This window comes from Coffea arabica, chromosome 2c (genome assembly GCF_036785885.1).
Source record: "Coffea arabica cultivar ET-39 chromosome 2c, Coffea Arabica ET-39 HiFi, whole genome shotgun sequence".
Lineage (NCBI taxonomy): Eukaryota > Viridiplantae > Streptophyta > Magnoliopsida > Gentianales > Rubiaceae > Coffea > Coffea arabica.
Genome location: NC_092312.1, coordinates 16,454,801 through 16,560,838, shown reverse-complemented (window position 1 = coordinate 16,560,838; position 106,038 = coordinate 16,454,801). Strand labels below are relative to the sequence as shown.

General features: G+C 37.7%; 16 protein-coding genes and 1 long non-coding RNA gene across 41 annotated transcripts; 7 read left to right on the top strand and 10 right to left on the bottom strand.

Moving 5' to 3' along the window:
* Positions 1 to 395: 395 nt before the first annotated feature.
* Positions 396 to 1,718, bottom strand: LOC140035849 (uncharacterized). Its single transcript, XM_072077237.1, has one exon. It carries the CDS (start codon positions 1,571 to 1,573, stop codon positions 608 to 610), a length of 966 nt encoding a protein of 321 aa, XP_071933338.1. The 5' UTR covers positions 1,574 to 1,718; the 3' UTR covers positions 396 to 607.
* A 2,969-nt stretch (positions 1,719 to 4,687) lies between these two features.
* LOC140004207 (mediator of RNA polymerase II transcription subunit 32-like) lies at positions 4,688 to 13,374 on the top strand. 13 transcript variants are annotated; one of them, XM_072074671.1, is made up of 9 exons: positions 4,708 to 4,842; positions 5,932 to 6,373; positions 9,235 to 9,286; positions 10,188 to 10,458; positions 10,559 to 10,620; positions 11,233 to 11,419; positions 11,532 to 11,628; positions 12,160 to 12,242; positions 12,388 to 12,788. In XM_072074671.1, exons 2-9 carry the CDS (start codon positions 6,291 to 6,293, stop codon positions 12,504 to 12,506), a joined length of 954 nt encoding a protein of 317 aa, XP_071930772.1. In that variant the 5' UTR covers positions 4,708 to 4,842; positions 5,932 to 6,290; the 3' UTR covers positions 12,507 to 12,788. The 13 variants fall into 13 exon arrangements, 8 of the variants coding, with proteins under 8 accessions (XP_071930775.1, XP_071930777.1, XP_071930776.1 ...); XM_072074672.1 differs by lacking the exons at positions 4,708 to 4,842; positions 5,932 to 6,373; positions 12,388 to 12,788 and adding exons at positions 7,513 to 9,058; positions 13,016 to 13,374; XM_072074673.1 differs by lacking the exons at positions 4,708 to 4,842; positions 5,932 to 6,373 and adding an exon at positions 7,513 to 7,788.
* A 175-nt stretch (positions 13,375 to 13,549) lies between these two features.
* LOC140035108 (ATP-dependent Clp protease proteolytic subunit 6, chloroplastic-like) lies at positions 13,550 to 17,563 on the bottom strand. Of its 4 annotated transcripts, none has more exons than XM_072074668.1 (9): positions 17,236 to 17,563; positions 17,066 to 17,127; positions 16,790 to 16,865; positions 15,599 to 15,800; positions 15,441 to 15,506; positions 15,091 to 15,231; positions 14,677 to 14,730; positions 14,248 to 14,340; positions 13,550 to 14,083 (listed from the first exon to the last, which is right to left on the bottom strand). In XM_072074668.1, the coding sequence occupies exons 1-9, from the start codon at positions 17,529 to 17,531 to the stop codon at positions 14,036 to 14,038; spliced, it is 1,038 nt and encodes a 345-aa protein (XP_071930769.1). In that variant the 5' UTR covers positions 17,532 to 17,563; the 3' UTR covers positions 13,550 to 14,035. The 4 variants fall into 4 exon arrangements, with proteins under 4 accessions (XP_071930769.1, XP_071930767.1, XP_071930768.1 ...); XM_072074666.1 differs by having other exon boundaries at positions 17,066 to 17,142; positions 17,236 to 17,510; XM_072074667.1 differs by having other exon boundaries at positions 16,790 to 16,862; positions 17,066 to 17,142; positions 17,236 to 17,510.
* Positions 17,564 to 19,731: 2,168 nt separating this feature from the next.
* Positions 19,732 to 21,370, bottom strand: LOC113731651 (BURP domain-containing protein BNM2A-like). Its single transcript, XM_027257028.2, has 2 exons — positions 20,912 to 21,370; positions 19,732 to 20,722 (listed from the first exon to the last, which is right to left on the bottom strand). Exons 1-2 carry the CDS (start codon positions 20,966 to 20,968, stop codon positions 19,814 to 19,816), a joined length of 966 nt encoding a protein of 321 aa, XP_027112829.2. The 5' UTR covers positions 20,969 to 21,370; the 3' UTR covers positions 19,732 to 19,813.
* Positions 21,371 to 25,337: 3,967 nt separating this feature from the next.
* On the top strand, positions 25,338 to 26,377 carry LOC140035848 (uncharacterized). The gene is made up of 2 exons (XR_011839761.1): positions 25,338 to 25,668; positions 25,855 to 26,377. It is a non-coding gene; the product is annotated as an uncharacterized lncRNA (long non-coding RNA).
* A 1,016-nt stretch (positions 26,378 to 27,393) lies between these two features.
* On the top strand, positions 27,394 to 28,765 carry LOC140035847 (uncharacterized). Its single transcript, XM_072077236.1, has 2 exons — positions 27,394 to 28,203; positions 28,369 to 28,765. Exons 1-2 carry the CDS (start codon positions 28,150 to 28,152, stop codon positions 28,642 to 28,644), a joined length of 330 nt encoding a protein of 109 aa, XP_071933337.1. The 5' UTR covers positions 27,394 to 28,149; the 3' UTR covers positions 28,645 to 28,765.
* Positions 28,766 to 30,318: 1,553 nt separating this feature from the next.
* On the top strand, positions 30,319 to 33,432 carry LOC140035107 (probable LRR receptor-like serine/threonine-protein kinase At2g16250). The gene is made up of 4 exons (XM_072074665.1): positions 30,319 to 31,176; positions 31,297 to 31,428; positions 31,880 to 31,902; positions 32,706 to 33,432. The coding sequence occupies exons 1-4, from the start codon at positions 30,545 to 30,547 to the stop codon at positions 33,287 to 33,289; spliced, it is 1,371 nt and encodes a 456-aa protein (XP_071930766.1). The 5' UTR covers positions 30,319 to 30,544; the 3' UTR covers positions 33,290 to 33,432.
* Positions 33,433 to 33,700: 268 nt separating this feature from the next.
* Positions 33,701 to 35,120, bottom strand: LOC113731302 (BURP domain-containing protein BNM2A-like). Its single transcript, XM_027256483.2, has 2 exons — positions 34,924 to 35,120; positions 33,701 to 34,844 (listed from the first exon to the last, which is right to left on the bottom strand). The coding sequence occupies exons 1-2, from the start codon at positions 34,981 to 34,983 to the stop codon at positions 33,870 to 33,872; spliced, it is 1,035 nt and encodes a 344-aa protein (XP_027112284.2). The 5' UTR covers positions 34,984 to 35,120; the 3' UTR covers positions 33,701 to 33,869.
* A 7,189-nt stretch (positions 35,121 to 42,309) lies between these two features.
* LOC140035106 (uncharacterized) lies at positions 42,310 to 43,229 on the top strand. The gene is made up of 2 exons (XM_072074664.1): positions 42,310 to 42,453; positions 42,754 to 43,229. Exons 1-2 carry the CDS (start codon positions 42,409 to 42,411, stop codon positions 43,084 to 43,086), a joined length of 378 nt encoding a protein of 125 aa, XP_071930765.1. The 5' UTR covers positions 42,310 to 42,408; the 3' UTR covers positions 43,087 to 43,229.
* Positions 43,230 to 46,661: 3,432 nt separating this feature from the next.
* On the top strand, positions 46,662 to 54,319 carry LOC113731299 (SWI/SNF complex subunit SWI3D-like). 7 transcript variants are annotated; one of them, XR_003458520.2, is made up of 9 exons: positions 46,662 to 47,184; positions 47,572 to 48,098; positions 49,885 to 50,457; positions 50,812 to 50,975; positions 51,047 to 51,721; positions 51,911 to 52,092; positions 52,764 to 52,986; positions 53,074 to 53,196; positions 53,945 to 54,319. XR_003458520.2 is itself a non-coding variant. In XM_027256481.2 (8 exons), the coding sequence occupies exons 1-8, from the start codon at positions 46,722 to 46,724 to the stop codon at positions 53,127 to 53,129; spliced, it is 2,679 nt and encodes an 892-aa protein (XP_027112282.2). In that variant the 5' UTR covers positions 46,664 to 46,721; the 3' UTR covers positions 53,130 to 53,508. The 7 variants fall into 7 exon arrangements, 2 of the variants coding, with proteins under 2 accessions (XP_027112281.2, XP_027112282.2); XR_011839058.1 differs by having other exon boundaries at positions 46,664 to 47,184; positions 51,047 to 51,537; positions 53,954 to 54,319; XR_003458519.2 differs by having other exon boundaries at positions 46,664 to 47,184; positions 51,047 to 51,537.
* A 730-nt stretch (positions 54,320 to 55,049) lies between these two features.
* Positions 55,050 to 58,428, bottom strand: LOC140035105 (ras-related protein RABG3f-like). 2 transcript variants are annotated; one of them, XM_072074662.1, is made up of 7 exons: positions 58,081 to 58,425; positions 57,741 to 57,767; positions 57,473 to 57,572; positions 56,495 to 56,641; positions 56,306 to 56,386; positions 56,026 to 56,171; positions 55,050 to 55,430 (listed from the first exon to the last, which is right to left on the bottom strand). In XM_072074662.1, the coding sequence occupies exons 1-7, from the start codon at positions 58,131 to 58,133 to the stop codon at positions 55,364 to 55,366; spliced, it is 621 nt and encodes a 206-aa protein (XP_071930763.1). In that variant the 5' UTR covers positions 58,134 to 58,425; the 3' UTR covers positions 55,050 to 55,363. The 2 variants fall into 2 exon arrangements, with proteins under 2 accessions (XP_071930763.1, XP_071930764.1); XM_072074663.1 differs by lacking the exon at positions 57,741 to 57,767 and having other exon boundaries at positions 58,081 to 58,428.
* A 4,094-nt stretch (positions 58,429 to 62,522) lies between these two features.
* LOC140035101 (coatomer subunit gamma) lies at positions 62,523 to 74,579 on the top strand. Of its 2 annotated transcripts, none has more exons than XM_072074655.1 (18): positions 62,523 to 63,006; positions 63,412 to 63,498; positions 63,633 to 63,703; positions 63,817 to 63,893; positions 64,035 to 64,176; positions 64,360 to 64,521; positions 69,029 to 69,136; positions 69,267 to 69,500; positions 70,409 to 70,659; positions 70,798 to 70,969; positions 71,074 to 71,229; positions 71,317 to 71,367; positions 71,907 to 72,047; positions 72,130 to 72,333; positions 72,428 to 72,559; positions 72,639 to 72,812; positions 73,384 to 73,623; positions 74,080 to 74,579. In XM_072074655.1, exons 1-18 carry the CDS (start codon positions 62,538 to 62,540, stop codon positions 74,272 to 74,274), a joined length of 3,066 nt encoding a protein of 1,021 aa, XP_071930756.1. In that variant the 5' UTR covers positions 62,523 to 62,537; the 3' UTR covers positions 74,275 to 74,579. The 2 variants fall into 2 exon arrangements, with proteins under 2 accessions (XP_071930756.1, XP_071930757.1); XM_072074656.1 differs by lacking the exons at positions 62,523 to 63,006; positions 63,412 to 63,498; positions 63,633 to 63,703; ... (1 more) ...; positions 64,035 to 64,176; positions 64,360 to 64,521 and adding exons at positions 66,457 to 66,699; positions 67,157 to 67,254; positions 67,375 to 67,425; ... (1 more) ...; positions 68,204 to 68,404; positions 68,485 to 68,586.
* Positions 74,580 to 74,632: 53 nt separating this feature from the next.
* On the bottom strand, positions 74,633 to 76,557 carry LOC140035104 (transcription termination factor MTEF1, chloroplastic-like). Its single transcript, XM_072074661.1, has one exon. It carries the CDS (start codon positions 76,134 to 76,136, stop codon positions 75,282 to 75,284), a length of 855 nt encoding a protein of 284 aa, XP_071930762.1. The 5' UTR covers positions 76,137 to 76,557; the 3' UTR covers positions 74,633 to 75,281.
* Positions 76,558 to 76,677: 120 nt separating this feature from the next.
* On the bottom strand, positions 76,678 to 80,358 carry LOC140035103 (guanine nucleotide-binding protein subunit beta-2-like). Its single transcript, XM_072074660.1, has 6 exons — positions 79,735 to 80,358; positions 79,491 to 79,585; positions 78,207 to 78,631; positions 77,730 to 78,087; positions 77,051 to 77,164; positions 76,678 to 76,916 (listed from the first exon to the last, which is right to left on the bottom strand). Exons 1-6 carry the CDS (start codon positions 79,838 to 79,840, stop codon positions 76,881 to 76,883), a joined length of 1,134 nt encoding a protein of 377 aa, XP_071930761.1. The 5' UTR covers positions 79,841 to 80,358; the 3' UTR covers positions 76,678 to 76,880.
* A 2,859-nt stretch (positions 80,359 to 83,217) lies between these two features.
* Positions 83,218 to 87,253, bottom strand: LOC140035102 (glucan endo-1,3-beta-D-glucosidase-like). Of its 2 annotated transcripts, XM_072074659.1 has the most exons (7): positions 87,033 to 87,253; positions 86,024 to 86,398; positions 85,600 to 85,889; positions 84,298 to 84,621; positions 83,780 to 83,936; positions 83,618 to 83,673; positions 83,218 to 83,407 (listed from the first exon to the last, which is right to left on the bottom strand). In XM_072074659.1, the coding sequence occupies exons 1-7, from the start codon at positions 87,118 to 87,120 to the stop codon at positions 83,342 to 83,344; spliced, it is 1,356 nt and encodes a 451-aa protein (XP_071930760.1). In that variant the 5' UTR covers positions 87,121 to 87,253; the 3' UTR covers positions 83,218 to 83,341. The 2 variants fall into 2 exon arrangements, with proteins under 2 accessions (XP_071930760.1, XP_071930759.1); XM_072074658.1 differs by having other exon boundaries at positions 83,618 to 83,936; positions 87,033 to 87,250.
* A 2,337-nt stretch (positions 87,254 to 89,590) lies between these two features.
* LOC140035100 (cyclase-associated protein 1-like) lies at positions 89,591 to 94,519 on the bottom strand. The gene is made up of 10 exons (XM_072074654.1): positions 93,827 to 94,519; positions 92,982 to 93,150; positions 92,825 to 92,889; positions 91,809 to 92,118; positions 91,586 to 91,733; positions 91,390 to 91,499; positions 91,197 to 91,252; positions 91,039 to 91,095; positions 90,704 to 90,847; positions 89,591 to 90,032 (listed from the first exon to the last, which is right to left on the bottom strand). The coding sequence occupies exons 1-10, from the start codon at positions 94,094 to 94,096 to the stop codon at positions 89,946 to 89,948; spliced, it is 1,416 nt and encodes a 471-aa protein (XP_071930755.1). The 5' UTR covers positions 94,097 to 94,519; the 3' UTR covers positions 89,591 to 89,945.
* A 1,390-nt stretch (positions 94,520 to 95,909) lies between these two features.
* Positions 95,910 to 101,074, bottom strand: LOC113731290 (probable receptor-like serine/threonine-protein kinase At4g34500). The gene is made up of 7 exons (XM_027256465.2): positions 100,173 to 101,074; positions 98,933 to 99,037; positions 98,723 to 98,845; positions 97,452 to 97,622; positions 97,208 to 97,337; positions 96,810 to 97,019; positions 95,910 to 96,355 (listed from the first exon to the last, which is right to left on the bottom strand). Exons 1-7 carry the CDS (start codon positions 100,784 to 100,786, stop codon positions 96,239 to 96,241), a joined length of 1,470 nt encoding a protein of 489 aa, XP_027112266.2. The 5' UTR covers positions 100,787 to 101,074; the 3' UTR covers positions 95,910 to 96,238.
* Between the last annotated feature and the right edge of the window lie 4,964 nt (positions 101,075 to 106,038).

Genomic DNA, 106,038 nt, shown 5'->3' with positions numbered 1-106,038 from the left:
GGTCCCCACCCCCGTCCCAACCCCGCCCCGTTGCCATTCCTAATTATACTACACGCACCAGGAAGGGGAAAAGAAAAGAGGATAATACCATAGAACGAGGGAACGGCTGCATAAAATGATAAAAATGGTAAAGATGAGAAACATTCTTAACAACTGTCTAGTACAAGTCCGATGACTAGAAATAGGAAAGATTGATCTAATCATCCAAATGAAACACTTTAGAATTCTAAATCAAATTCCACAATGTCCAAATCGAATACTTTTGCACTGTAAATCAAACTACACAATGCCCATCAGATATTAACACTTAAACAGAATCAGAATTTGAGCACCATAATTAACAAATCACATCTAAATCCGAAACTTCACTAATTCAAAGTTCATCATCCCTGATACCACCTATCAGGAATGCCTACAAGGAATAACAGTTCCAACAAGTTGTAACCCTCAAAAATCAATCACCTTCATCCTGTGGTTATACATATACACTAGAGATCATCATACTAGCTACAGCTAGAAGAACGAATCCAATCCAGGAAATCAGAAGTAGACTACCATTATTCTTCTTTTTCTTCTCTTTTCTTTTCTTTTTTTTTTTCCTTTTTCTTCAGCGATCAAAAGGCCCATTGGGATCAAGCTGTTTGCACAAACCAAGGTACGTAAGATAAAGGACACGATCTTTGGCCCCCGTACGATGATTCTTGGTATGCTTGCAGAAATATTTAAGCTGCTCCAACGTACAACAACCAAGCATCTGACCCAAGAGCAAGAACAACCAATTAATGGCTTTCTTCTTTTCGGGAATGATGGGCTTAACGCAATTGTCTTGTTCACATAACTTGCAAGCTGGTAGAACCGGGTTCATCCAAACCCCAGGGGCTCTGTCATGCATGCCGCTTTTGTTCTCAGCAATGAAACTCCCAACTTCAATGAACTTTTCCCTCAAATCGTACTCCATCTCGTACCGCTTTTCGCATCTTTTGCATTGGACTTCCCCGCTGATCTTGAAGATTTGTTTTGATAACAAATAGTTGAGGCTGTAGACTGAGGCGCGGCGGGTGGTGGCCCATGGGAACGGTGCAGGAACCGTTTCGCTCTTCCCTTCGTGTGGTGCTTGGGAAGGGTTTCGGCGGGGGCGAGCAGGGCGGGACTGACCAGCCGAGGCCGAGGAAGGTTCTTGACGATGAACTACTGCTCGCAGCGTGGGGAGTGATGATGTGTCAGGGAGAAGATGAGGCGACTGCGTCTGCTGACGCATTGGCACGGGCGGCATGTAGAGAGGGTAGGATGGCGGCGGCGGCGGCTGGGGTATGAATGGCTGATGTTGTTGCATGGAGGGGGGTGGCGGAAGTGGTGGTTGTTGGTGTATTGGGGAATGTTTTCGGGGCCTGATGGCTGCTGGGCGAAACGAAAGGGAAAGGGTTAAAAGATCATTGTCGTCATCTTCAACGAGGTGATCAGAAGAAGAGAATTTTCTTGGGATCTGAAATTCATGGTGGTTGTTGTTGTCGTTGGTTTTTCTCTTTCTGTTGATTTCTTGATTATCATTGGATATGTCTTTTTGGTTGTTCATAGTTGGACAAAAGAAGAAAAATCATATATGGTCAAAGCATAAAAGGAAGAGCAACAGCTGCGGGAGGTTTATGCAGGGTATAAAGAAATGCCAGAGTGAATCTGACGAAGGGTTCAAGACAAAAGACAACAGGGAGGGTTTTCAGAGATGGATGGAAATTTGTAGTTGGTTGGGAGTGTAAGAGAGAGAAGTTGTAATTTGTACTGTAAGTAAAGAGATAGAGAGAGAGTTGAGAGATAAAGATAAAGACGAGCAAACAGACTATTAAACCTGCTTTCGAGAATTGGGAATTTTGTGTGTGTAATTTTATTTTGGTTAGACTTCTTTTTCGAATTCAAAATGTCCATCCGAATTCTTCATTTTTTGGGATAATTTCAGAAACATTCCTGAGGTTTTTAATATTATCACTTGGCGCCCTCGAATTTTAATTGAACATTTTGTAAAAATTGCAACTCGTTTAAAAATAATAAATAAAAACTTATGTTGGGAGATATTATATAATCTCATTCCAAATTTGCTCTTTTTCTTGTGGTCCCTTAATTGTCATGGTACAACAATTTTATCTCTTAATATTTATAAACTTGGTCGACGTAACTCTTTGATGAAAATTCGAAAAGTTGATAACGGGTCAAGAGACCCATTTTTTCTATCATCGGTTTGGATAAGAAATATTAAAGTATTTTCAATTTTAAATAATTTACAATACTTGTAAAAAAATAACTTTAAATATTTTTATTACATTGATAATAACTTTTTACACTAGTTTGAAAATGTTAAAACATCACAAACATGGTTATATATAAGTTTCACATCTTGGATTTTTCTAATTTTCAAATCATCGATTTGGGCAAAAAATTTTGAAAATTTTAAAAAAAATAAACAAATTACAAATCTCCTTAAATTAGCTCAAAATATTTTACAATAAAGAAAATAATATTTTTTGTGAATTGCAAAAAACCTCAAATAAACTTTCAAACCTGTGTTTTCAAACTCGGATCGGACCGACCGGTTCGACCGATCGAATCGGGAATCGGCCAAGTGTTCGGTCCAAGTCATGCTTCAAAACCAGGTAAGTAAAAACCCCGGTCAAATCCAGTCAAAAACTGGATTTGACCGTGTTTGACCGGAAAAAATCGGATTTTCCGGTTCAATCAGTTTTTTCAAAAAAAAAAAACTCAAATCTTTTTCAATATTATGTTTTGACCCCTAAATTGTTAAAAATTATTAATATACATCAAATATTTCATACTTTATCAATATTTTCTTAAAGTTTGGTATTATTTTTCAATTAAATCCATAATTTTAATTCTAAACTTGTTAATACTCATTGAATAATATAAATTGTTACTTAATTGTTCTAATTTCTTTGTATTTTCTTGTTAAATATATTTAAAACATCAAATATATATATATATATATGAATATACCTTTTTTAATATAAACATGTTATTAGATATTTTACATATAATATTTTAATTTTTAAATAAATTTTATTTATGACGTCATCTGGTTCAACCCCTATCGAATTCGGTTGAACCCATTGACCTTTGACCCCTGAGATTGACCGAGTCGATATCCGGTCCGGTTTTGAAAACATAGTTTCAAACATGAAGTCTTTGTTTTTTCAAAACATACTATATTTTGTCCCATCATATTTAAATCTTCATGGCTTGTACTAAAAAATAAGACGACAAAAGAACAAGATTGAGTTGAGATTATACTCTCTCTCTCTCGAGATATGCTTTTTTAATGTTATATTTTGAAGCATGTTGCAAATGTTATAAAAAGTTTAAAGTGAACGAAACACACGTACGTGATAGCTTTCAAATTTCAAGAGTGGCAAGTGATATTGTCGAAAATTTGCAGGAATTTTGTGTTCACACTTCACGTTGTCATGCACTACAAATCTCGCAGAAAATGGCTGGGACGATGTTTGAACAAACAAGCGTTCAATAACAATTACCCGCTGTTGGACGCGGGCATGGTCCTGCGCCACTCATTATTGATGAGTTGAATTGAGGATTATGCAAGGAAAAGATAAAAAAAAAAAAAGAAATGGAAACGATCAACATCAACTTCTTGTGATTATCTGGACTTAATTACATACGATCGAACAATTTCATTTGACAGGGTAATAATAAAGGAAATGTATGAGTCCGGGTCCTAAAACAACCATAGTCATGTTTCACAATTAATTTCATCCATTTAAATTCAAGCTACCTTTGGTAATTGGACGACCAAATCAAGAAGATGCTCCCATACAGAACTTATTAATAAAAAGGCCTGTCTGACAAGTGTCCATAAGATAGAGTTTAAGTGTTAATATTTTTTTTAAAAAAATAATGTCATAAGTGTATATTAATTGGTGGATTATATGGTAAATTAAGTACGACATAAGCGTATTAGCGAGTGTCTAATGAATTACGAAGTACTCATAAGAATTTAACCATATTAGTTGGTGGATTATTGTAACCAAAACATCATGAGTTCATAATTGCCACGGGAGTATTCCCGCTTCAGCTTTCATTCAGCCTTTAAAAATAAAAAAAAAAATAGGACAAACGTCAAAAGAATATTCAATTCATTCTTCGTTCTTTTTGATCTCCTATCAACGATTAAAATTTTTTAAAAAATAGACAAATGAATATGGCTACTAAAATACCGGAAAAAATCCATGATCATAAAAACTCTTGGAATCCCTACATGATAGAGTACACCTAAAATTCCACAAAGGTCGATTTCAATAGGAAATGCAGGGGACAGCCGCATTTTCTTGGTTAATGTGAGAATTTATATAGATGTTCATATCATTTGATAATGCACCAAAATTTTGACAACATAATATGCGACTTTACTACCGGCCGTCAAGTTCATTGAATTTGCTGCATTGAGAAGAGGGGCAAATTGAAAACAATTATTTGGGCTGTCAACTTGGAAAATACATACGGGCCTCCACATCATTCCTCCCTTGAGCTCTCGGCATTTTAAATCTACTAAACAAATGATGGGTCTCAAAGGATTGGGTCCATGCATAGCGGCATAGGTTTCGGACCCATACTAGCCCGGTAACGTGAATGGTGCGATGCGGGAATTATATTATTTTTACCTTCTTTAAAAATTTTTTTTTTTGGTTAGCAAATTTTTTTTTAAGGAGCGCGATGGAATGAGTTCCCCATTTCCTATTTTCCTTTCAATAACTGGAGCTATTTGTAGTTGGGCAGAACGTAGAAAGAACAATAGAAAACGAATTCTGGGTTCGGCTTCTTTTTGTGAGTTCACAGATCTCTGTTGTAATTTTTTTCCTTTTCTTCTTCTCTCTCTCTCTCTTTTTGTTACTCTTTTTTTTTTTTTTTGGGGGCTAAGCATTGAAGCTTTGCTTGTTGATTTGATTGATAATAGCCTCTCTATTTTAGCATCTGCTGTTTGTTTCCGATTCTGTTGACTTTTCCTTTTTCTTTAAGTTTTTGGCGTTAGATTACTACAAGAACATAGCGAAAAGAGAAAAATCAGCTATATATGTGGAAAAAAAACAGAAGAAAAGAGAAGTTTTTCTTTGAAAAAGAAGCAGGGAAAAGATTTCCCTGATTTTATTGCCTGTGCAATAATTATGCTTATGTCTGACTATATATATATATATATATATATATGTGTGTGTGTGCTTGGGGGATAAGCAGTTATAAGCTACTGCTGATACTAAATTCACTAGGACCTAGCCTTCTTGAGCACTGGATAATCTCCAATTTTCAGTACAACGAAAGGCACTTTTTGTGGGGTTTGTTCATTAGCCAGGTCCGGGCATATTGACTTGGTCTTTGCCTGTTGGAGTGAGATTTACATGTTGTTTGTTAATTTCCATTGGACAGATATGAAGGTCTGGAGGCCTTGATTCATCTTTTTGGATAACTTTGTCTTTCATATATATAAGTTTTATAATGAGGTTGTGGCTTGTTGTGGGTTGTGTTCTGTATGAATAGTGGTGTCGTCTGGTGAGTGCTTGTTTAATAGTTGAACGGCCTGAAAAGGGGAGATTACAGAGGGAAAAAAAAAGGCAAGATGAGAGAAATCCCACAATTGTATGGCTTGGTGAGGGTTTCATATATCAGCTGATGGTTATCTGATGGTGTGGTGAAGGCGAAAGGGAGGGGATAGTCTTTTATAAATTATCCGAGTCATTTTTGCTGATCTGTTAATTGCATCTTGTAATTTCAAACATGTTGTTTAACCAGAAATCTTCTACATATGCATTACGAACTTCATGTTTTGTAATTTTAGGAAATAATGCAGTGGACTATTTCCCCCTTTATGTTGTGACAATGATACGATGTGATTGAAGTGATGTTAAACACGGCACCTTGTAGGTGTTTGATGGACAATCATGTGGACTCCCTGAACAATGCCTATGAAGAATTTGTTGCTGCAGCTGCCAATGTACTTGAAGCTAAGGAAAGTTCTGAGGGTCAAAAAACGGCAGCCACTGATGCAGCATTGGAAAATTTTAAACAGCGATGGGAATTGTTTAGAGTAGCTTGTGATCAAGCAGAGGAGTTTGTGGAGTCTGTGAAACAAATAATAGGTTCTGAGTGTCTCGTAGATGAGGCCACTGGCTCGGTTGCAGGGAAGCCAGGGCAGGCTGCCACAAGTGGTCTTCCACCCATAAGTGCAGTTCGCCTGGAGCAGATGAGTAAAGCTGTTAGATGGCTAGTTATTGAACTGCAGCATGGTGGAACTGCTGGTTGTTCTTCACATTCCCATTCATCAGCTCCATTTGATGCAAGATTTTCTGAAGATGCAGCTCAATAGGTAAGCATGAGCTTTTTGTTGTTGAGTTGTTTTGTATTTGTGTAAACGAATTTACTTGTCATACAATGTGATCATGTTGAATTGCTGAGTAATTGTTGAGAAAATTTAGGTGAATATCAGTTGTCTTGTACCTCGGATGCTCTCATTGTCACACATGGCTGGCATATGTATTCTCCAAAATGAAGTCATTCAGATTGTTAGCTGATTTTTGTGCAGTAACATCTAGGATTTTTTTTTTTTTTTTTTTTTTAAATGTGAGTTTCACATGCTGATTGCTGAGACTTGTTTCTTTTAACACCATTTGAGCTTTAGTCAAGTGATGCATAATGACGTTTGGGTGGGTACCTTCAATATTAATAAGTTCATCTCTAGTGTGCTTAAACATGTGCATTGGTTGGATGGGCAATCTGTGGTTTGATCTTTATTAGTTCTGTTGAAATTGTTTTATCGCTGCAGATTTGGAGCTCATCTTCTTTGCTTTTTCATTCGTGTCAAGGTTAAACTTTCATTCTTATGCATCAGATGTCCTGCCCAAGTATTCTTGAGTTATTAGAACATATTGTAGATTGGCCAAGTTTCTCTGCCTAAGAAGTTAAGTTGGTGATATAACTAAGTCACCCTACTATTCGCTTGAGAATGCTTGTTCATTAGCCTACATCCGTAAGAAGTTTCACTGGAATGATGGTTTTTGGTTTTGATTTCCAGGATATCCTGGAATACAGAGAGAGTGTTTTATTAGGGCAAGCAATCATTTGTCAGGAAAATGTCACGCTATGCATTATCTCAGTACTCATCATCTGAATTCTTAATCTTTGCCACCGCACAAGCCCAAGATCTAATTCGGTTATGTGTAAAATGACTCATATCGAGTAGTTTCATGAAATTTCCCACAGGAACACCTTTGAAACCAACATCATTTTTTTTTACTCATCAATATCCTGTATTCAACTGGGAGTACACTTGCTTCCATGTGTTTCATGGGGAATTTTCTGCTTTCCTTGTAACTTTGTAACGCAGACTGGTAGGATGCATCTACCTTCAGTGCTTGTTAACAAGGAAAAGGCTTGGTAGTCCATCTTAATATAATAGCTCTTCCTATCCAATTGGAAAAAGCTTAGAACTTTTTTAGTGTTTGCAGGAGACTTGCAAAGAACCAGAACTGATGGGCACAAGACTTCTCTCCCGATGGCCTAGGAAACTCGTAATGGTGGGGGGGGGGGGGTGGATTGAAGTTGGACTCTTCCCTTGAAGTAAAAGCAGCCTGTAAATCTCGGGTCTAAAAAGGTGCATTTATTCTCGTTCGACTTCAGTTTCCATCGGAGTTTTCCACTACCAGAAGGGACCTTAGTCGGATAATCAAAAAGAAGGAAAGAGAACTACTGATAGTCGTGGATCAAACTAATGTGAAATAGCAGGTGCAGAGAATGTTAAAAGTTTTTGACTTGAGTTTTGCCCAAATGCGCGAGTTATTCGACTTGACACCTTATGCGAGTTATGCCAACAAAAAGTTCCTTTACACCAGACGACACAGCGAGCGGGGGAGCGTACGAGTGACGCTTTCCCAATTTTCCATTGTTTATGAGATACTACACCGTAGCACAGCCTATCTATCTGTCACCAAAATGTGATAGGTACAATTTAATGACGGGCCTTCATTTGAAAAAAAATGTTAAATGTCAAAAAGCTAGAAATTTTTATATTTTTTATGCACATATATTTTTAATTATTCTTTTAAAAATAAAGGGAGTATTTTTTTTAATAAAATTTTTTTAAAAATAGTAATCCAAATTGTCGTGCCCACGCATAACACGATGATCAACATGGGGCATCTTTTCTAGGTTGATTTAAATTCTGGTACTTTCGAGTCTCGTGAAAAACGCGTCTTGGGTGAGAACTGAGGCTCCTCGTGACGCAAATTGTACCTAGAAAGAAGAGTGCTAGTACTACCTCTACCTCTGCCTCTGCCTCTGCAATTAAACGAATCAAATTTCCGCAACGAAGGCGAAAAATGAACACGTGCCAGGCTTCCTAATCAAGCACATGATTTTCCACGGTCACCACAGAAACACGTACTCGAGCCCCAGGCCAAAACATCTACGAAAAGAAAGTTACTGGTTCGCATAAGGGTTCTATGATTGCCTCTAAATTCAGGAAAAAGATGATAATGTTCTGTAAAATAAATTCCAAGAGGTATGGAATGGGGACCGTGGGGGGATGGGGATGTCCGAGAGCTGCGTGTTTGTTGGTGTGTGTGACTGTATGTACGGGAACTTGTTACTTGTGGGTATGGGAATGGGAAATACAGGAATCATCAGTAAGGCATGCAATCGCAATGACAGCTGCAGGTAAAGGCCAAGCCGCCAAGGGGCCCAACCCCACGTATATCTTGCCCTTATCGTCCCCCACCTTGCAGTTTGCACTTATTTTTACGCTCTCCCTGATTTTTCCCTCTTTTTCTTGTGGTGACTGACCTTACTCTTACGTCCTCCCCTGTTCTGTACCGCTGCTTACTCTTCAATTTTATCATCTGGGTTCCTTTTTTGTTTTCGTCAACATGTCGACCATGGTTTCAGTCCGGAATTTCTTATCTGGCAGCCATTCTAAGCTTAAGTTTGCTTTCTCACTAAAGATTCTACACTTGGATCTTTTGAATGTGATTATGGTGCTTCATCAGATTCAATCAGTGTCAGAATTTCTCTTCTCTTCTCTTTTTCTTTTATCATGCATTCTTTGTTATTTATTTTTTATATTTTCTACTTGTTGGTGCGTTAGATTTCAACTAATGAGTGCTCGAAGATTGGTTTTTGATGTCATTATTGGTCTAAAAAATCATTTTTGTCTGCCTTTTTCATTGTTCACAGGATTTTGAATTATGGAAATGAAACACAGGAGCTTCTTAAATGGGCTTCCCGGGTGAGTGATTGAGGTTCAAGAATTTTACTCTTCCTTTTTTCCCAAATCCCTATTGTTGGTTTTATTTTCAAGTGCTTCTTAGGGGCATTTAGTTGGGTTGAGTTGTAACATGGATAAAAATTTTCTTCTATTGGAAAATTTCCATTCAAATATGTCTCCAGATCTTGGTTTTTTTTTTTTCTGGGCTTATGCCTCTTTGTGTTCATGGTTTAAATGCACAAAGTAAGAACTTGCTAACCATTTGAACCATTGGACGCCACTACCATATTTATAAGAGCTAAACATGGTGGAACACTCGCCTTCACTCGATTAACTTTTTGGAATCGCTTTTTCTCCTCAAAATGACTTCTGTGCAAGAGCTTGTTTTACCTATATAATGGACTACGAGATAAGCTCCTGGATCTTCCACTTGTCTCATGTCATTAGTTTGGGCTATTTTCTCTTTATAGGTGTCATCACTGAATCTGTTCTGGGACTATAGCTACTTCTTAATCTGCTTCAGTCATTTTACGCAATAGGCCACATTTGTGATGCTGGGTTTGGCTTTCTTTACGTGCTGATGATTGTGACCTTGACCAAGGGATAGATTTCCTTATAAACAATATTAGATGATTCCCAGTCAGAACATTCTAAAAAGTAGAATTTAAAGTTTATCCAGGAAAAAGGGTAATTTATTTTGCTGTGCTGTTAATCAAATTCAAGCATTTTTCAATCTTAGTCAATCTCAAATTGGAGATTACTTGGCCTTATGATTGGTAAATGCTTGATATTTCCTTACTTCAATAACTAACAATATCGATTCATGTTGTTGTTTGGGCTGATTGGTGTACAATACTTTTTCCGTGTCCTTGGATCATCATTATTCTGTGGATATTCATTTGACTTTACTATTTATGTTTAGAGTGGAAATCTGGGTCTTCGTGTACTTTGGCTCATTCTGCATTTTGCCGTCACCATATGGTACTTTCTGCTGGGAGTAGTGCAGTCTTTTGAGAGCTTTCTCATTGCTAGTGATATATTGACGAAATATGAAGCCCTTGATATCAGCAAGGTTCGTTATTTGGCAATGGTAATAGACAGTGAAGAAGCTCAAGAACTTTCAAAAGTTTTGGAGTTATTGCAGTGGGTTGCAGATATTGGTGTGAAAAGTGTCTGCCTTTATGATCCAGAAGGTAAAAGGGATATCCAGAAAGTGAAAATGCTTTAGAATTTACTCAACATTTCCTTTGGTAACTTTCACCTGACAGGCGTGATAGCATTTTCCTGTTGCAGGTGTGTTGAAAAACAACAAGGAACCTATCATGCAAAGATTCAGCAGTGCAAACTTGTCTGAGGTATCATGATCTTCATCCACAATTAGCTAGATCCTTTTCTACAAGTATTCATGACAGTATATGTCATATGTCAACCTTGTCAGTTCAATATTCCATTGTGATGCATATTTTAATGAAGTAATCAATTTTACATATCTATTTTGTGTAAAAGACATTAGGGGCGGTTTGTATGCATGACATAATATCTTATGTTTGGAATCTGCTGGTTCAGTGTGTTATTATGGTGAAAATGTAAATGAAGTTTTGATTTGCCGAGTTGTTGAGCCCAAGAGATGTGTCAAAGCCCTTTCTCCTGCTTATTGCCTGAGTGGTAATATTTTTTCAAGATACATGGTCTCTGTAACCAGTCCAATTATTTGGATTGAAGAGTGAAATATTAACTTGTAATGGTGGACTGAAGGATAATAAAGGTGTTAGGAAACATGAAAGGAAGTAACAGGATATGATTATTTAAATGGAATAGCTAAGTAACGCCTTTCGAAGTATGGCTTTAGTGGGGGAAAAAGTGTTGATATAGCCAATGTCATAGGTTTGATGCAAAGCTCTAGTTGAATTTTGATAAACTTGAAAGAAAGATGGTGCATAATAGACTTGGATTGTGATTTCTTGCAGGAGGCTGCTGTTAATGGTCGGCTTGTTACCCGCAGAAATCTGACTTTGGAGTTTGTTTCATTTGAGGATGGAAAAGAAGCAGTTGCCAAAGCAGCTAATTATCTCTTTGTAAAGCACTATGCAAATGGTACTAAGGAAAAGTCAGATTTTACAGAGCCTCAAATGGCTGAAGCTTTAGGAGCCATTGGTATCCTGTCTTGCCTCTTTTTGTCTTCCCAGATTTTCCGAACATTTAGCAGATATTTTTCTAGCATTGTCTGTGCAAGTTTATATTATTCTTGTTAGTATTGTCTTAACAGGTTCTGGAGGAGCTGAGCCTGATCTGCTACTAATTTATGGACCCACAAGATGCCATCTTGGGTTTCCAGCATGGAGACTTCGGTACACTGAAATAGTGTAAGTAAATTAGTAAAGTGCTACGATGTTATTTTTATAGGAGTAAATTCCTCATTGCTGCTGTTTTTGTCAATTCTTAAGGTGCCAAGAACTTTTCTCGGATATGCTTTAGTGGATTACTTTGTAATAGTCCCATCACAGTTGCATCTGTTTCTGCTTGAAATTGTGTAAATAGACTATTGTGCTGTTCTGGCCCAGTCACTGTGGTTTTAGTTCATTGCTTTGCCTGCTTTTTGAAATATCTTAGGCATTGGTATCATTGAAATTCGGATTTCAGGTAGAATCCCTATAATAATTGATCTATCCTGCTTCTTCCCCCTCCCGAGAGAGAGAGAGAGTGTGTGTGTGCGTGCGCGCACGCGCCTGTACAAACTATTTTTTCCTGATACTGGTACAAAACGTTTTAATGCGACTTTTGTAAATCACGTTTGTTTTGCTATAAATATTGACTATTTGAGTGTCAAATGCCAATTTCAGTTCTTGCATCAGAATGGTTCGCTTGAATTATTTCTTGTTTGCTGTATGTTGCAGACATATGGGGCCATTGAAGTCTATGAGTTATGGTTCCCTTGTTAAAGCCATTTTCAAGTACACTATGGTGCATCAAAATTATGGTAAGGTTCTTTCTCTTGATCTCCCAAATGACCTTCCATCATAACGCATGCAAAAAAATAAACAAAAACAAGAGTCCTAAGTAGGATAAAATAGAAGACTTTTAAATACAGAAGGAAGTAATTAATTCCATTAATCTATTCTCAGAAACAACTGATGCTCTGGTCGCTGTGCCTTCATGTGGTCAAAAGTTTGAAATAAGTTTTCATTCAGGAATTTCCTATCAGATTAAACTGCAGGTCTGCATTGGCTCATTTAGAGTTTAGATCAAACCTTCCATCCCCCTCCATTTGGGATCAGGGAAAACTATCATGTTATTCATCTCCATTTCCATCTTTTTACCGTATTTGGCAAGTATAATCTAATGAAAAATGGTGAGTAGTTGCTCTTCATTGATAGGTGGCGGCTGTGGTTGGTTTTATCATGTTGAGCAATGTGCGGTCTAAGTTAATAATTTCTGTATTCCAATAAACGACTTTGGGATCTGCACTTCTTGGTGTCTTAAACCTCACTTTTTATTAGCTTTCTTTTTTCTTTTTATGTCAAAACTTGAAAGAATGCTTTTTTATTGGTTTGTGGGCATATTTTGAATAATAAACATGGGAAACGCAAGTGAGCCACGGTATAACCTGAATTTATTGTTTGGTCCGAGTAAGAGGGGAAGAGAGATAAGGGAGAGTTTGGGAGTAGAATTCGGGATATCTTATGATTAGGTGGCGTCTCGGGGACACGATATAACCTGAATTTCATTGTGCTTGATTTCAATTCTTCCCAGGTTCGTAAGCAATTTCATCCGCAGTGACGTCATCTTGTGGGACGAGCAGAATTCGGAAGATGGACCTGACAGACGCTGCTAGTATGGTTTGCATTTTATTGAGAATGTTCTTCTTTGATTGTAGGACCAAAGTTAAAAGGTACCTATTGGCTTGTATGCCCAATTGATTGACCATTTCGTAAACTCATCCCGTTGTAAACTCATCACGTGATGGAAAATGTTTGTACTCCATTTGCTCTTTTTTTCCTCTTAGGAGTAGGGGGTTGGGAGATGTCTTGGTCCTATGGGGTTGGGACATATATAGTTGGTGGCATTAGTTGAAAGGAATAATAAGAGGAAAAAAAGGCTTCAATTGTTTATCATACTTCTTATCTACCATCGCAATTTCTATATGCCTGGAAAGAACAATTGACTCTAAATGTAAGAGATGTACTTGACAGCTGCAGCATCATGAACGTAATACTACACATTTCTTCTGCCCGCCACCACACACTGCTGAATTTGCTTGGTGCAAGAAATTAAGAGGGAATTGAATGCAAGAAACCACGTCACTTTTGACTAATGACTTAATTCTAGTACAAACAAGGAAGGCAGAGCAACTTGAAGAGAAGCACCGGCCGTACCAATAAGCAAAGATGCTTCATTTTACACCTTCGCCAGGTTCTATTCTTACGCATAACACGTCCAGGTTAAATGATTCACTAAGGTTCTACTGGTATCACAACAACAGAGACTCATTCCACGACTTCCAATTACATAACCGATACAATATGCAAAGTGTGTTGTAAAAAAGCAAGGAATTTCAATAAATTTTGCTGGGGAGAGTTTGCAATTTAATGTCTCAGTCAACAAGATGTTCCAAAAAGGTTGCAAAACAAGCATTGCCTGGCACCTGCTAAATGCCATGCCGTGCCGCCACTTTGCTTGTGCAACATCAAGCCTTGCTATGCTCTGCCGTTTTTACTAGCGCAAGTCACTGTTTGGAAAACATGCTATAGCTTCACGTATCACGTCTACGTTTTAGTATTCTGTTTCTAAAACCCCATCAATTAGACCAAACTCCATAGCCTGCAATTAAGATAGCCATGAAGAAATGCTACTTTTGCTAACAAATGTGGCAGCTACAGTAAAAAAAAGCCGATGTTCTCAAACTAATTCCACTTAATGGACAAAGTCTTTTAATAATTTGTGTAATATAAACTAAAAGGAGAGGACAAAGCTAGCAGCATTACCTCAGAGACAGATAAGAAACGATCCCTTTCAGTGTACTGTTGCACTTTCTCAAGAGGTTGGCCAGTAAAACTAGCGTACATTCTGTCAATTTTCTGCATTACATAACAATTTAAGGAGTGAAGAACTATAAGTTGACAGGTAGTAGAAGTACTAAATGAAATTATAACAAGTCTGGGATCACAGATAAATATCATACTAACAGAAACCCAGCCTAAGCAATCAAAGTTTCATTGACATCAGAGGAGAGATGTTCTATACAAAGAAACAACAAATTGGTTGTTGGTTTCTGTTTTAACAACATGTTGGTATACCAAAGCAGTGTTAAAACACTGATGGTTCCAGCAAAGAAGCCGGAAGAGCCAATCATAAACTGAAATAATTAGTGGAGAACATCAAAGTAAAGAAGCTGATTAGGAAAGAAAACTGACATGACGAGATTGAACTGCTTCATTCACTTGGCGCCTTACATCCTCCACATGTCCCTGCAAGAAGAAGAAATAAAACCATTTGTGACGGACAGTTAATCAATCTTGCCAAGCATAAAAAATGGTTTCTTTATGTCAAAAGAAGCTAGCAAAACGGTGGTTTCTTTGTGTCGAAATAAAGATCTGCCAAAGATAAAATAACCTATTTATCATCATTCTGTACCATCCTGTCCTTTCCTTCTAGGAAATGAAGTTGAATAAGGGAAACCCAAGAGTAACAGAAAGTTGGTGCACACACCATTGCACTTTATAAGCTATTATTAAATTTGTTCCTCATTCTCTCTCTTTTTTAAGGTCCATCAATGATGACATTTACTCCAAAAGCAGAAAAAATTGAAATAAAGAATGGCATTGTACCCCGCATCCACTTTGTGGTTGATGTATCATAATACGTGCATTTGGCATCGCATACCGCATGCCCTTTTCTCCACCAGCAAGCAGCAGCGCACCTTGGCTTGCAGCAACTCCAAAACATACTGTACCGACCTTAGGCTTTATCTGAGACAAAACAATTGCCAAAAGAGAAGCTACGCTTGTAAAAGTAATGAGTGAAGACATTAAACCAACTGCAAATCTTCTAATTACAAACTCTTAAAAAAACATCGAAAATTCAAGCATAATATGAGCTTTACAGAGGAGAAAAGGCATGCAATATCAATCGAAGTATAAAATCACTGACAGAACTTTGAAAGAGTAGTTATGCCTACCCAGGACATGCAATCGTAGATTGCCAAGACAGAGTAGGTGCTCCCTCCTGGGCAGTTCAGATACATCTGACATGCAGAAAATGCAATACTGGTTATCAATTATTCATGTCACTCTACTAAAATTTTAACTTTATGGTTGATAGGTTATATAACATCACCAAAATATCAGTATCTTCATCAATAGTGGCCAGAGTCACGAGCTGTGATATAACTTGTTGAGCCACCTGAGAAGTAACTGGCTGACCAATAAAGATAATGCGATTCCTAAATAGGACAGTACAGAGATCCAGCGGTCCCCCTGGTGTCATTACAGCCGGCATAATGGGAGGGTTCCCTTTTTTGGCTTCTATAGGACCATAACTGTAGGCGATGAAATATCATAAGAACATAGTGTCTCAAAATCAAGGAAACCATTCTCCAGGTAAAAGATGAGCATGAAAAATCTAAAAGAAACTACTGTCCATGTCAAATCTGCACCACAAACAACCAATCACTGAGAATTAAATTGTCTTTAGTGATTAAGTGATAGTAAAGATACTAATGTTAGGCACTTTTAGAACAAATATTTCAACGACAAGGTGTACTCTGGTCCACTACAACGAGTTTTGAGAGGAAACCCTGAAGCAAAATTCAACAATATCTACAAAGGAACATTTCATTATTGCCACCACAATTATTTTCTAGACACCACTTCATCGCAGATGGAGTTCCTTTTTTCACCCTAGCTAGTAGCGAGGCAAAAATAGCCTAGACATATATTTCATGTGGGCATGTTCAAACTTAATGTACTATTTGCATAATAACAGCATAATGCTGGATATTTGAGATGGAGACAGCCACCTTATTGGATCAGTACAACAGTCTTGTATCTACTTTGATTTCTCAATAGTTGAAAGCCCATGAAATGTGGATGCTTTATGCCCCAACCTCAGAAAAAAGAATGCCATAACTTTTTCTTCCTCAGACAATAAGCATAAGATGGCTGAAAATTTTTAACTTAAAAAAAAAACCCCTAAAAAATTGATGGTATTAATTAGATAGGAGCAAAATCGTCCATATGTTACACCTTTAATAGTCAACAATACTAAATTGTGCATGAACATTCGTTCCTTAAAGAACAATCCAATCCCTTCATGAGATTCATAACAGTGAGTTCATTTTGTCCCAAACACGCAGAAAATGAATGAAACTTAACTGCTCATAAACACGTGCAACATTTGAAAAAAAAAGAAAACTGCAAATGAGTCCTATATCCATAAAGACGCATTACACACATGGAAATGAGCATACATTTAGAGTAGGGACTAATATTTGTAAGCTTAATACAATACAAGGAGACGATAGACAACCTGGAATTCGAGCCAGCACAAGGATCATTCTGCTCATGCTTTAACAAGAACCCGTTTGTTTTACTAGATAATCCTGCTAATTTACCAATAACGTTGTTAAGAAACTGATTGGAACAATAATTAACAAATGTTCCTAAAACCAAATAAGGACCTGATTGTACGGGGAAAGAAGACAAGAAAAGAAAATGAAAAGATAGTACACTTCTTTCCCCAATGGGTATTAAAAATAATAAATAATTTAGGTTTATTATCAGTTCAAAAATATCAAACACTTACCAATTGCAGATAAATCAGCACGGGGATTGGGCAGAGCAGATGGTAAAGATCGCTTCTGATTCCTAAGAGAAAACAATCTATAAACAGAATTGAAATTATCAAAGTAACAATAAATAAGTGCAGCTTTGAGTATCAGTGTGCGTGTCTCTGTATTGTGAATTTGAGGATACCCGTCAAGGGATGAAGCAGCTAAATACGGCGTCGTTCTCGGTGGATAAGAGACTCTGGGTGAACAAAACGGAGCTGCAATTGTTGAAGCCACCATTTTTCTGATTATGCTCTCGCAGTCTGTGTCTATGCAGGAACGAGAAGCAGCAGAGGAGACGGGGCTGCGTACCACGGCAGCCTCGACAAGGTTTGAAAGGGGATAAGAAGTAATCAAACTAAGAACTGGGCATCTTCGCAAATAAACGAAAGGTAAAGGACTCATGACGATAATTAGTGTCCACCATCGCCAATAAAACATATTAAATCTGTTAATCGAATGAAACCATGTAATTAGTTGGTGAGTATTTGAAATTTTATTAGGCTTATATATTGGAGTGTATGTTTAATAAGGTTTTTTTTTTCCCTAAAGAAAAGAGGTTATTGCAAGTTTTTGAAAATTTTATTTTAGTTATAAAGGTGAGAGAAACTACTTAAATGTGAGGGTCAAGAAAAGATGAGATGGTTGTAAAATAGATTAGTAAGTAATCGAACATGATAAGAAGACTTAGATATGTATAGCGGTAAGAGTCATATAACTTTTTAAAAAACCTAGAGAGTATGGAATATAACATTACTATTCTTTTTTTTTTCTGTAATAAAAATATTTGAGTAATGTAATTAAGAAAGAGTAAATTTTTTAATACTGAGTGTGTATACACTATTATAGTTGAATGCATGACATATATGTAAAATTTGGATTTTAAATTTAAATTTAAATTATGTGTTATGCAATTGTAAAAATGTATACACTTTCAATATATAGAAAATTAATCCATTAAGAAAACTACAGAAGCTAATATTTTCTCTAAAAGCCACATTTATTGAAAAAAAAGAAACCACATATAAAATCCTATCAAAGTATCGTGCCTATTGCCTTCTTCTTCTTTTTTTTTTTTTTTTTTGTCATTCGTCGCTATTTTATCTATATCTTATTCTATCCTAATCTATCGGGAGGTTCAACTGGGCTTATGGGGAACAGGTGGGGACTAAACCATCATCGGATTAAACGAATGCACTACGCATCCTTCTAAATTTTTTAGAAGAGCCACTTATTATGTGTGGCAATCAGTGAGAGGCAAGATTTGAAACCTTGACCTCCTACCCCACCAAGGCCGCCGGCCCATTTGTACTGCAATAATACCAAGCATAGAGTGCAATCTGAACGAGTCCAGAAAGTGCTCCAATACCATTGGGTATCGTAACGTTGTAATCAAATTTGAGTGAAGCATAACATAACCCAAACAATACCATTGAGCAAATTAGCAAGCGATATGTACTTCACACTCTTTTTTCTTGATCACATTTTTCATAATTGTCAACGAAGCATGCAAATTACACCAACGAAGATAGACCTTTGCTTCTCGGCGTGCTAGACGGCAAGAGTAATGCCAATTACGATGGCAGTTGCAATTGTTTCAGTCATGAGCAAATAAATGATCGTTTGCCTTTCCCACAAATCAATCGGAGTGAACAAAGAATAATGTGAGAGGTAGATGGCCTCTATAACAAGTCCAATACCATTGATGTTCGAAACTAAGACGATTTGAGATTTTACAAATGAAAGACCATAAAATATCCACATTGCACAATTCAATAGCGTCACAATATAAGGGTTTGATCTGAATTCCGCAACTGATTTTGCTTTACATATTTTTACGAATGTTGGGACGGTCGAGAGAGAGGTCGAAAGATATAAACGTTTCCAATTATCCCAATAACAGTCCTTATCGAATCGATGTTCACCATCTTTGATGTACCTTTCAAGTGTGCAAATGTGATGTTTTCAACTGGAATTTGATAAAAATCTGACCCTAAAAGAGATATAGAGCGCGATTGAAGCCACGATAATTTAACCTTTGAAGATATGTGCAATTGCTATTTATAAAGATGTAAGGTTTTCCAATTCTCTATAAAAAAAATGATACTACTAAAGGAAATTCCAATTCCAAACCATTATTCAGATTTCAGACTAACAACAACATAAAAAGTAAAGGTAAAAATAAAAAAGCAAGCGCAAAAAAGCACAAGTGACTTTCAAATTACTAGAGTACCATTCATAAATCGCCTCTTTCAAATTACTAAGAGTTGTACAACATGAACCCCATTCTTTGGACTGATTGCTTATCCGCTCGAAACCAAATTTTTTAAAAAAAAAAAATTAAAAAAAAAGGAATAAGGAAAAAAGCACTTACCACTGTGCTATCAGCGTAAGCTCGATTTAAGTTTATCATTAACTTCTCAAATTAGTAGCAACTGAGAATCTCTAACAATTACTCCGCACAGAAGGATGCAACTCACAGATGTAGTTAGTAGAGTAGTTATCTAAACAACAGCACCACATAGATTTTTGCTAATTTCCCCAGTTCTGAGTTAGATTCCTGCAGACGATGAAATTTGCTAGTTGGCCGTCGCTTCAAATAAAAGCAAATACAAAATGGAACAAAAACAAGCCCTGTGGATTTGCACAACAGGTAGATTTCATTTCGGGAGAGTACTGGGATTAGCACTCCAAACATGTAGAATTTACAAAACTGGCAATAATTAATAAACAGGAGTCGATGCAACCCACACAAGATTATTCTCTGGGAGAAAATGGCAAATAGGAGAGCCTCCGGGCACAGTTTTCAGGACACGAAATGCTAAATGATTAGGGTCCCAATCCGAGGTATCCATATGACAAACAGCTGCAGCATCCACTCTTCCTCCATTCTCGCCCACAAGCGAAACCTTGAGAAGCTTGTTATCCTTTTTAGTATGGCAGTAGAAGACTGCGTAAGGGTAAGACAGAACATGACATGCTACCATTCTGGCAGGCGAGATCACTCGGGGTTCATCCTGGATTGTATAGTTCTGCAATATGCTAGAGGTTTGTTCTGTTAGGTGATTCGTAGTTACAACTTTCAGTGGGGCTTTTGATCCCAGGATCTCACGTGCAGAGTCAAGCATGGATTCCAGGGACGTTGCGCAAAACTTGGCGTCCTCTGTCGCTGGTTTGAATTCGCAGTGGCTCAGTGTATCTATCATCGCTTTGGCTTGGCGGGAGTCTTGGGAAAAGGAAAAGAGATGGAGAAGATACGGCAGTTGGGACGAGGAAAACGGAATGGAATCAGCTTCTTCTCTAGACAGTAGAGGGGGGCTGGCAGAAGGCTCTACGACGGGGAAATAGATTGGAATCCTGTTCCCAAGTTTGATCTGTTTGTCGGTGAAGAAAACCTTTACTGCAAGCTCGTACATATGATCTTTATCCGACGACACAGATGGACTCATTTGATCAAGCTTTTCCGGCACTCCATTTGCTACATGCTTGCGGCCGGGATTGTCGCTGTCCGGAGCGTAGATCGGAGCATTAAGGTTGTGCCTGGTTGTTTGTAGCATCTCGCGGGTCTCTTTATGATCATGAACATTTAAGGGTTCTTCAGCAATTTTCCTGGCTCTACTGCCACAAACACACTGCAATCGAATTCAAATTGATCAAAGTCATGCACACGCTTCAGATTCTGTAGCAGTATGAGATTCATAGCATAGCAGGAATTAGAACGAGCTGTATTGGTGGCAAGAAGCACTTCTCAACCATCAAATACTTGCAAAGCAATAAAGTAGTAGTAGTAGTGTTTTGCATGGCAGAAACAGAACGATTACCTCCAAGACAACTAACGCGTGAAAGAAGAAAATGCAAGAATGGAGTCCAGCAGCCATGTCTGCTTTTCTGTTAAAACTTCCTTTGCTTTCTCTGTTGTACTCGTGGAAATGAAATTAATGAAAAGGAAGCGGTACTGCACTGCTAAGTTTTTTCTCACTTTTGACCATTACTTGTAAATAAGAAAAATCTTGAAGTTCGTTTAATACTACTAGCGGTACATCTTCTGCATGCTGACCAATTAAGCCAAATTGTAAGCTTTAAATTAGTGGGGAAATGGCATGAGCCACATACATGGCTACTACTAGCTCAAGGCAAACAAGTCGCTGACTGACTCATCGGAAGCTTATTTTGCAATTCTTTCACTCCGCTGACCGGCTAGCACTTATAAACCCCAAATCCGGGAGGAAATGTAGTAGAAAGTCGGGAGAAACTTATCGGCCAATCGAATAAAAGTTCACCTATAAAATAAAGAGCGACTTAAAAGACATTCTATATCTAAATAATAGATACAAGCACGGGATGATCTATCTTATCTTTTCTTTTAGTTTAAGTGCATCGAATGAGTTGAGTTGTATGTTGGATATTCTAAATAAATCTATCTCCGCAATTGTGTCCCTTTCTATGAGCAGGAAACCTGTCCTTACCGCCAGCGGATCAGAATTAAATGTTTTCCTTGTTTGTTTTCTTGAATCAAGGTCTCTTTCGGGGCAAAAGACCAGGGGAACTCTCCTAATAGCAACCCGTAGCTCAGCTCATTCATGATTCAGCCAATGCAATTGTTGAATACCTGATTGATAAAAATTTTTTTTTTTTTGGGTTAGGTAACAACAAATCCAAGAAAGTGGACTTTTGGAAAGCATATAAAAGATGAAGAGATCACACAAAGTATAAAAAAAAAAGGAGGACACTCTGTCTGGGGTGGAATGCACCTGTAGCGAATTTAGCATTTAGCAGAGCATGCATGAACCTGTCCTACTACAGCATACATTATTTTATTTTATTATTTGAAAAAAACACACGCACGCACGCGCGGAAGTAGCAAATGAACGGGTAATGGAGTTGACCATTATGGCGACACGTTCAACGATTCTCTTACCGATGGGTGATGTTGGTGGTAACGGAGGTGATGAGAGTTGACCACCGTGGACACGCTTCCGACTTCAATGATTTTTGTGTTCCATCGTACACTACAGGCTACAGCGTAAAATGGAGTCTCAAGTCAATTCCGGTACTCGGAATTGTTGCAGGAAAATTAATTCAGCTTCACTCACATGATCATGTCAATACCGGCATCGTTGCGTCCAAATTATTGCATTGTACAAAAGTTTTTCTTTCTTACTATTTTGCTTGACGACATAACAACTACTGCGTCCCTAATAAATATACAATGATGTCAATTTGTGTCAGTGATTAGTCATGTTTTTAGACTTGAAACGAATAGAAGCTCAAGGCCCTAGGGCTCATCATTCATGCCAGCCCGACAACTAAGACACCATCCATGAATCCTGTAATGAAACCAGTGGTTTTTTTTTTTTTTTTGGGAGGAAGAATGAACCGGTGGTTTACTTATTTGTCAACCCCTACCCCACTATCTTCCTTCTTCCTTGTAGCTAAGGCCAAACACCGTGGAGTGGAATATTGATGATGATGGATAGAGTGCAGCCAACTGGCAGGCCGCCTTCCTAGCGGGGTGTGATGGAGGCAGGCACGAGCGCCAGGAGTGGATTGTCTACCATGCAATTGCAGATTGGCGAATCAGATCGAGCTATGACAATATTGGCCTGGTCTCACTCGCTTATTGGAAATTAGTACTACATTTCTTTTTCTTCTTTTTGTACGTGTGACTGTGGGATGGAGTAAATTTGACATTTTTTTAAGTGGATACCACCTTGTCACGTTAGGATTGTCGTTTTTTACTTGAAGAATGTTTAAGACGCATTAGACAAGTTTTGTGCCAGGAACGTATGACACCAGCTCTACTGTCTCGACGGAGTCAACCGACATCATCAGGGCACTCTTCGGTAACTATTGATCAGCAGTAGAAAACTAAACTGAGGATTTGAACAAGAGATCTTCACTTTATTCCTTGTCCCCCTTGGCCGACAATTGAGGTTCATCCATCCATTTGAACTCTAACGGGCACCTCTCGTTGTGTCTGTGTATTCCATTTCCCCTGTTCTCCCATTGTCACGCCAACAAACTAATGTACTTCGGTAAAGGTCAGGAACCAAGCTAACCAATCTCAACTGGGCATCGATCCTAGGTCTATTTTCTGCTATAGAGGCTGCAGATTTTCCTCCTACACACTTCGTAGTAACAAATTTTTGTTGCATTTTTGCAGGGGGCAAAAGGGCCAAAAAAAAAAAAAAAAAAGGATCTTGAACCAACTTCACATAAAATCACAACGACAGATTGATCAGTGATTACTGATGCAAGGATACATAATGCTCTGCCTGCCAAAGTCACTGGCATACTTTAACGCTCGTTGAAAACGGATCAGTGGTTGTCGATGTTGTGACTTGCATTAATTCAGAGTTGAAATCGAAGGCCGCTTTGCAGTTCGCATTAACGCAAAGTCAAAAGCTAGATTTCCAAATGCTGATGCGCAATTCCAATCTTTGAAAAGCACTTTTATCTGTCATCACAAAGTCTTTTAGATAAGCATGGCAAATTGATGGAACATCAAATCAAGTCTTAGATTCAGAAGTTGCAATTTGCATCCCTTTTTCAATTGGCATAATAGTTTTTGGTCGTTAATCTCCAATTGGAAGAAATCCCAATAGGCCGTCTTGCAATAAAATTCCCATCCCCACTCGCTCCTAGACGTTTCTGCACCTCAACTCAACCCGGCTTCCAATCTTTTACATTTCTCAAAACCAGGGCAGAGTTGTTTTCGGAAGTGCACGTATTACTACGCAATAAACAACACACAACATTGTTGATTATTATAATTGCTAAAACAGAGAATAATGTGATCTCTGGCCTCACTAAAGTCCAGCGTCTGTGACCCGGATCGGATGTACCGACAAGGCTTCTCTTGACCTTAAGTTATTCTCCCCTTCCAAGTCAACTCGAGCCTACTGATCCATGCCTCGTCTGGCTATGCATTAAGTACAACGGACAAATGAGAATTCATCATCTGTTTTGGTGCAATCAAGTGCTGCTAAAATTCTTGGCCCCCCAAATATTTTGTAGATTTAAACACTGGTACTGTCGATCTAGATAAATAGGAAGATGACAAAGGACTGAAGCTCAGCTACAGTCCCGGATAATTTGTAGGTTGACTAAACGACATACGCTATGGGTCCCCAACGCGTTGACTCTTAATTTGTCATTGATAATTCAAATAAAAAAAAAAAAAAGTAGAAGTTATCCAAAAAGAAGGAAAAAAAAATGCACTACTTAAATAGTTTGCATTGTATGACATACTAGTGACAGAAAATGATGTATGAGTCCATATATTTCTCTCAAAACTTGCACCGTTAGCTAGCTGTTAAGACTGACAGAAGCTAATTAATAACGTTGAATCGATTGGATAATATATACATTTTCTTACCAGTGTCAAAGATCGATCAGCATTATATGCTTCCATTCCCCAGCTGTAGCCCAGGGATTTGCGTTGACTCTCTGTAAATCCAAAAAAAAAATAATAATAATAAATCTGTGATTAATTACGGCCGGAAAGGCCAACTAACTTGGGATTTAGGAGGGCATGCATCATTTGCATTCGAGGTTTTGTGCTGTGAACAAGAAGATGCCTGCCATTGGCTAGTTAACGCTACATTCCCCAGTCGAAAGACAGCCTGATTTCAATTTTCAAAGAGAATATGCTGCTGCCAAAGCCTGGTAACTGGTAATGAACGGCTATGTTAATCTGGGCGATGCACAGAAATCAACCAACAAATGTACGCAGGAAACAAGATACTATATTATTGTTACCTTCCTGAGGTCGAAAGAAGACTCTAGTTTACCTCACAGGCAAAAACACACAACTTTAAATCCTGTTAATGTGTCTTTCATGTATAGCCTTAACTGCTAGTATTTAATTCAAAGCAACTGTCGAGAAAAAAGAGGAGGAGAAGAAGAAACTAATTACTAGAAAAGATCCTTCTCCATTGCAGCTGATTCCCAGGAATTTCAAAGGAAGGGGGAAAAGAAAAGATCAGGGGATTAACCTTTGCAATTGACTGTAAGTATATTTTATTTAATCTGCACCAGTTAACATCCACGTCCTAAGGACAGGTGGCTAAGCAATTATTAAGGAGGTACGTGGTTTTGTTCTGTTTTTGATGATCTATTCAAATCGTTTAGTTTAAGAAGGGTCCAGACTCGAAGAAGCTGCCGATATGGCGTTGACCCTGTGCAACCACGATCCTGTATTATGTTAGAGTATATCTTTTTCCCCTTCTGGGGCGTGAAACAAGTCTGTACTACTTCTTGGTATAGCAACTACTGTGCATGCATTCTCTTCTTACGTAATGATCATGCTACATGTGGTCATGTGTTAATTAACCTGGACCACGAAGCACCCAATCGCCCCCGCCCAACCCGTTTCGCTAAAGAAATAGTGGTGGTTTTGAACTCAAGTCTTGTGGTGAAGTAGTATATATACAAAAGTCAGAGGAGCACAGTTTCCTTCCCCCAGATAAGTTGCAAAACAAGACTAGTAATTCAACTAGTACCTTTCCTAACTAATTTGAAGACGGAAAATATGAGATCTTGCTTAGTGATCCTCCTCTTCTTCTCAGTTGTTTCGGTAAGTGAATTGCTCTCCCTTTGACCATATATGCTTCCGTACTTTCTTTTTAACAGAAAAGCATGCATCTACTCAATAGTACTTGTTCCTCGATTCTGTAAGTGTGATCAGGTTTCTTGTGATTTGTTACCCTCAAGAATCTACCACTGCACTACTAAGATCTTCTTAATTGTACATGATCATCAGCTTGTGTGTATTAGCGAGGCAGCAAGACACGGACCAGAGGATTACTGGAAGAAGATCATGCAAGATGAACAGATGCCTAAAGCACTCACAGACCTCTTCCATGAAGATTCATCAAGATCAGATGATCATCATCATCGCCGCCACTCCGATATCAACGTCCAGAAGCAGCCTGAGACTTTGAACATGAAGCGTTTCCTCACAAACTTTGATACGGCTCCCACTCTCATAATCTATCAAAACAAGGTTGTCATCCATTGATTAACGAAGCTCATCATTGTCGTCATCGTCATCGTCATCATATATGGGGCGAGATATTAGTATTACTTTTGGGCTATTACGCGCATATGTAGATTAGCAGCAAGTCAGGGCATTGTATATCTATTGCTGTAATGCAAGTCAGGGTACGTATAGGATGAGTATACAAGTATTAGGACAGCAACAGATAAAGAAGAGCGGCCATGTAGCCAGATTTTTTCGTTGCTTGCAGTGAATTTGTTATATATATATTATCAACGTTCATCAATCGTCCTAATATGTTTCCCATTGTACGTACTCTAGACTCATTTCTGTATTTAAGAACGTATAGCTTTTAGTGCACTGAACTAATTCATCTACTACTTACTAATGGTTAGTCAGGGGACAAGTGCAGGTGCTATGTTTAAAGATGCAAAGCCAAATCAAAGTCGAACTAATTGAGATGTGCAGAAAATACGGTCAACTATGTCAATCTGTTTTGCTATCCTTGCAATCTATGTACATGTGTTTGTCTGGCTTGTGGCAAAGTAGAAAAATGCGCTGTGATTTTGATTCCGAAAATGCCTGCTCAACCTTCTGACTAGAAGTTGGGAGAAAAGCATTAGCAGAATTACGTTGTAAGGTTCACCCAACCTCAATAACTTCAATGGTGTGTTTGGATGGATTTGGATTTCAACTGTCCATCCAAATCCCCTAAGTTTTTTGGTCTGTCGAAGGTTAAATAAATGCATTTTAAATCCAGTCAAGTTGAGATACTTAGTTATTTGACACTTCAACATCACTCTTCTCAAGTTGGATTTAGCTCCTCTTCAGTGGATATCCTCTCCATTTCCCACACCGTACGTTTGGATGTACGATATGTGTTTTCATTTACTAGCAAGTGACATGATCGCCTTAAATTTGACTAATTCTAGCCTTTTTCGAGCTATCCAGGTATTTTTTTTATGGGGTGAAGAACAGGCGGCGGTGACATTGTGGCCGCTGCTGATGTCGTCGAGCAAAAAAAACAGGTTCAGGCTTCAGTGTGCATTCTGTTGTGGGTTGAAGACTCTATATGGGTGAATTTGTGTGCGTGAGTGAGGCTTTTCTTCGCTGCCAACAGATAAGAAACGAGAACCACAAGAATCGAAACTTCAATGTTTGACCCCTAAATTTTTCTGTTTTTGTTTCTTCCCCAAATTTTCTTTTAATTGCACTCTCTCTCTTTAGGGTATAGTAAGTTTTAGTCAAATTAAGGTACTTGAATTGGTATGGATATCGGACTGACACTTTCCCGAAGCCATCTCGGTGGACGCACATCTCCATAACTTCCCCAGAAGCAATATGAAAACATCTGAAGCGTCTGAACATCATCGGCCTCTGGGGCAAGTAGATTGTTCCTGTATTGACTTCCACCAATTTCTTTTCGGAAAAAATTCCAAAGATGATTACTCTCCACAAAACTACAACAGTTAAAATCATCCAGGAGGACCAGGATCAAGAGCTATGGAGTTAAATTCCCCAAAAAAGGGGGGGGGGCTTCAATTGGAGATTTCTCGTACATTAATTAGAGAAAATAAATTGAGATTTGCTCATAATGTCTAGTTTAAACTGCTGGTAATCTTGGTCGCCAAGATTATCTCTGGATATTCAGCCGTGTGCCAGATTTCCATTCCTTACCTGTATTTCCATTCCTTATCTGTATTTGACATTCACGTGGATTCTTTCCCCCCGATGAAAACGTGCCTGGTGTAAAACCAAAATCTTTCTGCTAGCTTCTTTCATCCATTGAATGAAATAGTAAAATTAGTACGCTCTATAAGTGCCTGGATTGTTACAATTGACGGCATTAATTTCTTTGGATCTTTCAAATGAATGGCATTTATTGTCTTTCCAATTACACCGACTGCTAGAATAGAAGTATAACCCATTCTCATCTTCTACTCAATTAGCCAAAATCCTTAGCCGGTGAGCCTTTAAATTTTCTCTATCTCGTAAACTAGGTTTCAAGAATAGCGACCCTAATTTGCCTTCAGAAGCAAAACAGGATCAGGTTAAGACATGACGACGAGACATCTCTGTGCCACCCCGGTTCTTCTTCTGACTTTCTTTTTGGTATGCATCTTAATCCTACCCATCACTGGCTAGGCACCCAAGCTTTTTAATAATTCTTTTGAGATCTTCTACACGATCATCTCTGGATGGATATGCTAGTGTCTTCTTTTGTTAGCAGCATGACCTGTAAGCTTTTTCTTTGTTGTCTTGTGTGTTCTGTCTCAGGTTATCAGCAATACTACTCTCAGCACTGCAAGAAAGGACCCACAGGAGTATTGGAACACCGTCATGAAAGGGGAGGCCATGCCCCAAGTGGTTAAGGCCCTCCTTCCTCAGACTGCTGAATCTCACTCTGACCAACACCAATTCGTCAGGAATTTTGATGCTAAGGCAAACGTTATAATCTATCATACCGGTCAAGTTGATCATCCAGGAGAGAAATCTCCTGTCAAAGAAGCAGACGTTTCTGTATTTGAAAGAGCTGAAACTACAGCTAATTAATTAGTCTCCTTGAGCGGTGTATGTCTGCACAAGATGAATGAAAATTAGTAGTTTACGTAGACTTCAATAAGAAGATGGAAGCAATAGTCTGTTAAACCTATGCAACTGCCCGGAAAAACCATGATCAACAAGTTATTTTTTTTTTTTTTTAATAATGCAAGTGGAAGGACTCAAACTCAAGACCTTTTACTTACACTCCTATCCCCCGACCACCCAATTTATATCAATATATGCATATTGAAAAGGTGCTTTTAAGACTTATCAATTACTCGTATTTAAAAGATAAAAAGACCTATGGTACTTTTTAGAAGAATCAAGGTAATCTTTTGTTTTGTTGGGTAAACTATAGATAATCCCGATGTGATTTCACTTATTGCCACATGATTCCCTGTAAAAGTTTCAAAATATCCACTCCATTTTCTATGATTTCATATAGAGTGAAAACTTGATATAAAATAGTCTAAATAATATTATTAGTTAAAATATCAATAATACCCTTGGTTAAATGACATAAGACCATAAGCAGATTATATGGATAAACACAAAAACAGAAGGGAATAAAGTGGAAGGCATACAAATCATAGGGAGATTAAGTGGATATTATAGTTCTATCACATGCATTTTTAGATCGCATCTAGTTCAATTGTCGTAACAATGGTGTATTTTGTCCATTTTTCGCTTCATATAAAAATATAGGGAGATTTGACATTATGCACAATCACAAGAGAGTTATATGTAATTAATCTTTTTGTTTTCATATTTGAAGTGCTCTATAAACTTGGATATTTTGTTAATAAAATTTCTTCTCCTTTTTCAAATAAAATTAATTATTAAGGAAATCAATGTTTGTTGAATATCAAAATTTTTCAAATAATATTTTGTTTGCATCATAAACACATTTTTCTACCCACCTTTTTATATTTTCAACCACTTTTTTATCTCACATACATCACATTACAAAAAGTGCTACAGTAATTATTCCAAATAATACTCTATCCAGACAAACCCATTTTGCAATTTGTCCATTTATTGGTGATGAGAGTAGTTTAGATATTACAAAAACTAACACCAACTTCTGCCTACATTTTTAACCACCAAAACTCATCATAATTTTTATACGGTAGTAGATAGATAGATAGATTGGTACCTCATGGTTTTCTTCTCATGTTCAAGTCATAGTTTCCATGGTTATTTTTTTCTTATAGAGAAAACCTTGAATATTTGGTAATGTTACAACTATAGCCCACACTCATTGCTCTATCGAGCTGTGTTTCAATGGTGAAAAAGATGTTCTGAATCTTCTGATCTCTTTTGTGATTCTTTTTAATTGCCAACTTACCACTTGCTTTTATTGAATTCCGGAGAGGGCTCCAAAAATAGATAAAGTGCGACATGGTAGTTTGTGCCTATCTATATTGGCTCAGTTACATTGATCAATATAAGCAAGCCCTGATTGAAAATTTCTCTACAAAAAATGAAAGAAGGAAATTAGGAGAGGTGGCAACTGGCGAAGTCTTGCCAAGCCAACCGTGCATAAGTGGGCTCGACCCAATTAACAAAGCCCAAATACAACTGCTCGTCGTCGGCCGGTACAATGACAGCTCCATAGAGCTAGTCGTCTTATCGAATGGAGAAAGTTTAAGAGGTAAACGAGGAAACGTCGGTGAAGCCTCCAAACCAAAGGAAAAAGAAAAGAGACTCTCCTGATTGTCAACCCTCAATCAACAACCGTGTACAAATTCACAAACCACATATTTCAAGATTTCATGATTCTTCAGGAATTGGAATTGGGATGCATAAATATCCCACTAATCATTTCATTGATTTCCAACGGACATTTTGGCAACAAGAGGACTCTAAAGAGAACTTAATAGACGAGGAATGAAGAACAGATGCATAGATGTCTAGAGTTTACGACAACTGGGAAAGGCTGGTCAGAGCCACTCTGCGCAGAGAGGAGCTGAAGCTCAGCGGTCAAAGGACCCCAAGTGAACTTTCCTTGGCATCGTTATCAGCATCTTCCTCCTTTAGCTTCACTGCTTCCTCTGCCCGAATTTCATCTTTCAACTTCTCCAGCTTCTTAGCGGGTGCATCGTTTACCTATCATCAAATTCTCCTCGCTACCGATTATTTTAACGAATCCTCCAATCTCATCAAGCATGGCCATTCCGGGGATCTCTTTTATGGAACTTTACAAGGCGGGACTCCAGTTGTTGTGAAGAAAATTGATCTTTCCTTGTTGAAGAATGAATCCTATTTCGTAGAGCAACTGGAAATTTTCGGCAAGCTTTCGCATTCCAGATTGGTACCGTTGTTGGGGCATTGTTTGGATCAGGGGGATGACAAGTTCCTGGTTTACAAGTACATGTCTAACAGGGACTTGTCCACTTCGTTAATTTTGGAACTTGATTCGGAAGATGATGACCTGCTATTACCGACATTAGATTGGAAAACCAGGCTGAAGATTGCAACTGGAGTTGCAGAGGCTCTGTTTTATCTGCATCATCAATGCATTCCACCTCTTGTTCACAGGTTTCCCCCAATTCCCAAGACTTGCTCACTTTGAACAGTTTCTTTGATTATAGCCAGAGTAATTGAGTGATGGATGGTACTGATCATTTGGCATAATTCTACTCCTTTTGGTCTTTGAAGGGATATTCAAGCTAGCAGCATACTTCTTGACGATAACTTTGAGATTTGTCTAGGAAGCCTGACTGAGGTTTGTACAGCTGAAGTAAAAGACGGTAATCAAAACAGAATTGCCAGGTTCCTGCGGCTGCCAAAGTAATTACTAATATTTTTTTTCTTCAAAAAAAATTTGTGGTTCTTTATATTCTTATTTATACATTTCTCTCGAGTATTCTCGCTTTAATTTGCACAATGTGGCCATAATCCAGTATTCTTGAAGGTTAGAATCAGAATAAGTTGTTCAGGAGAGTTAAGAATGAGGGTTGTTTACACTATTAGGAGGTATTGTGATTGACTTTAAATGTCACGATTTCTGGATTCTGATAAAGACCTTCAGCCTGTGTTCATCTGCATTGACAAATGACTTCCCTCTGTGGGATTGAAAATCCAAAATAAACCTAAGCTTGACAACCTACCTTTCCGTTTTGTCTGCATTACAAAACTATTTCCTCTTTTACCTTATTCGCTGTCCTTAATTCAGTACTTGCTTTTGTAGTTCTGTTATTGTTCTGGAGGCTTCTTGACGATCTATTTTCTTTATGCGCAGGGGAGCTGCACAAGGAACTTCTGGTATGTCCCTTTGACTTTACACTCTGAGTTGTAAAATTTGGATTTGTCCATCTTCAAATTAGGATTTGTTACCAATCAAAGATGGCAAAATTTGCTTTAAATCTTCACATTCTGGCCCATCTACGCTGCAGTACTTTAATCAGACATTGCAATATGGCAGAGTATCCATCTGTTGAATGCTTTCTGTATAATCTTTCCAAAAACTACCAAGAACAAGAGTCTAACGGCTATCCAAAACTATTGACATCTGGAATCTAGTTTGATAGCTAAAAGTTGGACATTACCATGTAATAGACTCTAGACTCGTCTTGGCGTGTCCTTTTATCTTCGATGAATATCATCAGGTTCTGTGGATTACTGCTCTTGTGTTTGAATGTAAGGATTGAGACGGGTATTCCTCATTTACTTTAGCAGTTGTCTAGGGGTTCCTTTTGTTTTGAAAAACAAATTGAAAATCTTACCACTTTGGTATAACAAATGACACTGCACTGCACCTTGAGGGAGAGATAGATGTTTATTCAACCAAAATATAAGGTAGGAAGAGTAGTACAAATTGAATCATCTATTTCTTAACTCGTAGGTTCTCCCCATGCACTCATTTAGTTAATAAAAGAGTAATGCCTTTAAGAGGTTGCTTCCCTTGGTTACCTGCACAAATCACCTTTTCCTAGTCAATTCATTTTTCATTCTTTATTTACTTCACAAGGGGCATGCTATTTACTCATCTCAACTTTTGAAACCCCTTGGCCCATTCTATTCCGGCATTCATGAACATTATCATCTAAAACATCTTGACTTGCCAGGTACATCCAAGGCAACAATTGCCTATGATATTTACTGCTTTGGAAAGGTTTTGCTTGAGCTTATAACCGGCAAGCCAAGTCTTAGTGTTTTGCTTGAGCGAGTAACAAGCAAGCTGGATCTTACTGCTGCCAGTGGTTACCCGGTAAGGCCAGAAACCGTCCCTGTAACGGTTGGAGCTGACCATCATAGTGTCCCAGGAAAAAGTGATCCTCCTGACGAGGAAGATTGGATGGCAGATGTTCTGCCTTACTTAAGTATGTATGATGACAGGAAATTTGTTCTCAAGATCGTAGACAATTCTTTAAACATAGATCATGAGGATCTTTTGATGGAAGTATGGGCAGTGGCTATGGTTGCCAAGGCCTGCCTCAACCCCAAGCCTTCAAGGCGGCCCCGGATGACACAGGTACTTGAAGCTTTGAGAAACCCTTTGAAAGTGGCAACTGAAGAAGGCAGGCTGTGGGGTTGGCTCTCTACTTCTAATGGCACTAGTCCTTCCAGCTCGGTTCTCCCACCACCAGTGAAGAAAACCGAACCTCCAGCTGCATTGCGATCTGCGGAATTGGAACTAGAATTCTACTGAATTGTACGACTTCTTAGGATTGAAAATCAGATGGCTTGAATTCCATCATTTGGGCGATAAGAAGAAATGTTTGAGATTGAAATACTACAAAATAGTGGTTGATGAGCAGTATACACAAATTTACGAGTTTTTACCCGCATAAATCGCCAAAATTTTCAGAGCTTCTCAATATGATGATTAACAAAGCAAAAAAAAAAAAAAGAAGACTTTTTTATGCCTATTTTATTAGTTGGGGAACTGAGAAACTATATGCGTACAGACGGTTTTTGGACGATTTCGTGGTAAGAACTAGAAATTTGGATGCCTGCCAACCGCGACTCGGTTGTGCACATCCTTCACTTGATTCTTAAGAAAAGTTTCATTAAATAATGAGTGAATATATCATCCTGACGAGGAAGATTGGATGGCAGATTATATATCATTAGTGGGTTTAAACTTCCCCCGTTTTATTTCATAGTAGTTTTGCCCCAAGAAAAGTATTGAAAACCGAACAGTACAATTGAACAACAAGTCTAACATACAAGTACTAGAAAATGATAGAGAGCAGTTCAGCCATGGATACTTCAGCAGAAATACGCGACTAGATCGAAGAAGTGGACGCAACCAGGACAAAGTTATCTGCTGGAAAGAAATGGCAAACAGGAGAAGTCCCTGGTTTGATTCCAAGCACACGGAAGGAGACATGATTAGGGCTCCACCGAGAGGTGTCCAAGTGACAAACAGCAATAGCTTCAACCCTTTCACCATTTTCGCCGTACAGTGAAACCCTGTATACCCGACTCTCGCTCTCTTGATGATGGCAGAAAAATACTGCATAGGGATAGGGCATGGAATGACAGGCTGCCATCTTTGGAGCTGAAACTCGTCGAGGAACTTGTATAATAGTATATTGCCGTACGCCAGCAACTGATCTTGTAAGATGAATTGTTGATAGTACTTGGATGTTGGCTTCAGACCCCAAGATTTCTCGAGCAAAGTTAATCATCGACTCGTAGGATGTAGCACAGAACTTGGTGTCCCCTTTGATGGGAGCAATCTCGCATTGTCTTAGCGTATCTTCCATGGCTATGGCCTGGGGAGATCCTGGAGAGAATGAAAAGAGTCGAAGAAGGTTTGGGAGTTGTTGCGATGAAAAAGGAATGTCATCTGCTTCAGTTTCAGACAACAGAGGAGGAGAGGATGAAGAAGTCAAATCTCTGTCGGGGAAATAGATGGGCATAGTTTTGCCTAACTTGAGGTCATCTAAAAGGAAGAACACAGTTGTTGATAAATCCATATGATTCATCATCATATGGGACGAGGTATGAGCGTGAGGTTGAGCATCCCTTGTCCGAGTTTCTCGTTCTTGAGCATCATCTTTCTTGTTATGTTCCTGATCATCAACATCCATGCTATGCAGTCGCAAGACATTAGGGTCCTTGGGTGTGGTGGAATCAACAATGGAAAAATGCATATCCATCTGCTTGCTGGCGTCGTTTCGGTCGTGGCTAACTGTCAATTTGTTCCATTTCTCCCCGTGTACTTCAGTGGGACGACCTTGTTGAAGGTGAACTCCCTGGAAACGATGCCAATTTAATTGGTTAATGACAAGATTAGTTTTGAAGATGAAAGGGGAAGAAGGATTAAAAACTTACCAGCAGAATCAGGAGACTAAAGAGGTGACCAATCCTGCAAGCAAAACTACCAAGATCCATGTATATGGTTGTTGCACCTCACTGAAATAGGCTTGTCAACTGAAGGAAAGGTTTGAGTTTGGAACGAAGAGAACTAAATTGTGCTCGTTGAAGGTCCCTTCATCGGTGGTAGTTAGAAATGTAAATCAGGTCGTTTGATAACTCTACTTACTTAATGTTAAAAATTAATTCATTCACAACTTTTTTAATTCAGCATATTTGATAATAGAAATACCTTAGCACTTAATTTATTAAGCGCTACCCAATTTGCGTACAAATTTTTAAGCAGAAGTTTTTTTTTTTTTTTTACTAAATCTTCTGAATCGATTATACGTCATACTATACCGATCATACACATAACTCACTCTCATATTATTTATTCTCCCACGTAGTACATGTTTATTTATTTTCTTTATATTAAACACACACACACACATGTAGAGGCATGCACACAATCTCTTACACACAAATGCACGTACTTAAACACCATCTTTAACTTATTTCGTTGTTTTCTCTCTCTCTCACGAATGCATATTTTTCTTTTTTTCCAAATACACAAATAAAGACAAATTTTTAAATAATATAAATACAATATTTGTGTGATATTTTTAGTTGAAAAAACAAATATAGTATAAACAATTCTGTAACTTAATATTTTCATCGCTTAATTTTGAGAATTTAGAATTCAAATTTCAGACATCGGTCTGATCAAACAGGCCTTAGTGAGGCGTCACATCGTCAACATCCATGCATATGAATGCCAAGTCACCGATACATGAAAGCGTGTTTCTCGTGAACAGATAAGCATGCGAGTTGAACCCGGTTTGACAGCGCATCTTTAAATCATTGAAGCCGGGCGTAAGCATGGAAGGAAGAACGAAGCAAGCAAGCAAACGACCATTTAAGCTAAGCATATGACTCTTTTCTTCTTTTTTTGGGACACAGTAGTGGTATTATTCGGCCTTCGATCCGACTAATTCCGAGCGACTCGAGAACAAAGGTCTATTTTTCTCGAACACGTTAATTTTAGAACTCGATTCTTGATGGCTAAATTCCAAAGAAGAGCAATACACCACACGAGCTATCCTGAATTGGGCTAAGCATGACTCTTTTCACTTGGTATATTCCATCGGAATCTAGATAAACAGTAAAAATAAAAAAATTCCTTTCGGCAAGCTTTAGCATCCTGACTGGTGTTGAACAGCCGCGTTAGTCCTTCACGGACTTGCTGCAATTTGCGTGCTTTATCATACTATCTTCTTTCTTCGTAGTATATGTTTTGCTGCTGCAGAATTGGAAAACCGGAAGATTATTAATTTCTGTTTTTTGAATGCCATCAAGAATTGTTGTTCTTCAGTCTTGTTATTGAAGATTTGAGATTGTGATCAGTGAATGATTGAGTAATCGACACACTGTTCATTCATGAGCTGTCGACCCAACCGGTTGCTGTAACGACATAAATTAAAAGTCAGTTGTCACCATATCAAATCAACACCTCACACGACAAATTATCTCCATATCAACTCATTGTGAATTAATAATTGAATGCTTTAATGTTTTTCTTCTGAAGCAATGAAGACATTTAGGATGAATCTTGGCCGAAACTGAAGGAATGAAAAAAAAAACAGGCTTCAGTATTTTTTTTTTCGTTTGTTTTCAAGTTTCAACAACCGAATTCGATTTTCACAAACTATCCAATTTGTTTGCATTCATCCTTTTTTTTTTCTTTTTCTTGGTTCGACAAGAAATGCCGAAATGATTGTTCGAACTTGTCTCAGCCTTTCGCACGTACCTTAGCCTAATAAATCAAATAGAATCTTACCCGATGTGCCAATTTATTTGTTAAAATTTATTTGCTTACATTATCATTACAATTTTCAACACATCTTTTTATCTTTCTAATTATCTTTTTATCTCACATACATCACATCATAAAAAATGTTACAATAAAAATATCTCAAATAATTTAAAATCTTCGAACTTGTCTCAGCCTTTTCGCGCGTACCTTAGCCCAATAAATCAAATAGAATCTTACCCAATGTACCAATTTTGGAATGGTCGGCCAATAGAGGTGCCGTGGGATGCCTATTGAGGTGGACACGACACCTAATTGATATTACAAAAGAGGCAAATTTGCCAATTACAACACCAGGACGCCCGGGGTTAGCTCGGCCGGTCCCGTAGTCTCCTCTTTAGGAGCAAGGCTCATGTTCGACTCTTCCCCGTAACGTGCTGAAATCTTTGGGGCGGGCTCTTCCGATCTGGGGAATTAGTCTGGTCAATTGACCGGGATACCCCCAGTCGACCAAATATATATATATATATATATATGGATAAGACGTACAAGTCTTGTCAGGGAAAAAAAATAGTAATGTACCATCAATAGAAGCGGGAACTGGCCATACGAAATTTATCTTTGTGTTGAATAACATGTCGAACCAAGTGTGCGTCATAGCAGGCGCTTGTGTTTTTTTCTTTTTTTGTCAATAGTCATTTATCTACTCTAGATTTATAGTGTACCTATTTAAATGACAAGCTATATATTATGATAAGTGATGGGAAGTAAAATTTAAAAACTTTGATGGTTGCCAACAGCCCAAATAGCTGTTGGTTTATTAGGCACTTGTTTTGAGTAAGGAAACGCTACACCCTTCCACAATTAAGCAATCAAATCAAATGAATTTCACTTGAAAACCGCCTTAATCTAACAAAATGGTTTCACCTGGTCCGCTTGATTAATCATTAATGCGAGGTGAATAATTGGAATACCTTCTCTATCTAGCAATTCGGCATTCATCAAATATGCCTGCGTTTTTTTTTTTTTGGCAAGCTCAACGGTTAAGTGAAGGTCAAAATAGTCAGTTTTTTTTTTCAGAAATTAAAGTTAATGTGATAAAATAATGTATTAATTTTATATACATTATCAGTGTATATACTATCACTATTAAATTTATAACACGTGTGTAAAATTTGAATTTGAAATCTAAATTTACTTATGTGTCATCCATCCAATTGTAATAGTGTGTATATACTAACGGTGTGTATAAGATTTACTCTAAAATAAATAAATGAAAGTTGACAATAAATATGACTGTATGGATGAACGAAAAAGAGTGTATGTTAACAAGAAAAAACTTTACTTTCCATTTTAGTTCATTTCTCGCACATGACAATATTTTTTTAAAAAAAAATCACGAGCGATTTTGTGTTCCAAGCAAGGAGCATATAATAATATAGGTTTTGTTGGATAACCTAATTTAATATTTAAACTAAGTTAGTCCAGATTTTAACATATTCAGACGTACTTGATAACTAAAAATAGAATATTTTAATTAATTAAATGACACTTAATTTTTTAGATAAATTTTATTTCGAAAATAAGTGAAAACCTAGTCACTAATTATTTAATAAAAATATGCTTAAATATTAATATTTTAATACTTAATAATTTAATAAATTTAAAGTTTAAATTTCAATTTTTAGACGTCACCTGTAGCATGCAATCATTACAAGTGTCAATGTACACGAAAACACACCCAAAAATAAAGAAGGTAGGGAGATGAATATGGGGAATGCCAGCATAGGTTATAGATTACCGAAACAAATGATCAATACAACTGACGGCACTCGCGTGTTTCATGTGGTGCAGAGCTTGAGGGATAAAACCATTAATGATTACCGCTCCTGCGGTCTAATAATGGGACTTTTCGTTGTTTTTGTGTTTTGGGAGTTGGGTTTCGTGGCGTAGGAGGGGGCAGCTCTATCCTGGCAATCACTAGTGTGTTTAAATAGAGTATTATTTAAAATAATTACTGGAGTATTTTTTGTAATGTGATATATGTGAGATAAAAAATAGTTTGGAATATAAAAAGATGAATTGGGACATGTATTTAATAAAGTATTATTTAAAATAATTATTGTAGTATTTTTTGTGATGTGATATATGTGAGATAAATAGTAGTTTAGAATATAAAAAGATGAATTGGAATATGTATTTATGATGCAAACAAAATATCATTTGAAATAATTTGACAATTCAAACACACAATGATTGTTGGATCCATTTGCAAAGGGTTTGATACCCCTTAAAAAGAGGATTTAGGATTCGAGTCATATACAAGGAGAAAACAATTTCAATACATTACCAACTTTAGTCTGAGATGAAATTGGTATTTTGCATAGTTACTTGAATCACACGATAAAATTATCAAAGTAAACAAATAGTAAAATAAATATTTTAAAACTTTATTTTTTAGACGTTGGATTTAATAGGAAGAAAAAACAAGAAAATAAAGGAAGTTTTTTGTTCTTAAATTTTCCTAAGAACACTTCGTTTGATACTTACTCTTACAAGGATTTATAATTACAATTACTAACAACGATCATTTGCAACCTATATCCGCTAGTCATGCAAGACTTTTGTAATAGTAATTAATAAAGTTATGTACTAAGCTACAGTTTTTTTCCTTTTGCTTATACTAAATTTTGCCAAATATGTGTTGTTTTCAAATTTTAACTTATTTAATAAAAAAGATGCTCTTTAGGTTAAACAAAGATGCTGTGCCAATGTAAGGTGTTTTATAAAATTCTATAGGACATTAGGATATTTAATCAATTCATATGTTGTCTCATCTTCAAATGCTAGTTGTAACTATTTAAAATCTAAGGGACCATAACAATCCAAATTCAAAATATTATGGACTAAAAGTGAAAAATCAAAACTATTAACTAATGACAATTTGACCATTATTCGTTGTTGATTTCTTATTAATTGTCTTAAACGTGCCTCAAATTCAAAACTTTAGGGAACAAATTTGTTTTGATAGAAATAGTAGGGATCAATTTGACACATACACCATTGATGATCAAAATTGCATTTCTCTCTCCATCCCGTTTTATTTATTTATTTAACTAAAAGATACCAAAGTGCATCTACAATGTACTTAAATCGATAAAGACAGTCATGACATAAAATTGAATGATAACTTTCCGCATGTGGACAATTCACTGAAAATATCTTTTGGCCGTATTTTATCATTACCCATTGCAGCTGATTGACATGCCCCATGATAAATGACTACAAAACTAATGATTTAAATGTATACGACATAAAAAAAATGATTGAAACATACATTTACAAAAAAAGACATAAAATTTTGTTTCTCTTTTTTGCAAAAATACAATGCAAACAATGCTAGTTTATCTATTAAAAGTGTCAAATCAAGAGAGAGGTAAAAACTCTTTTGTCTCCCTCTTTAGAACTCTTCCAGTCAAGATATTCTTCATCTCTCCCATGGAAGAGATATCAAAACTGATATTTTTCCATGGGAGGAAGTACTATTTATATTTTTTAATTTCTCTTATTTGAATAAATTCTCTCTTAGGATTATCTGATGAGAGATTATTCTTTTCTAGGATCTCCTAGTGAGAGATTATCTGACGAGAATTTTATTTTCTTCTGGGTTTTTTGCTTGTGAGAGTTTTTTAGATTTTTATCTTTGTGAAATTTGAGATTTTGTAAATCTAAAATCTGGTTTATTAGATCTGCAATTTCTTCATTATTGTCAGATCTAAATTTCTCTTTGGATTTGAACCAATTTTAATCAGATATGATTGTCAGTACACATATATTGATGTATTGGGTTACAATGATTCATTCAAATGGAAGATATACAGGAGTATCAGTGTCATTTTTATTTGTATTTTTTTTTTAGATCTGTTATATATATTGGTTTCAAATCTATATGTATTTGTGTCATATTTGTTTGATATATTTTCTGCCATTAGTGCATATTTGTTTGAATTAAATGATCTTTCTATAAAAACAAAAAAACAAAAACATCACATTTCGCTCTTTGTCCCATTTTATTTATTCAACTAAAAGAGAGTAAAATATTGGAAAAATCGTCCAAAATGTCCTTCACATTTTGTAAAATAATTTTTTTCGTCCTTCACTTTTAAAAATATAATTTTATGTCCGTTACATATTCACATCGGTCAAATTTAGTTCCTAACTAGATTTTCGATCATTTTTTTGCCGGAATCCATCATGTGCAAGGCACGTGATCATTTTTGAAAGGTGAATTTGTCAAATTATATTTTACATAATATGATCTATAGTCCTCCATATTTTATAAAATAAAGTTTTTCGTCCCTCACATTTATAAAATAGTTTTTTCATCCCTCATATTTCACAAATTGAATTTCTTTATCCCTCACATTTCAAAAAATGAATTTTTCATTTCTCACTAATTATGTGTGTGAATACATTTTTTTTAAACACATGTATATGTCTATTTGATTTTATTTAATAATAATAGCATAAACACATGTATGTAATTGGGCCCAACTTGTGGGCTCTCTTCTCTTTTTGTATGATTATGACTAATATTTACCAATAGAATCTTAATTTGCATATTCTTATTGTATTTTGACCGAAAATAATTTTATTGGCCAACTTGACAATGAATGCAAGATTTTTTACTAGCTAATACTAGATGAAATCAAATGATCACGTATAATATATGGTATTCATATTGTTAAGTGAAATCAAATAGACGCATACATATATTGATGCTATTCGTATTATTAAGCAAAATCAAATAGACATATACATGTGTTTAAATAAAATGTATTCACACACACATTTTTTTTTAAGGTTTCTCTCACACACATAATTAGTGGGGGATGGAAATATTTATTTTTTGAAATGTGAGGGATGGAGAAATTCATTTTGTGAAATGTGAGGCATGAAAAAATCATTTTATAAAATGTGAGGGACGAAAAAATTTGTTTTATAAAATGTGGAGGACTATAGATTAGATTATATAAAATATAATTTGACAAATTTACCCTTAAAAAATGATCATGTGCCTTGCACGTGATGGATTCCGGTCAAAAAATGATCGGAAACCTAGTTAGGAACTAAATTTGACCAATGTGAATATATAAGAGACATAAAATTACACTTTTAAAAGTGAGGGACGAAAAAAATCATTTTATAAAATATAAGGAACGTTTTAAACGATTTTTCCTGAAATATATCTACCATACAATTAAATCAATAAAGAGTGTCACGACATAAAGTTTAATGATGACCTCCCATATGTGGAAAAATCACTGAAAATATCTTGTGGTTGTATTTTATCATTACTTATTGCGACTGATTGACTTCCTACATGATAAATAAATGACTACGAGACTAATGATTTAACTTATATGAGAAAAAAAAATGCATTCGACGTTAATTTTTTTCGCAAAAAAATACATCCAAGCAATGCTAGTTCACAAAAAACGAAACTTTTTTTTGGGGGGGGGGGGGGGGGGGGGGGGGGGGGGGGGACCCAAGCAATGCTACTAGGAATTCTCTCTTTATAAGTAGCAAGTGCCTTGGTTTCAAGACTCAAGGGACAACCAGGCTGTGGAGGCAATTTGAGGACAAGACAGATGGCTTCACCCGTTGCACTCATCGCTCTCATCTCGCTGGTCCTGGTAAGAAGCTCATTGCTAGTAATTAACTATCCATCTACCTTGACTCTCGTAAAAGCTACTCTAACAAATTGTACAGTTTTTTTAAGTGCAGACCGGTAGCAAGAACGGATTTCTTTCTGGTACTTGTAATGAACTTCGTTATGTGAATCCCAGTGGGTTTGTAGCCAGTCCTAGATCGAGAACTGAAAAAGATTGTGAAGCTAGCTAGTTGATTAAACGTTAGACCGGTAGGAACTGAAAAGTGATAGAAGAATCGAGATATGAGCCACTAATATGTTTGTTGTTATCAAAATCTTGCAGTTTGCGGGCATCACAGAAGCAAGAAAAGACACTGGAGAGTACTGGCAAGGTGTTGCTGCTAGAAATGATCAGGCTCTGTTGGAGCACCTTGTCCGCGTAGATTCCACCCTCTCCGACACGAAGAAAATTACGACTGCCAGTGATTGTCACACTTCCAACAAAAAGGATTCTGTGGCAGAAGCTACAAACAACAAGAAGTCCGTCTTTGCCACTGACTTCGAACCAAGACCCAACCTATCCGCCTATGGAGATGATGCTAAATTGAAGAAGGAAGGAAAAACTTTCACGAAAGACTTCGAGCCAAGGCCTGGTGCTACCTTCTACGCCAATTAGGCCGGAAGAAACAACTACTCTTGCTTTTTAAGGAAGCCCCCGCTCCGGCGCTAGCGTTTGTATTATGTAGTAGTAATTATGTTGTTGTCCATGTATGAATAATTTAACATCTATCTTATTATATCATGTATAATTCTGCCCCACACCGTACGTTTGGGAAATATGGATATTGTCCCCTCTGAATAAACATTTACATCTTCCACTCCTGCAAACGTCGACGCCACCACCCTCCCTTCAACAGCCATGAGCCACCTCAAACTCCACCATGCCTTTACCCAACTCCAAAATCAAAACCGACCGATCTCAGCCACCTCAATTCCAAAAACCACCGCAAACCACCACTGCCACTTCCTCTGTTTATTTTTCTTGCTTACAGTCACTGACCGTGGAATAGTCAATTAGTGAATCCATAATTCCATATTACAAATTCTGAGAAATCAACGAAAGGCCTAGAACCCGACCAACATTACTGGAGCACCAGGAGGATATTATTAAAAAAAGAAAAGAAAAAGAAGCTACTTGACCAGTAATGTGCAGATTGCATGAAGATATTTTGTAAGTTAACGAGGATAACTCGTCATACGCGACGACTCAATCGTGAACTGATCTGGTGGTGCTGCTCGGAATCAGTAATGTGCTGTGGGAACCGCCGCTGGGCTGAAGAAGATCACACCAGCAAAGGCATACCCAAAGTCAGAAAAATTAACCTTTGTTCCCCTAAGATTTTATTTGTCTATATTCTTTTAGAAATTAAACTTTGTCCCCCTAAGATTTTAGAAATCTTTTTGTACTATTCAAGTGTCCAAAAAAAATGTTGCTTTTTTTTTTTCAAAAAAAAAAATACTTATCTCCTTGAAAATATTAAACTGTGTCTCACAAGTTTTTTTACAAAACGTAAGATTGCCCCACTTCAAGTGTATATTTCTTTACTAATCTTGCTTCTTTTTACTCTCTAAAATCTCAAGTTCCGATTTATCATCATGATATTTATGTCATAGACATATAACAAGAGCTATTCCTGTCATTTTAAGTAAAGGTAGCGAATATGTTCTATATATCTACATGTCCAGTATACTAATTGCGGTCTCATTTTGTTGTAAAGTACTTAAGAATCAACTTTGCAATTTACACCATAATATTCAGTGTGATAAAGTCAAGTCTATTCACCTAATAGAAATCACGATAATCACATAAAATCAATGGCATAATAAACTAAATGATTTGTAAAATGGAACTTGAATAAACAAGCCCACTCAACTAAAAATACAGGAATTTCTCATCAAGTGGGGCCGTGCATCTTGGATAAATGAATGTGCAGATTATTTGATTTACACCAATCTTTAGTATAAAAATACAACACTAAGGCCCTGTTTGGAAGCTTGGTTTTTTACCAAGTTTGTATAAAACTAGTTTTTTAACAACCTTTGCCACATGAACCCAAAAAACTTATCAAAATTTTTAACCTAACACACTTAAAAAATACACAAAAAACTTTCCCTTTAACTTTTCTTCTTTTTCCTCCCCCACCCAACCCACCACGTCCTCCAGCGCCGACGACCACCTCCACCACCACTTCCGGCGCCGATCACTATTCCGGCCACCAGTTCGGGCGGTCCTCTTTTTTTTTTTTTTTTTTTTTTCTCCCCCTCCTCCCTCCCCTCTTCGACTCTGCCTCCCCCACCACCCTCCCCCTTTACCCGATCTGGTCGCTGATGCTCCTTTTTTTTTTCTCCCTTCCCCCTTCCCTCTTCTCCTTTGCCTCCCCGCCACCCTCCCCCTCCCTCTTTGACGGATCTGGTCGCACGACCAGATCGCAAAGGGGGAGGGGGGAGGGGAGCCGCGATCTGGTCTAGGGGAGGTGGGAGGGGGAGGGTGGTTGGGGAAGGAAGGGGAAGGGAAGGGCCGGTGGGGGAAGGAAGGGATGGCAGGGAAGGGAGAGGGAGGGGTGGCGGGGGAGGGAGAGAAGAAGACAAAAAAAGCAAAAAAAAAAAAGAGGGTGGTGGGGTAAGGGAGAGGGGAAGGGGAGAGGGGGAGGGACAAGAGGGATGGCGGGGGAGGGAGAGGGGAAGAGAAAAAAAGGAAAAAAAAAAATTGGGAGAGGGATCAGGGGAGGGGAGGGGAGGGGAAGGGAGAAGAGGAAGAAAGGGAGGAAGGAAAAGAAAAAAGAAAGAAAGAAAATGAAAAGGAAAAAAAAAAATCATCTTACAAACACCCAAATTTTTACAAAAGTTTTTCTACAACTTCTACAGTGATCTACTCTAAAAGTTTTATACAAACACCCAAAAAACTCATATTCCAAACAGGCCCTAAGTTAAGAGAAAGCTTTTAGAGTTTTTATCATTAAAGTTTATAGTTGAAAGGGTTCAAACTGTGTACCTAACGGTTGAAGATAAAAATAATGTGGAGAGAGGTAAATGGATTAAAAAAATGTTACTAACTGCTGTATTTTGTGTAAAGAGACCAACGTCCTCGCATGATGTATTACAACAATTAACATCTAAAACTTCCACATCAATGCGAACAATTCAACTCTAATTGGAAACTATAGCAAATAGATGTATTCCACAGATAAATATTTTTTTCTTTTTCTTTTTTATCATTATTTTCCAATTTTCCTTACAAAACCACATATTCTAGGCAATTTCCTTACGACTTTGTTCTATTATTTGTTACGAATCGGCTCCATTTGAATTAGTTATTTTTTAAGATGTTTTTGAAAAATTTTACTGTAACAATGTATTTGAAAAATTTTTATTATAATTTTTTTTGAAATATTTGATATATTGTATGGATGGAATGTTTTTTTGAATTATTATGTATTATTGTATTATTGTATTTGAAAAATTTGTTTTTAAAAAAAATGACCAATCCAAACGGATATGTTTTGCCATATTCGTGTAAAAAAAAAATTCCTATTGTAGTAATAATTTTCCTTTTTTTTTTTTGAAAAAAAACTTAATTTTTTTTTTGGTCAGCAACGATACATTTATATAGCATACTCTATCCTAATCTAGATGAGAGGAGGAGCTAAGGAGGCTGTAATAAGGGATAGTGAGTATACAGACTCAACTACATCAAGGAAGTGCTATGACACAACTTTTAGATTTTTTTTGCACAGTTCAAAGAAGGACTTAATTCCCTTCCTGTTGGCTATGAGCCATTGGCCCAGTGAAAAAAAAAAAAAAAAACCTTCATGTTAAGGTTTTTTTGTAACTCCTTAAACTAACCTTCGAAAAAGTACAGAACAAAAAGATAGAAATGAAGTCGAGTCCAATCAAGAGGTGACGCCTCATCCAGAACGTCAAATAGGTAAAGTTAGTCTGATCTCTTTGTACGCACGAATCATGATCAGTAGTATAGGCAGAGAAGGCTGCGGTAGACCAGTAGCATTAGTACTAGTGTACTACTACTCCATGCCCCCAAGTGACCTGTCCTGCAGACGCACCCAACTAAGCATAGACCGACAATCCATGTTATCAAAGTTATACAAGGTGGAAAAAGTAATTTTGGTCATATATTTTTCCCCAAGATTTTTAAAATTCATTTGATTCCTTTTCCTGCATTAAATTATAAATACAGTAGTATAGGCAGATAGTGCGCAGAAGACAACACCCTCAGTAGTTAAAAACTTGAAAATGGAGGAAAAGCGCACCGGAACCCCACCGCCGGCGGCTTCATCGGCCGAGGCTCCGGTGACCGATGCACCTGCCAGTTCGAGGAGGAGAGGCGGAGGACAGAAGAGAAAAGCAAGCGCCACCGGCAGCGGCAGCAGTTCGACTCCACAAACAACCTCGTCCAAGCGCCAGGCTCGTGAGAAGCCGCCGCCCGTACCTTTCCCTCCGATCCACAATGGTCCGTTAACCAGAGCTCGGCAGCAGCCGAATAACGGGGCCGCTTTTGTACCTTCGCCTTCCGGTGTGAAGAATGAGTTGGACGAGGTGGCTAAGAGAGAGGCTGGAGGCGGAGAAGTTTTGAAGGGGGACGAACCAAATGAGGCGGCCAAGGAGGATTTGCAAGCTCTGGAGGCCAAATTTGAGGCTGATTATGAAGCAATTAGATCACGTGAGTCTATTGCTCATGTGGTGCCCAATCATGCTGGTGAGGTGGAATTGATGTTGCTGGATTTTGAAAACCACTTAGGTTTATTTGCATTGTTTATTTTTCAGGTTTCCAAGTTTGAGAAATTGATAAATTTTGCTAAATGAAACTTATACAGGGTAATTTCCGGAGATTAGGGATAATATTTATTGTAGTTCTGGTTAGTAAATAAGAATACACAGAAGGTTTGTTTCTCTCAAACACCTATACGCACTTTTTCAAAATTTTTATACTTTGCGGTAATAAAAACATTATTAGTGTGTCTATGCGAAGGAAGTTCTTTATTGCGAACGTTCTGGCAGTGTTATAACTGATCAATGTGCTTTATATGTCAAGCAACTTAACGCTTATTTATTGCTTCTCTTGCTATTATTCAAACTTGTATAGGGTGGTTTTCTTGGACAAAAATTCATCCCCTGGAAGAGAAAACATTGCCATCTTTCTTCAGTGGGAAATCTGAAAGTAGGACTCCTGAAATATACATGGAGATACGTAATTGGATTATGAAAAAATTTCATGCAAACCCCAACACAAATATTGAGTTCAAAGATTTATCAGAGATATCGGTTGGCGAGTTGGATGCAAGGCAGGAGGTGATGGAGTTTTTGGACTACTGGGGGCTGATTAATTACCACCCTTTCCCAAAAGATGATCTGACCACTGTGAGCATCACAGGTGATGCTCATAAAGACGGAAAGGCTGAATCTTTGTTGGAAAGTTTGTTTCGATTTGAATCCGATCAATCATGTATGCGAGTTATTCCCAGGAACTGTGAGGCAACACCATCTGTGTCATCTGGGTTATTTCCAGAGTCTGCAATTTCTGAAGAACTGGTCAAGTCTGAGGGAGTTGAGTACCATTGCAATTCTTGCTCAGCTGATTGCTCTCGCAAGCGTTATCATTGCCAGAAGCAGGTTTATGTTGCCCATTTTGTCGCTTATGATTTATCCTCCCTGTAGCGTGTTGCAGGCTATGAATCTGTTTCAGCTGAAGTATTTATTTTTCCTAATTCTAGACCACTGTGTGATCAATATATCAACTTTGAGTTTGCATAGTTTGTAATCGAGTGAGTTCTATTAACTGCCTAGCTAACTGAAACCTTTGAGCTGTTGACGTGATGATTCGAGAGTATTTCCAATCCAGAAATCCACAACTCTGCCATTTAAAGTAAATGCTGAAAATTACAATTTTGATGTTTAATTTTTGGTCCTTATATGGAGTTCCAAACAATGACTTTCAAAGTCTTCGAATGTTCTTCCGAGGTGAATCATCACCTGGTTAATTTGAAGAAGTCCTTGTTTCATTATAATTCCATTTATGCCCTTCACTAAGGCCTTCTTAACCTTGCATTTTCAATTTTTTCTATTTCCTTTGCATAAATTTGTTCTAAGCATCTGCTTAGCATAAATTAAACTCATGTATAGTTTTGATGCCACAAAACATTGCGATCACCTTGTCATGAAATCAATATATGAATCATTTTAGAGTTCAACTTTGTCTAATGAAAGGCTGTATGAGTGAATTCACATTTCTGTTATTCCCTTTACTTTAAGATCAAAGGTCCATGAGAAACAATATCAAAGTCTGAATATAAAAGGAAAGTGCCATAAGTATCTTGTTATAAGTGGATAAGTATTAATTTAGTTATTTGTCAAGGGAAGACTAAAATTATGTGGATTGGTTGCAAAGTAAGATTCGAAGGTAAAGTTTCGCTTGACCATATTTGATATGCATGCTCAAGCAAAATATTTAATGAGGCAACGACAAAATATAGATATCTGGAATCTAAAACAGCGAGTAGAGTCAATTATTTTATGTCATTTGCGTCTGATTGCAAAATTTTCGATATACACTCACCCCTATTTGCCACATAAACTCTCCCTAACATGCCTTGTGTATTTATTGTCTCCAATGAATGTATAACATATAATATTTAACTCAATTTGCCATCTATATCCATTTTATCTTCAGATCGCTGATTATCAACTGCTTTATGTCACTTATGGGGATATAACATTGTCATGCTTGCTTATTGATTGTACAAAAGTTTACCATAATACAGGATGCACTGATCAAAATAGTAATCAAAATTTTCACAGATTCTAAAAGTTGAAGTCATTGAATATTATAAGTGATCTAAACCTAATTATTGGTCAAAATCTGCCTTCATTTGATAGAAATATGCAGAGATGGCAATTGGACCTTATTGGCACTGATTATAAACATAGAAGAATACTTATAGTGTCTGACAAGGGATCTAAAGCTAATCTTTGACCAAAATTTGCTGCACTTCATTTAATTGCGGACGAAGATGACAAAATGCATTTCGTTTTTATTCCAAGATCATTTTAGCCTTACCAAAAAACGCTATTGGTTTAGGTCAATTTATGTAGTCAAAATGCCACCAAGAAAGACTTATTTATATCTCTTGCACAATATGGGGTTGTTTGTTTGTGTAACTTTAAAAAGAAGGGATCCTTTCTATTGCAAACAAAGAAATAGGCGTACTCCATGAAATTGACATATGTTTTGAGGAGCTCTTGTTGCCTTTTAAACTTTTTTTAATTGTTAATTTTTTATTTCAACAATACTTGCCAATAATGCATGACGTTAAAGGTGCTATTTTGCCACCAATATTGGACTGGGTTCTTATAATATTCCTGAAATTTCACTCCTGCTGATTGTATCTCTGTTACACAGGCAGATTTTGATTTATGCACTGAATGTTTTAACAATGGGAAGTTCGGTTCTGATATGTCCCCGTCCGATTTTATTGTGATGGAGCCTGCTGAGGCCGGTGGTGCTAGTGGCGGAAATTGGACAGATCAGGAGACCCTCCTACTCCTTGAAGCTTTGGAACTTTTCAAGGAAAATTGGAATGAGATTGCTGAGCATGTCGCTACTAAAACTAAAGCTCAGTGTATTTTGCATTTTGTCCAAATGCCAATTGAAGATACATTCTTGGATAGTTGCGATGAAAGTGACATTCCTTCTAAAGGAAATTCAGATGCAGTTCCAATTAATGATGATACTTCAGCTCCAAAAGATGGTCCTGAAACAGCTGAGAGCAAGGTCAAGGCAAAAGATGACGACCCTTCATCTTCTCCGATGGAAAGTTCAAAGCCTGAAGACACTGATGGATCAACAGTCTGTGAAGTTGGTGAGAATTTTGCTGTGAAAGCACTAACTGAAGCATTTGAAATTGTTAATTCTCTCCCTTCGCCGGGTGAACGGCTTTCTTTTGCTGAAGCTGGTAATCCTGTGATGACACTGGTATGTGGGTTTTGTTTCCTTATGTGGCCCAAATTACTCGCTTAGTCTCTCTCTGTTGAAGTGAATTGAGATTGGCTTAATTATGTAATTAATTCAACTGTTACATCATTTGAGGTTTTCCAGTTAGCAATGCAAGATTTTGCTCGTAAGCTTATATTTTCCTTAAATTTTCTTCTAAAACCTGGAAAGCGATAAGCTGAATTTTGGAAAATAAACACTTGTTTAGTGACAGTCACATCATTCCATACTTAAAAATGTGCAGATTAGCACTAATTACTTTTAGACAAATGAAGACAGTTATTAAATTTTTGTCTTGTTTCTAACTTTGTTCAAAATTTGGCTTTCTCATATTAGGTTGCATTCCTAGTAAGACTATTGGAACCTAATGTTGCCACCGCCTCTGCACGTAGCTCTTTAAAATCCATTTCTGGCAACTGTACTGGTGATCAGCTGGCAATGAGACACTGTTTCCGCTTGGAAGATCCACCTGATGAAAAAAACTCTGTTCTTTCTGAAAGGTTGGTGAGCTTGTTTACGAACTAAATTAATAATTTAAGCATTGGTTCTGATTGTGACATAAGATATGCAGACCTGCTGAAATGGTTGAGCAAGAAACTCCTAGAAGTGATGAGCAATACCCTGAAAAGCGTGAAGAGAACTTGAGCCCAGTTGTTGATGGAGCCCATTTATCAACTGAGGAGGACAACAAGATTAAGAAGGATTCTGTTGTGGAAGAAGAGAGACCACTGGCTTCTCCAAGTCTTGCATGTGTAGATGAACCTGCATTTGCCAAGGAAACTAATGAAACAACAACTAATGAGGAATCAGAACCTACACATGTCATTGAATCAGATAAACCAGATGTCCCGAAGGAACAGGAGCCAGCGAATGCTGAGAAATCAGATGACTTAGCAATGGAAGTGGAAGTTCCTCCTGGTTTTGAGAAGGAGCCAGATGATGCAGCCCCACTGGGGGAACCTTCTGAATCAGCGGATGTTTCAAAGGATATGGACTTGGAAATGAAAGATCGTGTGGAACTAACTGCTTCAAATTTGGTGGCAGAGAATGAAGCAAATAAAGGTGTGCTAGAAGAAAATTTTGTTGAACTAGACTGCTTCTAATGAGGGTCTTTCTTGTAGGTAGATGAACATGCTTAAAACAGCCTTTGGATGTCAATAGGAATTAATTTGCAAAAAAAGTCAGATAACATTGAGGAGAATGGGAGGGTCTAGTGATTAAAGCTGTCAAGTACACCATGCTCCATGTATGTTCTGCAATTTGATAAAAAAATTGACAGATTCAAATTCATGACCTATTGTGTGATTTTATAGGGGAATAAAATATAAACATCCACCATTTGCCCCTCTTTAAGGATTTGCTACTACTTAGAACTCTTATTATACTTGACAAAGTTGGTAGTATTTTTCTTAGATTTTGCTGCTTGCTGATGCAGAAGCTAAAGATATCATTGATGAGGAGAAATGTGCTTCGGGGATGAAAAATGATCTTGCTACTGATAAGATAAAGCGAGCTGCGGTTACTGCTCTATCAGCTGCTGCAGTGAAGGCAAAGCTTCTAGCTAAGCAAGAAGAACAACAAATTCAACGACTTGCTGCACTCTTAATTGAAAAGCAGGTACAGTTATTACCAACCAAAGCTTCATCATGAGGCTTCAATTACTTAAACCAATTAGTGAAAGCTAAGTGCTCTTGTCGATTGCTAGTTTGTTAGGTGGACCTTTATTTATTAATGTATTTTTCAGCTACTAAGCAAGACACCTGGGGATAAAACAATGCAAGTTTTATTGCTTTAAAGAATCCCTGTTTTGTAGTTGCACTAGTTGGACCTTTATTTATTAATGTATTTTTAAGCTATTGAGCACGACACCTGGGGATAAAACAATGCAAGTTTAGCTGGTTCGCTTGTCATTCTTTAGCTGTTAAAAACAGTTTCATTCTCTTTTCCATATTGAAAATGTGTCTAAACGTCATTGAGAAACATAGCATATGTTTCTCAAGTTGTCTGATAAGATTATTTGACTTTCAACTAGTTATTTTCCCGTGTCATGTGTTGGACTGATGAAAAGTGAGAATTAGCAAAAGAAGAGTTTTAGAATTTATTATAGATTGTAAGTTATGTTTGGCGTGAAATATCTATCAATTGACTTCTCTAAGTCTGTCTAGGGCCTGAACCTCTTACGCTGCTTAGTGATTGAATGGGTAATAATGGGCTAGCTAGGTTGGCCAATTTATTAGACTTTCCCATTATTTAAAGTTTTGTTGCTTTAAAGAATACCTGTTTTGTAGTTGCACAAGTTGGAAACCAAGTTGGCTTTTTTCAATGATATGGAGAATGTTGTAATGAGAGTTCGGGAGCAGTTGGAAAGGTCAAAGCAGAGGCTTTTTCACGAGCGGGCGCAAATAATAGCAACTCGACTTGGGAAGCCAGGTTCTCGGACAATGTCACAACAATTGCCTGTCAACAGAGTGGCAATGGCTTTTGCAAACTCTGCACCGAGGCCCATTATTGGTATGATCTCTCCAAGGCCACCGGTTTCTAAACCCATAATAGCATCAAATCCAGCGTCAAGCTCATTTCTACCTGCAACTATTGCAGGAAGTTCAGTGCAGCCGTCCAATCAGGACCAACCTTCTTCAGTTGTCACTAAGTAGCTTCTGGTGACATGCACATGGGTCGTCTCATTCTTGCTAGTCCTGACTGTGGCCCACCATTTAACAAGTATGTACAATACTTACTTTTGTGGTATTGAATGTTAGAAATAAAGTAGGAGATTCTGATTCAAAAAAAAAAAATAAAATAGAAAAGAAAGACGAAGAAATTGATTAACCTTTAAGATTCTACTTGGGGATAAACTGGCAGATTTTTTTCTTTACTTGACCTTTGCTCATCATGAAAATGAGCCATCTAGTTAAAAATTTTTAGAGTTTCTGGCTTCCTTGTCTTGGTAATTTTGCCCCTCATTGTGTTGGCTCCTTTCTTTTCTTCCCTGCTAAGACGGATGATGATCTGTATTCAGAACTTTTAGAGTCATTTTTCTTTGTTCTCTAGATTAAATTTCTCAAAGCCTGTGGTGAAGCAAACGTTGTGGTGTTTCTTTGCTCTTGAATGTTTTATGATCTAAAGTTGTGTCCGCTCAACCTGAATGAGAGGACTTGGGTATGAGAAAATTAGGTTGACATTTATGGCACCAGAAGATAATACCAAAATAGGGAAACTCTTTTCCCCTGTCTGACGGTCGAAAAAGTTCATTGATGATTCTTGCCCTTGGTTACCATCTATACATTCAGCAGATGCATCTTCTGGACGCAGTTACTCTAGTTTTTTGTTCCTTTTATTTTTTGGGTGGATTTGCTGTGCGTTTTGAATGCAGTATAACATCGTCCCTGCTATGCATGCATTAGTATCGATCTCTGATTTCTCTTGTATTATTGCTGTGTGTTGAGAACGTGATCCATATATTAATCAGGTGTGCCAGCATCTTTTGTTCGGCTATATAATTGGAAGATCACCGAGACCATTAAAAGCATCTATATGCTTCTTCGAATGGATTAGAGGCTGGATCCAGATTGAATTGGCTCATAATTTGTTTGCACATCCCCGTGGAAGAACTTATTATGAAGCCTCTAGATGGATGTAGAAATTTTCTCAGTAAAGCATCTTAGGTTAGATGAATTGTTAAAATATACAGCATGCAGTTTCTAAGAGAATTGGTGATTGTGGTCCTTTTTTTTTTAACCTCCAATTGATAGGCATAGGATTTAAACCCTGAGTCCTCTCCTAACCACTGAGTTAGCCCTGAGTTATTGTGGTATTTAGTGGTAACCAACTTTGAATTTGTGAAGCTTTTGTCTCCCCTTCCCCCCCCCCCCCCCCTCCCCTCCTCATCCTCCTCCTCCTCCTCCTCCTCCTCGCCGTTGACAGTAGCATGTCGTCCATATAAATTTTCCCGAGTTAAACTGTTTCGGCTGCTGCTGGGTTTTTGTTCATGCAAGCACCGTCGTCTGTCTGATTAAAACAGTCGGCATGAGGATGAGGGCTAACAGGATGCAACTACTTTAGCCATTGACATTAAAATACGTTTCAAAGTGATGACATAAAAAGAGCACCTGTAAACAGCACTGGAGCGCATTATGTGGGCTTCGATAGTTAACAATCATAAACCCGCCAACAGCACCTGGAGTACTTTTATACTCTTGGCAGGGGTTGGAAGAATGGGACCGCAGGCGAAATTAATTACACCTTAAAGGTTAAAGAGCCTTGATAATGTAAGATTATTGACCGTAAATTTGTTTTTACGTTCAACGTTTGGCTGTGCATGCATTCGATCATGACAATGCAGCGTATTACTATTACCTAAAATATGTTATACAGCGGAGCGGATACCAGTTGAACTCAAAACATCACCCGAAACCCCAATTCCCACCCAAACACAGGCCAAAGAAGGCCAAGCGCATGATTGCACCCATACCAAGCCCACCAACGCCGGAGTGGAGTTTACCGCTTGTTGGATAAACAACTATTCTAGCAAGGTCTCAAGAAAAATAAAAATTCTAACTGTTAAAACCGGTACATGGCACAAGTGAGCAGATGATTGCTGTCTGGGATTGTCGGAAAGGAAAACATCCTGTTCACTATTGACAGAAGAGAGCATGGAATACTAGGAAGCTTTATGAAAACAGGCAGCTTCATGAAAACAGGCAATAGATACAGAGGAGGATAAACTTCTGAAAGTCAACAAACATCCAGAGACCATCAGCTTTCTCACGCAAACATCAATGTACAAGTTTGGCCTCATAAATCAAATAAATAAAATGAAGATGAGCCAGATGATGGAGTGCTTTGGAGGATTTGTTCTGTAATCAGACTCAAGACCATGTTACTCAATTTAACACTCGCACCCAGATGACCTCTGCTGGCTGCTGCTTGCAACATCAATAGTGTCACGCAAGTATCTTCATGACATTCAATGCCCCACAAGAACAAAGCAACGACATTTTATCAGTACATTCTCACCATATTCTAAAAACGGAATAGAGCATACCAAGTAGCTAAAATAAGAAAATTGTATCAAAAGCACCAGGAACCTTTATACTCTTATATTCTGACTTCGAATTAATTTGAAATAGCAAAAGGCCATGTTTACAGTGCTCCAAAGATTATTAATCAAATTGTATTTTGCAAGCTCAAAATAATCATGATTGAACTTGAGTAAGTTTCATATTGTCTAACAATGAATGAAGTATTTCTCAAAGCTATCAACTTGCAAAAGAAATATCCATTTCTTGAATTCATGCAGACCTAGGGACAAAAGGTAGGTAAGAAATGGGCCGGCCATATGCAGCTAACATGTGAGTGTTTTCACGTGGAACCAGGAAATTTAATAAACTTATAAGACAAACATTAGCTGGTGTCCTGATTTATGTGCCAATTCCTCCGACTACCTGAATTTGATGTCAATTTGTCTAGAACACATATAACATGGTTTATCTCTTTAAAGAATTCCTTTCCCTAGTAACTAATTACTGGAGAATGATGATTCAGACTTACATTTCTTCTTCTTCTTCACTTTTTAAGGCATTTTTGGCAATGCATTGAAAAGCTTCTTCCACATTTGTGCCATCCTTTGCAGAAGTCTCAAAGTATGGAATGTTTCCCTTAGAGGCACACCATGCTCGGGCCTTTTTCTCAGACACCTGTTGTTTCCACATAAAAATTTAAACTTTTAGACACTAAAAGTATTTTAACTTTTAGGATGAACTATATACTGGTACAACCATTTATCAGTGCGTCAGAGTTTAAAATTATGCAAATCATATATAAAACTTACCACTCTACCATTTCCACCATCCACATCAATCTTGTTTCCCAGCACAACAAATGGAAAATTATCTGGATCTGAAGGACTGGCCTGCAGTATATTATTATATGATTCAAAGGAATTCGGTTTTCCAATATAATCAAGCACTCTAAAATCTCACTGATGCTGGACCTTTGCTCATAACTCATGCCAAATTACCTGTATGAGGAACTCTTCCCTCCAATTATTTAGATTATCAAAAGACTTCATCACATTCACATCGTAAACAAGGACGCAGCAATCCGCACCACGATAGAAAGCAACACCAAGGCTCTGAAACCTTTCCTGCCCTGCTGTATCCCAAATCTATCTAACACATGAACCACAATCTTAAGCCTTCGCACTAGAAGTTACATACTAGAATATTAACCTACATGATATGTAGTAACATTTTAGACTGAAAAGAAGCTCAACCATGGGTAATATTATGCACGAGAACTAGTGATGCCACTAAATTGGAAAGAAATAAACAACATCCATGAAACAAACACAACCCTTGTGTCTTTACTAGAAAAATACATTTATTTACAACCCTTATGTTCATTGATTACAGCTTTGCTGAACAAAAGTTTTCTTCCTTGTTCCTACAAGAAACACCTTACTGCCAGAGGATATCTAAGACAATTAAGTGCACCAAACAGCTAAAGGTATATCTCAGACATTCATAATCCCAAATTGGATTGTTTATACGACAAAATAGTTCTGGGTGGGATGGAGTTACCGCTGAATGACTGTTATAATGATTCTGTTAGAATTCCTCTCAACTCCCTTAACTTGCTTTTTCTGAAGAATGTGATTTTGACAATAAGTCCTAAAACCTATCCTTGATCTAATTCATAGCAATTACTCAAAGAGAACGAAAACACTATTAAACAATTTTTTCACCAAAAAAATCCGAGCATTATCGCATAGGATATTACACACAAACATCTATATTTGTATCAAATATTTTCTAAATTATTCTCCTAAATTCTGACTATGCCGTAGGCAAGGCTGGAACCAGTGAAATCTGGGAGCGAAAAATGGGAAATCAGAAAACAGCATTTCAGCTTAGTGAATTCCTATGTTACTGCTCCACTAAGCCTCTATTGATGCTCCTTAGTGAACCAAGCAATAAACAATTGCAATGACACAGACCTGCAAAGTGAAGAGCCTGTCTTCAAACTGCACTTCTTTTGTCAAGAAATCAGCTCCAATAGTTGCCTTGTATTGATTGCTGAACTTCTTGTTTACATACCTAAAATCATCGATTCAAGGCAACCAAACTGACAAAAAGACAAACAAGCAAGCAGCCAGCAAATGCAAAACCCCGGAATGAAATTTCAATCTTCTATGTTTGCAGTCCGGAAAACAGACCACCAACAATAAATGTAAGATACTAAAATAACCACACTATGGAGGATACTGATTCATCAATGAGGTCTTCCCCACCCTGCAATTAAAAAAAACAGAACCCAAAATAAAAAAATCACCAAAGACAAAAGCGATAATTTTTTCCCTATGCTGAACTCAGATCATTATAGCAGAAAACGATGTCATGGCATATCAAAACCTATACAACAGACGAATTATGGAAATATCAAAATTGGGCTGTCACAGAACTCCAGAATTGAAGATCGATGCTCTGCAGTATGCTTCCATAAAATCATAGATAAACCCCACCACTCCTACACGTATAGGATCTAAATCTATGTTCGTGTATATAGTTGTATGTACGCGAGAGGGAGGTTGAGTGAAAGACTAACCCGCTGTCACCGAGGATGATGACCTTCAAAAGCGTTCTTCTGCGGGAAGGCATCTTGGCAAAAATCAAGAGGTCCGGATTTGATGACCCGAACCCGGATCTGCAAACTACTACTACTTATCTGCTGGAAAAGAAGAATGTTTTGAGAGGGAGAGCGACAAGAGGCGAGAAGTTAGCGATGGCCGTCTGTCGCCACCGTCGTCGTTGATTTCTGCTTTTCTTTATTGCTATAGTAGCTGGAGTAGTATTATGTTTTTCTTTTCCGTGGTTGCGTAGAGCGAGCGGAGGCGACGACGTTTCTAGAGGGTGAGCGTTTCGGGTTATGCTGCATTCGCTCCTCCACCTTCAGATATCTATTTTATTATCTGCACATTTATTTTGCATATTCATCTATTATTTTTATGAATCCAGGCTTTTTTCCTTTAAAAAGGTTTTGACACTCCTATTATCATTTTAATCATCTCATTTCTATTTATTAGACTATATGATAAAACATTAATACTCTCCTTATCATTTTAATTATATAATTTTATTTATTATGCTATATGATAAAAATAAATAGTGGAACCGTAAATAGAGTATTTCTCAAAGTTTTTGGTTGTTATTGCTGACATATTTTTACGTGTTTACTTCTTTTTTAGTTAATCTTTTCTACACTAACAGTGTATACACTATCAACATTGGAATAATGACAGCTATACAAAATTTAAATTTGAACTCTACCATTTATACATGTGTAATGAATTCAATGGTAATAGTGTATACATTATTAATGTATATAAAATTTACTCTTTTTTTTTTAAGACTTCTACCATGGGAAGGTGTTCATTTTTGGGGCAGCTGTAATAAATTTTAATATAAAATACCTATCCTAATGACCACCCCGGTAGGAGTGCGTTTGAGTCAAATCGAACTCGAGTAGTGCAGTAAAATAATTAAACTCGAGCTCGAGCTCGTCGAGCTTTTAGAATTCAAACTCGGACTCGACATCAATTTACATTATTCGAGCTCAAACTCGAGCTCGAGTTTAATTAAATATAATCAATTCAAATCAAACTCAATCGAACCTATTCGAGCTCAATCAAATCTAATCAAGCTCACATAATAAAAATAAATATTTTACGTATAATTTTAAGTAAAGGATATTATTGATATTTCACAATAATAAAAATTAAAATATATATTAGAAAAAAGTTCGATTAGGCTCGTCGAGCCTTCGAGTGTAAAATTTTGAAACTCGAACTTGATCCACTGCTTCTATCAAGCAGCTCGAGCTCAAGATCAAACTCGGTCAAACCGAACTCAAGCTGAGCTACTGACCGAATAGCTTGTGAGTTCGAGTCAAGTTACTCGATCTAGTATCAGCCCTAAGCTACTCGGTCCCTAAGCTACTCGGTCCAGCATCAGCCCTACACCCAGGGCTCTTGCACATAATACCCATGTTAGTGCCTGGGTGAGCGGCAACTTTTATCACTTTGTCCGATCAACTAAACTGTTGCCGCTAAATTTCCTCAGATACCTAAATCTTAGACCATCTAATACGTGCCTTCGGACAGACATTTTTCTTATTTGATCAAATCTTGAACTGTTTCCAAAAAGAGATTATGAAACCGGTGCACAATTATCCATCAATTGAGTATCCACATTAACCCTTTTCTTGTTGTCCTTCCCCTTCTCGTTTTACTGAATTGTGTATAGAATTGTTAAATGTACTCTCAACTCGACTCAAATCGTATAAGCTTGAATATCAAATTACACTCGTTCACTTAATTAAATGAGTCGAGTTTGACTTGGTTCACGAATAGTTCGTTTAAATTCACCTGGACTCGTTTGTACAAAAGTTTTTTTTTTTTTTTGGGAAAAATTTAAATCGCTAGACAACATTAACGTGTTTGCCAAAATGTTTCAAGAGCAACAAAAAAAAAAAATAACGTGCATTAGAAATGCTTCTTTCACTTTTATTTTTTTTTTTTTGGAATTATTCGGCTGGCTGTTATATGAGCTGCAGGACGTAGTTTTTCTTATCTGTTATTTTATTCCATCTGTAGTTATCTTATGAAAATTAATAAGCAACAAAAACTGTAATTAATTTTGAAGAGGACGGTAAAATTGGCAATTTGTGGTTGTAATTGTCACCTCAAGCAGAAAAGCGGCGATAATGCGGAAGTTTGACATTTGTTGGGCAACAGCTAAAGAAGTAGTGTGATAATCAGGCTGTCTTTCGCGAGAAAAATCTTGGAGCAATTGAGCTTCAGCCAGAGTTGGACTGAATGAATAAAAATAAAACACAAAGAGATTAAACGCGGCTGTGAATAACTGATCTAGCAAGCAGGTAATTAGTTAAAGAATGCCATTTAGAGCCTTATATTGTACCACCAAATTTAGGAAAAGAAAAAAAGAAAAAGAACTATTGGTAATATAGGAGACGTGAGACATTAATTGAATGGTTGAGGTAATTTCTCATCACACAAGTACATGTAATAACTGAAATTTCGTTCCTTTATTTTCGGCTGGTGTATGGGGATGAAAAAAATGGAATGCTGGTTCGTTTCTTGATACGATTGCCATGCAACATCTATTTCCGCTGCTTTCTTCGAGATTTCTCCCTGCCCTTCTCCTAAAGGTATCTTTCTTGTTCCTTTCAGATCCCCTCTTCCACCATATTTCCTCCTTGATGTTCTTTTTTTTGACTAGTAAAGAAAAGAAAGATCACATTGCATATATATGAACTCTATCTACGTAAGAATCATTTTTGCATGTGAAAGGAGATCAATATGAATGCAAATTATTCTTTTTCTTTTTCTTTTTTTTTTAAAAAAAAATAAGTAAATTTTTCTTGCCATGCGGTTTCAATTGCAGTGTATGTGGTGGTGATTTTGATGGTTGGTTTTACGTATCTGATTTTCCTCAAATGTTGGGTACTGACTTGTGGTGTCGTAGGTTGTTCATATATATATACGTAGGAAACTGAAGAAAATAACGCCTTATTTGTGCATGCATGTTGATTTGATTCAGGGATCATTATTTGGGAGACTGGCGGGGTTTGCACGGTATATCCTGAGGAGGTTGTGATTAAGGGCGGGAAAAAAAAAAAGAAAAAAGAAAAAAAAAACAAAAAGCCTTGCTAAAAATGTCTGAGAAATCTCCACCGCCACCTCCACCATCAGACTCATCAACGGCCCCTTCGCCATCGCCGCCGCCGCCATCGCCTCCGCCGCCGTCGCCGTCGCCGCCGCCACCTCCATCTTCTGACGGTGACGACAACAAATCTCCACCCCCACCTTCCAAATCAAATGGAAATAAAGATGGTGACTCACCGCCACCTCCTCCACCTCCACCTCCACCACCTCCTCCTCCTCCTCCTCCGCCACCGCCGCATTCTGGCAAATCACTGCCAAAGTCCCACTCGCCACCGACATCCGACAACGGTAGCAGCGACTCTTATAACAGTCAAAAGGCTGTTATCGCGGGAGTTGCTGCTGGAGCGGGGCTGTTGCTCCTTATGATGATAGTCTTTTTGGTGTCGTGCGGGAGAAAGAAGAAGCGAAAGCCGCATGATCAAATGCAATACTACAGAGATAACTCCCGTGGAGCCGGAAGTACGTATTATTTCTCATTTTGTTCTCAACATTTCTACATTATTTGTCACCTGTGTTTGAGCTAATTATTTCTGGGGTAAAAAAAAAAAAATTAAGGAGATAATTTTTTAAAAACAAATTTTCTAAAGCAGATAATTTTTTTTTCAAGTATTGAAGTCAAGTTTTTATTGTTTCCTTTTTTAAAAAATATTTTTATTGGTCACGTGAAATGTAACATATTTTTCTCTAACATTTTCTGAAGAAAATGCAAAATTGGATCTCATTGTCATGGATATTTTAATCCAATAACTACTAATTAATATATATGAGCGCGCATATTTTTGTCCTTTAATTTTATCTCTCCGTTAGCTTTGACCATCAGTGTAGGGAGCAAAATGCTCAAAAATAAATTAGGGCACAAAGTGGCTTTGGAACCAACTCGTTAATTAAGGATTTACCCAAAAAATTAAGCATATTTTTGCATGCATCCAAAGGGCCTAACAATATATATATATATATGTATGTATATATGCTCTACGTACTACTATTAACCGTATCCGTGCAAAGAACGAAATTATTGAACAATTTCCTAGTTTTCGCTTACATTTTGCCAAGAGACTTAAAATAATTCTTGGTCCCAAATTTCTTATTAGTTGATGACCAAACATCATTCATTGATTGAAAAATTAATAAAAACGAGAAACAGGACAAAAGAATTACTCCTAGAAAACAATAAGAAAAGTGATGTGGACAGTAGTAGTAGAACAGCGGTTTCATTGCTAATCAAATCGAGAGCCACCATATTGTTGCAGGTGATTATTACAGCGGGCAACATGGGAACTGGAAAAACCATCCCCACAGTCAAGACCATGTTCTTAAGATGCCCCCAAGCACCAACGTGAGTTCAGAGCACGGGTGGCCAATAGCACCACCACCTCCCCCACCACCTATGGTTAGCAGCGATATGAGCTCTGCAGCTTATTCCGGCCCGCACAATCCACCTGTGCCACCGCCACACCCTGCCATTGCTCTCGGGTTCGCCCAGAGCAGCTTTACTTACGGTGATCTGGCAGCCGCGACGGGAGGATTCTCCAATGCTAATTTGTTAGGACAGGGTGGGTTTGGCTTCGTTCACAAGGGAGTCTTGCCAAATGGGAAGGAAATAGCGGTGAAGAGTCTCAAAGCTAACAGTGGGCAAGGGGAGAGGGAATTCCAAGCCGAAGTCGACATTATCAGTCGAGTCCATCACCGCCATTTGGTGTCTCTCGTTGGATATTGTATTGCCGGATCACAAAGGATGCTGGTTTACGAATTTGTTCCCAACAATACACTTGAGTATCACCTTCATGGTACGCTTGCATCTTTTATTTATTTGCTTTGATTTTGTATTTGGGTCGCAAATAGACTTGCATTCATTGTCTGCTAAATATACTAATACACACTCTTTACCCCAATGCAATAAGTTTGTGTAGATGCAATTATTAATCGTTACCTTTGAGCTTCAGTTTTTCTCTTCTTTTTTCTTGAAAATAAGAGTCGCAGTTCATGACAGAATGCCCATTAGCTATAGCTTGTTTCTATATCTGCCTCTTTAATATATATATATATATATATATATATATATATATATATATATATATATGAAGAAGAAGAAGAAGAAGAACAGCAACAACAACATGAAGAATGGCCCGCAAGAAGGATTCATGATCAAGAATATGTGTGATTCACTAGTAATATATTCGTGAATATTGCAGGACCCGGTCGCCCTGTCATGGACTGGCCATCTAGGATCAAAATTGCCCTTGGATCGGCCAAAGGTTTTGCTTACCTGCATGAAGATTGTAAGTTGTCATGCTTATTCTCTCTGCATGGTTGGAGGACTGTGCTGCTAGTTGCTCGCGACTCTCAAATTCCTTGTTAAATGTTTGGCCGCTTAATAATTTCAAGTCTTGACTGATCCATTTGCCATTTTCAGGCCACCCTCGCATTATCCACAGAGACATTAAAGCATCAAATATTTTACTTGACAATAACTTTGAAGCTAAGGTATCTTGAGTATTGATGGTTATACTTCATTTTTTTTTTCCTCTCTGCATTGCTAGTACGATGGACGAGTCACTTATAAATAATTGTACTTTTTTTCATAATTATTTAATTAGGTGGCTGATTTTGGACTGGCTAAGCTTTCTTCTGATAATTACACGCACGTCTCAACCCGCATCATGGGAACGTTTGGGTAAGCAGTTTGATTGAGCTCTTTTATAAACTACAAACTATACTTAATCAACAACCCTTTGTAGGCATTGCGATGCATTATTATGGTTAACGTCTTAATTTGGTGAATTGCGAGCGAAAATTAATGGATCTAAAAATGCAGGTACTTGGCTCCTGAGTACGCCGCAAGCGGGAAGCTCACTGAGAAATCTGATGTCTACTCTTACGGAGTTGTGCTCCTGGAGCTTATTACTGGAAGACGCCCTGTGGATGTCAGCAGTGATGACGATAGCTTAGTTGACTGGGTAGGAGCCATTCTACTTTCAATCTCTGATTATGTATATGTCTACAGGATAAAAGTTGGTACAATAGAAAATGGTGATCTTAAAAATTGTATGAATTTCTTACACGCACCTAAATGACAACAATGAAAAGTGTCCAAGATTCATACCCGCTATCTGAGTACGTCATTTTGTTGGTTCACGCAGGCACGACCTATACTGGGGCAAGTGATAGATGGTGGAAGCTTTGAAGAATTGGTGGATCCAAATTTGGGAGACAAATATGATCCTTCGGAGATGATGCGCATGGTTGCCTGTGCTGCTGCATGCATCAGACATTCTGCAAGGAGACGTCCAAAAATGAGCCAGGTTCATTTTAATCGTACTTGAGATTACGCACAGATGATCAAGGAATTGGAAGAATCCAACTGATGATTTGATCTATATGTATATTTATATGAATGTCCAGATTGTTCGCGCACTGGAAGGCGATGTATCACTGGAAGATCTAAATGAAGGAGTGAAACCTGGACACAGTGCATTGTTTGGCTCCAGTAGCAGTTCTGAGTACGATAGCTCATACCACACTGACCTAAAAAAGTTCATGAAGAAGACAGGATTGTCTAGCCAAGAATTCACAAGTAGTGAGCATGGGGAGTACGCCCATTCTAGTGGTGAATCACAAGAAATCCATCCCAGGACTAGGAGCCGAGGCCACACACCTTGAATCGACAAACCTACATTCCCAAATCCCCCGGTTCGTGAGAAGGAGGAGGAGGAGGAGGAGGAGGAGAAGGAGATCCCCAGTTTTCCCAAAAATTCAATCTTTACAGAACAACGTTAATGCATCACGAAGTATTTAGTTATAGTCAATATTATGAACTCATTTACAATGCTGACGTACGACACACCCCCAACAACTCCTTCCCCCCCCCCCCCCCCCCCCCCCCCCCCAAAAAAAAAAAAAAAAACCATCCCAAAGTATGTTCGGATGGTAGTGAAGGCACCAATATGCAGCTGTAATAGTTTTGAATTTATGTTCACTGACGTTGTGCTCATCTTTGCATCACAATACTGGGTTCTGGTTGATCAATGTGGATTCAAATCTTTTCTTTAATGTATAAACGATGTTTTTTATATTTGTCAGTGAATTTGTTCAGGGATGATAGTAACTTCATTATGTATGCGCGCCCTTCTTATCTTGATCTGGCCGCATAACTATGACAAAATTGTCAAAATGGAGGAAATAACAGAACTCATTCCTTTGAAATCTGAAGTCATTAAATTATTGAGTTATTAAATAGTAAATCTAATACATTTGAGTGAATATCATATTAAATAATAAATAAATATCTTATTACTTATTTTTTGGAAGCAAGTTAGAACTGAATCTGTTATGTTATGCATATTCTCATTATCGAGGTTAACGTAACAACAATTTACAAAAAAACTATTCAAAAATTTCTTACCAACAATAAATACTCAATTTTGTCTCTAATTGAGAAAAATATTGTCCATTGCAAGATAAAAACAACCGTAGAAGCTCATACAAATATAAGGTTATATTTCGTCCAGTAATAAAGAAAATTGTTATCTCTTTTATAAAATACATTTGGTATCTCTTTTATTTGTTTCTCAAGATAAATGGTTTTACTCACACAAAACATACCCGATTTCTCTATTTTTTGTACTATAATAAATCTTCTATTTAGGGATGCAAATGACTTGAGTTTAATCCAGTAACTCTCGAATTTGTTTGGTCAAGACCTAAGGTCAAACTAGCATTGACAGAGTTTGACCTTGAGTTTGAGTAGTTCGAACTATTTGACGGTTGAATTCGAGTTTAATATGTGAAACTTGAAAGTCGTTGAGTTTAATCGAGATTCACATATATATGTCTTTTTAATTTATTAGTATAAAATGGTTATTTTGTTCCTTATTTAAAATTATATAACATATAAATTTATATTTCTTAAATTCGATTGGACTCGATAAGCATGAGTTCAAGTAATACAAAATAAATCAAACTCAAACTCGAGTCTAGCTTTCAAGAGTTCGATTAGTTTGAATTCAAATTTAAGTCTAAGTTTTTTAACTCAAGACCCTAGTTTGACCAGGACTAGTTTCCTTAATTTCACCTTTTTTTTTTAATGGGCTAAATTATATAATCTACTATCGAAACTTTTTTGGAACTCATCCACTAATTTTGACTTCTTCATTAAGTTACTGTCCAATTCCTTCAAAAAAAAAAAAGAAAAAAAAGTTACTGTCCAGGGAAACTAATTTGTACGACGTCGACCAAACAGAGATCTGCGATTCGACTTCACTCTCCCAGCCGATATAAGTATACAGAAAAGAGAGAAGGCGGAAGCGAAGAGATCTGCAAATTCCCTTCATATATCTGCTTGTGTACGTGTGTTCAGTTGTACTCAACTGAATAAATCGAGCTCTGTAATTTTTAGTCTCTCAATTGAATCTCCACAGATCTCACTTATCCCCAAATGGCTCAGCCTCTCGTGAAGAAGGACGACGATCGCGACGACGAAAGTACTACTCTACAATTTAATCGTTTTCTTTTAATTGTACAGCAATTCGTATTTAGTGCTCATTTTTCAGATCTGCATTTTCATAATTTAGCTTCCCCCCCCCCCTTAAACCAATTTACCCTAGCGTTATTGATCCCTTGCGAATTGATTACGTTATAATTCCGTTTCTTCTCCGTCCCCCTCCTAACCAACACAAGGTTTGGCGTATATTTTGAATTGGTCGTTTGTGCTGTTATTGTTAATACCTGGAACATCTATTTTGAAGTTGAAATACTGGTCCTGCGGATTTATTTACTATTTGTATTTGTAGCCCTGGGTTAGTTCTTCACTACATTAATTTCGATGAGATCGATTAATTTTGGCTCAGATCTGCTTTAGCCTTGGGAATTTGTTTGAACCTTGCTGAGTTTAGCAGTCAATGAAATGCGATGTTGTAATTTTGATTCTTTAATCTGTAGTGGATTACTCTCCATTCATGGGGATCGAGAAGGGTGCTGTTCTGCAGGAAGCGAGGGTCTTTAATGATCCTCAATTGGATCCTAGGAGATGTTCACAGGTCCAGTTTTCAGCCTGCCTTGTTACCTGATATTGATTTCGGTTGTCGTTTCTGTTGCTAATTTCTTTTAGGCAATTAACTCAAACTAAGTTCTGATGGTCTGTTTGTTTGTTTTTCCAGGTTATCACAAAGCTTTTGTATCTACTCAATCAGGGAGAGACCTTTACAAAGGTTAATTTCAAAAGCCAATACTTTTATGGCTTATCACTATTATGCATTTATGGCAATTGAGCATGTCTAGATCATGTTTTTCAGGATTATCGTTAACTATAACTGAACCTTGACATTTTATGCTTGCTAGCATGTTAATGTGGTTGTTGTACGAGGTTTAGTTAATTTGTTTTGTCTTCATTATTTATGATCTGTTTTCTTGATATAACATGAACTTGATATTCCATCCTTATGACTTCTCAGTTACTAATTATGATGCTTCTGATACTTTAAAAGTAAATTCCCCTTGTCTAAGTTAGTGGAGAAAAGAGATATCAACATATTGATATAAACGGGTTTGGAATATTTCTTGTGCCTTAAATTTGCGACTCATTTGTTATTTGACTCTCATAAAGACTAAGTTGTTTTTCCAATCGCATGAACTTGTTCATGCTAATCTACTCAAATTGTTTCAATCTGCATGTTCATCTTTACAGCATTTCATGGAAGTTAACCTCATTCGTGATTGAGGATACATTCTCGTTTCTGATTGAGAGTACATTTTTTACCTCATATTTACAGATTGAAGCTACTGAAGTGTTTTTTGCTGTCACAAAGCTTTTTCAATCAAAGGATGTTGGTTTGAGGAGAATGGTCTACTTGATGATAAAAGAATTGTCCCCATCAGCAGATGAGGTCCTTGCATTCTCCCTTCGATCCTGCTTTTACTTTTTGTTGTATACTCGTATTTTTTCCTGAAGGATTGGAACTTGACGTGTTACCTATTTTGGAATAACAGGTTATTATCGTTACCAGCTCCCTCATGAAGGATATGAATAGCAGAACTGACATGTATAGAGCAAATGCAATTCGTGTCCTCTGCCGGATCACCGATGGAACACTCCTCACGCAAATTGAGAGATACTTGAAACAGGCCATTGTTGACAAAAACCCTGTTGTTGCAAGTGCTGCCCTTGTCAGTGGGATTCATTTGCTACAGGTATGGTTGCAGCTTCTGAAATTATTTCTATTTGTGAATTCACAAGAATATCAGATTGGTGATTCATGATTTTTTGGCAGACAAATCCTGAGATTGTCAAAAGGTGGAGCAATGAGGTGCAAGAAGCTGTCCAATCTAGGGCTGCTTTAGTGCAGTTCCACGCACTTGGTTTGCTACATCAGGTATCAGTTCTTGTGATTTTGGTTCCAAGAGTTATGTTCTTGCTTTTTTCGCTAAGATTAGGCCATTGAGAAAGCAAATATACTAGTGCAGTTTAGACCTAGAATTGTTTCACAAACAGACTAAATTTGCATGTTATGAATCACATTTATATGGCAAATAAAGAAGGTTATCTTGTCGTTTTAGATTGGGTTGAAGCAATTGCTGCTATACTTTGCCTGAAATTTGTGGAGATAGTTTCTTTTTCTTCGTTTGATAGGTGGTCTTGCAGTTTCACTTACTTTAATTAATGAAGTCAAATTGTTTTAGTAGTGGATCACTCGGGGAAATAATATTTTCTTAATGGTTATGGTTCTGGAATAATATTTTGATAATGACTCAAGGAAATACATTTGACATGTGCGCAGCAAAGACATAACTTCATGACTTGTGCTGAACTTGCAGATACGTCAAAATGATCGTTTAGCTGTTAGCAAACTAGTTACCAGCTTGACAAGGGGGACTGTTCGTTCTCCATTGGCCCAATGCCTTTTGATTCGTTATACCAGTCAAGTAAGTATCTTGTTAAATTTGTTGATTTCTATTGTCATCCCGTTTGATTGTGGTTGTTGCTATGGGGTTCTTTCAGTTTAGTTCCACTTCTCATTATTGATGGGGTGTTTTGTTATTGGTATGTGTTTAGGTCATCAGGGAATCAGGCATGAACAACCAAACGGGTGAGCGTCCATTCTATGATTATCTTGAGGGTTGTCTGCGACATAAAGCAGAAATGGTTATTTTTGAAGCAGCGAGGGCAATCACAGAGTTGAGTGGTGTGACCAGTCGGGAATTAAATCCTGCAATAACTGTCCTACAACTCTTTTTAAGTTCTTCCAAGCCAGTACTTCGATTTGCTGCTGTTCGTACTCTTAATAAGGTGAATTTTGTAATTAACTTTATTAGGATACCTTGTCTGTGTTTCTTATTTATTTAGCTTTCTATAATGGGGTATAATTTTGTGCTTTATTTCTATTTGTATCATGAATCAGTATATTGTAACTTCTTAGTAGGTCTTACCAGTATGATCTTGATGTAGAAACTTTCTTTCAAGACAAAGAAATTGAACATGGAATTATCACAATGGACCGTGGCAAATTTAGACACAAAGCAAGGGATTTGACAAAGTGATAAGGTTGATCTTCCCTGGTACTAAATAATTTGGGCAGGCCAATGAGCATTAAATTGCATATAGATATTATGGTTTGAGGGTTTTATCTGTTTTTTGGTTGTTTTGAGTTATTATTTTTTTTCTTCGATTCTGGTATTCTGGTGCTCTTGGAGTCTAGCTATGGATAACTGCAATTAGGCTCTTTGATAATTTGAAATAAGTTGGCGCCCTCTGGCTTCCTCTGCCATTTTGAAGAAATAGCTAAGTGAGCCCATGGCTGTGAAAGCTATCTAGAAAATTTTTAGGCTGAATTTATGTGGTTCTTTTATACTGGTTTAATCATACATAACCATGCAATATAGTAAGAAAATTGAATATTTTCCTTTTTTTCCTCTTCCCCTTTCCAGGCTTTGTTTTCTACCTTGTTCATAATCCAAATTGCTCATTAGTAAACAAAATTGACTTGGGGAGGCACTGTGGGCTTGGCAGGGGAGGGTTGATAGCTAAAGAATGAAATTCAGTATTCCCTCAGTTCTTAAAGTAGTCTATAGTAACATGTACTCTGTAGGTATATTATCTGAGTTTGCTTTGCTTTCATATCAACAGTTGCTGGTTTTTTGTGCTTGACATGTCACAATCATTCTGTACAATGGCATATTTGCTTTTGCTTTGTGCAGGTAGCAATGACTCATCCAACAGCTGTAACAAACTGCAATATAGACATGGAGAGCTTGATTTCTGACCAAAACAGGAGCATAGCCACTCTGGCCATAACCACTCTACTAAAAACAGGGAATGAATCCAGTGTTGATCGATTGATGAAACAGATTACAAATTTTATGTCTGACATTGCTGATGAGTTCAAGATTGTTGTGGTAGAGGCCATCAGATCATTGTGTTTAAAGTTCCCCCTCAAGTATAGATCTCTGTGAGTGTTCTATAAGTTACTGCAAAGAACTTGAGAATGACATACTTAGATGTATCTTATCTCTTTGATTCATATCTACCCTTATGATATTCATGCTTCTGCTTTTTGTAAAACATATTTCTTTTGTCATTTCTCTAGGATGAACTTTTTAAGCAATATTTTGAGGGAAGAAGGTGGATTTGACTACAAAAAGGCAATTGTTGACTCAATCGTGATCCTCATTAGAGATATTCCAGATGCTAAAGAAAGTGGGCTACTACACTTGTGTGAATTCATTGAGGATTGTGAATTTACATATCTTTCTACTCAGGTTGTCCATCTTTCCATTTGTGGTATTAACCCTGTTCTTTGCAATTTCTCCTTGTTCAAGTTAGTATGTATCGTTTGTTGTGCTGACTAGAGTTTTCTTTTTAGATCCTTCACTTTCTTGGAAATGAAGGACCAAAAACCTCGGATCCAAGCAAATATATCCGTTACATATACAATCGGGTAATATTGGAAAATGCAACTGTTCGGGCTGCTGCTGTTAGCACACTGGCAAAGTTTGGTGCTATGGTTGATTCACTGAAGGTAGAAGTGTTTTCTTTGCTCGCAAAGACATTTTCTGTTGTGATTCATTTTATTAACCTGGGTGCAGCATTTGGCTTTTTGTTGCAGCCCCGTATTTTCATTTTGTTGAAGCGCTGCCTCTTTGACAATGATGATGAGGTATGCCGTGTTGTGCTATATTGACTTTGTTTTAGGTAGTGACATTGTAATTTACCCTAATGAGTTTTATGATATATATTCTTATATATGGAGCCTGCCTTACATATTACTTATTTTGTTCAAGTGTAGCTATTTTTTTTAGGTAGAATGTACAAGTTTTAGCTTATTATACTTAGTTGATTTTAATTGAGTGAAATTGCTCAGTATCAAAAGGTGATGTCTTCTTATTTTTTGATCTTGTCTACTGGAAAAGTTATTCTTTTATCTGGTCAGGATTCATTGTGCTTGTCTTCTCTCATCACTATTTGGCTCCATTGCTTTGTATTTGCTTGTTATTAGTTGCCATAGTGAGAGAACTTTTTGAAATAATGCTTTCATCGACATGTCCCAATTTTTGTATGCCTCTAGTCACAATAGGACTGTAGGTAGAAAGGAGTTATATTTCTTTTCTTTTAGCGTTGTTTGTTTGTTTTGTCTTGTGCACTAATTTATGCTGATTACTCTCTGAAAAGATGTTATTTATTCCACTGTGGTTGCAGGTTCGTGATAGAGCTACACTTTACTTAAATACTCTTGGAGGTGATGGTTCTGTTGTTGAAACCGAAGGTGAAGTGAAGGAGTTCTTGTTTGGCTCATTTGATGTCCCGTTATCCAATATGGAGACAAGTTTGAAGAATTATGTGAGTCTGCTACTAAGTTTCTTTTCTTTTGCGCATGGTTGATGACTATCAGATGTAATTTCCTTGTTATTTCTCTTAACAGATCCAGGATCCTTCTGAAGAATCTTTTGATATTAATTCTGTTCCAAAGGAGGTTAAATCTCAGCCTCTTGCAGAGAAAAAAGCCCCAGGTAAAAAACCAACAGGACTGGGTGCTCCTCCTAGTGCTCCCGCTTCTGCAGCTGATGCTTATGAGAAGCTGTTACTCTCCATTCCTGAATTTGCAACCTTTGGGAAGCTTTTCAAGGTCATAATATGTGATTTCTGTTATATTGACTTGTTTATTGTGATCAACTAAGATTTTGCTAATCAACTATTTGCAATTTATCTTGTAAAACCAGTCATCAGCACCAGTGGAGCTTACAGAAGCTGAAACTGAATATGCAGTTAATGTTGTCAAGCACATCTTCGATAACCATGTTGTGTTACAGTATAACTGCACCAATACAATCCCTGAGCAATTGTTGGAAAATGTAATATGAAATTGCATAGTTCTTCATGTCTTTTGGTTTAGTTTCGTACTCCTTTTAATTTTTCTGTGCCTTTTGCCAGGTTATTGTGGTTGTGGATGCTTCAGATGCTGAGGAATTTGCTGAAATTGCATCCAAACCTTTAAGGTCGCTCCCATATGATTCACCGGGGCAGATATTTGTTGCATTTGAGAAGCCAGGAGGAGTCCCTGCTGTTGGAAAATTCTCAAACGTGTTGCGTTTTATTGTTAAAGAGGTAGTTTCTTCTCATTAAATCTAAACATGTTTTCTTTGCAATGATTAACATTTGATTCCTATGTTTATTAGGGATGTCCCGGTGTCTAGATTAGCAAGTAGATGTCTTGTAACCGTCTCTTCAAGAATGGGAAACTGAATCTCAGGCTTGACATTTTAAAGTGAACTGTTAATTTGTTTGGATGCAAATAAGGAATCTTTATTGTTTTATTTTTGGTGAATATGGCCACAAAAGCTTAAAAACTGTGTTGGTGTGATGTTTCCACTTCATCCATCACATTTTCAATCTGGAAAAGCATTACAGGTTTCTTGTTTATTATACTGCAAAGTCATTGGAACGCTCATGTCTCGACTTAAGTGATCAGCTACTTTTGAATAGACGCAGCAACTTATATATTGCTTGTACCAGTCAGTAGAGTAACTTGTCTACAAATAATATCCATAGAATATCACTTAAGAAATGCTGTTTTGACTGCTCTAGCGCTTAAATTTTATCACAATACCGACAGTCAACTGAGGAGGGCTCCATTAATCAATTATTCCCTGCTTATCGACTTGGATTGTGCTGCTAGGTTGATCCATCTACCGGTGAGGCAGAAGAAGATGGTGTAGAAGATGAATACCAGCTAGAGGATCTTGAAGTTGTTGCAGCAGATTATATGCTCAAAGTGGGGGTCTCCAATTTCAAAAATGCATGGGAAAGCATGGGTTCAGATTTTGAGCGGCTTGAGGAATATGGTCTTGGCCCAAGGGATAGCCTGACAGAAGCTGTGAATGCAGTCATTAGTCTTCTTGGCATGCAACCCTGTGAGGTGAGTCTTTTTATGGTTGACATTTGTGCAACAGTTAGCAGCTCTCTAATGAAGTAGGGTGAAGCTTTTTGGGAATGCTATCTATTGCTGTTGCTTTTCTGCAGTCAATTAAGAAATCCGTGACATATGAATTCTTTCCTTGAAACCAGAAATTGGGAGTATCTTGATGTTGCTATTCTTTTCCAGTCACTCCTCGGTTCTACTTCTTGTCTTTGCAATGTTTATCTCCTTGTTCTTCCTCTGTTTCTGCTAATGATGCCTTTTGGGTTTGGGGTGGTAGCGTTCGCCCTTTGCCTCTTTATCGTAGAGGTTAACAGTGTGGATTAGTTAGGCTAATGAGAACAGCTCTCTTCCATTTGCTTTTTGTAAACCCCAATATGTGGACCTGAAATAGAATATACAATGGAGTTAGCCTTGATGCTAAGAGTGTAATCATGTTTCTTTTTCTGGTTGCAGGGCACTGAAGTTGTAGCGACCAATTCAAGATCACATACATGTTTATTGTCTGGCGTGTTCATCGGCAATGTCAAGGTGCTTGTTCGGTTGTCTTTCGGAATTGATGCACAGAAAGAAGTTGCGATGAAATTGGTAGTCAGATCCGAGGATGAATCTGTTTGTGTTGCCATACATGAAATTGTTGCAAGCGGCTAGATCGTTAAGTTGACAGGAAATGGTCTACTCATTCATGTTAAATAGGCAAATTGGACTATTCAAATTATTCTTCAGGCTGAGAACTAGACAATGTGCGGACGGAGGGGAATACAGCTTACTGATGCGATCAATCACTACAGTCAGTTTCCTTTTTGCTTGGAAGAGTCTTAGGAGTGGAATCAATTTCAATATATGAATTTTGAATTAATAGCCTTACTTTTCCTTTGTACTATTGCCATTTTGATATTTGGCAAATTGCCTTGTGTAGTATTCATTTATGAAATTTAGGGACCGGATGGCTTTCACTTTGGCGTGCATATGCAGATATGAGAATTAAGTACCAGGATACTCTTGGAGATGGTGAAATAGGCTATAGATCGAAATATGATCCCTTCCTGTTGGTATAATTGACGCTTAATTTCAGCCTGTTCCTTCGTCGTTTTGCCATATGGATAACCAGTAAATACGCGAATTAAATAGGTGGCGTCAAGAGTAACCAGTAAGATTGTGGTCAAGAGTAACCAGTAAAGATTGTGGACCAATTGAATCCCGCATCCTCTCGGCTTCGAAATTCCTTTTTGACGTTTCGCACCTAACAATGACGTCGCCATAAGGAAGCTGTGAAGTTCCGGGTGAGATAAACGGCGGATGGGTGATCTAGCAGCAGCATATAACTCTTTCCAGAGATGTGAAATCGGTTATAGATTTGCTAAGGCTTAAAATCGGTTATATGACTCTAGCAGCATATCACTCTTCTTAGGTCTTGATTTCAACTTTACAGCACAATCGACGAAAATCACGATTCATAATACAATTTGCTCTCGTTTAATTGGACACTCCCTGCCATGCTTCCGACATCCTTCCATGTGACACGGGCCGCCAACAGCAGTGCAACAACAAAACCTTAAATAGACCCAAAAAAAAAAAAAAAAATCTCTAGTGCTTCTCTGGTCTAAAATAGTGAAGCCCCGGACTAGCGACAATTCATAGAAATTCAAGGCAGAAACTCAGTTCCATTTTGCATAGAATTTTGTATCATTCCACGTCAACATTTTTTTCAAAGGAACCTCCTTGACCACAACATTCCTTCTCTTCAGATGCATATGCCTCGGCTTAATCCGCTTTTCCAAGCTGAAAGCGAAATACTGAGGAAACCCCTTTAATTCATCAGGACTCCTTTCCATCTCCCCGACTAAATACTCAAACTTGGGCAACAAATTGTTGTCGATGCTGTAGCCAAACATGGCCGGTAGCCTCCCACAAAATTTAGTCGACTCTTCTTGAGAGAACCCGATGTCGAGCAAAAACTTGGCCGTGTCTTCCAATCTCTTAACGCGGGTATTTAGAAGATGAGCATTTAAATTAGTGGGCTTGTTCAAACTTTCTACACCTATATCTCTAAGATACAAAAGGGTAGGCCTCAGACAAAACTGAACATTGGACTGAAGAATGTGAGGGCATAAGAGAATCAGATCGCGGGATTCTTCCTCTGATGCAGCTAACTCAGTCGTTAAGAAATCAAAGACGGGCTGCAAATCAGCCGGGTTAACATGAGGAGAAAATACCTGAGGAGTGAGATAAGCAAGTCTAGCAAAATGGGATTCGGAAAAGCCTTTAGATTTCAGGAAGTTTACAGTGGAGAGGATGTGGAGTAAGGTTTCTGGGGATGGGTTTCGGTGAATCTTCTTGTCTGAATTGATGATGCCGATGGAATTGAGGTACCGTAGATTATCCCGATAAGATGTCCGAAACCTCAGGAAGTGGAAGGGAGGTTTTGAGGATGGGGATTGAGACCTACAATTTGGGCTTTTCTCTGAAGAGAAGGAGCGGATTGGCTGGGCAAGAGGAGCAGACTGCAGCATGTTTTGTTTCTCTCAAAACATCTGTGGCCTTCATCAAGTAATCACAAAGAGGATGGAGTACTTTCTTTTTTTTTTCCTTTTTCTTTTCTTTTTCAGGCCACGAAGAAGATATCTTCCGTGGAACCCATAATTGGCGCGTCCTTAATGATAACGTTTGCCCCAAGTCCCAAGTCCCCACACAAAAATTCAGTCACATGGAGAGTACGTTAGGCTGTATGACGTGGAATTTTTTAAAAAAATAAAAATAAAAATTCAGTCACACTCACATGGAGTGAAAACCAAAATGTACGTTTTATTCAGCAATCTACAGTTTACTTGATTACATGGTAACGCAAATATATATCGTATGGTACTAACTTTTTTTTTTTTTTTTTAACTCTTTTTTTCCATTCTATTTGTTTGCATAGAATAGAATCCTTTTTTTTTTAATCTATTTTTTGAAACCATAACCTGCTGTAAGCATCACTAAAGCTGGCTTGTAGACTTTCAAATGCGGACACAGGTGAGACACTTAATGACGAAATAATCGGTGAATTCACAATTGGCCTTCATAAAAGATATATATATATATATATATATGTGTGTGTGTGTATTATTTCTGCAATAAACAAGTCACAATGCAGAAGGTTAAATGTAGGACAAAATTATAATCCCTGGCACACAGTAGCTTACTGGTGTACAAGAACCGTACACACGGACGGTGAATCAGGAGCCTATTCGTTAGGGAAATCAAAAGTTGAATCTTTAGATCACTTTTCTATGCCCTCCAAAAGCCCAGATCTGAAAGAAATAGGAGTGAAAGATAAGAATTGCAGTTGACCCTTGCACAAGTAAAAAAAAAGAGCTGATTGTTGTGCTCGCACACATACATGGACGCACACAGTGAGAGTATAGAAATTTATCAATTCTCTAACCTTCAAGTTTGAATCCCAACTTCCTGTACATAAAGCACTGCCATCAGCTGACAATCCCAAACAACTAATGCGACCCTCATGAGAATTTTGAAGAGTTCCTAGATTCAAAACGACCTATCAAGACAAAGTACAAGGCAACTTCAAAAAGTCAGGCAATCAGCTGGGAGAACATAGAATTAATACTTAAAATCATGGATGAGCATCAAATTGCAAAATTTGCTAGATGATTTCAAAAGAATGTCATGAAATAGCTCGTTTACTTCTCAAAGATTGGTTTTTTTTTTATTTTTTATTTTAGCCTCAGTACAGAATGTGAGGTGTTCACTTGGGAGTTGGGACCAAAACGGACCTTTTCTTGAACTCATTTTTAACCTCACGAGTTCGGATTCTTAAGCAACTGCAGGTATATCCTTCCCACACACCACCTCACAATTCAAAACAATAATATTACTGCACGTATAGATTGGTCATGCAATAGCATTAAAAAAATAGAGAAAGGGTAAGAAGGAGAAAACACGCTATACTGGGTTAATGGGAGAAAGGAAGAAAAATATCAAAGTGGAACTGATTAATATTTGAAACGGGTTAAAACTGATTAGTGAAAGTTTCAGCCCAAAAAATTGGACAATTTTGAAACGGATGCATGCTAACTAGTAAAAAAGGTAAAAGTACCAAGTACCTGTCCCAATAAGGTATCCCATACATAGCAATCACCATTTGAATACCCAGCAAAAAGAAGTCTGCCAGAAATTGAAAATGCAATTGAAGTAACAGGCGGCACCTCGTTATCCCCATGTTGCTGATAGTACACTTGCAGCTGATGCCCAGTCCTAATATCGAATAATCTGCAAGTTCCATCATCCGAACCAGTTCCAAATCTATTTCCATCTGGGAAAAATTTTACAGCATTAACATCTCCTTCATGACCATGAAAGGTCCGGACAGCCCGACTGGCAACCCGAGTGTCCCAAAGACGGGCAGTTGAATCACAAGACCCAGACACAAACATTCTTGAATTTGATCCATTAATGGAGACACTAAAAAAAAAAAAGAGAGAGCAAGAATGGTTCCAAGACAATGCGTTATTGCTACATCAAATGCTTCATGCAGAAGAAGATAATAAGATACAGAAAACATAATTAACGTCTGAATATACCTTAGCACATCAGCAGTGTGGCCAGATTGAAATTCACCTCCAAAGACAGATGTCCTAAGACCTGTAGTTATATCCCACAAGCCACATGTTTGATCTCCAGAGCTAGTGATTAAGTGTGCATCTTCATCAGGAACATACTGACATGATGACACATAGCCCTTATGCCCACTAAGCATTTTCGACACTGGTAGATTACCATCTCTGTCAGTTGGAGAATTTAGGTTAAAGATGGAGCAAACGCTGTCGAGTCCACCACAGGCAACAGACTGCCCAGTCGGTGAGAAGGCACAAGTCATGACCCATGCACAGGGTAGCTTAATAGCATGTGTCTTTTGGCTTGTGAGAGCGTTCCATACTATTAATCGACCATCCTGGGATGCACTAACAATGCGATTCTTTTCTGGAGTCCAGTCAAGCGAATACACCTGAAACATGTTTATATAGTATAATTAATCACAAATGAAACAGCAAGTGAAACTTGAAATACTAGTGTCACTTCAATTACATAAATTTCATCTAAATCATGTTTATGTCAGTCATCACAGAGACAATAGAAAGTGAAACTTGAAATACTAGTGTCACACCAATGCAAAATTTTCATCTAAATCCAAATTAAGTCAGCATGTTCAAAGGCACCATGCTTCCCCCAAGCAGCAAAAGTTCTGTTTTGTTTGCTTAGTTTCTCTATGAATTCTCAGCTACCAGTTACTATTCTCAAATTGATCATTGGACTTGAAATCGAAAGAGGAAGGTTAAACCCCTTCGCGCGGGGGGAGGGGGGGGTGGTGTTTATGGCTTGAAAACCAAATGACTCTAAGAGTTACACCTGCCAAGGTACATTTAGCTCTCTTTTCAATTCCATTATTGTAACATAAGCAAGGAATGTAAGAAATGTAATTAAAATTCACTGAACACCATAAGAAAAGGAGAACCAAATGATTTTGTCTCTAATCGTATCAAAATCAGGCAATTGCAGCATCACATGGTATTAGAAGAATCAAAATCAGCTGTCTGATGAAAATAGTTAGCCAAATTACAGTTTCCCAGCGGCCTGCCCAGCCGAATTCCAGATTTAGAACTTAATCCGAAAAGCTTGCCAACTGTTTGGAGCCTTTATTAGGCACCGTAATGAATAGCAATCAGTCGAATGTATGTCAAATTCCTAGGTTGAAGAATAAAATAATATATTATGGATATCACAAGGCCAAGGATAGACAATCAAGTAAAGTGAATCCAACGAAATGAAAAGATGACAAGAGGAAACGAGAATGACAAGTGAAAAACCTTGCCGTTATGGCCCTGCAGAGTCCGACAGCAAACCAGATCCGTTGGGCCGAAGCTCACCGGAGTTCTACCCTGCGACCTAGAGTATCCCGCCACTGCAACAGCCATAATTAATAGTAATTAACATAATTCCACACAAAAATTTAGCATCTTCCAGATCTAAGACATATACCTTGATAAACACCACAATTCAAACAAGTAAATATATAGAAAAAAAAAAACAAAAGAATGAAGGCGAACGAACCGTCGGTATCAAGAAGGAGAAGACGCTTCTGTTTCAATCGGTCCCTGAGAGCACTGACAGTCTGGGTGGCGGCTAAGTGCCTGTCCTTCAGCTCGGCAACTGACATTTTTCCCTCCCCGTTTCCTCCCCAAACTCGACACAAATTCAAGTCCTCTGGACTCCTCCTACATCTTCCATAGCCTAATTCTCTTGGGTCAAGTGGGATTCATTCTAAGGTTGCTACACGTATATAATCAGGACAAATCAAGAAAACTCTTCCTTAAATTTGGTCTTCTGGGTAATTACTAATAAAAATTAAGGGTTTTAGGAGCTAAAGAATTTTGATAATACAGGAGTAGGAGAGATATAGCGGCGGAGAAGCACGGAGTAGAGACAGCCACGGCCGACTGTTACCGGTTACGGGCGACAGCTGAAACGGAGACTCCGGGTTAGAGACCCAAATGCCAAATTTTGGTGAGACTAAAGGTACCAAAGAGTAACAAGTCGTAATTCAGTCGTTTTGTGGGGCTTTTGTAGTGGGGTATTCACTATTCAGATCACCAGTCACCGGTTCAGGGCTAGCCGTTGTTCAGATGATAGGCCCACCCGTTTATGCTTTCTTTTCGAGTAATATAATTACTACTAACGATCAGTGAAAAGTCAGAAGTGTGATGGTGGAACTGGCGGTACTGGTGGTTGGGGGGGCCATTGGCCTGAAGCCGCCGGGTCCGCATCTGCCGACGTGGCTGTAGCCTGTCCCTACCACGTAGACATAGGTGCTGGGGTGCTGATCCATTCCACGCACCCACCCACAGTGGCTTGGCTGTCTGTTTCCTTGATAAGGGCTTGGGTGGGTCCCAGTCGTGCGTACATTCACACCTCTCACACTCGGAAATAGAGCAGTGAGTTTCTGAGTTCTGACACCATTCTACCACTTTCCACATTTGAGAGAGACTCGAGACCTTAGAGCAAAAAACTGTGAGTTATGAAAGGGAAAAACCTGTCTCGGGGAGTCTGGGGGGTCTTTATCTCTTAGCAGCGGGGCACCCTGTGGGGTTAAGTTCCCACATCGCTTGGGGGGGTTTGGGGGGTTTAGTAGTTAAGTGCTGCGGAGCACTTCAAAAGTTGCCGGCTTTTGAAGTGTCTTCGCAGAGTCCATTTATCGAAACACTCATACAAAAAACTGTGAGTTATGAAAGGGGAGACCTTAGAGCAAAAATCACACGTAGGGTCTGTTTGGATTGTAAGTTATTTGGGATTATTTGAGATATTTTTACTGTAGCACTTTTTGTGATGTGATGTATGTGAGATAAAAAGATATTGGGAAGATAAAAAGGTGTATTGGAAATTGTAAAGATGATGTAAGCAAATAAAATTGGGAAAATATGAAGCAATCCAAACAAGTTTATTTATACACGATCACTTCACGACCATTGAATAAATTTATTCAACCGTATCATAAATATATTTTTTTGATAAATTTTTATTTTTAATTATTTTTTTATTTCACATGTATTATATTAAAAAAAATATTATAATATTTTTTAAAAAATTTATTTCAAATAATCTCCCATCCAAAAACATTTATTATTATTCTTTATGAATGTATAATATATGAAACTTGTTTATATTAGTAGAAATAGTAACGGGGCAAGGGTGGGCACGGGCGAAGGCGAGGGAACCTTTCCCTCGCCCCGTTGCCCAAACATTCCCCGCAGTAAGTGTTATAATAATAAAATCTAGAGGAAAGTTCCTCCATCCATAAACAATCATCAGAAATGGAACAAACATATTTAGCAAAAACAATAAAGCAACATTGTTCTGGGCACCCATAATGCTTCTCGGGTTGCAAAACTTTGTATATCTACAAGAAAAGAGTATGGTTCACCAGCATTCCACGAGTTGATGCATTTGAGTCCATACTTTCAATCGTTTTAATGATTTTCTGATAAACTCTCATGAAGCATAGTTAGTGTTATATGTTCAAGATTAGACACTCTAATTGGAATAAATTCAACTAGATAGAATGGGTTAAGATTTCGCGTTGTCGTGATCCCCAAAAAAAAAAAAAAAAAAAATCTCCGCATTTGGCCATTAATGCTGGAATTGATTGAAAAAGAAAGGGTACCAAACCCAAACAAATACCTTAGGAGAATGAGATGACTCCCGAGTCCCTCCACAATCAGACCAATCGATGGACTCAGGTTAATCCACATTCCATACCTCGAGTTTGTGGCTTATTAAGGGAAAAAAACACTTAGACTAGCAAAATGTATGGTCAAGCAAAAAAATATAAAACACATTACGACTAAGCGAATTAAATGATACAGAAAAAGAGGAAAATGCCCTTCACAATTAGACCAATTGATGGACTCAGGTTAATCCACATTCCATACAAGGTTCAGCGTGCGTCTCAAGTCGTGGCATATGGAACAAAAAAAAAAAAAACACTTAGATTAAGAAAAAAGTGTAAAATACGATTACGATTAAGCGAATTAAGTGATAAAGAAAAAAAGAAAGATGTCCCTACTTTATAATCACTCCCTAATTTTCCTCTCCTCCGTGGATGAAGTTAATTTTAGGACCCATACCATTCGTTTTGAAATCTAATATTTGATGTTTTACTTAGTATAACATGTTGTTTGGTTAAAATACTTACTAAGCACTTAGGCCTTATTTGGGGTTGATGTACTTTTATTTTTTTTTTTAAAATGCATTTGAAAGATAAAAGCACTTTTAGCGTATTTAGTGAGCATCGTCTCTTGAATTTAGATGTAGAGTGTCTAATGTTTTTGAGTGCATACTTGCATAAGTACTTTTTTCCAGAGTATTTGATAACGTGCAATTTTAAAATTTTAAAACATATCTATCTCTTCATTTAATTCAACATGCATAAAAAATTGTCAAATGTAATTTTTAATTTTTTTGAAACAAAAAGTTAACTCTAAAAACACCAATTTTACTTCAAAATCCAAGGAATCATACCCCACCAAACGCGTTGAAATTGTTTTTATCCTTTAAAAACACTGGCCCCCTATGGGGGTCGCTTCCTGCTCTCAACCACTGGATCACCAACACATGACAGCCATATTTAAAGGCACATGGTGTTATGCTCAAAATTTTCTCATCATATTACGTCACTTGGACGAGGTAGGAGTATGATGCGATAATCGTCCAAAAGACGGAATAGAAACATCAAATAATAGATCCCAAAGTTTTCCTCTTAATGCTGATCGCATATAGAAGAAAATGAGACCAACTAAACTTTTTGAAAATTAGGCCGCATACAATTCACAAGCATTTCTGAATCTTAAACGTTTTATTAATATTTCCATTTGACCTTGTAGACTTGTAGTAGTAGACTAGTGCGTTTCTTAATTGATTTTCCCTTTTTTTTTTTGGGGGGGGGGGGGGGGGGGGGGGGGGGGGGCGCCAAGGAAGGTTGACTGTGGTGAGCGGAGGAGAAAACGAGCCACAGAAATGAAAGCCAAATAAAATAGGACGGACAAAAAGGCTTCTGCCCTTTCCTTCAATAGAATGAAATTCACGACTTGACGATTGTTTATAGCTATATCATGAAATGATTACTTCTGCTGGCCAATGACACTCAAGCTCATTATTACCTCAGCTATCCAAATAATAATATCCCTTTCTCTTCATGTATTGCCACCAGGATAGCTGCACTGACCATAGCCTGCAAGAGCAGAAAATTTCGGAGCGCAAGAAACGAGAAAATTGTTACCATCAATATGTGCTTAGGAGGTAAAAGGAAAAGACAGTCCGGTAAAGAAACACAAAAACCAACCATTCACAAGGTAAAGATACCACTTTGACAAAAAAAACCGGTTCTTATGTATTGACATGAAACCGAACAAGTTTAACCTGAAGAAATGAATGGTCTTACTTGGATTAGTGTAAGTAAGAGTGGCGGTCTGCTGGAAATCGCAGTTCCAAGGATTCCTGCCAGCAGTTTGATAGAGGAGATTCATTGCATAGGCAGCATGTGCTGCCACAGTATTTGGGTCAAAACATGTTCCACCAGTTTGAATTGGACTACAATCAATACCTTGGCCACAGGCATAGTCAAGATTTGACTGCAATTGAGCATCAGAAACACCGGGTTTGGGCACACACCAACCAGCTGCCGGCTTTGGTACTGGTGTAATTGGGGTTATGGGAGTTGTGGGACTCACAGGGGCAGGAGTTGCCGGAGTTGCTGGAGTCTGGGAGGAAGATTGGCCACGATGTTATTAGTTAGCAGATGCAGCCCAGATCGTAACATCAGCTATAAATTCCAACATAACTTTGATGAAGTTCAAGGTATTCCCTGGTTGCAAATATCTATCTACTTACTAGAAAGATTTATCAAACCAATTTCTCTTAAGCGTTGCTGCTATATTCAGGCGAGACCACATCAGCGGTTACCGAACTTATGTTGATGCATGAAAACTACCAGCAATGCACGTGCCTAAGACTGGACTATCAGCTGATTCCGTTAAACTATTCAAGACTCTCTTAAACATTTTGAAGAATTTACTCGTGAATTAAATTACTACTGGTCCTGCATCGATCGATGGTGATTACCTGACTGTTCTTTGAAAGATCGACATCATAAGTCACAGAGAGATCAGGCTTGAAGAGCCCAAATGACCGTTCTGAGCTTGGCCCGGGTTTCAAATCCTCGTCAAAGAGGGCAAATATATAGGTGTCAACGGACTTTCCAGGCATCAGGGGAGTGCCAACCAATGATCTGAGGTGGCTTATCAAGTTCCCGTTGAAGGCTTTTGCATTGTCCAGACTTGGGCCAACTTCAGTGGGATCTCCCTTGCATGGCCACCCTGTCTCTGCAACCACAATCTCGACATCCTTGAATCCCAATGCATTGAGGGCAGAATGTACTGCATCCACCTACATTAGTGCACACGGAAGGTAAATTTTGTTAACCCCTCGAAGCACTTGGGAAGGTAAGTTGGTTAGTGAGATTAGTTAAAATTCCCCTTGTTATCTACAATGAAATAAATTTTTAAAAAAAAGCATAAATTGTGATGAAATATCAGGTCCACAACGAGAAAATTTTACACCCATATCATATAGTCCAGATCAAACAAAACCCAATTGCCGGACAAGCTTCTCTGGTTTCTGTTCTCTACAATTATTAGCATTGCCAGCCTGTCATCTATGGAAAGTTGGACTCCAGGCTGGCAATATGCTTTGAAGCAGGACAATTTCCACCATAAGAGGCCACGCCACGGTAATCATACAGTTGCTGCTGGATAAGGATATGCTCGAAAATTGTAGACAAGTGCAGTCTCAGTAGTATGTAAAGACAATTTTTTGTTACCTTACTGCATAGAAATGATGCTTAGCTTGAAATAGAGGCAAACTTTGGGTACAAAAATATCGATGACCCACCCACCCACCATCCACATGCCCGTTCAACTTAACATGAACCAATATGCTAACACTCAAAATCATGTAGTCCGTCTGCTGCTGCTGCTGCCACTTGACTCTTATTAGGTAAATAAAATTACTCCGATAAAAAAAAAAAAAGCGAAAATGGTCCCAAGTAAATAAGATATTCCATTTGGGATCTCAATTAATTTCGAAGATATTTTCCACCTGAAACTCATCGAAAATTAAGGGTCAAACTACCAGTCCAAGAGGAGCCTGTAATTAACTTAACGTATACTTCCTTCAACAAAAAAAAAAAATTTAACGTATACCGAACTGGCAGTATCGCTACTTGAAGTTGAAGTAACAGCCACCGACATCGATTTTGCGCAGGGGAAAATCAAAAAGAAAAAAAAAAAAGGTCATGCAAGACAAATTAGGACACTAACTACAATGCGTCCAGGCTGTAAGTGGGACCAGGTAATTATAACTAACCTGAGCATCAAACATGTTCATGTACTTAATTCCCGTTCCTGAGTCGACTCGTCCAGCATTGGGTTGGAAGAGACAGAAAGCCAACGTCTCGGCCCGTGGATCACTCTGGTATGCAAAATACGGATACGGGTTTATCATAAAAGGGGAACCGTTGGCTTGATGAAATTGCAATAACGCTTTCATTGTGCCCCCAAAACCCGGGTTAAATGTTCCGGATGATGGCGGGTCGGACTGAGTCAACACGGCCATTGAATGAACCGTCGACACCTTAATTTTCCCACCAAGCGAAGCTGCAGATTCAAATAAAATTTTTTTGTTATCAATCCGTTTTCTTATCAAAATTTTTTTTTTTCAAAAATAAGAAAGCAATACTGAAGAAGACGAGAGTGAAAAGTATTGGGAGTAGCTGAAGAGGAGGAGCGACCAGCATTGAGGGCGTTTTGGACATTTTGCATCGCCGGTAAGAGTTGAGAAATAAGGTTTTGGTCGGTGGAGGTCATGACCTCATTACCGACGGTGATGACGAGAATTTTGCTAGCTGGGTAATAAGGCAAGACGTTGGTGGCGACCCATTGTCCCGCGAAATTAGGGTCGGAGGCAAGCGCGGGAATGTCTCCGTTGGCTGCGCCAATAACAATGCCGATGCCGGTATCGGCCAAGGCTCTGATGATAGCTGGATCGGCTCCGTACAGTCTGACCTTCTCAATGCTAGTGGACTGGAGTAGCTTCGCGGTGGCAGCGGGCGGGGGCAAGTTGTCGGCGACTTGTCCATAATTCACGCCAATGAAAGATTCAGAGCCTGAAAAAAAAAAGAAAAAAGAAGAAGAATCCGCCACGAGTTAGGTAGCCCTCAGGCTCAGTCGCCACTGGCCAGAGTTAAGAACAAGAATGGAAAACGCGTTTGCAGTAGAATATGTAACTGACGTGGTGTTTGACTATAATATAATCGTAGACATAACTAACAAAGCCTGCCCCCTCTCCTTAGTCCTTAGAAAGCAGTATGAAGAGAAGACATGATCATTCTGCAGAGTCAAGTCAACAAAGTCTTTGTATGGTAACCATACGCCACTACTGCATCATCAATTATAGAGTATAATTTTGCAGACAGGTGTTCCCTTCCTTAACTTGAGATTATTCTAGACAATATTTTGGATATAATATATTACAGGAGCTCACTGCCATTCTAAAAACCGAAAAAAAAAGGAGGAGGAGGAGCTCAGGTTCTGTTATTCGAAGTAAAAAAAATGGAACTAATTAACAAGAAATTAACTCTTTTTTTTTTCTATAAAAAACTAGTATTATATTTGCACGAACATGCGTTTGTAGAACACTATATATATATATATAGAGCTCCTGTTTTTTTTCGAAAAAGAAATACTGAGTACTGAAATGATCAATAGAAAACGATAGTGGTGGAGTAGTACAGTACTTACAGGCGAAGTGAAGAAATTGGAAAAGAAGAGGGCAAAGGGCGGCGGCGGCGCAAATGAAAAGAGGAGAGTTGTGATTGAAGAGAGGCATGATGCATGGACTTTGAGAGCTCTGTGGTCGTCGGAATTACTCAAAAAGCGTTAGTGATTTTGTAATTAGAAGATTGGAGGCGGAAAGGAGCGAAAAAAGGGCGAGAGAGATAGTGAGAGAGGCAGAGGGGGCATGGAGTAATATGTATTCAAGTCAAGTTGATGGCATGGTTCAAAGTCGTGGCAGCGGTCGCGGTCTCAAACGTTCCACATCGGTCTCGGCATATCGGTCGCGGTTTCGGTGAGATACAAATTTTAAAATATTTAATATTCTAAAAAATATTAATAATATAAAAAAAGTATGCTAAACAAAAATAATAAAAAATAGCAAAAGAAATGGCCGAGTCAATCTGTCACGGTGTAACTCGGCCAATTTCTCGTCTTGACTCGGGATAACTCGGAGTGACTCGACCGAGTCAATCCGTCGCGGTGACGTCTCGGCCGATTTCTCGACGAGTCAAATATCTCGATATCGTTTCGTCACGGTATCGTATCGGTAGGGACCGAGACGGTAACGACTTGACCGAGTCGTCTCGGTCTCGGCCGAGACTTCGAACCATGGTCGATGGTGATGGCATGGAGTGGAGCAGTTTTACATTTGGACGGATTTGTAACGGTAACATGCTATGCTATATTGCTATTGCATTCGCAGGGTGAAAATCTATGTATCATTCCGCGTATGCTGAAATCCATCTGTGCGTCTGACGTGTGTTGTTGGAAGTTGGTACCTGGAACATGGCCGGGGATTTGCATCTACGTAATAACAGCTCGCCCTATCCTGCTTTGTTGGTTCACCGTTTGTGCATCCGTCCGTCATTGAGTGGTCGGTCGTGTGCTTCATTTCTCGAAGAGGATCAAATTCTAAAACGTGGGAATAGGACCAGCAAAAGAAAAGATTAAAAAAAAAAAATGTCCAGGCTCCGGTCCATAGTTATTTAAAACCAACCCGGCCAACAAGCCGATAAAGGTTTTGGGTGAACAGGTCAACGGTTCAACCATCAGATTACTATCTGTGTTTTAGGGTGGATAAATCTATTATTGACTTTGCTGGAAAAAAAAATCAAACTTCTTTTAGCGAATTACGCTAGTGGATGAACACCCTTATCAATTATTACCATTTATTCAGGATCCGTAAGTAACTGAGTGATCTCATAATCTCCATAAGCAGCTAGTTGATCACAATTGGGCAGCGGGATGCACAGAAAGAAACAAAATATCTACATGTCCATGGTCTGTCTTTTTTTTTTTTTTTTTTTTACTTCATTTTAACTCAAGTAGATTGGAATCCTGAATCTAATTCTAATTCTAATTCTTCATTTTAACTCAGGTAGATTAAATTTCTAATTTTTAACCCTATGCATTTGGCGGACCCCAGTGGTTTTGTTGAATGTTAGGACACTTTTCTGTGACTAAGGTTCCGTTTGATAAAACTGAATCTGAATTCTAAATTCTGAAATATAAATACTGAAATAATTAATTTGCTGAATTTTAAGCATTGAAAAGAAATATATGAATATCTGAATTTTAATGCTAAATCTATTCATACTGTTTGATAAATATTTATATCTGAATGCTTAATAAGTTTAATTTAACAATTTTGCCCTTATGTATTTTCATTCAAAAAAGAAATAGAACCTATGAGTTAATTAGTTTAAAATTGTTAGGTATGAAAATGTCAATATTTATTTCTAATTCAAATTAATATAAAAGATAAAATATATTATATGAGGAGTAAGGAGAAGATGTGAACGTCATTAAAAAGGGAGAAAAGAGAAATAGAAAATCATTAGATAAAGAATATTAGATAATTTAATTAGATAAAAATTTTGAACATAATTAACAAATAATGGTAGATTTGATAGATAAGATAAGGTAGTTGAAGTAATTTTATTGATTCTTATCAGAATTAAATATTCAGTTAGAATTCTTCTGCTGAAAAAAATACATACAAATTCAGCACTGCTTAACAAATTCAATAAATAGATTTTCATTTATCAAATGTTCAAAATATCTGAATGTCTGAAAAAATTCAATTTCGATACTTTTTTATATTATCAAACAGATCCTAATACTCCCGACTAAAATGTTTAATTTGGAAGACATCCCCGAAACGTCCAATTTCTGCGCAATACTCTTTTTCATTCATAGTGAAAGCAGGTACGAGCTTGGTCACAATCTAGCAAAGCAGGCTATTAAGCTTGTGAGGTCAAACGTTCCCCGCAGCTAGTTGCGCTGGCACCGGTTGATTTGAGAGCAGTAGCTCTTGTTTTTAATTACCACTTGTTTCAATTTTAATTGCTATTAAATTATCGTTTGAGCAAGAAAAAAAAAAGAAAAAAGAAAATCATGTTGACATGGTTGTTCGGTGAACTAGTAAGATAAAGCGTCCAAAAATCAGTACTCGCCACTGCATCAGCCATACTGCTTTTGCCGCCATGTCAAAACATATTAACCACCGCTCATCAACTAAATTTCGGGGAATATCATCATTTTTTATTGCTCTCAAAAGTAGTATCCATGCATTTGACTCAAGCCACGACCATAATCAGAGAAGTGCGTACATGACCATGACAAAGATTCAGATCGCTAACATATGAAAAAACACAAAATACTAAAATCTCACATCCAAGATGCTCTGCCGCACGGAAGCGAAATAAAAAAAGCACCATAACTAAAAGCACTTGGGACCCAAAAGAAAAAAGAGTAGATCCAAATGTCACCAAGAATGAAATAAATGAAATCGACACTCAACCTTACAAAGGTATTGAAACCAAAAACAAATGATGGGAGAATTATATCAGCAATTAGTGGGAGAACTCTCCTCATTTACCCTCCAGAATGGGAGACCGGAGTAGTAACAAATTGACCATCCTTGTATACATGAACATACTGATGTGGCAAAGCGTGTTCCCCCTGCAATAGATCACATAGCTAAGTAACAAGAAACAAGCAGAGATACAGATCAATTTCTGGTGTTTTCTTTTGATTACATATCTTGTAAATTATTTGAGGAAGTGATACTTGCAATCTTAGCAACTTAATTCTAACAACAAGCAGTATCTCCGTGTAGCTCCATTAGAAAATCTATGCACCAACTGGGTTAATTCTGCGGTCTGAGCCTAACAATCATTCTTAAATAACTAAGAACTACTTATGAAGAGGCAGGTACTTAAGATCTATTTAACAATACCATGTGATTCATTTTCTTCTAACAATATATATCCTGTGACCTTAAACTTTGCTTGTGCCACAAATATGTGAAGTTTCCCGAGATTTAGGAACTATGTAAAATTAATCAGGCCAATATAACTGTTAAAACTTTGCTTGTGCCACAAAGATGTGAAGTTTCCAGAGATTTAGGAACTATGTAAAGATTAATCAGCCAATATAACTTGATTAAGCTCGCAGGGAAGGAACAAAGTAGACAAAAGATCTGTAATTTACACTTCCCTACACACTTCTTAGTCATTAATGATCTTTGAAAATTTGCTAAGCAATTAAAGCAATAATCCCCTTTTCCTCTTTCTTCTATATGGGGTCTCTATATTAGTATTTTAGGCCATCAGCAAGAAGATTCAACATACCCAATCATCATCTTGCCCAGCACCAGGCACTAAGACATTGATTTCACTCGACTTAGCTGTTGTTATAGACGCTCCCAGAGAGTCTTTACTCAAATATAACTGGCAACCACCTGTATTATCCACTGAAATTGTTGGAGCTGAACCCTGTAACAACCAGACAAAAGATAAAAGACAAATACAAGTTTTGAGAAAGAAATCACGCTGAAGTAAATGCTTTTTATCAACTGACAGCCATAGCACATAGTAAAGTATAATAAAAACCAAATTTCCTAGCATCAGAAGTGAGATACAACTGAGAATCAGAATCTTCTTCAACTCACAAAAGGCATCAATACCTGACATTGCACCTCAATGCCATTACAGTTAACAATCTCACAAGCTGCCACCACATCCTGTTAACCACATTTTAATTAAAAAAAAAAAAGAGAGTAAGCCAGATGGCCTCAACATGATAGGAAACCTGAAATACGATTAAATATATACGTCCACTTGCCTTAAATACAACTCCCATCTTAGAGCATTTGTCAATTGTTATATTGTTAACTTTTCCTGCACACCATCCCATCCAAGTCAAGCTTCAAACTACTAGATCTACAAAAACTAAGTCAAAACTATGACAAATTGGTTAAGTGATGCCCCTTTGCATCTATAAGAGGGTAACATTCATCAGTACAATCAAGGATTACCTTGGATCTGAAGGACAGAATCCTTGCACCCAAAGATGTACACAGACTGCTTTGCATCACAATCATCAATTACCAAGTTCTTTTTCCCAATTTGATTTTCTACCACCCATCTGCCAAGAATAAAGCAGACAACAGATCAGTGACTCTATGACTATCATCAATTACATACAAATCAGGTAGTATAGCATTAACTCACTTACGACCCATTTGAAGCTCTAATTTTGGAGGTCCTGCTTTTGAGAAAGAGGACGAACTAACCCCTCTTTCTTTTTCACCAGCACTTACAACACCACTTCTATCAGCACGGTTTTTCGTCTTCATATCAGCTGTGACCTTTCTCAATCCTGTAAACCAGATTACATCATAGGTGTCCAATGTAACCTATGAAATGAACTAGAACGATGGAGGGGCAACGTTACCAGAAGTCACTGGCTTTCCAGAATTAATTTCTTCAAATACAGCAGCCATCCCTTCCTTTGGCTGTGAGGATGAAGGCTTAGGAGGTTCAGAACTGAAAAGGGAAGCCGGTGGTGGAGGTGGAGGGGCAGGTGCACCAGATGCAGAAGCCTTTGTAGGTGCAAAAACTACAGTTTTCCCTGATGCACTCCATACAGGGCCCAAGGGATAATGGCTCTTCACATAATCCCTCAATCCTGGTATGTAAAGCTCCTTCAAGGCTTTGGCCCATTCGACATGATTCGCGTCCTTGTTTCTGTACTCCACAAGGATCTAAAGTGCCATGAAAAGATTAGAACCTACAACTCATTTAAAGTTGCCTTCTATCTATTCATTAGCTTTAAGTGGTAGAACCACTGGAAACAGCCAATCAACAAGATGCAGAAGGCACGACAATGCTCTTCAGGTCATAAGATAAAGGACTCTCTATGTACTCTTTAAGCTTGTTCCTCACAAGAAACACAAACCCGAGTTTTAATCATAGGCACCCAAGAAAAAAATATGGAGGGTTGGGGGAGGGGGGAGGGGGGAGGGGAGAGAGCACGCATGCCGTCTGCACAAGGAAACAAGTGACATATACATTCTTTTCTTTTAAAGAAAACCTGGAAATTTTTATAACTACTTCTGATCAACATTTTCAGACTTGACCCAAGAAAGACCATTAGCACAAAAATCAAAACCAAAGAAGCACCAATGGCGTAATTAAGTACATATTTCAGGTACAATAAATAGATTGACACATAGTTTGGATCAATTACCCCCATCTTGAAGGAAGAGAAAGCTAGACCAGGAAGTAGAGATGGGAAAAAGGTAAGATAATTTAAGGGAACAAAGAAACATAATTTGATACATTTGCCTACAGATTATTCACACAGCAGATACTTTAACTGCCTATTGCACAACAGAAGCATAACATTTCTTGATAACAGATACAGCGAGAGCACGAGGAATTCAAGTGCACTTGGAAATGACAATGCACCTTGTTACTGTAAAATTCAGCCATCTGCCAACTTTCTTCAACATGTGCAATAGGCATGCTCATACCTACAACCGTGCAGCTTAACATGTAAATTTGAGGGCAAAAAAAGCATCTCCATACAACATTTATTATTCAACCTGGAGAAATATCATCTTACCACAGTCTTTTCCAGAGTATGCAATCCATGCCAGAGCAGTTAGACTGTCAGTAGCAGCCTTCAAGTGGTTGAAGAAATCAGATCGCCTTCCTTCAGTCATTTTTGTTGCTTTCACAATCACCTCGTTCAGTGGTTTGAGAAATTCAACCAAACCTGCCATGTCAGGTTTCTGCACAGATAAAGTTACATAACAAGAGTCACAGAGGCAGCATGAGAAGAGCTTAGAAAATGGCGAACAAAATGACAGCAATAAGAATATCAGGCTTAAACATCTGTAAACAATAGCGTAATGAGCCTTAATCCAGGTGAGAAATGACCCTGGATGACAATGTCATTTTGTGCAAGTTACTAGCTGTGATGAAATTATTGCATTGCAACAAAATGAGCAACCTCATGCGCACTGCAGTAATTACTTGGCTTCAATTTAATGTTGAGTATCTAATCAATGCTAATTTATATTTTTGTTAATCCAATAAAAGATCATAAAATGAAACTTGAAGAAATTTTATTTTGATTCTGATCAACCACAATTACTGCACAGGTCCTTTTTTTTCCCATCAATCTGCATATACTATAATTTATGAGTCCTAATTCTTCAACAACAACGGAATGATATTTGTTAATTCCATTACATTAAATCCGTCCTACATGCATACTCCAATAAATCAAAACATTACATATATCAGGCACCAAAAAAAAAAAGCACTTCAATCTTACCTCCAACAATGAACAACCAGCTTAATTAGCCAAATAACCACCTTAATTAGCCAAAAGAAAGTAAAAAGAAACAAAACAAAACGGTAATGTTCAGGCCATTAATATTATTGCAACAAAAACACACTGACCTGAGACTGCTTGACTTTGATTAGAAGCTCTTTCTGAGTGGAGAAAGCCTGTTCAATGATCTTAGTAACATCCAGAACCTGTCCTCCAATCTTCTCCGCAGCACTCGAAACCCTACCAACGAATTGCGCTATGAGATCCTCATATGCAACGATGGACGGATCCAAGGAAGCCGCATCTCCGCCAATATCCGGCGAACCACCTCGTCCACACGACAGAGCTTCAAGACGCGCCACCGCAGACTCCAATCTCTGTATTAATTTCTCATCCATTGCCCCCAACCCTCTCCCCCCCTTGTATCCGTGTAATTCTCGTTTTATGTACCCCGTCAATGTGTGTTTCAGATAGAGCAGATCTGGTCGCTGTTAAATTGTTGCTCGTTTTGGGTGTGAGAGTGATGGCTTTTAAGCTGTAGACCGCCGAAAGGCGAAAAAAGTGGATTTAGGTAATTAGGAAAATTGAATAAAGGATAGGAATAAAATGATGTAAACGGGGCGCGAATCAAAATCTCAGACAAACGGGATTGGGCGGGCTGTGGGAAAGATGCTTGGGGGATACACGTGTCCGATGACTTCGGAAATGCTGGTGTTTCTTCTTGACTTGGGGAACAACCCCCCAAAAAAAAACATTTGGGGAACAAACACCTCTATTCGATCCAATTTCGAACGATCTTTTCTAGCTTCCTCCCTTTTGAGGTTGTTTAGTTTAATGCTAATTTTGGATGGTAGTACCATATAGAGTTGATGCATGAACATTAGGCCTTGTTCGGAAAACAATTTTTCAAACGTTTTTTATAAATACATTTTTCAATCACCTTTTTATCTTACATTTATCAAATTGCTACCGTCATTTTTCTATAAAAAAAAAATCCAGAAAAATGCAATCAAAAAATGACCTTAGCATGCCTAAATGCATAAAAATATTGGGAATTACAGTTAAATTTGATTTGGTATGATCGTTATATATTTTTTTTTCACAAGTTAGTAGATATATTTTAGACACACAATTGTAGATATGCATTATTTTTTTAAGTACACGGATAAAATTTATAAATAGAACAAAATTATATAAATGTACGCTATAGCATACTCCCTCCGTCCCGTTTTGTTAGTCTTGGTTTTTTTTTTCACGCAGATTAAGAAAGTGTAATTAATTTGGTTGGAAACATAAATTTAGATTAATAATTTTCTAAAATACCCTTATGCTAATCACGAAGAGTGCCAATTAATATCAGTTACAACTAATGGATTAGTATTGAAAAAGTTCAATGTATTCAATGTAGTGGGTTAATATTTAATAACAATGTATTAATAACAAGATATTTAATAAGGATATTTTAGATAATTTGAAAGATTACTATATTTTTTAATGGGAAAATGGACTACAATTTGGGACAGACAAAAAAGGAAAACAAGATTATCAAAGTGGGACGGAGGGAGTATCATATAAAAACGACAACAATCCTAGCCATAGATGATGTCCTCGGGTCTGACAATGTTGAACGAGTGCCATTGACGTTGATAAGTACTCGACATAAAGTTCCCGTCAGTCCGTTGCCCTAACATAATGATTCGTTTTTGGGTAAATTTGGACCAGTTTTGATGATGATGATGATGATGATGCTTTTTCACCATTTTCAAGTTTAATACATGATGCTACGTCTTTGTATCGTCCACATATATCTCAAATGTCGATCGGCGGTACTCTTGCAGTTTCAATCCTGCAGTTTTGCTTCTCCTCTTCATCCTATCCCTGGTTCCGATTTTTCATGTCATGCCCCATATTGCCCATTTGGAACTACGATGATGAGTTTGCTACGGTGCTCCGAAGTAGAAGCTTTCCTTTTGGGCCATCGGCTGAGACCGCCCAACAATTGGAGCAGGTGTTGCTGCGAAGGGCATGCTTTTTGAAGACTGGAAAGCCAATAATGTTAGTCACCTTGCTCCTATACGGTATGTCACGTCGGAAATAAATCCTCAGCAGACTGCACATTTTTTCCCTCCCCACATTGATGATGGTCAGAATGAATAAATCCTGGGGACAGCACATGTTTTTTTTTTTTTTTTTTTTCCCGAGGTGCACACGACACTGAAAATAGTCAAGTCTATCTTTTAATTTATCACTTGAAAAAACAGTTAGTACATCTTTTAATAATCCAACATTTTTTTTTTGTTTACATATTCGAAATATTTATGCTAAAAGCGCCCAAAGAAGTACTCTATTTTCTATAAACTGGAGACACAACATATTTATATATACACCGGCTCGTCCATAACAAAGGCAAAGCAATATTTATCCGACCAACATGGAAAAGAAGGAAACGGCAGTGCTATTCCCGCAGTAGTACATGTTCAAATTTACACCGACGAAACTAATCTACCTTCTGGGTGTACCATGAAATCTGATCAACATCATCATCTCCTTCTAGATGTTTGTTCACCATCCACCACATCCTTTTTTACTAATTGACCCCTAAAGCTAGCTCCCACAAATGGATGGAGAGGAGCTGTTTCCTGGGCTAGCCGAGGATCCTGTAAGCATGAAACGATAATAAGTTAAATAATCAGCTTGGGAATTGGAATTCTAAAGAGAAACATCGACAATCTCCAAGCAATTTAAAACCTTGAAAACCTCCAGCTTTTCAATCTCTCCAAACAACTAAAATTTAATAATGTTTCTCAGAAGTCTGGGGAAGTTTATAATCAAGCAGGCAGTAGCACCATCTAGATTAGCCAGTCAGAGGAGGTCTAGTCCCTTTCAGGTTTAAAGCGGGGAAAGAAAAAAAAAAACTATAACCTAAATTTCTGCATTTCGTCAAACAAGCTGGCAACATCCAGTGCTTCAAACGTGCTCGCATAAATGTGACCCCAAAGTTCAATAAATTCTATCAATTGAAGTTCGAAAGCATCAGCACATGGATGACAGCCATTTCACGACGAGGAATAAAGAGGGCTCGGATTGAAAAAGGCTGAGGATGACACTTACGGCACGAAAAGGAAATTCTTCAGCTTCAAGCATATGTACGATTTGCCCCATCTTTGGTCGCTTGTTGGCATCCAAATCTATACAGCGAAGGCAAACTAACAGCACTCGCTTTAAAGCCCTTGAGGGAGGATGGATCTCAATCAGGGGGTCTAAAAGCTCTTCACCACGACGATTTGCAACCATTCCTTTGAACCAGTCAACCAAATTCATCTGAAATTTGAGGATAGTTATGTCACAAAATAAGAAGGATCACAATGCACGTTTTGAGAAAGTGTGCTGATATCTACATTTCACCGACTGAAAAGTGTATGTTTGTATGCGGTTATTCTCTTTGTTTTCCCAGTTTGGGTTTGGTCAGGTGAGGGAGGGTAGTTTTAATATGAGGATTAAGTTTTCACCTCTGCTGGTGGCCTGGAATAATCAACTGGGCTTCTTCCTGTAATTATTTCCATGAGCAGAACTCCAAAACTGTACACATCACTTCCCTCGTTAAGCATACCAGTACTTGCATAATCAGGGGAAACATATCTGCAGGAATATGCACAGGAACAGTCAGAATAAAGCTCAAGAGAGCAATTGAATCTTCAATTTTACCGCTGCGTAGCATCACAAATTCATAAAGAGTACAAATTAAAGACAAACCCAAATGTTCCCATCACTCTTGTTGTCACATAGCTTTTCTCAGATCCTAATAGCTTGGCAAGGCCAAAGTCTGATACTTTTGGGTTCCATTTTCTGTCCAGAAGAATGTTGCTAGATTTTACATCACGATGCACAACTTTGGGCTCTAATCCTTCATGCAAGTAGGCAAGCCTGTCGCAAAGGGCAAAATTACTCGTTCAGTTATACAGTAAAACACAAACAGAAGAAAAAAGGCAAGAATAGATAAAATCAAATCAAAGTTAGTAGAAATGACCATGCTTAGGGAAGAACAGGTTTAGACTTGCATTTGGTTGTCTTTACAAAATTCGATTGCTTCATCAACGTTACAGTGAAATTGAGTTAGAATTAAAGACTTGGCAATGCAAAGAAAAGTTGCTTCTTAGATTAAACAACAGCAAAGAGAAGTTTTTGATGAACATCAATAACTAATCTTTGCAAACAGGCTTGGATTGTGAGGGCCTCTTTATTTGACAATAAGCAAGTTTCTTCAATATGATTATTTCCACACATATTACAAGTACTTCACTAAGTTGCTTAAAAGATGTGTCGGTAACTCAAAGCAATGGGAGAAGTTAAAAGAAAAGTTTAGTTTGAACCTCAGAAATGCTACAAGTAGACAAATGTATCATGGGATTGTATTACATGTACAACTGAACATATCTCAGGATTTTGTGAAATAGTTGAATTAACACAGATAAATTAAAGCAAATTGAGATATCTAATACGAATGATTATATTTAACAAAATATTAATTTAACAACTAATTAAATATCATCTGAACCTTAGCAAATAGTCCAAAAAGAAGCAAAATTCCTGTGAAGTTTAATATGATATCACTAATGCATCACGTTCAAGGGCCAACTCCTTTAACTTATGTTCTAGTTAATTATGTGATCATGCAACTCGGGAATTGCTTACTTAACACCCAAATTGACAGAATTTGTGATCACTGAATAATATTCATCATACAAGGTCCAACAGTGATTAGCGAATTAGTGGAACTCATAGACCCGCGAAGCGGTGTGGTTGACTCAGAATAGTCAGATCAAAGTTTGAAATGATACTGGAGTGAGACCGTAGTGCTTATTTTGGATCTCAATCCTGTAAACACCAGAGAGGGAAATTTCTCTGTATGAGAGTTTTAACACGTAAATGAAGGAGAAAAAAGAAGAAAGGTAGAAGATTCAGTAGTGCCATAATGAACAATAGATAGGCAATGTTGCCATGCAATTGAAGTAGGATAAGCTCACCCTCTGGCAGTACCAATTGCGATCTTGATTCGGATCTCCCAAGTGAGTGGGCTAACAGGCCCTACATCACCATGCAACCATTGCTCCAAATTACCATTATCAACAAACTCGTACACAAGCATCCTGGATGGACATTTAGAAACCCGGTCATCTAATATCACAAGTGTATTATGTATACATAACTGAACAAAGGAAGTGGTGAGCAAATACCTCCGAGGACCTTCTGCACAATAACCAATAAGGCCGACAAGGTTTTTGTGTCTCACTTTGCCTATAGCCTCAACTTCCACCTTAAATTCCTTTTGTGCCTGACCCCTAGCAACAAGTATGACAAACAGAAACAAATGTTTATCTTCAAAGTTTCAAGGTTTAAAAGACATAATGCAGTACAAATCAATACCATATTATCCATGAACATTTCTTTGAAATTCTGAGAGACCACATGTTAAAGAGTAGGATAACTGTAGGACAAATATTAGACTGCTAATATAATTACAGACATTCTCGAATATCATACTAAAGCAGAATGATAACAAGGACACAACCTCTCAAAAGCTCCCCGCTATCATTCTGAAAACAAATAGTCGCCGAATCAGATAGCTGTATAGTTGCGCGGATTGGTCGTTACACTGTAAAAGCTGTTAATCAGCATCATTCTGTTTTCAACTTTTATAGCCAGCTTAATAAGTAGAAATAAGGGCCTGATAGTACGACCAAACAAAAGTTGAAAGGAGGGCCTAAAATCCAAGTCCACACATCATGTCATTCACTTTCCTTTCTCTTCTGAAAGTGAAGCATATAATCTTATCCACTAACAACTTCTCTTTTAGAAATATCTGTTATCTTCACTCTTCAACTTCAACTGTATGCTAAGAAATAGGAATACACATACAAGAGAAGCTGATCATCCTTCAAAAATCCAAACTCATGTCCAAAGATCGTAATAAGGCTCACATTTTAATGCAACTATAGAAAATCAACTAGAAAAGTAAAGTAAGATCAAAAGAAAAAGAAAAAGAATTCAAAAGGAAAAAGAAAGTGGAAAATAGGATAGAAGGAAAAAAAAAAGGAATAAAGAAGAAAGCAACCGTTTACTTTATGCATTTCTTTAATGCGTTTAGAGACTTTTGGTCAAAAGAGACAAATACTGCCACCAGCTCAAACCTAGTTTACTACACTATAATCCAGATCTAAGAGGCTTTCATATTCTTCCATTTCCTGAAATGACCAACCCAAAAAAAAAGGCAATCAACAGCACCAGTTAATCAAGAATATTATCGAAATTAAAATCTTGAAAATAGTTGAGCATCACATTAAAAGGGACAAAAGAAAACAAAATTAATATGCCTTCCAAGGTACACGCATCCAAAGAACTCAAAAGATCAGCATTGTAATCTGCAGTAATTAAATGGTGATGGTATGCAACGATAATAATTGAAATGCGACTGACTTGTTGTTGAGAAGATTTTTGACAGCCACTACAGAACCGTCCGGCAAAACACCTCTGTAAACAACACCGTAACCTCCTTCTCCAATGACACTCTGATCGGCGAATGCATCAGTGGCAAATTCAAGCTCCTTCAAGCTGTACCATCGTCCCCACCCGAGGTTGGCCCCCTCAGTGGAAGTCGAGGTGGACGCCGTGACAGCAGAGGACGATTCACTCCTGCTGGTACTGGAGTCATTGCTGTCGGAACTGGCTTTTTTGCCCTCGGACTCAATGATCTGGACATATTTCTGGACATCTTTACTGAGAATGGGTTTGGTTTCTTTGTCCGTGGTCTTGGCAGAACCATGATCAGCATGCACAGAAGAAATCTGGGTTGGATCCGCATTATTTTTGAGTCGGGTAATATCTTTGGAAACCAGAGGCAAGAGTCCGGAAGCCTGCCTGAGGCACATCCGACGGCGTTTGGAGCGGAGAAAGAGAAAGAGGAGGACGAAAAGGGCAATGGTGACGAGAGAAGTTGCAATAATGACAACGTAGAGTTTGAGGCCGAGAATGGGAGTGGTAGAGGTGAAAATGCTGGCTGGTGAATCTGCGGAGGTCTGATCCTTCTTCATGTTCCGCGGTTGGGTCGGGTTTGGGTGGGGGAAATCGGAGAGCGGAGAGAGCGTGGTCCGTGCGGTGTACTAAACTAAAACTACTCCACTTAAGAGTGACCAGGGTAGGCCCCGCCGCATTGGATCAATGAGAACAATGCTTACAAAGTTGGCATGATGGAGGAGGAGGAGGAGGAGGCGGAGGAGGGGGCGGATTCAGGCATTCTTTGGACTGCTATCAGTGTCAGAGAGTGACGATGAGAGAGCTTAGTTAAGATACAACTCCGCTCTCAACGGTTACCAAAGTGGGAGTGAGTAGTACGTAGTACCTAATACTAGTATAGCAGCGTGCTCCTCCATCCATAGGATGTATGTTAACATTTGGGTCTCTGTCTTCTCGCATTATTACCAAAGGGCCACTGGACGTCCGACAGACCGGTTGACAAAAGTGACTTTGCCCGTTTGTCGGAGCCCGTTGTCTTCGTCCAATGACAAAACTACCCCCCTATCCTATGTGACCGAGTCTGTCGGTGCCGCTGGGCGGGCCTTTTCTTCCCCTTTCCCTAATCCAATCCAAAGTTTCGACCCCTCTCCCTCGATGACCTTTTGACAAAATCAATACTGCGTTCGTTGAATAAAAGCATCGAGATTAGGAACTTGCTTACTTCATATTCACAAATTTTTTAAATTAAAAAAAATGTTTGGTTTGTTTGCACGCAACGGAGATTCAGAATTTTTTGCACTTTCAAACTCAGCTAACTCACGCCTGCATTTCTCTTCTTTTTCCTGTCGTTCCCCTTTTTTTTTTTGGGAGTGGGGACACAACTCATGCTAAATGCTCAGCAATTGAGCTCTACAAGCAGGAAAAAACAAAGGCCAAACAAATTATAAACTGGGATAAAAATAATAAATTCAAATTCCTTATTGGACTTACAAAGTCTGAAATTAAGAGTGCATGATAATTCATAGTGTAAAAGTTTTTTTTTTTTTTTTTTTTGGGGTTGGGTAGATGGTTGTAATAATAAGATAAACAGTAGTGGTATCAAAAGCTGCGATAGATAGATATGGTGAAGAGAAGAAGAGGGTAAATATCAAGGAATCGGTGCACTGTGACAGCGGCAAAACCTACCACGAGAATTGACAGAGAGAAAGAAAAAAATCATAATGACAGAGTACTTCCGAAGACTTGGGAAACAAACGATCCTGCCTGCATTTCAACTACTTTCCCGGTACTATGCTCAACGGAGCCCATGCTACAATACAACAGTTCAGTCGGTTGGAACCTCAGTCGGCAGCGATTGAGAAAAGAGAGAAAAAACAAAAACATATTTAATATTCTCCTACCAGACCAGCCATTAAAAGCACAGAGCAATTGAATGAAGGATATTATATTAGTACTAGACAGCATATATATATATTGTGATAAGTACAAGTTATGAAGATGGACGCAGCCGTGGTTGATCGGTGACTTTTTTCACGTACAAGACAATCCACCTCCACCTCATTTTCTCTCTGTCCTAGCCCCATAAAGAAGCCTCGCAACTCATATTTATTCGCCTTCAGTAGTACCTCGTGGTCTCTCCTTGTATGGGCTCCATCTCTCAACTCATCATATTTCTCCTCCCGTTCTCTTGAATAAGAAAAACTAAGTGCAATAAACAGGTAGAAAATGAATTAATAGTAGGTGAGAACGAGAAGCACTTGTTAACATGCCCTGTTAGAGAATGTAATGCGACTATGTCAAGTAACAGCCAGATTACCCTGATCAATCAGGAGTAGTTGTTTCAGCATTTTATATATTATGATCAAGCATTTCTTTGTCAACCCGGATCTACTTTTACTTCAGGAATACCTATTGAATCTATATATTTTGGAATAGGATAGGGAATGGAGTAAATAATTAAAATATATATATATATATCATTGACGTGTAAATGGACCACTTACTAGTTAATAGCAAAAAGTAAGAATGAACGACTAGATTCTGGTGTCGGGTGGTGATAAAAAGAATTGCAATGGAACCAAGTTCACCACAGAGAAAGAATATAAGGTTGTGTTTGGATTGCATTTTTCATGATTTTTCATGGAAAAATTACTGTACGATTTGATGTATGTGAGGGAAAAAGATAATAAGGAAATGTGATCACGGAAAACAACGTAATTTTTCGACGAAAAATTGCAATCCAAACAAGTCTACGTTCTTCATTTTTAGGATGCTGACATGTAATGAAATTCACACCTCGAAATACTTTGAAATTTGTATCCCGTATAGTACGAATTGTCTCCTTTCCTTTTTTTTTTTTTTTTTTTTTGTTTTTTGGAGGGGGGTGGGGGGTGGGGGAATTGGCATCCGCGATCATTTTGCATATATTTCTTAGCCATACTAATTGAGGAATAGCATTTGGGGCGGCGGTGCAACATAATACAGCGACGCTTATTCCACAAAAATTAAGAAAAGAGGGAGGCAGGCGTGCAAGATTTTGCTACTTGACTTTTTACCGGTTTGCAGGTGTTATTCGGGAGAGGTTAGTTTGGAAAATTTGGCGACAGTCAAGGATATTAAGGATATTATACTATAGGCGTCAAAACTCAAAAAGAACGGGGGTGGGGTTCCAGTGGTCTGTGTGCGTATTTGAAACGTATATCCATTAATGATGGGAGCCTGGTCAGGTGACTCGGGCCTGGGGATACAATTACTCTAACCTTGTAGGTCATGTTGTTGGACCTCCTCTATCTCTGTGGTGCCAAAATTGAATCCCCCCATCCATCCTGCATAGGATCATTTACTGTTTTATTTTGCGTCAATGGAGCAGGAACACTCTCTTGAACAATGTAACTCATACTGCGTATAGTTTTTAGAGTAGATGACAGTAAAGTTATTCTCGTCCTAACAAATCCCTTCTTATATAGTATAAAGATTCAACTTTCTCTTCTTTAAAGAAAGATCAAAACTCCTATATGTGGATTGCTATGTCTTTTTTTTTTTTTTTTAATTAATGGCTATCTACTTAAAAAGATGTCCCAAATATTGACAACTTCGTTCAACTCCGTTTGGATTAGCTATTTTTTAAAAATTTTACTGTAGCAGTATATTTGAAAAATTTATACTATAAATTTTTTTTGAAGTATTTGATATATTGTATGGATGACATGTTTTTTGGAGTTATTGTGTGTTACTGTAATATTATATTTGAAAAACTTGTTTGTGAAAAAATGACCAATCCATACTTAGGGTTTTGCTTATTGAAATTCTTCTGCACATTAATTAATTGATTCATTTTTACAAATTCTTAAAGTACATAAATTTTTCAAGTTTCAAACAGAGGTAGAAATGCGGATTCTTTTTTCTATTGATTCATGTATTTTTCTTTTTAAAAATTTCATTTTTGAAAAAAAATGCAAAACTGGGTCTCATCCCCATGAATATTTTAATCCAATCACTACTAATATACAATTATTTTTGTCCTTTTATGTTTCTGTTAGTTTTGACGTAAGCGTAGGGAAAAAAGTGCTCAAAAATAAATATTAGGGTGCGAAGTGATTTTGGGACCAAAAGTCAAGGAGGGTTACTACCATACCCATTAATTTTATTCAAAGGAATTATATTGAGTTACTAATCAGTGTATAATCTATTCATGTTAATTGTGTAGTCACGTATATCGGGTTGGGGTTTGTTTGACTCCGGCCCGCTTAATTCAAAAAAAAGTCATTAAGCCTTATTTTAATAGGGTTGGACAGAGTTGCGTCTAATTAGTAGGGTTAAATTAAATTAAATATGAGTCTAATTTGAACTTTATTAGGCTCACAATTGATTAAGGTCCACCATATATATGCGTATAATTATGTAACACACACACATATAATAATTCATATAAATATGAATCCTGTGTAAATTTTTTATGTTCTATTAGTTTATTCACGACGCGACTTTGGATTCAAGCCATGTAATCTAATGTCAAGTTCAAATTTTACTTTTTGAATAAATAGCTCGCATTTACACCCACTCATATGAAAAAAAAAATATACTGACAATGCATAAAAAATTAATTTCATATAAATAATCTATAATTATACATTTTATAACACAAAAATATTAATAATTTACATAAGAATTTATAATAAATCATAAAATATTATGTATAATCTATAAATTTACATATATTTTAATTATGTACTCTATTTAATTATGAATTTGGATTGGGCACCATTTGAGCCTGAGAGGGAAGCCCATAGATGGCGTCGATGGAATTCGTCAAGTCGGCGGGTTTCCACAGGCTTCAACACCAGTTTTTTGGAATTCTTGGATTTTTGAACCCAAATTCGTCTTAACGGAGGTCCCGCTAAAGGCCCAAACCCCACTCCAGCTCATAAATTGAATCGGCTTTATGGCCCAGTTTGGACTTTCGAGTCGGCCCGGATCCCATTTCATCTATAGTGATATTTTTGTGTCCTTAATTACTAATGGACCTACAAAATAGTACGTATTTCTAATAAAACACTCTTATATTACCATGTAAATAAAGCTAATTCTGATTAAACAGCTCAGGATTCTTTGTTTTTTTTTTTTTCTTTTCGCTTAAGGGTATTCTAACATTTCGATCAGACTAATCCCCTAAAACTGTTTAGAATCTTGTCCAAAAATACAGAGTGAGAGGTAGCATATGAGAGTTGTGATGATCGCAGAGCTCATAATTCTTTGTTGAATGCTCAATTTTGTTGGTAAATTAAACAAACCACACTCTCCCACGAGGACATGACATGTGTGCAAGACTGGCTTTGTTTAGGGTGATTGGTTCAAATATCCGTTTGTCCACTTCTGAAAAGAGAAGAGAGAAATGGAATGAGTGTGTGTGTGTGTATATATATATATATATATATACATATTTAAAAAAAAAAAAAACATCCTACAGACCTACTAATTATTGACAATGGATAAGGTTAGTATCGATGAAAATACGATGATGTCATTATCATCATCTGACTGTGTTGAGCGACAAACAGAGAATTTATCAGCACAGAGAGATAACTTTGTCAAATTTGTCTTAAATGAAAGAAAAGAGACAGACAGGCGCGGGTAAACCATATAGCCATCGCACTGCTAAGACATTATTATTATTATATGAGAAAAAGAAATCGAGAAGATTTTGACGTTCGAAGGAGAAATTTATTGAAAATTATTTCATACGCATCGTAAGAACTAAGAAGCTTTTACCCCATTGCCTCTAGTATAACGAATGCTTGCTGAAATTTGTTAACATATAATGCATGTGTTA

What these genes read in the sequence shown, in the direction of transcription:
- LOC140035849 (XM_072077237.1), bottom strand. Translation starts at nt 1,573, where the DNA reads ATGAACAACCAAAAAGACATATCCAATGATAATCAAGAAATCAACAGA.
- LOC140004207 (XM_072074670.1), top strand. Translation starts at nt 8,928, where the DNA reads ATGTCGACCATGGTTTCAGTCCGGAATTTCTTATCTGGCAGCCATTCT. An exon ending in TGAAGCTTTAGGAGCCATTG is followed by an intron (nt 11,420 to 11,531) that starts GTATCCTGTCTT and finishes TTGTCTTAACAG; the next exon opens with GTTCTGGAGGAGCTGAGCCT. An exon ending in CTTCGGTACACTGAAATAGT is followed by an intron (nt 11,629 to 12,159) that starts GTAAGTAAATTA and finishes TGTATGTTGCAG; the next exon opens with ACATATGGGGCCATTGAAGT.
- LOC140035108 (XM_072074668.1), bottom strand. Translation starts at nt 17,531, where the DNA reads ATGTTTTATTGGCGATGGTGGACACTAATTATCGTCATGAGTCCTTTA. An exon ending in TGTGCTGGCTCGAATTCCAG is followed by an intron (nt 15,801 to 16,789) that starts GTTGTCTATCGT and finishes CATCGCCTACAG; the next exon opens with TTATGGTCCTATAGAAGCCA. An exon ending in AACCACAAAGTGGATGCGGG is followed by an intron (nt 14,731 to 15,090) that starts GTACAATGCCAT and finishes TTCTTCTTGCAG; the next exon opens with GGACATGTGGAGGATGTAAG.
- LOC113731651 (XM_027257028.2), bottom strand. Translation starts at nt 20,968, where the DNA reads ATGGCTGCTGGACTCCATTCTTGCATTTTCTTCTTTCACGCGTTAGTT. An exon ending in ACGCGTTAGTTGTCTTGGAG is followed by an intron (nt 20,723 to 20,911) that starts GTAATCGTTCTG and finishes ATTCGATTGCAG; the next exon opens with TGTGTTTGTGGCAGTAGAGC.
- LOC140035847 (XM_072077236.1), top strand. Translation starts at nt 28,150, where the DNA reads ATGACGACGAGACATCTCTGTGCCACCCCGGTTCTTCTTCTGACTTTC. An exon ending in TTCTTCTGACTTTCTTTTTG is followed by an intron (nt 28,204 to 28,368) that starts GTATGCATCTTA and finishes GTTCTGTCTCAG; the next exon opens with GTTATCAGCAATACTACTCT.
- LOC140035107 (XM_072074665.1), top strand. Translation starts at nt 30,545, where the DNA reads ATGTCTAGAGTTTACGACAACTGGGAAAGGCTGGTCAGAGCCACTCTG. An exon ending in ATTCCACCTCTTGTTCACAG is followed by an intron (nt 31,177 to 31,296) that starts GTTTCCCCCAAT and finishes TGGTCTTTGAAG; the next exon opens with GGATATTCAAGCTAGCAGCA. An exon ending in AGCTGCACAAGGAACTTCTG is followed by an intron (nt 31,903 to 32,705) that starts GTATGTCCCTTT and finishes TTGACTTGCCAG; the next exon opens with GTACATCCAAGGCAACAATT.
- LOC113731302 (XM_027256483.2), bottom strand. Translation starts at nt 34,983, where the DNA reads ATGGATCTTGGTAGTTTTGCTTGCAGGATTGGTCACCTCTTTAGTCTC. An exon ending in TTAGTCTCCTGATTCTGCTG is followed by an intron (nt 34,845 to 34,923) that starts GTAAGTTTTTAA and finishes CATCGTTTCCAG; the next exon opens with GGAGTTCACCTTCAACAAGG.
- LOC140035106 (XM_072074664.1), top strand. Translation starts at nt 42,409, where the DNA reads ATGGCTTCACCCGTTGCACTCATCGCTCTCATCTCGCTGGTCCTG. An exon ending in CTCTCATCTCGCTGGTCCTG is followed by an intron (nt 42,454 to 42,753) that starts GTAAGAAGCTCA and finishes AAAATCTTGCAG; the next exon opens with TTTGCGGGCATCACAGAAGC.
- LOC113731299 (XM_027256480.2), top strand. Translation starts at nt 46,722, where the DNA reads ATGGAGGAAAAGCGCACCGGAACCCCACCGCCGGCGGCTTCATCGGCC. An exon ending in AGAGAATGAAGCAAATAAAG is followed by an intron (nt 51,538 to 51,910) that starts GTGTGCTAGAAG and finishes TTGCTGATGCAG; the next exon opens with AAGCTAAAGATATCATTGAT. An exon ending in CACTCTTAATTGAAAAGCAG is followed by an intron (nt 52,093 to 52,763) that starts GTACAGTTATTA and finishes CCTGTTTTGTAG; the next exon opens with TTGCACAAGTTGGAAACCAA.
- LOC140035105 (XM_072074662.1), bottom strand. Translation starts at nt 58,133, where the DNA reads ATGCCTTCCCGCAGAAGAACGCTTTTGAAGGTCATCATCCTCGGTGAC. An exon ending in AAGACCTCATTGATGAATCA is followed by an intron (nt 57,573 to 57,740) that starts GTATCCTCCATA and finishes CGATGATTTTAG; the next exon opens with GTATGTAAACAAGAAGTTCA. An exon ending in AGTGAAGAAGAAGAAGAAAT is followed by an intron (nt 55,431 to 56,025) that starts GTAAGTCTGAAT and finishes AATGTCATGAAG; the next exon opens with ATACTTGCGTGACACTATTG.
- LOC140035101 (XM_072074655.1), top strand. Translation starts at nt 62,538, where the DNA reads ATGCCCCCAAGCACCAACGTGAGTTCAGAGCACGGGTGGCCAATAGCA. An exon ending in ACAATAACTTTGAAGCTAAG is followed by an intron (nt 63,704 to 63,816) that starts GTATCTTGAGTA and finishes TTATTTAATTAG; the next exon opens with GTGGCTGATTTTGGACTGGC. An exon ending in AGACAAGTTTGAAGAATTAT is followed by an intron (nt 72,048 to 72,129) that starts GTGAGTCTGCTA and finishes TTCTCTTAACAG; the next exon opens with ATCCAGGATCCTTCTGAAGA.
- LOC140035104 (XM_072074661.1), bottom strand. Translation starts at nt 76,136, where the DNA reads ATGCTGCAGTCTGCTCCTCTTGCCCAGCCAATCCGCTCCTTCTCTTCA.
- LOC140035103 (XM_072074660.1), bottom strand. Translation starts at nt 79,840, where the DNA reads ATGTCAGTTGCCGAGCTGAAGGACAGGCACTTAGCCGCCACCCAGACT. An exon ending in TCTCCTTCTTGATACCGACG is followed by an intron (nt 79,586 to 79,734) that starts GTTCGTTCGCCT and finishes TGGCTGTTGCAG; the next exon opens with TGGCGGGATACTCTAGGTCG. An exon ending in CACACTGCTGATGTGCTAAG is followed by an intron (nt 78,088 to 78,206) that starts GTATATTCAGAC and finishes TTTTTTTTTTAG; the next exon opens with TGTCTCCATTAATGGATCAA.
- LOC140035102 (XM_072074658.1), bottom strand. Translation starts at nt 87,120, where the DNA reads ATGCCTCTCTTCAATCACAACTCTCCTCTTTTCATTTGCGCCGCCGCC. An exon ending in CCAATTTCTTCACTTCGCCT is followed by an intron (nt 86,399 to 87,032) that starts GTAAGTACTGTA and finishes TTTTTTTTTCAG; the next exon opens with GCTCTGAATCTTTCATTGGC. An exon ending in TGAACATGTTTGATGCTCAG is followed by an intron (nt 84,622 to 85,599) that starts GTTAGTTATAAT and finishes GCACTAATGTAG; the next exon opens with GTGGATGCAGTACATTCTGC.
- LOC140035100 (XM_072074654.1), bottom strand. Translation starts at nt 94,096, where the DNA reads ATGGATGAGAAATTAATACAGAGATTGGAGTCTGCGGTGGCGCGTCTT. An exon ending in ATACTCTGGAAAAGACTGTG is followed by an intron (nt 92,890 to 92,981) that starts GTAAGATGATAT and finishes GCACGGTTGTAG; the next exon opens with GTATGAGCATGCCTATTGCA. An exon ending in TGGAAAGCCAGTGACTTCTG is followed by an intron (nt 91,734 to 91,808) that starts GTAACGTTGCCC and finishes TCTGGTTTACAG; the next exon opens with GATTGAGAAAGGTCACAGCT.
- LOC113731290 (XM_027256465.2), bottom strand. Translation starts at nt 100,786, where the DNA reads ATGAAGAAGGATCAGACCTCCGCAGATTCACCAGCCAGCATTTTCACC. An exon ending in TGTGCAGAAGGTCCTCGGAG is followed by an intron (nt 98,846 to 98,932) that starts GTATTTGCTCAC and finishes ATGTCCATCCAG; the next exon opens with GATGCTTGTGTACGAGTTTG. An exon ending in GCAATTGGTACTGCCAGAGG is followed by an intron (nt 97,623 to 98,722) that starts GTGAGCTTATCC and finishes CCTTTGCGACAG; the next exon opens with GCTTGCCTACTTGCATGAAG.